Below are 124,006 nucleotides of genomic sequence, written 5' to 3'. Positions count from 1 at the left end.
ATTTATATTTGTATTGGACACATTTTTGTGTGCCTTCTCAGATTTCCTCCACTTCCTCCTTTCTCTCTCTCTTGGATGGCACCCCACCCACACCAAGTCATCCCTTCACTTCCAGACATAGATGAAGTGCCACGCTATGTGGAATGGGGTCTGGCTTTTTAAGTGGCTGCCAGTGACCAGATGATGCGGTTTGGAAGTCAAGGCAGTTAGCTCCTGTGGAGTGAACCCTGATCAACGGGATGAGGGAGAGAAAAGGGAGGCTGGCATCTCCAGTCCCCACTCCTTCGCCCTTTCTCTGCACTGTTCTATGGTATGCTTTCTCCCTTCAACACTTCTGGAGAAATTCCTGTGACAGGCAAACACACTGCTGAGAGACTTGCTTTGTTTCCTCATGCCCCAGCGTGAAGTTGTGGCCAGTGTGGTAATGTACCACAACACATTGTTGCACATCTTTCTTGCCTCACTTTCCTTGTATCCTCATCCTCACCAATCCAGGCTTAAACTCCCAAATGAAGTGTCAACACTTTAATCTTTGCCTCAGGCTCTGCTTTCTGAGGAGACCTGGGCTATGACAGTTATTATCAGATATAACAAGCCCTTGGAATGAAATTTTGAAGTTGGATTGCTCATCTCTTAATATAATAGGAACCTATTGCTGAGAACATGTGGGTTGGCAATAGTTTCTAGCATGCAGTGGCTTTTCAATTTCTTAAGCTTTTAACTCTGGTTAATTTGGCTGAAGAATAGATGGAGAGCAAGGCAATGGAAGATAAAGTGGCTGGGATATATGGGAACCATGTCAATTACACAGATTCCAGAGTACAATGACTCTTCTGACAGCATGGGAAACCTTACCAAAAGAGAATGATAGGCTCAGGGCAATCGAATTTCAATTTAAGGTATGCTCCGAATGTTGGAAGACTTCTATGGCAATTTTAAAGGAGACCCTTATCTCCTGCAGCCACAGGGCGGACTGAGCTGAAAATTAGGCTCAGGATCTGATTATTTGCATGTATTTGTAGAGCTTCAGAGGAGGATAGTTGTGCACCTTTGGCATTCTTCTATGTCAAAGTTGGGGCCCTCGTAGGGAAAGGGTGGGACTATGAGACGTGGGATAGGAACATGTGGGTGGGAAAACCTGAGACTCTTTTTTTTAGATTTTATTTTTCCTTTTGCTCCCCAAAAGCCCCCTGGTACATAGCTGTGCATTTTTTTAGTTGTGGGTCCTTCTAGTTGTGGCATGTGGAATGCCGCCTCAGCATGACCTGATGAGTGGTGCCATGTCTGTGCCCAGGATTCAAACTGGTGAAACACTGGGCCACCGAAGCAGAGCGTGTGAACTTAACCACTCGGCCACGGGGCCGGCCCCCAAACCTGAGACTCTTGAAACCCAAAATTCTTCTGAGCCCTCCTTAACCAGCAGAAGCAGGCCTTTCTGCCTTGTCAGAGTAGAGCAGCTTCTCCTTGCTTGGAAACAGAATAATTATTTTTCTTGAAACATGTGCTTCACAAGATGACATTATTCTCCTCATTACCCTCCCTCAACACCCCTCATTGCCTCCAGACCGATAATCAGAGTCAGATCTCAGAACAGCCTGTATCAATTAGGGCCCAATCAGGAGCTAGAAACTGTACCAGTTATCGTAATAGAGAGAATTGAATATAAATAATTGTTAAGCAGATATTGGAAAACTGGAAAGGCAACAATAAGACATTATGAAAGTGGGAACTGTGGGGAGCAGCTCCCAGCCCTATAACTGGGGATCAAAGGGAAGAGGTTGAAATTATTAAAACTCAGAAACTTGGAGGAAGGAACTTGTGGACCTGGAACTCAAACCTTTGTGGAAGGGGCACTGGTCTTCCACTGGCTGCTGGTGGTGTTTCTGAGCTCAGAAAAGGGATCCTATGGGAATGGGATCCAGATATCTAAGGGGGTGCTGGTTGGCCGGTGCTGGGGTCTCAAAGGGAAATGAAGTGTGCTAAGGTTTAACAGTCAGGCAAAGAAAACATGAAGAGACACAGAAATCCAATACTCTGAGACCGTACACCAGAGTTCAGGACTCCAACCCAATTCTTTGAGTGCCCCAGTGGCTGTAACTTTTTTATATTGTCTCCCTTGGAGTAAGACTTGGACCCACAATTATAGCCTTGGGACTTTAACCTGGAAAAAAATCTCCCCAGTGGGGACTCTAACCCATGATCATGATGAGATTATTAGACAATTTAGGCATGGGTATGTTTTAACAAGGTCACTCCCCCAAAAGATATCTCATCCTGGAGCTGTTTCTTCTCTAAAAAGGAAAAAAAGCATTGAGGGAGCCGGGGACACCATGGTGGGAAACAGAAATCCAATCAGCTGATCCTCCAGACAAAGAGGTCTAGGTGGCTGCTTGGGGTCAGCAAAAAGACCCCACACCCCATCAGGGGCTCCAGAGCATCGGGCAGGCAGTCACAGGACCTAGTCCCTTCATGGTCGCCAAAATTGTTACTGCACAAAATTGGGGTTTTCCTACCTGATGCACGTGAAAAAAAAAGCCAATTATTACAGCATCAGCTTTTGGGAAAAGAAAACAGCTTTGTTGCTAGACTGATCTGCAAGGAGACAGGGAGGCATATGCTCACAGATCTGTCTCCCCAATACAGGGCTTGGGGCAAAATTTATGGGATGAAGGACAGGGCAGTCTGAAGTGTGGAGGCAGACGCTTGGAGGTAGGGAGAAGTGAGGTAATTGATGATCTTCACAAGCATAGTCAAGCTTCATGGCTCTTCATAGGATGTATGTTCACAAAATCATGGTGTTAGCATAATCTAAGGGTGAAGTTTTCAGCCCTCTGATGTCAGATCATGAAAAACAACTCTTAATTTTTGCTAAGATGGGGTCAGTTGAACTGGCCCTAGTAGACTTGTGTTTACAAAAAGATGCTCAACATCATGTGTCATTATGGAATCACAAATTAAAACAATGATACCACTACACACCTATTAGAATGGCCAAAATCCAAAACACTGACAACACCAAATGCTGACAAGGACATAGAGCAACAGGAACTCTCACTGGCTGCTGGTGGGAATGCAAAATGGTACAGCCAATTTGGAAGACGGTTTGGAAGTTTCTAATAAAAGTTAAACATATTCTTACCATTCAATCCACTCAATTCAATCAATCTTGCTCCTTGTCATTTACACAAATGAGTTGAAAACTTATGTCCACACAAAAACCTGCACACAGATGTTTATAGCAGATTTATTCGTAATTGCCCCAAATTGGAAACAACCATGATGTCCGTCAGTAAGTGAATGAATAAATAAATTGTGGTACATCTGTATCATGGACAAGAGTTGTTCCTTGGTATCTGTGCGGGATTGGTTCCAGGACCCCCTGTGGATACCAAAGTCCATGGATGCTCAAGTCCCTTACATAAAATAGGGTAGTATTTGCATAGAATCTGTGCACATCTTCCTATATACTTTAAATCATCTCTAGCTTACTTATAATACCTAATACAATGCAAATGCTGTGTAAATAGTTGCTATACTGTATTGTTTAGGGAATAATGACAAGAAAAAGAGTCTTTACATGTTCAGGCTTTTCAATCCATGGTTGGTTGCATTCACGGATACAGAGGGAAATGAGTTATCAAGCCATGAAAAGACATGGAAGAACCTTAAATGGATATTACTAAGTGAAAGAAGCCAATCGGAAAAGGCTGTATGCGGGGGCCGGCTCGGTAGCTTTGCGGTTAAGTGCGCATGTTCTGCTTGGGTAGCCCGGGGTTCGCCAGTTTGGATCCCGGGTGAGGACATGGCACTGCTTGGCCAGCCATGCTGTGGTAGGCAGCCCATGTATAAAGTAGAGGAAGATGGGCACAGATGTTAGCTCAGGGCCAGTCTTCCTCAGAAAAAAGAGGAGGATGATTGGCAGCAGTTATCTCAGGGCTCAGTTATCTCAAAAAAATAAATAAAATAAAATAAATAAATAAATAAATAAAAAGGCTGTATGCTACATGATCCCAACAATACGACATTTGGAAAGGCAAAACTATGCAAACAACAAAAATACTAGTGGTTGCCAGGGGTCAGATGAGAGAGAGTGATGAAAAAGTGAAAAACAGAACATTTTTAGGGCAGTGAAACTGTTGTATATGATGCCATAATGGTGGATACATGTCATTATACATTTGCCAAAACCCATAGAATGTACAACACCAAGAGTGAACCCAAATGTAAACTACGGACTTGGGTGATAATGACATGTCAATGTAGGTTCACAGATTATAACAAATGTACCACTCTAATGGGAGATGTGGATAGTGGGGGAGGTTGTGCACATGTGGGGTGAGAGGGCATATGAGAACTCTCTGTACTTTCTGCTCAATTTTGCTGTGAACCTAAAACTTTTCTAAAAAATAAAGCCTTTTTTTTTTCTGGTGAGGGAGATTGGTCCTGAGCTAACACCTGTTGCCAACCTTCCTCTTTTTGCTTTGAGGAAGAGTGGCCCTGAGCTAACATTTATGCCCATCTTCCTAGATTTTTTTGTATTTGGGACACTGCCACAGCATGGCTCGATGAATGGTGTAGGTCCTTCTCCAGGATCCGAACCTGTGAACCCTGAGCCACCAAAGCAGAGCGTGCTGAACTTAACCACTATGCCACCAGGCTGGCCCCTAAAGTCTATTTTTAAAAAGATGTTTTTAGTTCATCTTTATTTTTGAAGGAAATTTTCACTGATCATGGAATTCTAGGTTAACAGTTTTTTTTTTCTTTGAGGAAGATTAGCCCTGAGCTAACATCTGTGCCCATCTTCCCCCATTTTACATGTGGGATGCCTGCCACAGCATGACTTGATAAGCTGTGCACAGTTCCACTCCCGGGATCTGAATCGATGAGCCCCAGACCGCTAAAGCGGACTGTGCAAACCTAACTGGTAGGCCACCAGGCAGGCCCTAGGTTAACAGTTTTTTTCTAGCATATTGAAAATAACTTTCTGCTGTCACCAGGCTTCCATTTTTTACTGTTGAGAAATCAGCTCTCGGTCTAATGGTATTTCCTTTGTAGGTAATCTAATCTTTCTCTCTGGCTACTCTTAAGATATTTTCCTTTGGTGTCCTAGGTTTTTACTATGATGTATCTACGTATGAGTTTCTTTTAATTTATCCTACCTGGAGTTCACTAGATGTCCTGAATCCATGGATTGGTATTTTCATCCATACTGGAGAATTCCCAGTCATTATCTCCTCAAATATTGCCTCTTCCCCATTCTCTTTGCTCTCTCTTTCTAGAACTCTGATTAGATACGCGTTAGATGTTCTCATTTTATCCTCCACATCTCCTATTGCTTCCTCCTATGGGTACAGGGCAGTCCAGGAAAGATTTTTGAGTGGAGGAATGGCATGCTCAGCTCTGTTTTAGTAAGATCGCTCTGACAATAGCACTGAGAATGGATTGGAGAGCGGAAGAATGGGAAGACCCGTCAGGAAGCTGTCTGGCATTTCCTTTGGTCTTTCTGTGGCCACAATAGGGAGCTTTCTCAGTGAGAAATCTTCACCCAGAACTTGGGATCTCCCCACAGGGCCCACAGAGGAGAGAAGCTACTGGCTCTAGGGTCGGGCACATACCAGAGTGCCATGAGGTTCACCTGGTCTGCCTGAGAGGTCCTAGCAGAGGCTACATTGTGCAAATGTCCATGCTTCACTGTGTCAGAAAGGCCCCAGGGCCTCCTGAGTTGGTTTTTCCACACGTGTGTCAGCACTTTATCAGATGTGCAGACTGCTGTTTCCATCTTCTGTGAGTTCCTAAAATAGAGGGGACATACAATCTCTCTGCTCCTCATGGAGGTGTGCCTCTGCATTATCCCAGACACCAAAGGAAAATGTTCCCTTTTAGTGTGCTTTATGGACTGAATTGTATTCTCCCAAAATTCATATTTTGAAGCCTTAATCCCCAGTCCCTCAGAACGTGACTGTATTTGGATAGGGCATTAGAAATGTAAGTTAAAAGGAAGCCGTTAGGGTGGGCCTTAATCCAATGTGACTGGTGTCCTTGTAAGAAGAGGAGATTGGTCCATATAGAGAGATACAAGGGATGCACGTGTACGGAGGGACGGCCATGTGAGGATACAAGGAGAAGGCAGACATCTGCAAGCCAAGGAGAGGGGCTTCAGAGGAAATCAACCCTGTCGGCACCTTGATCTCGGACTTCCTGCCTCCAGAACTGTGAGAGAACAAGTTTCTGTTGTTTAAGCCACCCAGTCGGTGGCGTTTTGTCATGGCAGCCCTAGCAAATTAAAGGTGTACCTTGTTTTATTGTGCTTCACAGATGCTGCGTTTTTCACACCACCCTCCACCAGTAAAAAGATTATGACTCACTGAAGGCTCAGATGATGGTTAGAATTTTTTAGCCATGAAATATTTTTTAACATTTTTTTAAATAGTTTTAAATTTTTAAATTTTTTTTTAAATCATGAAATATTTTTTAATATTTTTAAGGTATGTACATTGTTTTTGAGACATAATGCTATTGCACACTTAATAGACTACAGTATAGTGTAAACATAACTTTTATATGCACCGGGAAACTAAAAGATTCATGTGACCTGCTTTCTTGCAATATTTGCTTTATTGCAGTGGTATGGAACTGAACCCATAATATCTCTGAGGTATGCCTATAACACAGTGTGCACCTTGCTTCAGCTCTGTATCTTCAAGCTGCTAGTTCATCGGCAGAGCAGGACTGGACTGGGCTTGGGGAAATTAGTTCTTTGAAGGCCCTGAAGGCAGTTTTGCTGTTATATAATAGTGATGAGGGAGGGGGTCTTCTCCACCGGAATGTGGCCAAGTCAGATGGTTCCATCTCAGTGCTTTGTTCAGATTTCAGGGGCACCTGGGCCACTTCCTCCTGGTGTTCTGAGTATTGACTTCTCTGCTTAGAGGTAGCTAATCACATGGAAATTTTAGGTTTCTGTACTTGACTCTGTGCAAAAGTGTTTGGAGGAAGATTGCTTAACAAGCACCTGCCTAGGTTGCCTGAGTATCTGTGGTGCATCACTTGGTCCCTGGTTTGGGATGACTGAGATTTAAGGGATGATATGAAAGTGGTCTAGTTTATTAGGAACAAGTTGTCAGTTTGCTGGCCACAGCCCTGAGCATTTCACATTGAAGATGTTGATTATATCGGCTCTCACAGGTTTATTTCGGAAAAGGGCAGGGTCTGTTCTCAAGGAAAGCAAGTTTTCTTTGTTTCTGTTAACAACCATAGCACCAGCTACAGATCTAAGTAAATACAGGTTTAGTGACTATGAGTGAATTGAGTGAGTTTCCTGTCTCTGCATATCTAGTCTTATGGACCTGGATTAGCTTCTACTTACTCACTGGGTCAGGTGGATAGATTGGGAGAAAACAGACCTCATGATCTAGTGAACTGATAGACAAGGTCCAAACCAAAGAAACATGCCTGTACCTCCTCTAATGCAGACTGGAATGCAAAAACAGCAGCAAAGATAGAATTCTATCAAGAAGCACATTCTACCTTCACCACCCTTGCTCTCCACCTTTGCTCTCCCTCCTTTCCTCCTCTTGCAGGCACTTAAGGGTGCCACTAACTGTGCTGAGGATGACAAACAGCCTGGTCTGCCATCTTATCTACTTCACTGATTTCTTAAGGCTTCCTCAGAAATTATGGGAAGTTTTTGAATGACATATACCAGCATTTGAATTCCAGCTGTATCATGTTTTAGCTATGTGACTTTGGTCAATAATTTAAACTCTGAACCTTTGGTTCCATATCAAAAAAAAAGGAATAATACTATCTCACATTGGCTTGTGATGAGAATTAACTGAGATAGTGATCTAAAGTGTCTAGGAAAGTCCTAACCCATAGTAGGTGATCAGTAAACAGTAGTTTGGTCCCCTGTCTTGGCAACACACTGCAACATCGTGAACATTTGTTGAGGGCCTATTGTGTTAGATATTAGTGATATTCTCCGATATTTCTGATCCTCCTCTCTTTCTGGCCATATGGGAGAATTGTATGCCCCCTGCCCCTTGAAGTTACTCATGGCAGTATGACTTGCTCTAACCAATGTGATGTGAGAGGAAGTAGTTAAGAATTATTGTGTGATTCTACATGACTCTTGTTCTTGCCAAGGGAATTGTAAAAGCAATTGTTGATATGGAGGCACCATAAGATGGAAGCATCCTGGAATGCTGAGCCAACACATGGAGGACAGTTTTTCTGAAGGTTGCCCAGAATCACATCCACAGTGGACTCTGTGTGATTAAGAAACAGACTTTCGTTGTCTCCTGCCACTGGGATTCAAGGATTATTTGTTACGGCAGCATCACCTAGACTATCTGACTAATACATATACAGAGATGAATAAGATGGATCTGAAAGCACAGCAATTTAAAAACAAGATCTCTACATGAAAAGATGTTCAACATCACTAATTATTAGGGAAATACAAGTCAAAACCACAATAAGTTATCATTGCACACCTGTCAGAATGGCTATAATTAATAAGACAAGAAATAACAAGTGTTGGAGAGGATGTGGAAAAAAGAGAACCCTCATACACTGGTGGTGGAAATGCAAACTGTGCAACTACTGTGGTAAACAGTATGAAGATTCCTCAAAAAATTAAAAATAGAAATACCATGAGATCCAGCTATTCCACAACTGGGTATTTATCCAAAGAACATGAAATCAACAATTTAAAAAAGATATATGAACCCCTATGTTCGTCTCAGCATTATTCAAAATAGCCAAGACTTGGAAGCAACCCAAGTGCCCATCAAGGAAGAATGGATAAAGAAGATGTGGTATATACAATGGAATACTACTCAGCCATAAAAAAGACAAAATTGTGCCATTTGTGACAACATGAATGGACCTTGAGTATACTACACTATGCAAAACAAGTCAGACAGAGAAACACAAATACCATATGATTTCACTTATATCTGGAAGATAAACAAGCAAACAAACACATAGGTAAGGAGAACAGATTGGTGGTTACCAGAGGGGAAGGGGGACGAGAGAAGGTGAAAGGGATAAAGGGGCACATATGTATGGTAACAGATAAAAACTAGACTCTTGGTGGTGAACACGATGCAGTCTACACAGATACTGAAATATAATCATGTACACCTGAAATTTACACAATGTTATAAGCCAATATGACCTCAACAAAATAAAATAAAATAAAAAATAAATAAAAATGGAAACAAGAGCTCTGATAGAGGAATATTCAATGTAATGCAGGACACTGAGAAGGGAGCGACTAATACTCCTGGGCTAGGCAGGGAAAGACTCAAAGAGGAGGTAGCATTTGAGCTGAACTGTGAAAATAAAGAGAGAGGGGTAAATGAAAACCTTAAAGGATAATGACATGTTCCCTACGTGAGAAAAGACAGATGTACTGAGACGGTGTGGGCAAAGGCACAGAGGTATGAAAATCACGGTGTATTCTGGAAAGAATAAGAGCTAGCATTCCCTACGGAACATCTCTCTGGTCAGTGTTTTCCAAGTAGAACATTTCTTCACAGAATGTATGTGCCTTTCAACACAATGCTTTTCCAGTAATATTTATATAGGAAAAATATTATATTTATCTCTTCCAAAATTGATACATTTTTTTAACAAAGTGATGGGGGAGCTGAACAGAGAAAGCCTAGATTCACTTCAAATATAATTAGTAGCATATCAAAGTTCACGGAAGACAATCGGAAAGGCTCTGAATGTCAATCAAGGGGACATGTAAGCATGTTAGACAGACAAAGCAGCCATATTAAAGGTTTAGTGATCAGAAAGTACTGTTTTAAATATTTTACATCCTTATTTTACCACAATTTATTAAATAAATACAAAAAAATAAATTATAAAATATTTTACAACCTGTTAGCTTCTTGCTTATATACAGGCATTTTACTGTGTTTTACGTTTTGGAAAATTGGTTGAGGATTTTGGATTGAGAGGTAATGCACTAAAAATGTTCCCATTTAAAATAATGGGAATGAGGCTCCTGGTTAGTGTTTTCTTGAAAACAATGTTACGTGAGAGATGCTTGTGTTTCTGTATGTCAGGTCTCGGAGGGGACAGAGGTATGACTTGTGAAAGAGTCTGGACCTGAGATGATAGTGAGCTAGAGGTTTTTATGCTCATTGGTGACATGTGGACATGAGTGTGTTTTATCAGCAGTCTTGACTTAACAGGCATGGAAAGAGCCTGAATTAGAGAGCTGGTGATGGCTGAGTGTTCTTGAGAGGTGAGGGCCTCAACTGAGGCAGTGAGGATGGAGAGGGAGAATTGGAGAGACACTTCAGAGGCTGAATGGTGGATGGAAGAGCACAGAGGGTAAAAGTCACAGAGTTGTCCCAAAAGGTGATGGGGAGATAGTCATGGTTATATTAGCCAAGATAGGGAACCTCAAAGGAAGAGGAAAAGAAGGACAAGGAGGAGCAGCAGCAGCAAATTTCAGGGGAAGAGGATGGCTGACAAAGAGTGACTCTGGGTTTGGATGCATTATGTGGAGGTGTTGTCTGGGACCGTTCCTCTGTGTCCCTCCCAAAACCAGCCTAATAGCTCACACTGGCTCCTCCCACTAGATAATAACAATGACATCACTAAGACGTAGTGAAAATAGATGCTCTGTTACTAGAATAATCTTTTGAGACGAAAAGCAAGACTCAGACAGCATTGCTATAACCTGGAGACTGCCGAGTCTCTCTCCTTTCATGCCTTGGGTTCTGGAGCCCACAGTAGTCAGCTGTGGGTGAGGGAGCAGCTGACTTGCAGGAACCCCACTCCATCTGGCCAGGGGCCACCAGGATGGCTTTGCTTCTACAGGGAAAGTAGAATCAGCTGCAGAATCATAGTTTCTACATTAAAAACCCTTGGTACATCTAAGAAGCCCCATTTCAGTTAATTGTGTACACCCTTGATTGCTTTTAGCTTCTCTGAGACCTGGCGGATTGGGAAGAGTTCATTAGAGGGACTTTGAATAGAATGTTCCAGTCTTAAATCCACATTAACTACATGGGACCTTGATAAAGAAGTGGGAATATGGCCTTTATTTAGAGACAATATAACTCTACAAGAGCAGGGAATTTTGTCTGTTTTATTCACTGATGGATCCTAGTCCCTAAAATAGTCCTGGAACATATGGGAGCTCAGTAAATATTTGCTGAGTTGAATTAAATTGACATTCAGCCTCTTTGAAAATTGAGTTTCCTGTTTCCTGTCAGTTTCTAGAGCAGTCAGCATGGTGGCGTGCTGACCCATCTTCCTCTTCGTTGGCTCAACTCTTGGGGCTTGGTGAGTGCGCTCGTTGTGGGCCTGGGCCATGGCAGAGTGCTGACCACCATGCCTGGGTTTGTGCTGGAAGGAAAACATATCTTCTTACACAGAGGGAATTGCATTCTCTCACCTGAGAATCTGTGTCTGACTGCTCTGGCCCCACTCCCATCCCCAGAAACAGTAGGAGTGGTTGCTTCACACAAGCAATCAAGCACACACATGCAATCCATGCAGATAGTGCCCAGGGAAATGCACCCATCTGTAAAGACCTTCAGCACATGTCCACAACGGTATCCCAGCACGAAGTGTAGGGCCTGTGATCAGTAAATGACTGAAGGAATCAATGTCATTGCTGAATAATGTTACTGGATCTCTCCTCCAGGTCTCAGTTTTAAAATATAAAGAACATATTTTCTGGATCCTTGAGAAATTTTTTTCAAGCAGAGGACCTCCAATTATGGTACCAATAGTCACAAGGAGGCATATTGGTGTTGTTCTGCCTGATGCTGCTCTGCCGTTGGGAATACAGCATGGTGGGTGCCTCTAGAACCCAGCCTTCCCGATACAACTGCCCACCAGCGCTTCTCTGCTCCTTTTGTTATGCCACAATGTCGGGTGAGGTGAGAACTCCCCCCAAACCACAGCGCTCTGGGCTCCACAAAGAGGATTTTTGGCTCCTTCCCTGAACTGGCAGTGGGATTGGTCTGCCAACTTCTTCTCAGAGGCTGGAAAGAGACCTAGCTACAGATTCCTACACTGCCCTCCTCCAAGGGAAGGCTTGAAACTCATTTTAATTCTATGGCCAGTCCTAGAAGGTCATTTCATTCATTCATACATTCATTCATTAATTTATTCATGCATTCATCACCTACCATTTAACTTGCACCACCCTAAGTTCTGGATACATCGTGGAAAGGAAACCAGGCTCAGCCCCTACCCATGTCCCTGCTGCCCACATCGCTACGAAGTCCTGCTGGATCACTTCCACTGTGGTATGCCAAGCGGCCCTGCGACTTCTGCCACCAGGGAGATGGGCCTGTTCAGCTGGCACACATGCAGACCCTCCCTCCAAACTTGGCATGTTCTCACAGAGACTGTGCTCACTTCAAGAGTAAGAGACAAAGGCCAGCAACAAATCGAACCAGAGTTGTCTATTTTTGTTTTATTGTAACATGCAATAAATATTAAATTTCCAAATTCTTAATAATTTCATAAATAATATTTAAGTTAACAGACATTTTACAGAATGTTACGTTAAATAAGATAAAAGCCTATATCTGTTTTGCCTTGAGCAAACTGGAAGAAAATACTTCAATGATTCCGATATCTGAAATATATCTCAAATATTTATGCTTTCTGCCTGTGTGACGTGGGAAAGTAGCAGTGTGCCTGAAATATTTACTTTGCCTCTGAAGTTTAATTACACCCAACATTAAGGTCCCACCCTTGATTGGCCCTCATTCTCATTGCAATAAAACATCTTCTCCCCTTCAACATCTTTCACTACAATAAGCCAATTTAGTCTCAACTTTCCGTTGTCCACTCAGTGTTTATTACACCAAGAAACTCCTGCAGGTAGTCTAGGAATTGTTTCACTCTCCATCTTTCTCCTCCACACTTTTTCTGTGAAAAGAATAGGCAATAGGTATTATAGGAAATTGTCAATTCCTGTAAAAATAGGCACAGCCAGACAAATATACTTAAGTTTCCACTAAATGTTTTGAACTTACTTTTTGGAGGTCTATGTATCCTTTTATTAAAGACAAGTTTTGGAATAGTTTGGCCACAGCATCCCCTTGGACAGTTTGATTCTTCAATGTGTCTATTCCCTGAAAGACTTCTTCAATGCAGAGTTGGTGCTAAATGAGGAAGATTTTAAAAACATAAATAGTCAAAACAGAGTGTAAAAATTGGTCCAAAAAGTTAGAATTTGTTTTGTGGTATTTACATGAGTCCCATTCTCCAAAGTTTTTTACTTGTTACTTTCCCAGGTGGCAAATCACCTCGGGCTGAGATATAATTTCCAAAAGTAAATGAAGTTTATATAATTACTGAGGAGTTTTACAAAGGATATAAATTAAGTACTTAACCAAAAATCAAATGTTTACGAAGTGTAATGCAACTACCTTACTGATTGACCTCACATCAGAGTTTCCTTTTCTAGTTTTAGCTGGTAATTTTATTCTATTTAGACTAATTAAATCATATGTTTGACATTTTAATAGACCATGACATACTCCAAATGTATATAATTCCATTATATGGCCATAATCATTTAAATATGTGGAAATGACTATTACTATAGGGCATTCATTGTATATTTTAATGTCTACTGACCACGATTCTAGAAACATACCCTAAGTTGCTAATACTTTCAGAGAGACACTGAAGTGAGGAAAGCCATAGATAGTCAGAGTTGAATGGAGACTAGGAGGCACCTTTCATCCAGTATGGAATTCTTCTGGAAAGAATGCCTGACATGAGGCTCTTTGAGATGCAGAACTGACAACATCTCCAAAGGGCCTGATCTACTTGTTTAACAGAGTCTATTTATTGTAGAGTCATCCCTAATATTCATAAGTATATACATTCACACCCATACACATAACAACAAAATACAGAAAAATCATATAGTTCCAATGATAACTAATGATTTATAGCTTAAAATATGAAATTTAATTATTCATGCAATCATTTTATTGAATCATAATTTAACTTACATTTTTATGTTCAGGAGTAGGAATCATCAGGTTCTGAAAAGGAAAGGAAATACATTCATTTTTAAAGTACTCTAGCATTCATAACTTTTAATAAAAAGTTTGCTAGTGATATGGTTATCAATTATACATTACTAACAATCTCATCATTTCATTATTAATAACAGATCTTTAAAAATTAATCACCACAAATGATTACCTATGCATTTTAAAGAACGTAGGAATCAAAAACAAAATTACCCCATCGCCTATCAGCAGAGTTCGATGAGTGGAGAGCAGTGTCAAGGTCTCTGCCACTAGTCTGTTCATGGGACTTTCTACAGCAAGGGCACAGACGTAGGCAGCTCCAAGAGCTAGCACACTCAAATGCAGAAGCATTCTCATGACTCTGAAATGTTCAGTGTTTGCCTTGGGCAAAGAAAGTGCATAGTACAAGATTGTATCCCCAACCAATTTATTCTCTCTCTTTGAGGAAATGAATAATTTCTAACAATCAGATAGAGAATGCCTATAGTGGCTATCATGAAACTAAATGTTTCCAATGCCTTGCATGTTAAAAAATAATTTTACTTTTATCTTTTAATAATAATAAAAAATACCTATTTTTCCCCCTTTAAAAACATTTTCCATTACAAAAGAAAATCTTGGGTTGATACATCACTGCCTCACATTTATAGTTCTTAAAATGAGAAGATTGAATTTCCTCTTAAATGATGTGTATAAAAAGTATAATGTAAACTACTAAATAGAATTTTATTTTAAAATACTCAAATATTGGAAATGTGTTTTTTTCAGGTTGACTAAATTTTATCATGGTTGTAGCTAGATTAATCTGTCTTTAAAGGAATTGAAAGTCCTGGTGGGGAGATGGTGATTAGAGCAGACATCATCAAAACTTAGCAGGGTCAAGTTGTGTTCACTGGGATCTCAATTTGGATCCTTTCTGTTGCCAGTGACCAAAATCCCAACCCACTCTGGTTGAAGCTGAACAGGGAATTTATTAGCTCATATAACCAGATAGTCCAAGGTGGAGCCTCCTTTATATCTTGCTTGCCTCAGTGACTTCCTTGACTCCATTCTCAGGCAGTTCTCCCACTGTGGTCTCAAGATGATGTCAAAAACTCCTGGATCTATATGTATCCTGTTCATGAGCAGCAGGAGAAAGAAAACTGTGCTTTTCTGATCGCTCAATCAAAAGTCCTAGAATTCAGCCTCTTTGTGACAAGGGATCACATGTTCATCCTTGAACTGTGGGCAAGGTATAGGATATATTGATTGGCTCTCCCTGGAGCTGGAGGTGGGCTGTATCTCACCCAAACTGCATACCTGAAAAATTGGAGGTCCTAGGTAGTAGTAAGATGGACACAGAAGGCAACCAATAAATATCCAACACAGCTACATAACATACAGGCATGGCCTCTTCTTCACATCCCGCAAGGGTAGGGGTATGCTTTCACACCCTGGGTGGGCCATGTATGAATATGTGTAATCAGGGGAATCAGCCTTGTGTTCCTTAGGTCAGACCTGTAATCCCAGAAGGGAGCAAATGAGACTGCCTTCTAGACCATACACTTCCTTCTTCCCTGGCCCAAGCACACATAATGGAGGTGTAAGCCATTATTTTTTATGGAGAATTTCAATGAGCATCTGAAAGCGGTTCTGTGTTGGTGACCTGGAAGCCCAACTTTAGGATTATCTTGAGCATCTAGGACTGATGGTACCAAATACAAATTGCTATCTAGAACCCTTTTCCAAAGTTGGATAAAGTTCTGTACACGGAGCAGAGGCAGCTGGGAAGTAGACACGCCTTTCACATGCATGTAATCCCAGCTCTGCACAGGTAGGACAAAAATAGTGTAGGACTTCAATGGCAGCCTTCCTGTGTCATGTCTGGTTCTGATTGTGCTAAAATTTTGGACTCTTGGTTAGACATGTCTGATGTGAACACTTGAAAGATCTTTTCCTTGAGACTGCAGGAGAGATACTGGCTCACTTTAGGAGTGAGGTAGGCATCACAATAGACTTGGGTCAAGGTGCTCTTAAAATGGCACTCGCAGAACCAAAGCTGAGTTCTTGCAGGAGCCTTCTCTCCCCGGAGAATTTCATATGAGAGAGTTCACTCTGGTTCTCCTTGGATTCCTTTGGGCTACACTGAGAAAGTGGGGGCTTAGATAAAGGTTTTAGAGGAATGGCCAAGTGACATTATTTTAGTACTTTAAATACACAACGTTTTGCATTTTTAAGTTCTATTATAGGGCTGCACAGGCCATCTAGGTGGCGGAGTACTGAGATACCACTGGACTAGCCTGCACTAAGCAGGAGAAAACTCACCAACTACTCACTATTTTTAGGGGAGTCATCCTGGCTGGCCATGAAAATAAGTGAGATGGGCAGGGTGTAACACAACAAAGATGGTGGGGCTTCAGTAACCTGCAGCTTGCATGACCTGTCTAAAGCAGGTGCTACTCAGCTCCAGCTGATCGTTGCCATGTGACACCCTTAGGCTTATGTTGCCAGATCATCCAGTTTTTCAAAGAAGCCAGAAATCCTGATTATTATGTAAAATACCCTTATTTTTAAATGTCAGTAACTCATATTTTTAAAAACTGTATAGGCTACCACTTTGCAGCCTCTGATTTACAGCATAACTGTGGGTCCCTATTGGAGGGCTAGTTATTAAAAAACCCTCCTATTCAAAGTTACATTTCTCTCTAAAAATTTTAATGTGGTAAAATACACATTACATAAAATTTAACGTCTTAACCATTTTTAAGATGGTTAATGCACAGTTCAGTAGTGTTAAGTATATTCACAATATTGTGCATTCCATTTTCAGAACTCTTTTCATCTTGTAAAACTGAAACTCTATACCCATTAAACAACAACTTCCCATTGCCCCCTTCCCCCAGCCCCTGGCTGTCTGTCTGCTTTCTGTCTTTATGAATTTGACTATTCTAGGTAACTCATATAAGTGGAGTCATACAGTATTTGTCTTTTTTGACTAGCTTATTTCACTTAGCATAATGTCCTCAAGTTTCATTTGTATTGTGGCATGTCACAGAATTTCCTGTAACATTCCATTGTATGATTATACCACATTTTATTTATCCATTCATCCATCAATGGACATTTGGGTTGCTTCCATCTTTTGGCTATTGTGAATAATGCTGCTATGAACATGAGTGTACAAAATTACATTTCTTATAATGTCATGTCATTAACTTTTTTTCTTTGAGTCTGATCTCCCTAACCTGATTGCAAACTCTCTCAGAGCAGGGGCCATAAAATAATGTATTTTAAAGAACTTTATTAATGTTAAACTCCAAACAAAGTTAATGATGTTAATCTCCTGTGCAGAAGAATTCCAAGTAATTTATGCAAGGAAGTGGAGCATAATCCCACTTATGTGTGGGATGCACAGTGATTTCATTTTAAAGAGTACAGTATGGGAAGGGGATTATAAGAGGAGTGACTTTGCAATCGAGAAACCTGGCAAACCTTAGCAAGGTGATCAAGGTCAACATCAACGGTGGTAAGTCAAATTAAGAGCATGTACCCTTAATACGATGTGATGAGAATGGCATTTTACCTCTGTGGTCTTCCTCCCCAAAACCCATAACCTCTGTCTAACCGTGAGAAAAACATCACATATTTTCTCCAAAAACATCACCCAAATTGAGAACAAAATACCTGCCATTACTCCTTAAAACTGTCAAGGTCATCCAAAGTAGGCAAAGTCTGAGAAATTGTCACAGCCCAAAGAAGTCTAAGGAGACACGATGACTAAATGTAATGTGACATCCTGGATAAGATCCAGAAACAGAAAAAGGACAGTAGATAAAACTAAGGAAATCCCGCCAAAATGTGGAGACTAGTAATATGCCACTGTTGTTTCCTCAGTTGTGACAAATGTACCACAGTAACATGAACAATGGAGGAAACTGGGTGCAGGGTACACAGGACCTCTGCAAATCTAAAATTATTTAAAATAAAAAGTTTATTAAAAATAACATTGCATGTTGAAAACAAGTTTATTGTTTTTACTATTATTATTAAAAAGACTTTGCATCCCATAAATATTATGCACTTGGGACCTTTTTCACTTCACACTAGACTGTGGGCTCCTTGAGAATAAGGATTTTAACTGACCTCTTTATCCTCGAGAACCAGACTATTGTAGGCACTTGATTAACGTTTGTTGAATAAATAGCTGAATGAATAAGCAGGCACTTGATTGTATTAGTTGAACAAAATAACGTGAATACTGTGGAAACTCCAAGAGTCTCTTCCTTGGGGCTGGGAGCCTGCAATACGTAATAGGAACAACTTCGGCAGAAATCCTAGAAAAAAGATAGAGAAAACCTTTAAAGCTCAGCTATGGAGACCAAGCCAACGTGAACTACTATGGCATTTTTAAAAACCCATGTTATTGTAGAAGAACAGAATGAAATTTAGCAATCAGTATTCAGAATTCTTAAGAATTATTAGTAATTATATAATTTAGAAAAAGGACTTTGAATAGTGTTGAAAAGTTATATTAGTGGGTAACGTCCATCATTTTGCCCTAAAACCTTTATCACTATAGTGGCTTCCAAATTGGCAACAAGTTTTCAAAAACTGATAACTGTGGTTTTTACTAACTGTGTAGTCATTTGAGGTCAAAGGACTTTTCTATGAACTGATTCTAATCAATCAACTGGGCATGATGCCACAAACTTGTCACTGTGACTAAATGTAAAATGATAGCATCTCTTTCTTTTCTTGATCCTGTTCTAACCTCCATCCTTTCAATCCCCAAGCATATCTTTAAAACATTGGTTTTTACTGAATAAATAACATTATAGGAAAATAAACACAAAACTTCTTCCCCTCGGCATAGCTCCCATCAGTTTTTTGATGACCTCTTCCAATTTTTGCTAACCCAGAGACAGCTTTACAGTGTTGTAATCAATGAATATATGCAATTTGTGTTTCTCTTTTTTGCTTATCAATACTTCTCTTTTATATATCTACTTATTATTTTAAAGGTTACCTGCTACTAGATGAAACTGATGTGCCACAGTTTACTTCCCCATTTGGGTAGTTTCTAGGAGTCCACAATTACAAACAATGCTACTAGAAAGTTCTTTGTATAATTCTAAAAAATGTTTCCTTATGCTAAGGAACTCATGTGATCATTTTTGTAGCCTTTGTTACATTTTATCAAATCACCCTTCTGAAAAGATTCAATGCACAAAAAAATAAATCTCATACTTTTACAGTGTTTTACAACTTATGAAGCACTTTCACAAGAATAACTGTTTAATCCTGGCATGTGGGATAGAGTTCTTTCCCGGAAGGTTCTTTAGCACTAGGGTTCAATAGTTTTTCTAATGTAATGAGTGAAATGAACCCCCAAGGTGTGATGTAAGAAGCAGTGGTAATCAAAGAGATTAATAAATATGACAGTAAACCTAAGTAAATAATGCTGGCTAAAAAAATACTTATTTAGGGGATTTCAAGACAATGAGGAACAAAAATACTAAACAATAATCATGTGAGAGATGGAAGGAGGGATCAGAGTTGGTTGGTGATTTTATAGTTCTTGTACTGTTTGGAAGGATGCTAAAGATATTAACTTTAGACTTCATGATAAGCATGTGAAAAAATTAAGAGTAACCACTAAAATAACAGAAATAGAATGTATAACTTCCAAACCAGTAGACTAAAACAAGGGAATAAAGGAAGCTCGATCAATCCAGAAAACCAGGAAAGGAGAAAAATAAGCAAAGAAAAAGCACAGAAAAATATATGAGAAATACATCCAAGTTTATCACGAATCACAGTAAAATTGAAAAAAAGATTAAACTCATCTATAAAAAGGAAGATACTATAAAATTTATCAAAAATCATCTACCAGCTATTTTCAAGAAATATGCTTCATGCAAAATGACATGAAAAGGTTGAAAATCAAGGGATAGAAAGATGTACTGGACAAATAATAATCAAAACAAAGCTCACAGACCAATATCAGTATCAGAAAAAGACAGAATTTATGTCAGAAAGTAGTATAAGAATAAAGAGATTCACTAACAGATGCAAGATAGTATCTCATGGTAGTTTTATTTTCCATTTTATTAATTATGATATAAGATAACGTAAACATGTTTCAGTAGTACTTTACTGAAAACTGGGAACTTGACTGATTTGCCTTTTTCATTCTTTTTATTTTAGGAATTAATCATTTTTATTGCAAATCTTTTCCACCCCTTTCCGAGAGTTGTTATCTTAGTGTTACAGTTTCCTACTGTTACAAAGTTGAAAATTTTTGTAATGGAATCTGGCCACCTTGTCATGTCCATTTTTTTCCTTCAACTCGCTATTTTTTTCTGAACTATTTTAAAGTAAATAATACAAAACATAACATTCTATCATTAACACTTCCATACTCATCTCAAAAAAAGGATCATTTTCATACATAGCAAAACATTACATCTCTGTGTCACATCTCTATGTCCAAACCAGGATCTAATCTAGGACTATGTGTTGCATTTGGGTGACACAAAACTCAAATCTCTTAATTTACAACAGTCCTTTTCTAAAAAAGAAGTCCTTTAGAATCTAAAACAGTTCTTTTTTTCATTACCCTGATCTGAGAGCTTGGGCCAGTGTCTTGTAAGACATCCCACATTCCAGACTTGCTTTTTCCATCCTTGTGGTATTATGAGCTCAATCCTTAATCTCTGTGAACTGGAAGTTAAATCTAAAGATGTGATTAGATTCAAGTTGAACTTTTCTTTAAAACCAAACTGCATAAGAGATAATGTTGGGTACTTCATATTAAGATCACAGCAGGAGATACACAATGTCTGGTTGTCCCAGTCATTGCTAATTTCTTGTGTTACTTTGAGTCATAAAATTCTCCTTTAATAGTGGGAGTAATTACATTTCTGGGCTTTTCTTTTATTGCTTTCAGAAATATCTAGATCTTCCTCTACCAAAATTTAGAGCGTTAAGTAAAATAATGCATAGATTTGCATTTTTTTCCTACTGATACCCAACTATCCAAGCATTTATTTAAATGGTGAAGGTGAAAAAAAAAATGGTGTTGGTGGTTACACAACTGTTTACATTTGTCAAAACTCATGGAACTGTACCCTGGAAAAGGGTGAATTTTACAGTATGTAAATTATGTTTCTATAAACCTTTACAAAATAGGCTTTAATCTTTTCCCATTGTTTTATTACATTTCATTTGTTACATAAGGCATTACTGTATAATTTCAATGTTTTATTCCATTGGTAATTTAAAATATGTATTGTAATAACTGACACTTTCATGTTTTCATACTTGGTACAGCAAGAGACTACTCATTGGCCTCCCCATTCGCATCCTTTGACATATAACATTTTTTAGTTTATATATTAAGTTCTATAAATGATTGTCTGATTGGAGAGCATTTTCTGCATTTTTCTATCTCAGTAATCAAAGGGTTTTTTTGCTTTGATTTTAATATCTTCCACCATTGTTTTATAAATTTTCCTATAGGTCTTTGTATGTGATATCCTTCCATTAAGTTGGTTTTCGAAAAGCAACATTCTCAGTCTTCTGAGAAAGGTAATTTCTCTTTCCTTTATTTTACTTCAAGTTCTTTTGACATACAAAAAGATGTACATACTTATTGCACACAAATTGATGACTCTGGAGATGAACAGACACCAGTGAAACCATCACCACAGTCAGTGCCAACAGTCAGTGCCATTTGCACATCCATCATCTCCAAAAGTTTCCTCTGGCCCTATTTTTATATGATAAGAAAACTTAACAGTTAACATAAGATCTACCCTCTCAGCAAATTTTCAGGTACTGTATACAATATAGTATTGTTAACTATAGGCACTATGGTGTACAGTGGATCTCCTGTTATTCATCTCGCATAACTGAATCCTTCTTTTATTTTAAAGATGTCTATTCCTACCTCACGGCGGTACTTAAAGGAGTGGATTTTCTTCACATCATATTTGCAAAACATTTTACAGTTTTATGACAGTATTTGGCTTTTGGTCTACAACAGTAGTTCCCAAACTTTTGGTCTTAGACACCTCTCTACTCTTAAAATTACTGAAGACTCCAAAGAGCTTTTCTGTGACGTATAACTATCAATATTTACTCAATTAGAAATCAAAATTGAGATTTCTTTTTAAAGCACTGGAACATAGAAGCACACATTCCATTAGTGGTCATTGCAATGGCGTCACCCCACGTCGTGCGATCACTAGAAAACACTGTACATTAGGGAACGAATGAGAGTGAAAAGGGCAAATAATTTCTTAGTATGATTAGAAAAATAGCTTTGACGCTAGCGGACACCGCACCCCCTTCCACTCCAGGAGTCCCGAGATCACACTTTGAGAGTCTTTGTCGTCCCTTAAAGTTAGCGCCTCTCGGTGCTGCCCAGGCCCTCAGCAAGTAACCCGAAGTCAGCAGCCACCCCTAAAGCAATCTGACAACCAACTCACTCGAGCCGCCCTGCTCCCGGAAGCCAAAGCTGCGCGCGCACCGCGGGCCTCCGACTTCCCGGCGTGCCCCGGGCTTGCGGCGTAAGCGCACGCAGGCCGTAGCGACCCATGTGACCTGAGGGGCTGCCGAGGCGGGAATCCGTGAGTCGCACGGTTGCGGTGGTCCCTGGTCTTGGGGTCTGTGTCTCCCCGGGGCAGCCCCGGGCCGGCCCCCACCTCCGCTCTCGCCCGCTAGCCGGGAAGGAAGCTGGTGTGGGAGGAGGGGTTCCAGCCAGAGCCTTCGCTCCCACTTGGAGCCTCCCGACCCCGAGACTCGCGAGCGCTCCCGGCCCGCGCCGTCTTTCCCAGCTCCGGCCTCACTGCTAAAACTTGGTGGGCCCCGGGCTGTAGGCCCCTGGTGTTGAGAAAAGAAACATTTGCAAATATGTCCCGGATCGAAAAGATGAGCATTCTGGGCGTGCGGAGTTTTGGAATAGAGGACAAAGATAAGCAAATTATCACTTTCTTCAGCCCCCTCACGATTTTGGTTGGACCCAATGGGGCGGGGAAGACGGTAAGTCCTGAGTAGCCGCCTTCAGTTTATGGGTCGCCGCATCTGAAGAATTTGGAAAATAAAATATCTGGAGAGTTCAGAACTGCGATTAGGACAGGAGGTGTCCCTCTGGTTCCGCTCCTGGGGTCACGGGAAGTGCCTAGGCCTCCAGGAGACGTCCCGGCCCTGGGGCGTGGCCTGGTTTGGCTTTCAGGCCCCAGCGACCTTAGGAGTCGACCAGACCCAGCCTCGCAAGGGTGTCCAGACCTGCCCGGTGGACAAGGGTACCTGAGGCCGGGAGCTACCGCCGCGCGCGCTCAGCGAGCTCGGTCCTACAAGAAACCTTTTTGTCTGCGTTGATGTTTTTTTTAACACTCCTTGCTCCCAAAACATAGCACTTCCTGGTGGTTGTCCCAACACAGGACTTTCTTAAGTAGTTATAAAATATGATAAGTATGTGACTGTCAAAGAAGAGTTTCTAAGTAAGCCAACTGTCTTAAGCATAATAAATGGGAAGTAAATTACAATCTTAAAATGAAACTGATGGCGGTGGGACTTAGTTAAATTGGAAAACTGGATTTTGTTGTTAGGATGCTCTTACCTAGTCAAAGTGAAAGATCGGAGCACAGCTTTTTACTGTCACTTTTTAAAGTCTTGGGAATATTTATAAGTTTGCGTTGGGCCCTGAAATGGCATGCAGTTGCAGGAAAGATATAGCCAAGAGGATGTCTGGTCTGAAAGGGTGGCTTGAGAAAAAGCGAGGCTCTGTCAGTGTAACAGGGAGGAGAGTAAATGAAGGGAAAGCATAGAGAAAGAATGTTTAATATTGAGAATTGCATGCCAGACTCTTGTCTACTTTTGTTTACGTAAAAGTGTTATTTTTTGAGTGCCTGTTATGTACCTAGCATTGTATTAAGTGCTCTACTGGAAGGGAGATTAGTATAGGGTTTATGAGTATTAGCTGACTGAATACAAATTTTTTTTGCTTCACCGCTTATTAGCTGTATGACTGGGCAAGAGCAACCTAAATGTTCTGTGCCTTAGTTTTCTAATTTATAAAATGAAGATAAAAATAGTTTCTATAGCCTAGGATTAATTGAGAATTAAATGGTTAATGTATGTAAAAGTAGTTAGTACAATACCTGGCATATAGTAAGGTCTGTGTTTAGCCATTGGGTTTTGGTTTTTTTCTTTACTTTTTAAAAAATTTCAGCTTTGTTGAGGTATAATTGACATATAAAATTGTAAGATATTTAAAGTATACATTGTGGTGATTTGATATACATATACTTTGTGAAAGGATTCCCCCTATCTAGTTAATTAACACATCCATCACCTCACATATTTATCTTTTTTGGTGAGAACATTTAAGTTCTACTCAGCAGATTTCAGTTTTACAGTACAGTGTTATCAACTGTGCTAACCATGTTTTACATTAGGCGTTGTTATTAACTTTAGTTTAAAGGGTTTTAATTGGAAATAGAGAATTTTTTTAACACTTAATCATACTACATTACAGGTTTTGTAATGTCATTTTATCTGATCATATCTTTTATAGTCTCTGTGGTAAATAATATCTTTTTCTTTTTTTAAGATTGGCACTTGAGCTAACAACTGTTGCCAAACTTCTTTTTTTTTTCCCTGCTTTTTCTCCCCAAATCCCCCAAGTATATAGTTGTATATATGTTTTTTTAGTTGTGGGTCCTTCTAGTTGTGGCATGTGGGACGTTGCCTCAACGTGGCCTGATGTCGACGCCTGGGACCTGAACCGGTGAAACCCTGGGCCACTGAATCGGAGTGTGCGAATTTAATCACTCAGCCTTGGAGCCGGCCCCCATAAATAATATTTCTATAATGAATTAACATTTTGTGATAAACTTCTGTGGTTCTCTCATAACTATAATGAGTTATATGAGTTATATGTATTGTATATGAGTTCTCTCATAATAATATGATTTTTTATTTCTTTAGACCATCATTGAATGTTTAAAATATATTTGTACTGGAGATTTCCCTCCCGGAACCAAAGGAAATACATTTGTTCATGATCCCAAGGTAATGGTGCTCGTAAAATTTTGTATTTTTATAATTATAAAAGTGATACTAGCTTATTTTAGAAAACCTGGCAATGGAAAAGTATAAAGAAATTTGAAAGTCTTAGCACCCAATGACAACCATTGTTGACTTTTTCCTGTATTTTCTTCTCCTATGCATACTGTCTTACATAGCTGAAGTCATACTCTAATTCTGTATTCTGAGGTTTTCTCTCGCTTAACATTATCATAAAGTCCCATGTCATTAAGAAACTATATGAAATTCTTAATCTGGTGTTTGGTACATGGATATGTCTTTTAATCTTTATTTTTTTTTGTATGTCTGAAATATTTCCCACTTAAAATATATAACCGTATATGTACATTTTTAAGAATTGCATAATTTCCTTACATTTATATTGCTTTTAGTTTTTCATTAAAATGTACCATGGTACATAAAATGTACCATGATGAAAGTGTTTGTGTGTAAATCTTTGTTTGAATTATGGTGTTTATACTATTAATGTGTGTGAAGTATGTAGAATTTTCTATACATACTTTGGCGTATACGTTTTTCTTGTTTCATATATATATATTGTGGGGTCATATACCTTTCATAATTCAATACCCTCCCACCCCCCACTGAAGAGTTCATTTTATATTTCTTTCAGGTTTTTTCCTGTGTTTGTAAAAACATATCTGTGTGTGGATAAATACTCTCACATAAATATTTTAGCACAGCAATAGAATTTTATACCATTGTACAAATCAAATATTTATTTAGTGACATACTACAGATATATTAATATATATATATTTACACCTTTTAAATTTTTTAGATTTTTTTTTTTTGGTGAGGAATATGGGCCCTGAGCTAACATCTGTTGCCAGTCTTCCTCATTATGCTTGAAGAAGGTTGTCGCTGAGCTAACATCTGCACCAGTCTTCCTCTATTTTTTGTATGTAGGATGCTGCCACAACATGGCTTGATGAGCCATGTGTAGGTCTGCACCTGGGATCCAAACCTGTGAACCTGAGGCCACTGAAGCAGATCGCATGAACTTAACCACTAACTACACCACTGGGCTGGCCCCTATATTTACACTTTTATTTCGTTATTTTTAATTACTAAACAATATTCCTTTGCGTTTATATTCTATAGTTTATTTAACTGACTCCCGTTGATGGTCATTTCAGTTATTTCTACTTTTGTGTGACTAAATCTAACACTGATTATGAAAGTATTTAATAATTTTCCTCTTAGAAAGAGTGAAATCATTTAGTACGTTTACTGAGTCCTGTCTATAATGACTTTCACACCTTCTCTCTCAAACCTACAATCTACTCTCCTCAATTTATGATCTTGCCTTGTACTTTATTGAGAAAATAGGAGGAATCGGATGGAAAGTCCCTCATTTTCCAATCATAAAATCTACCAAACTACCCTGCATATGTAGACATACTATCTGTTTTCTCTCTCGTATTAAGGGCACATTGTTTATTGTTTCATCCAAAGGTCAACTAACTCCTCTTGGAGGCTGGATCCAGTCAATCCTTTTTGGCACCTCAAGCATTTTGCTTTTCAGTTGTTTCTTCTTGCTCCTGCCTTAGCAGTTTCTCCCTCTATAGGATCATTCACATAAGCATATAAACATGCTCTGCTAGCTGCGATCTACAAACAAACAAAAAACTCTCCTTTTACTCCATATCACCCTCTGACTACAACCTCTTTGTTCCAGTTTATAGCAAAATTCACAAGAATTATATGTACTCATTGTCTTCACTTCATTCCCATTTTTTCCTCAGCCGCCTCTGTTCAGATTGTCTTTTTTTTCCTCATTAAAACTGCCCTTGTAAGGTCACCAGTAATCTCCATGTTGCTAGATAAAGTGGTCATTTTCTTTCTTTTTTAAAATTTTTTTGAGGAAGATTAGCCCTGAGCTAACATCTGCTGCCAATCCTCCACTTTTTGCTGAGGAAGTCTGACCCTGGCTAACGTCCGTGCTCATCTTCATCTACTTTTTTTTATATGTGGGACGCCTGCCACAGCATGCCAAGCATGGCTTGCCAAGCGGTGCCATGTCCACATCCGGGATCTGAACCAGCGAACCCCGGGTCGCCAAAGTGGAACGTGCGCACTTAACCACTGCGCCACCGGGCCGGCCCCTAAAGTGGTTGTTTTCTAATTCCCAGTTACTGCTCAGTAGATTTGATATAGTTGGTTATTCCCTTTTTAAAACACATTGCTCACTTGACTTCCGGGACACCATAATCTCATACCTCCTTTTTCACTAGCCACACCTTAGTCCCCTTTGCTGAGTGTACTTTTGTCTGACTCTTCTTGGGTGATCTCATTTAAGTACTGGTATGTCGATGACTCCCAAATTTATATATTTAACCCTAACTTCTTTCCTAAACTCTAGACATATATGTCCAGCTGTTTGGATACTTAATGGGCATCTCAAATTTAACATGTTCAAAACAGAACTCTTGATCCCCGGTCCCCCATCCCTCACATCCTCAAGCCTGTTAACTACCTCACTACTTTCCAATTTGATAAATGATATCATCATCCACACATTTGCTCCTGCCAAAACCTATGTGATGTCCTTTGATTGATTCCTTCATCTCACCGTGTTTCCAATTCATGAGCAGTTCTTAGCTACTCTTCTAAAATATATCCAGAATTTGTCCCTTCATTCCATCTCCACTGCTCCTTTCCTGGTCCAAGCCAGCATCCTCTTCCCTTTAAACTCTTCTAATAAGTCACTAGAAGTTCTCTCTTTTTCACACAGTGACCAGAGTTATCTTTTAAATATCCATTCATTCAAGAAGGAGTGAGTCATTCAAAATCTAGGGGAAGAACATTCCAGCGTTAATACTAAATGCAAAGTCCCTGAGGTAGGATGTGCTTGGTGTGTCCAAGGAACCACAAGGAGGAGCAAAATGGTGAGGGGAAGACTGGTAGAAAATTAAGTCAGGGAGGTAGAATGGACTAGATCCTGTAGGGCCTTGGGTGGTATTCTTATTTAAATAAGAATCTATTGGAAGATTTTAAGCAGGAAAAGGGCACAATCTATATTTTAAAGCTATCAGTCTGGCTGCTGAGAGAAGACTATCTGTAGGTGGTAAGGGTAGAAGGGCAGAGACTAATAAAGGGGATTTTGTGATAATCCAGGTGAGAAATATTGGTGGTTTGATTATGGTGGTAGTGGTAGAAATGGTGAGAAATGCTTATTAGATTTGGGATGTATTTTAAAGGTGGAACCAAGAGCTTAGCTAATGATTTGAATAATGGCATATGAGAGAAGTAGAAGCATCAAGCATAACTCCAAGTTTTTTGACTTGAGCAACTAGATAAAATAGTTTTGCCATTTATTCTAATGGAGAAACTCTAGAAAAAGAGATTTGGTTGGCTCTGGTTTAAACATGTAAATTTGGGATGTCTGTTAGATACCCAAAGGATATTATCCAGTAGGCAAATAGAAGTATGTCCAGGGGAGAGGTTCGAGCTAGAGAAAGAAAATTAGGAGTCATTGATGTTAGTTATATATAGTTAGTTTTAAAGCCTGATGGGATCACAAAGGGAATGACTATAGAGAAGAGATCCAAGACTTGAACCTATTAGCACACTAGCATTTAGAAATAGGAATGCGGAGAAGGAGCCAACAAAAGATGGTAAAAGAACAACTAGTAAAATAAGGAAAACTGGGAAGGTAATATCTTGGAAGACAAGAGACTAAAGTGTTACAAAAAGAAGTAGTCATCAACTGTGTCAAATATGTTGATAGCTCAAGTAAGAGGAGGGCTTGGCTATGTGGAGGCCGTTGGCAATCTTGCCAAAACCAGTGTTAGTAATATGAGAAGAGCTAAGGAAGTGAAACACAGAATTGTTTTATGAGTTTTGCTATGCAAGAGAGTACAGTAGCTGAAAAGGTTTGCAGGATCAAGGAGACTTTTGTTGCATATTCTTCTTTTGTTGTGGTTTTATTATTTTTTTTTATTTTTGGGATGTTTCCACATTGATTGATGCTCTAGTATCTCTGCCAATCTCAATCTATCACCCACTCCCTTTTCCAAATGCTTTTTATCTTTTTAGAGCTGTTTTTCTCACCTCTCTGCTCATGTCCTCCCTGTGGTTCTTCTGGCCTCCCTTCGCGATTTAACTCTTACTACCCACTTTTCGGCTGCTCTCATTTCCCAGTTCTGAGCTCCCACTCTCGCTGTTTTGTTTATCAGCTCTTCTCTCCTGAGTCACTCACGCTTGCTCCTGTGGGTGGAGCTATTCCCTTCACCTGAATTGCCCACATTCCCTCAGGTTTCCCTGTCTGCTTTGTTCTTCTCATCATTTCAATTCCTCTCACCCTCATATATCTTCAGCTTCTCTTGTCTTTCCTTTTCTTTGTTTGTCCCTGCACCTGGTACTCTTTACCTTCTCTTAAATAGCTGAGTTTTTCTGGTGCTCCTCACCAATCTTTCTTACCTATCTTTAGTTGGGTTTCTGTCTTCTTAGGAACTTTGATTTCCATGTTGCTCCATTTGCCTAACTTCCCCCCTTTCTTCTCTATGTCCTTCAAACTTTTGGCTACCTCAGTCTTTCTCTTTCTTTCTCTGACCTCGTTTCCATCTCCTCAGTTGATCTGAACCCGCAGAAGCTCATTTCTCTGTTGTCTGCATCTCATCAGGTTTTTTGCTTCTGGCTGATACTGTAAATTACCTGGATGCTTATTTCCTCAGCTATTTCTTTATCCCATATTGCTCCCATATGTTGTGTTTTTAAAAGTGGGAGATACTGGAACATTTATAGACTGGTAGGAATGACCCTGGATAGAAGGAAAAATTGATACAGGAGAGGGGATAATTGCAGAGCAAACTCCTTGAGTAGACGAGAAGAGATAGGATCCATTGTTCAACTGAAGAAGTTAACAGAAGCACACACTGTTTATCCAATTTAAGAAGATGGCAGACAGAATATCTAATTGGTAAGTTTAGTGGTGAGAGAATGACTAAGTTCTCTTTTGATTGTTTCTATAATCTCAGTGGAAAAAAAGTGAAATCATTGGTTGAGGGTGGGAGAAGGGGTTGATTGAGGCTAGAAAAAGTGTAAAGTACTTTTTATCTCAGAGAGTAAATTGATTAGGAAAGTGTTATAGGGTTACAAAACAGTGTCAGGGTATCACTTGAGGTTTTGGGGTGAAAATTTATAGGGAGACCAGTCATCATGGTTGTGTTTCTTCAGTCTTGTTCAGCTGCTTAATGGCAAGCACTGAGTAGTTGGAAAGTTGGATTTAATCACGGTTGGAGGTTTGCCTGGTAAATACAATGAAAGGATTGGGAGGCAAGAAATTGAGTATATTCTTAATATATTTACCTATTTGATCAATTCCCCTGTATTTAATGAATCTCCCATCTCTGCACTAGGGCTCCACCACCCCATGCTAGACTGAATCCACCCTCATGTGCAAGCCCTCCTCACCTTACTTGGCTCTAACTCCTCATACTGACCCCGTCACATGGATGTTTTCCCATTCTGCTTGGGCTCTGAATTCCCATGCTAGACCTTTTCCCCATTCCCCACCCATAGACACCTTACTCACCCTTCTCAGTCTCTGATACTCTTTACCAGGTGGCCTCTTATAGGGATGCCCTCTCTAATCCAGGATCTGAATTCCCCCTACAGACGACTTCATCATGTGGATTCACTCCTCAGTATTGTCAGGCTCTGAATCCCCATATTATGTCTTCCCCCAGTGTGAACACCCTCCTCCTCCTGAGCTGGGCCATCCCTACTCACAGATGCCCTTTTCATCCTCCTTGAACTCTTACACCCTTGGGCTTTTGAAACCCTGAGCCAAACTGTCTCTCCATGTGGATCCCCTTCTCCGCCTACTTAAGCTAAGTTATCTGGCTCTAGGCTAAACTACCATGTCCCCCTACCTCCAGCCAGCATAAACATGTACCTTCTTCTGCCTCATCTAATGGTTTTACAACTAGATTGTTTGGAAAGGGAAAGGATTTTATTTTTTATTGTTTTATTCTTTTGGATAGAAATTGTTCTAAAGTGTAATATATATTTCTCTGCCTTAATAAATTGACTCAATCTAAATTACCCTTTTTGAAGTGATTCTTCCTCCCTAAGAGCATCAACAACAATACTGTGATTGAAATGCTACAGGATACCCTTTGCTGAAGTTCTGTTTACTAATTTTATGCTTGCCAGATACCTAAGTCCCAGAAAGGTAGATGCCATGGAGAATAAGTATGTATATTTGTCCTGCTAGTCAGGCGTGTTGTAAACAAATTAACTCATTTTCTGGTAGATAGATGCATAACTCCTTTGTTTAACTACTGTTGATTAAGACCTTAACAGCTACTTTCCTTGGGATGAAATGATAGAATCAAGTCACTGTGCTTTCAAAGCTGAATATCAACCTCTGGCCACCTCCTCACTGAGCTGTCTGTATCCTAAGAGACTATTCTGTGAGCAGCGAGTCTGGTAACTTCTCCCTTTTTACCTCCATCCACAATGCTAAAGCTCTTGTCCAGGCTGTCTTCCTGTTTTTCCTGGATTACTCCCTGCTTCCTGTCTTGCCTCAGCCCAGTCTGTTTACCCTAAAGACAAATGATTTTTCTAAAATGCATGTCTACTGCATGCCTTTCCTCTGGATTAAACCCTTCAGTGGCTTTCCATAGCATTAAGTCCAAAACCGTTAACATGTTTCAGAAGACTCTTAATTACTGGAACTGTTTTCTGTCATCACTCCCCTTTTCCCTACTTTGTGCACCAAACGTTCTGAAATTACTTTAGCCATTCAGTGACTCAGGTCTTTTCATCTGGCTAACTCCTGTTCATCTGTCAGGTCTCAGTTTAAACATTCATTTCCTTTAGAAAACCTTCCCAGAACTCTCCTGCATAGGTTAGATGCCCCAGCTTTGTGCTCTCAAAGCACCCTGTACTTCTCTTATGATGATGCTTAATGTCCCTTTCTCTACTTTTTTGTTTAAACTTTGTCTTCAGTACTCCAAAGGAAAAAAGTGTCTGTCATTTTCAAACCAAAATGATACATGAAAGCTACAAAGTGCTTGATAAATATTTGTTGAACAATTTGATGAATTAATATCAAAGTTAAACATATGCCAAAAAGTCATTCAAAGACCTACGAAAGATATTTTATGACTTAAAAAAATGCAGAATCCAGGACTTGTGATTTTGATCATGACAGAATAATGAGTATCATACTTGTGCTCCCAAGATGAATAACTATAAACTGGAAAAAATGTTTGAAGGAACTGTCAGGCATTAGACAACAGATGGTGCAAGGCTGTGATCTTTGAGAAAAGAGAAATATATGAGGTGACTACACATTCTACACTAGCTTACTACCTAGGGACATTTTGTAAATGTCAGCACATGGAATATGAACCCAGCAGAGAACAATATCACCAGGCAGATGAAAGAAAAATAGAAGTTTGGGTTTGCTGAAGTGGCTGTAAATTTTGGGACAGGGTACCGGAGTGGGGTTGGTGTGCAGAGATGAGGCACTGGAAATCTGCATAAGGAACCCTTGAGTCTTTTGCCATATACTAAGCTACATGTCTCCAGGATGAGATTCAGTAAGGGCAAGCAGAGAGCAACTACTGGGGTAGAGGAGTGAGTCTGTGAGCTGAATGGTGATTCTAGAGGTTACACAATGCTGGGAGACATTTGAGTCCTGATATGCCAGAGTAGGGAGATCTTGTGGAAGGAACTCCCCAGCCTTCTGTTGAGACCTCAGAAGGGCCATCCTAACAAATCATAAGACAAGCTTTGAAAAAGTCAAGTTTCCAGTAAATTAACTGCCTGCTAAAACAAAACTCAACAGTTTTTAAAGGAAGTCAGCACAATCCAAACTCTCCGTGTAGCATGTACAATGTCCAGGATATGCTAAAAAATTAGCAGAGGTGTGAAGAAGCAAATGTGATCCATACCTGGGTGTGGAAAAAGTGAATAGAAATGGATCAAGAGATGACAGATTTTAGAATTAGTAGACAAGAATTTTAAAAGCTAAAATACGTAAGTTCAAGAATTTAAAGGAAAAGATGGCTGTAATGTGTGGAAAAAGATCTCAGCAGAGAAATAAAACTTTAAGATCCAAGAAGCTCAACACATCACAAGCAGCATAAACACACTTATGTTGTACATTATATTCAAATTGCTGAAAACCAAAGATAAAAAGAAATTCTTAAGGGCAGACTGAGGAAAAAGTAACACATTATGCAGAGGGGAAAAAGGATGATTGCTGATCTCATAAAAACTATCCAAGGCAAGAGATAGGGAGATGACATCTTTAAAGTTCTGGGGAATAAAAGGCAACCTAAAATTCTGTATCCAACAAAAATATCCTTCAAAAATTTAAGGTGAAATGGAGAATATTTTCAAATTTAAAAAAAAGGCAAGAGGTATTTGTCACCGGCAGACTTGCAGTAAAAGAAATGTTGAAAGAGGTTCTTGAGGCTGATGGGAAATGATACTAAATTAGTCCTAGAGTAAAGGTTACTCTAGATGCTTCCTTACAAACCTTAAAAACAAAGGTTCAAAAGGATCAAACCTCAAGAAACTTAACTGCATGCCTAAACCAAGTTCAACACTCATTAAAGGAGTAAAACAGAAGTCTTCACTCAACCATGTAAAATTCACAATCGAAAGTTACCAGGCATGCAAACAAGCAGGGAACCCACAACAGGGAGAAACGCAGAAATAGGAACAGATCCAAAATGAAAGAGATGATAAAATTAACAGACGACCTTAAATTATTATAAATTTTACAAATATGTGGAAAAATGTAAAGGAAAACATAAGCATAATGAGAGAAATAGAAGATATAACAAAAAGACTCAAATCAAAAGGATAACAATGTTTTTAAATATAATAGTACAGATGGGTTAAAAGTAAATGGTTGGAAAAAAGATACTAAGATATGCTAACTAATACAAAGAAAACTGAAGTGGCTATATTAATATCAGTACACTTCAGAACCAGGAATGTCATTGGGGTAAAAAGACATTTTGTGATGATCAAGGGGTCCATTCACCAAGAGGATACAATTCTAAATGTAGAACTTCAATATAGAAGAAACAAAAATCTATGAAACTGAAGGAGAAATAGATAAATCAGCAGTTATAGTTGGAGAGCTCAATTCCCCTCACAGTAGAGAAATGGAAAAAGCAGACAAAATATCAGTAAGGATATGCAAAACTTTAACACTATTATCCAGATTAACCTAATTGACATTTATAGGATATTCCACCAATGAACAGCAGAATACGTATTATTTTCAAGCACACGTGGAGCACTCACAAATATTCTGGACCATATAACAAGTGCAAATAAATTTAAAAGGAGAAGTGATACAGAGTGGGTTCTCTGACCACACCAGAATCAAGCTAGAAATCAGTAACAACAGAATAACTGGAAAATTCCCAAATATTTGAAAATCAAGCAGCACACTTCTAAATAACCCAAAGATCAAAAAAGGAATGACAAGGGAAATTAGAAAATACTTTAAATAAATTAAAATAAAATCATAGCATATGAAAATTTGTGGGGTGCAGCTAAATAATGCTTAGACATTTATAGAATCAAGTGGTTATATTAGAAAAGGAAAAAAGGTCTAAAATTAATGACCTGAGCTTCCATCTTAAGAAACTGTCAAAAGAAGACCTAATTAAACTCAAAATAAGCAAAAGGAGGGAAATTAGAGTCAAAATCTAGGAAATAGAAAAAAATCAATAAAATTAATAAACCTCTAAGCAAAGTAATCAAGAAAAAGAAGACACAAATTACTGATATTGGGAATGAAAGAGGCAACATCCCTGCAGATTCTACAGACATTATGTAGGTAATAAAGGAGTATTGTTAGCGACTTGATACCAATAAATTCAACAACTTAGGTGAAATGGACAAATTCTTTTAAGGACACAAGCTACCAAAGCTCACTCAAGAAGAAGTATACCTATTAAAGAAGTTGATTTGTAGTTAAAAATCTCATGATGAGACCTTCAGGCCCTGATAATTTCTTTCTTTCTTTTTTATTGAAGTATAGTTGACATACAAAATTGTATCAGTTTCAGGTGTACAACATAGTCATTCGACATTTATTTACATTACGAAACGATAACCCTGGTAAGACTAGTTACCATCTGTCCTCCTACAAAGTTATTACAATATTGTTGACTATATTTCCTTTGCTGTACATTATATCACCATGACTTATTTATTTTATGACTGGAAGTTTGTACCTCTTTATCCCTTTCACCTGTTTTGCCCTTTCCCCACCCCCCTCCCCTCTAGCAGCCACCAAATTGTTCTCTGTATCTGTGAATCTGTTTTGTTTTGTTTTGCTTTTTTTTTTTAGATTCCATATGTAAGTGAAATCACATGGTATTTTTCTTTCTTTCTTTGGCTTAATTCACTTAGCGTAATACCCTTAGATCTATCCATGTTATTTGCAAATGGGAGGATTTTGTTTCTTTTTTATGGCTGAGTAATATTCTATTGTGTGTGTGTGTGTGTGTGTGTGTGTGTGTGTATACACACCACATCTTTATTCATTCACCTGCCGATGGACACTTAGGTTGCTTCCATATGTTCACTTTTGTAAGTAGTGCTACAGTGAACATAGAGGTGCATATATCATTTTGAATTAGTGTTTTTTATTTCTTTGGGTAAAACCTAGAAGTGGAATAGTAGTTCTATTTTTAATTTTTTGAGGAACCTCCATTCTGTTTTCCATAGTTGCTGCACTAATTTGCATTCCCACCAATGGTGCACAAGGGTTCACTTTTCTCCACATCCTTGTCAACCCTTGTTATTTGTTGTCTTTTTGATAATAGCCATTCTAACAGGTGTGAGGTGATAGCTCATTGTGGTTTTGATTTGCATTTCCCTGATGATTAGGGATGTTGAGCACCTTTTCATGCACCTATTGGCCATCTGTATGTCTTGTTTGGAAAAATGTCTGTTCAGGTTCTCTGCTTGTTTTTTAATCAGATTATTTGCTTTTTTGATTTGAGTTGTATGAGTTCTTTATATATTTTGGATATTAACCCCTTATTGGCTATATCATTTGCAGATATATTCTCCCATTCAGTAGGTTGCCTTTTTGTTTTGTTGATTGTTTCCTTTGCTGTGCCAAAGCTTTTTAGTTCGATGTAGTCCATTTGTTTATTTTTGCTTTTGTTGCCCTTGCCTGAGGAGACATATCCAAAAAAATATTGCCAAGACCGATGTCAAAGAGTTTACTACCTATGTTTCCTTCTAGAATTTTTATGGTTTCAGGTCTTACACTTAATTAAGTCTTTAATTAATTTGAAATTTAATTTTGTATATGGTGTAAAAAGGTGGTCCAAGTTTCATTCTTTTGTACTTATCTGTTTAGTTTTCCCATCACCATTTATTGAGAGACTGTCTTTTCCCCATTGAATATTCTTGTCTTCTTTGTTATAGATTAATTGACCATATAGGCATGGGTCTATTACTGGGCTCTCTGGTGAATTCTACCAAACATTTTAGGAAGAAATAATGTCAGTTCCACACAAACTCTTTCAGAAAAGAGAGCCAGAGGAAATAGGTCACAACTCATTTCATGAGGGTACCATTACCCTGATACCAAACCCAGACAAAGACATTACAAGAAAACTGTAGACAGATATCTCTCATGAACATAAATACAAAACTCCTTAGCAAAATATTCGCAAACAAAATTCAACAATATGCAAATAAAGATAATACACCTTGACTAAGTTGGGTTTATCTCAGGGATGCAAGGTTTAACATTCAAACTAATCAGTGTAATTTGCCACATTAACAGAGTGAAGAAGAAAAATCATATGAGTATCAATAGGTACAAAAAAATCATTAAAATTCAGTATTTATTCGTGATAAAAACTCAGCACTTTCCTTCATTCTTAAGTAATTTAGTCCAAAAGCCAGTAGATGAGGCTGAGGGAGGAAGGCATCCACAAAAGCTAGCTACGGCAGCCTGGTTGGGAATTAGAGCCCAAGAGAGGAATGCAGAAGTCCATAGTCTTATTTTAAAAATGAAAAAAATAAATGGGGAAAGGACAAAGCCCTTCTTTATAATAGAATCTTAACAATAAATGTAGGAAGAATAATGGAACAAAAAAATTACTGTTTGATAGCTATCATAGTAATAACTCATCCAGGTAAGAAACATTAATAGATGTTAAAACTAGTGGTGGAAAGCTTGATGAGGTACGAGGTATTTACATGGACTCAGTGTATCTTTCCACAAATATTTAAGAACAAAGTAGAAAAAATAACTTTATGATGGAGAAGCCTGGCAGATACCACCTTTAGCAAGAGATTGAGGTTAACATCCCCAGTAATGAGATAAGTTGAAATTGTGTCCCGTCTGATGAGATGCAGTGAAAGGAGCCACATCATCACTTCTGTAATATTCCTGCCAAAGATGCGTAATCTTATTCTAGTCATGAGGAAATATTAGACAAACCCAAGTTTTGGGAGACACTCTATAAAATAATGTTCTGTAATTTTCAAAATGATCAGCCATGAAAGTCAAGGAAAATCTGAGGAACTGATGCAGACGGAAAGAAATTAAAGAGACATGATAACAATGTGTAATTCTGTGCAATGTGTAACGTGTAATTCTGAACTGGATCCTTTTGTTGTAAAGGACATATTAGAACAACTGGCAAAACTTGAATGGTACGTGAGGACTGTATGGTAGTAATATATCACTCTCAATTTCCTGATTTTTGTGGTTGAAAACTGCCTTGTTTTGTAGGAAATACTGATGGGACATTAGATCAGTAAGTACTCTCAAGTGGTCCAGGGGGAAAAAGTTACATATACTGTATTTCTACTTTTCTATAAGCTTGTGATTGTTTTAAAAAATATTTTAAAAAACACTTTTGGTACTTAAGATAAAATTCATTTATTTGTAGAATCCACATACCTGATCTAATGATGCTGAATAATAGGTAGATAATATAATACAGTTTTAGCAAATCAAAAAGTATTCTTTTCCTCCTATATTTTGAATAACATGTAAAAATGTCACTTATTTTGAATAAGTTTTTCTTTTTTTGTTCTCTCATTTTCCGTAAGATTGCTTATATCTTTTCTTTCAGAACTAATGTTCTGATGCTATTAAAGTAGCGTAATTTTTCTCTGTTTACTTTCAAAGGTTGCTCAAGAAACAGATGTTAGAGCCCAGATTCGTCTGCAGTTTCGTGATGTCAATGGAGAACTTATAGCTGTGCAGAGATCTATGGTGTGTACTCAGAAAAGCAAAAAGACAGAATTTAAAACCCTGGAAGGAGTCATTACTAGAACAAAGTAGGTGTTTATTTTATTTTGGATATCTGTTCATTTTCTGTCTTTTAGGTCTATAAGACTATTGTTTTTTCCTACTACTTTATTTTGGTGGAGTGTTAATTTTCTTTTTAACAGACTTTAGTTTTTAGAGCAGTTTAGGTTTTCAGCAAGATTGAGCAAAAAGTGGAGTTCCTGTATACGCCTTGCCCCTACATATGCAAAGCCTCACCCACTATCAACATTTAATTTTTTATTTGATACTGTTTATCAAACAGAATGACCCCATTAAAGATTTAGTGATAATGCACCATTCCTTTGAGTAATGAACAGTTGATGAATTGAAGGTGCATGATTAGTCAAATATAGATTGAATGAATGAAGAATGCTGGTATCATGTGTAGGGAGGGATGAGATGAGAAGCGGACAAGTAGGAAAAAGTAGTAATTTATCCCTTTCAGCTGTTACTGTTCTGTTAGAGGCAGGTATCATCTTGTAATGGGTATGGATTTTGGAATTAGGCTGCCCTGGATTCAAGGCTTTATCCTTGTTGAGCAAATAACTGTTGCCTTACCCCTCTCTTTCATTTATTTATTTATTTGTTAAACTAATTAAATAATTCCTTTATTTAACCAATAATGTTTAGCACCTATTATGTACTTGAGGCACTATACTAGCTACTGGCTTCTTAAATGGATTCTTTTCCTTGTCTTTTAAACACACTTGCATCTTTCCCGCATCCTCTTATTCCATTCCATTCTAATTATTATCTGTCTTCATCTTCCCCTTTACAGCCAGTCTTATCAAACGAGTTGTTCAGTGTCTCAGTTTCTTCAGTTCCTCCTCACTCCTCTAGCCCCATTCCTCTACTGAACCAGCTCCAACTCAGGTCACAAAAAACCTTTGTTTTAATTAGGATAATGCTAGTGCTATACAAAACAAACATCATGGTGAGTCTGTTTCTTTCATTTGTAAAATAAGGATTCGTTATGGCTGTACATATCTTAGAAAGATGTAAGGATTGAACTAATGCATCTAAAATGCTTAATATGTCGTAAGAGTTCATGTAGTAGTTTTCAGTGACTGCTATAGCAAACCACAAACTTTGCAGCTTAAAACAACACAAATTTCTTGTTTACAGTTTTGTAGTTTAGAAATCCGAATTGAGTCTCACTGGCTTAAATCAAGGTGTTGGCAGGGCTATGGTCCTGTCTGGAGGTTTTAGTGGAAAATCTGTTTCCTTGTCCTTTCCGTCTTTTAGATGCCACCCACACTCCTTGACTCCTGGCCCTCTTCCTCTGTCTTCAAAGCCAGCAACAGTGGGCAGAGTTCTCACATTTTATCACTCTCTCACCTCATCTTCTGCCTCTCTTTCCCACATTTAAGGACTCTTGTGATTACCTTGGCCCCACCCAGATAATCCAGGATAATCTCTCTATTTAAATTCAAATGATGAGCAACCTTAATTCCGTCTGCCACTTTAATTCTCCTTTGCCATGTACCCTGATACATTCACAAATTTCAGGGATTGCAATGTAGATATCTTTGAAAGGCTATTATTCCATGTACTACAAGTCAGTAAATGGTAGGTGTTAATCACTTCTTACTTGAAAGTTTTTCTCAAGACTCCCATGACCTGACACAACACTGTTCCCTCTTTCTGTCCTTCACAGCCACATCCTACACAGCTAATGAAGTTTGGAGTGCCACAGGTTCAGCCGTAGATACTCTCCTATTTTTGCTATACAGTCTCTTCCTAGATAATCTCATTCATATTCATTGCTGTGTATTTGTAGGTGACTCACAGATTTGTCTCCAGGCCACATCTCTGTTTCCAGACTCATGTACCCAAGTGTCTCATATTCTACCAGTTGTTTCAAAGACACCGCAGATTCAACATGTTTGAAACCAACCTCATGTATCTTTCCTCTTGACTCCTCTTAAAAAACCTCTCACAACTTGATCCTTTTGCAGTGCTCCCCGTCTCAATAAATGACACCCCCATCCATCCAGTGACACAATCCAAGAACCTAAGTCTATCTTGACACCTTACTTGCCCTCCATAATCAGTCCATTATCAAAGCCTATGGATTTAACCTAAATGTCTCTGAGTCTGTTTCTTTTCATCTCTACAGCCATTCTAGTTCAGGCTACCATCATCTTTCCCTAGTCTGATATAATAACCTGGTCTATCTGTGTCCATTCTGTCCTCCTACAAAACGTTCTCAGTACGTTTGGTGTAATATTTTAAAAATACTTATTGGAATATATCAATGACAGTAAAGACAGACCACTGCCTCTGTCTACCTAATCTAGTTATTAACAGATACTGGACAGATTTGTGACAGAAAATGGTGAATTTGTCCTTCTGCTGAAAGAAACTGAGATCTCTTGGAATCCAAGGGCAAGGATGCTCCTGGGCCTGGGTATAATCATGTATGGAACTCATTTTAAAAATCCTGAGGCAGTTCTCTCTATTGGATTGTTTTGTCATTGTGACCCTAGAACTTGAGGCCTACTGATTAAGAATCCTCCCTGGATTTGCTTAGATGAGCACCATTAAGGTTTGCCTTTACTCTCATTTTACCATGTGTCTGTTACTGAACAACCCCTTATCTAAACTACAGTCTTTGGATGTTAGTTTAAAGCACCTTTGCCTGTCTGCTGTGGATCATGTTTTGTTTTATTATTTTAAGTCTCTTATTTTCCTTATTTTTAAGTTCTGGGGATGGAAGATACTTTATTTTCCTCTATGCGTTGTCTATAAATATTTTAAATTATTATATTTAAAAGTTCAAATATGTAAAAGAAAACTTCTGGCATCTTTTCCTGTACTACCTTGTTTTATATACTTTTTCATCAGTGAACTGCTGAATTGTTTAATAAGAGTTATACTTTTTAGTATGAGGAAGCTATTGTAATGGGATGGTTGAGGGGACTTTTTTTTCAAGTACAGGGTGAAGGATTGATTACGCAATAGACTAGGTACAGCTGGAGGTTATGTTACATAAATTGTTGATTTTCATTTTCTATAGGCATGGCGAAAAGGTCAGTCTCAGCTCTAAATGTGCCGAAATTGACCGAGAGATGATAAGTTCTCTTGGGGTTTCCAAGTCTGTGCTAAATAATGTCATTTTCTGTCACCAAGAAGAGTCTAATTGGCCTTTAAGTGAAGGAAAGGCTTTGAAGCAAAAATTTGATGAAATTTTTTCAGCAACAAGGTTTGTAACCTTTAATTAGACTTCGTAGCCCATTAACTTATTGAGCCATAGTTGCAATTTGGTTGCTTCTTTTTTTAAACAGAAAAAAATTTTAAAGCAAAAGAGTTATCAAATATTACCTCTCATCCAGTGGCAACCGGTGGGTATACTTCCTTTCAGTTTACTTTCTATTCATCTTTATTTACCTGGTTGACAGTATATATGTAACTTTTTCACTTAGCATTATGTCATAAGCATTTTCTAAGTTATTAAAAATTCTTTGTAAACATAATCTTAATGACTACATCCTATTCCATTGTTTGAATATACCATAATTTACTTAGCCAGAAATTTGATTTTTATTTAATATCTTCAAAGGTACATTAAAGCCTTGGAAACACTTCGGCAGGTACGTCAGACACAAGGTCAGAAAGTAAAAGAATGTCAAACAGAACTCAAATATCTGAAGCAAAATAAGGAAAAAGCTTGTGAGATTCGAGATCAGATTACTAGTAAGGAAGCCCAGTTAACATCTTCAAAGGAAATTGTCAAATCCTATGAGAATGAACTTGATCCGTTGAAGGTAATTTGATTTCTTGTTTGCTGAGGAGAAGGTCACCTTTTACCATGGTAGCACTCACCGCTAAAGCACTTTATTTTTATATAAATTTGAATGGTGTGTATATTTCTTAAAAAAATTATCAGAGACTATATAATATTATGGTTAATGTCTTAGATCTATACTAGACGATTAAAGTTGCCCAAAAAACTTGGATTTGAGAATAAATAAATTTGTAGCATCATACTCAGTTAGTAAGATAGATCACTAGTTGTTAAATATGTGTAATGACCCAACCTTACAGTTCTGTATTCTTAAGGAGATTCTTTTTTTTAATTGACAGCTCTTTCTAGGGAATTTTTTATAATTTGCAGGATGTGCTTGACATTGCACAAAATTTGGAATTGATGCATGTAACATGTTGATATATTTGCAAATGAGTATAGCTTTCTGAACTTTGTGGTTTATAAGGAAGACCTTAAAGAAATCCCATTCATTCATTTCACAAGCATTTATTGAGTGTTTCCTGTGTGCTAGAGTATACTGTGCTTGGGGCTACAGGTACAAGGAGGACTACAACAACATCCTTGCCCTTAAGATATTCCTAGTCTAATAAGTAAGAATATTCTTGAAAATGGTTGTTTTCTAGGTTTCAGATAGTAGATTTTTTTAAAGCCATTTAAAAATTATCATGTTGTTTTTTAAAAACTCATCTGTAAATACTGATATAGATCTTTGAAGTGTAAACTGGAAAAGCTTTGGTGTGGTTCCTGTCCCAATGTCCATTGACATTAATACCTCCCTTAGTGGATAATTATTGTTTTGTGCATAGCACTGTGCAGGTGCTCTCAGGGATAAGGAAGCCAAAGACTTGCACTTTACTTTTAAAGAACTGAAAATCTAGTTGGAGAAACAAGGAAACTCTTTTAGAAGATAGGTAGGACAACAGAGAAGTAAACTGAAGAGCTACACAAATGATACAGTTTAGAACATAGGTTCTTTAGGAGCTGAAAGATGATGACTGTAACACAAGTGAGAAAAGAAAAAAATAGATAAATTGTACTTCATCAAAATGAAAAACTTCTGTTCTGCAAACTATACCGTCAAGAAAACAAAAAGACAACCCACAGAATTGGAGAAAAGATTTGCAAGTCGTAGATCTGATAAGGGACTTTTATTGGGAATATATAAAGAACTCTTATAACTCAATAATAAAAAATAAACAGCACAATTTGAAAATGGGCAAAGGATCTGAACAGCTATTTCTCCAGAGAAGATATGTGTCCAATAAGCACATGAAAAGATGCTTGACATCATTATTCATCAGGAAAGTGCAAATCAAAACCACAGTGAAGTATCACTCACACCCACAAAAATGGCTGTAAGTCAAGAAGATAGATAATGTGTTGATGAGGATGCGGAGAAATTGGAACCCTCATAGATCCTGGTGGGAATATAAAATGGTATAGCCACTTTGGAAGACAGTTCAGCAGTTCCTCAAAATGTTACTTATAGAGTTGCCATATGACCCACCAATTTTAAGTATCCTTATACTCAAGAGAAATTAAAACATACATCTACACGAAAACTTGTATAGGAATGTTCGTAGCAGCATTATTCATAAGAGCTCCAAAATGAAAACAACTCAACTGTCCATTAACTAACTGATCAATAAAATGTGGCATATCCATGCATTGAAATATCACTCAGTTGTAAAAAGAAATGAAGTTCTGATACATGCTACAACAGGCAAGAACCTCAACAACGTGTTAGGTGAAAGAAGCCAATCACAAAAGACAATATATTGTATGATTCCCCTTATTTGAAATGTCCAGAATAGGCAAATCTGCAGAGACAGAAAATGGATTAGTGATCGCCTAGGGTAGGGGCTAGAGAGGAATGATTAGTGACTGCTAATGGGGATAGGGTTTCTTTTAGGAAGTTCTTTTTGTAAGTCCTAAGATTAGATTATGGTGATGGTTGCACTACTCTGAATATACTAAAAAAATATTGAATTGTACACTTTAAATGGGTGAATTGTATATGAATTATGTCTCAATAAAGCTGTTTAAAAAAGTGATGGCCTTGAATAGAAATCTATCACAAGGCCTTCAAGGGAGGAGGCAGAGTTGAGCTGGGCCTTAAAGGATGGGGAAAAATCAGATTGACAGACTAGAAGCCATTTTATGCATATTTGTTTGTATTTTTTCTTTTACACATAATATATGCTCACAATGAAAAAGTTATAGTAGAATGTCAGTTGAAAAGTAAGAGATGCTCTTCCCATTTTTCATCTTTAACCTCCCAGGTGTATCCTACAGCAGGTTTTTTTTTTGCATATATACAATACACATGTATACAAACATTCACGTGTGTACATTCACACATACAAGCTTATCAAAACAGGATTGTGAGGAAGAGCCTGGGTTAAATCAGGGTAAAAAGAGTGAGAGACAAGAATTGCCATCAGATTATGGGCAGCTAATGGGCTTAGAATTTAGTTCAGTAGACAGAAGAGTGACAAAGTATGTTGTATTTTAGGACAGTTCTCCTGATAACTATGTGTAGAGAGTGTGATAATTACCAATATTGGAGCACATTTTAATTTCTTCAGGAGTAGCCTGGTTGAAAAGATGACAAGCACACATAAGGCAAAATAAAAGACAAGAGCTATAAGAGGTCTGAGGAAGGAAGAGAATTTCCATCTGAAATGGCCAGAGAGGATTTCATAGGCCTGAACTTGGGGTATGCTTTTGTTGACCATAAATGGGTAGGTAATTAGAGACATAGGGACAGTAAAATGCAAGCTGTCTTTGAACACTATCAAGCAAATCCATATAGTTGAAATAGAGCATTTGTATAGGAAATAATGTCAAGTTAGGGCTAAGAGATAACACCTGGTATTTATTGAGTGCTGCCAGGATTCTAACCAAGTCTGTAGCAAACATTTAGGTGTTTGTATATTTCCTTATTTGTCTTTAATTTTGACTAGTTATCCAAGGGTCTAATCGTATTCTCTGTATGCTTGGAGCCTAGCCCAGTGCCTGGCACATAGCAGGTGGTTTAGTTATCAAGTGAATGATTTCCAAAGTCCTTTTTTAGCTCTGATACAGGAGGATTCTTCCTGTCATAGAACTCAGCATAAAGTTTGAAAGTTTGGGTCAAATCACCTTCCCAGCAGCTGTTCGGAAGACAGCTTCGTTTCAATACTGCATATAATTCATGCTTTCTCTTTCACAAATTCCCTCCATCTTTAGGAACTCTCACAAACTACTTTTTTCCCATACCACCACCTCCTATCCTGACCTTGGCCAACTTAGGCCTGTTTTCCTTTCTTTTTTTTTTTTTTAAAGATTGGCACCTGGGCTAACAACTGTTGCCAATCTTTTTTTTTTTTTCTGCTTTATCTCCCCAAACCCCTCCCTGTACACAGTTGTATATCTTAGTTGCAGGTTCTTCTAGTTGTGGGATGTGGGACGCTGCCTCAATATGGCCTGACGAGTGGTGCCATGTCCGCGCCCAGGATCCGAACCCTGGGCCGCCACAGCGGAGTGCGCGAACTTAACCACTCGGTCACAGAGCCGGCCCCATGTTTTCCTTTCTTAACTTCAGTGGGAATTCACTGAGAAATTTATTTTCAAGTTCAAAAATACCCTCTGGCCCTCTAACTTACTCTTCCACACACAAGTTCATGATCCTTCTATACCTGATAGCCCAGTTGCCTCATTCTTTCGTCTCATTTTACAATAACACCTAAGCTTTAAACACTGCTATATTTTTTTGTTGTCTTTCTGTTCGTCTTAGCTCCTTTTACTAGGTTGTGTGCTCTGAGAATCGAGCTAAAACACAGATGTCAAAGAATGAATCCCCAGTATCTGATGACTGACTGGACTTAAGGAATGAAGCAACTAGAGATGTCACAAAAGATCCAAGCCCAGATAATATTAAAGCACCAAGAGTCCTTGGAAACACCGATAGAGAGACTCCAAAAAGTTTCTGAGAAGTAGAGTATCATAGCTGAGGTGTTAATATTAAGTGCTCTTAAGAATCAGTCCAGTTCTCTTTGTTAGACTGTTCAAAAGATATTTTCTCAACACAGAATTTTTTTCACAAGTAATGTGAATGGTCCCATTCATTGAGGGCCTACTGTATGCCAGTCACTGAGGAAAGTGCTTTAAAATGGATTGTGTAAGCCCCATAGTAACCCTATGAGGTTTTATAGCCAAGAAACTGAGGCACAGGTGTTCACATTGGAAGTAAGGGGTAAATCCAGGATTTAAGTGCAGGCCTCTGATTCCTAAGCCCATACTTTTTTTTTAAGTCAGATTTATTGAAGTATAACGTACGTATAGTAAAAGCCACTCTTTTTAAAGTATATAGGTTGGTGAGTTTGGACAAATGCAGACAGTGGCATAACCACCACTACAATAAAGATGTAGAATATTTCCATCACCCCCGAAAATTCTCTCAAGTCTTGCAGTCAGTCCTCTCCCTCACTCCCAGCCTATGGTAATCACTGATTCATTTTCTGTCATTATACTTTTGCCTTTTCCAGAATGTCCCATAAATGGAATCATACATTATGTAGCCTTTGTTTCTGGCTTCTTAGAATAATTATGCTTTTTATTTTATCTGTGTTGTTGCATATATGAGTAGTTAATTCCTTTTTATTGCTGAGAGTGTTCCATTCTATGGATATATTATAACTTATTCATCCATTCCCTGGTTGATGGACATTAAGTTGTTTCCAGCTTTCAGCTATTACAAATAAAATGGCTATAAACTTTTGTGTACAGGTCTTTGTTTGAAGGTATGTTTTCATCTCTCTTGGGTACCTCCCCAGAAGTGGGGTTGCTAGGTTGTATAGTAAGTGTATATTTAACCTTATGAGCTGTCAGACTTCTTTTCAAAATGGCCATACCATTTCATAGTCCTGCCAACAATGTAAAAGAGTGCAGTTGCTCTACATCCTTGTCACCACTTACTGTCAGTCTTTTTTATTTTAGCCATTATAGTAGATGTGTGGTAGTATCTCTAAGTGTTTCTTTTTTTCATTGTGGTTTTAATTTGCATTTTCCTCATGTTTATGGATGTTGAGTATCTTTTTATGTGTGTGTTTGCCATCTGAATATCTTCTTTGGTCAAGTGTCTACTCAAATCTTTTGCCTATTTTCAATGTGGTTTTTTTTTTGTCTTTTTATTATTGAGGTGTAAGAGTTCTTTATATATCTGGATGCAAACCCTTATCAGATAGGCGTTTTGCAAATATTTTATTTTCTTTCTTTGCTTTTCAAAGGGCAGGAGTGTTTTTGTTTTTGTTTTTTGCTGAGGAAGATTTGCCCTGAGCTAACATCTGTTGCCAGTCTTCTTCTATTTGGTATGTGAGCCACCACCACAGCATGGCCACTGACAGATGAGTGGTAAAGATCTGTGCCTGGGAACCAAACCTGGGCCACCAAAGTGGAGCGCACCAAACTTAACCACTAGGACACGAGGGCTGGCCCAAGGGCAGGAGTTTTTAATTTTGGTCAAGTCTAGTCTGTCAATTTTTTTCTCTTACAGTTTGTCGTTTTTTTTTCCTATTTAAGAAATATTTGCCTGACCCAAGGTCACAAAGATTTTCTTCTGTGTTTTCTCCTTGCAATTATAGTTTGAGTTCTTACGTTTAAGTATATGCTCCATTTTAGGTTAATTTTTGAACATGGTGTGATGTAAGGTTGAGGTTTACTTTTTTGCGTACAGGTGTCCAATTGTTCCAGCACCCAGAGCCTGCCGTCTTAACCATTATACCACCCTGCCTCCCAGTCTTATCTCTCATTGTTAAGTATGTGACTTTTTACAAGTCCTCTAAGTCTCCTACTTAGCATGTAGTCTCATAAGGATTAGGGAGAATGTATAGCCGCGCCTAGTACAGTATCTGCAATATAGTAGGTAATCAGTCAATGATAGCTATAACTGTTATTATTGGTAAAATAACTTTTTTCAAATCTCTCATCCTTTCAGCTAACATATGGAACACCTGTTATGTGTACTGGGGATACATAAGTGAACAGAGTAAAAAAAGTTCCTGTTTTTATGGTGATTACATGCTATTCATTAATATATAAATCACAAGATATAGTATAATTTTACTAGATGACATGAGAGTTGAGGATGCATTTCGATGCAGCTATGAAAATTTATAATTGATATCTAAGCACTCTAATAATATGTTAGTTTAAAATTTAGGTTCTAAAAATGTCTTAGAAGAGGAATTGATCAGCTGTGGAATCGTAGAGGCAAACATTGGAAGAGTATCCCCAACATCATCCAAGGGGAGAATACTATGAGCCAGGTCACACATATTCCTAGGAGATGAGGCAACCAGCTATCCCTGGAAGCAGGCCACTGAGATCTTTTGTCACACTTCACTTGTTCAAAGTCCTCTGTGCTTGAGCAAACTTTGAATCAAAATAAATTTTGTCACAGGCTCAGAATGTGCTGATGACTCACCATGAGTTTCTAGCCTACTCAGGAGTTCTGATTTTTTTTTATATATAGGTTAAATAGTTAGCCTTTTAAAGATTAAGTTCTTAAAATGTGGTACTTTACATAATGTGGCTCTAAGTACCCGATGAATGAAGGACTTTTGTGGGAGGTATTGAGGGCAGGGCATGGGCTTTGGAGGTAGAAGTGGAGTTTAATCCCTGCTTTTCTTTACCAGCTGTGAGGAGTTGGGCAAGTTACTTAATGTCTCTGATCCTCAGTTTCTCTGTGCCCTCTCTATAGCGTTCTTAGCATTAAATGAGATCACTTTTATGAAGTATTTGGCCCTGAGACATCTTATTTTTCTTCATTCATCTGCAGTGTAAACTATAGTAAGTTTTATTTATGTTGAGTATTTATTTTCAGAATCGTCTAAAAGAAATTGAACAAAATCTCTCTAAAATAATGAGACTTGACAATGAAATTAAAGCCTTGGATAGCCGAAAGAAGCAAATGGAGAAAGATAATAGTGAACTGGAACAGAAAATGGAAAAGGTTTGTGGTGATAGAATTTTGTTCTACTTCAAAATTTTGAGGTTATTGTAATGAATCATTTGATTCCGTTTTGCTACTTATATTTTGAAAAAAATATACAAATATTTATGTTTGTGTTACTTCTGTGTGTATGTTAAAGAGAAGGATATTAAGTAACCTTTGGTTCATATTTTGTACATCAGAGTGATACCGTCTGATACTTGCTTATTAAAGCTCTTTATCTTGGTTCTACACAGGTTTTTCAAGGGACTGATGAACAACTAAATGATTTATATCACAATCACCAGAGAACAGTAAGGGAGAAAGAAAGGAGATTGGTAGACTGTCAGCGTGAAGTGGAAAAATTAAATAAAGAATCTGGGCTTCTCAATCAAGAAAAGTCAGATCTACTTGTTGAACAGGGTAGGACAAAGTCCTTATTGTCTTTTTTCATATCAGAATATTATGCATTGTCTGCATGAATGATGAATCTCCAGGGAATAATGCTGAATGAAAAAAGCTAATCTTAAAAGATTATATACGGTATGTTTCCATTTACTTAACAGTTTTGAAATGCCAAAATTTTAGGAAGGGAAACCAACAGATAAGTGGTTGCCAGGACTACTAAGAGGAGAGGCAGAAGGAAGGTTAAAGTGGTTATGTTTATAAAGACAATAAGAGGGATTCTTGTGGTATTGGAACTGTTCAGTATCTTGACTGTCATGGTGGATATATGAACCTACACAGTTGATAAAATCGTGTAGAACTTAATACACACACACAAGCACGCACACACACACACAGGTACAAGTGAAATTGGGGAAATCTGAGTAAGATTGATGGATTGTATATCAACATCAATATCCTGGTTATGATATTATGCTATGATTTTGCAAAATGTTACCAAAAGAAAACTCTTTTTCTACTCAACAATTCTGACACCAGATGTGTGGGTTTTTTCATACCAAGAAGTAATTCTCCAATTCTCGGTGGGCACTGATTGGGTATCCTATAATTTAATTCAATTCTGATACTAACTGTCCAGAGTTAGTCAGACCCCAGAGATTAAGGGCTCAGTCCCATGAGACTGCCCTCCACTTGAGATGACAAATGCAAGTTCTAGGTTATCTGTCACCTGTACTTCTGACCAGCTGGCTATAAATCAGAGGTTCCCACAACCCCTCAGGTTCAGTAGAACTCTGAGAAACACTTACCATAACCAGTTTATTATAAAAGATAAAGCTCAGGAACAGCCAAATGGAAGAGATGCATAGGGGCATGGTATGGGGAAGGGGCATTGAGCTTCCATGCCCTCTCCATGTGTGGTACTAACCCAGCATCTTGATGTGTTCAGCAACCAAAAGTTCTCAGAACGCTGTTTTTTTGGGTTTTATGGAAGTTCCATTATATAGGCATGATTGATTAAATCATTGGCCATTGGTAGATTGAACTCAATCTTCAGCCCCTCCCCAGAGCTGGAGAGAGTGAGTATTGAAAGTTCCTACTCTCAAATCACATAGTTCCTTCCTCTGACAACCAGCTCCCATCTTCCGAGTCACTTCATTTCAAAGGTACATATAATGACTAACAAAAGACACTCCTCTCACCCCTGTCACTCAGAAATTCTAAGAGTTTTAGGAGCTCTGTGCCAGCAACTGAGGACAAAGACCAAATATGTATTTCTTATTGTATCACAATACCACAGTTACCGGGAAACTGGGAGAAGAATATAAGAGATCTTGCAGGATTTTTTTTTTAACTTTTTATTGAGATTATGATAGTTTACAACCTTGTGAAATTTCAGTTGTACATTATTGTTTGTCAGTCGTGTTGTAAGTGCACCACTTCACCCTTTGTGCCCACCCCCCAACCCCCTTTCCTCTGGTAACCATTAATCTGGTCTCTTTGTCTACATGTTTAACTTCTACATATGAGTGGAGTCGTACAGAGATTGTCCTTCTCTATCTGGCTTATTTCACTTAACATAACACCCTCAAGGTCTATCCATGTTGTTGTGAATGGAAGGGTTTTATCCTTTTTTATGGCTGAGTAGTATTCCATTCTGTGAATATATATATATATATATATATATATATATATATATACATACACCATATCTTCTTTATCCAATCATCAGTTGATGGGCACTTAGGTTGCTTCCACGTCTTGGCTATTATAAATAATGCTGCAATGAACATAGGGGTGCATGGGACTTTTGGAATTGCTGATTTCAAGTTCTTTGGATAGATACCCAGTAGTGGGATGGCTGGGTCATATGGTATTTCTATTTTTAATTTTTTGAGAAATTTCCATAGTGGCTGCACCAGTTTGCATTCCCACCAGCAGTATATGAGGGTTCCTTTTTCTCCACAACCTCTCCAATGTTTGTTACTTTTTGTTTTGGTTATTTTTGCCATTCTAATGGGTGTAAGGTGATATCTTAGTGTAGTTTTGATTTGCGTTTCCCTGATGATCAGTGATGATGAGCATCTTTTCATGTGCCTATCGACCATCCATATATCTTCTTTGGAGAAATGTCTGTTCATGTCCCCTGCCCATTTTTTGATCGGGTTGTTTGATTTTTTTGTTGTTGAGTTGTGTGAGTTCTTTATATATATGGAGATTAGCCCTTTGTCGGATATATGATTTGCAAATATTTTTTCCCAGTTAGTGGGTTGTTTTTTTGTTTCAATCCTGTTTTCCCTTGCATTGAAGAAGCTCTTTAGTCTGATGAAGTCCCATTTGTTTATTCTTTCTGTTTTTTCCCTTGTCTGAGAAGACATGGTGTCCACAAAGATCCTTTTAAGACTGATGTCAACGAGTGTACTGCCTATATTTTCTTCTAGAAGCCTTATCGTTTCAGGTCTTACCTTTAGGTCTTTGATCCATTTTGAGTTTATTTTTGTGAATGGTGAAAAAGAGTGGTCAATTTTCATCCTTTTACATGTGGCTGTCCAGTTTTCCCAGCACCATTTGTTGAAGAGACTTTCTTTCCTCCATTGTAGGCCCTCAGCTCCTTTGTCAAAGATTAGCTGTCCATAGATGTGTGGTTTTATTTCTGGGCTTTCAATTCTGTTCCATTGATCTGTGCACCTGTTTTTGTACCAGTACCATGCTGTTTTGATCACTGTAGCTTTGTAGTATGTTTTGAAGTCAGGGATTGTGATGCATCCAGCTTTGTTCTTTTTTCTCTGGATTGCTTTAGCAATTTGGGGTCTTTTGTTGCCCCATATGAATTTTAGGATTCTTTGTTCTGTTTCTCTAAAGAATGTCATTGGGATTTTGATTGGGATTGCATTGAATCTGTAGATTGCTGTAGGTAGTATGGACATTTTAACTATGTTTATTGTTCCAATCCAAGTGCATGGAATGTCTTTCCATCTCTTTATGTTGTCATCAGTTTCTTTCAGGAAAGTCTTGTAGTTTTCGTTGTATAGGTCTTTCACTTCGTTGGTTAAATTTACCCCAAGGTATTTTATTCTTTTTGTCGCGATTGTGAATAGGATTGTGTTCTTGAGTTCTTTTTCTGTTAGTTCGTTATTAGAGTATAGAAATGCTACTGATTTATGTAAGTTGATTTTATACCCTGCAACTTTGCTGTAGTTGTTGATTATTTCTAATATTTTCCCAATGGATTCTTTGGGGTTTTCTATATATAAGATCAAGTCTTCTGTAAACAGCGAGAGTTTCACTTCTTCCCTCCCTATATGGATTCCTTTTTCTTGCCTGATTGCTCTGGCCAAAACCTCCAGTACTATGTTGAATAAGAGTGGTGAGGGGCCAGCCTGGTGATGCAGCAGTTAAGTGCGCACGTTCTGCTTCAGCGGCCCGGGGTTTGCTGGTTCGGATCCCAGGTATGGTCATGGCACCACTTGGCATGCCATGCTGTGGTAGGCGTCCCACGTATAAAGTAGAGGAAGATGGGCATGGATGTTAGCTCAGGGCCAGTCTTCCTCAGCAAAAAGAGGAGGATTGGCAGTAGTTAACTCAGGGCTAAGCTCCCTAAAAAAAAAAAAAAAGGAGTGGTGAGAGTGGACACCAGTATTATTTTTTATAACTGCATGTGAATGTATAATTATCTCAATTTTTAAAAAATCAGCTGAAAGAAAGTATTATGGCTGTGTGTTTTAAAGGTCGTCTACAGCTACAGGAAGATCGTCATCGAGAACATGTCCGAGCTAGAGATTCATTAATTCAGTCTTTGGCATCACAGCTAGAATTAGATGGATTTGAACGTGGACCATTCAGTGAAAGACAGATTAAAAATTTTCACAAACTTGTGAGAGAGAGGCAAGAAAGGGAAGCAGAAACTGCCAGCCACCTAATGGTAAATATTCTCTTTTGTCGGTGTCAGATTCTCTAGTTGAATTGTTTTAATTTTTGGGTGGACCTTATTTTGTCATATTTTTGGATAAGTGTTAGGATAGAATCTGCTATAATGTAGAAAAAAACCTTTATGGAGGCAAATTTTTTAAAATTTACAAGGATAAAAATATGAAGAAAATACAGACCTACATCTTTTATTTAAGTAAAATTTCTTTTTAAAGCTAATCATAAAGGAAAATTTGCTCAAGGTTACTAATGATTATGTCTGGGTGGTAGTCATTACATTTTTTATACTTTTCTGTTTTTTCCTCAGTGTGTGTGTACTACTTTTGCAATGAAGAAACTTTTTCTTAATGAGTTGTTTAATGAAAAATTGTTAATACTCTTGCTTCTCATATGCATTTAGAATGACTATGCAGAAAAAGAGAGTCTGAAACAAAAACAGATAGATGAGATAAGGGATAAGAAAACTGGACTGGGAAGAATAATTGAACTAAAATCAGAAATCCTAACTAAGAAGCAGAATGAGCTGAAAAATGTGAAGTACGAATTACAGCAGTTGGAAGGATCTTCAGACAGGATTCTTGAACTGGACCAGGAGCTCACAAAAGCTGTAAGATATTATTTGAGTAGTGTAATAATTTTAAGGTGTAAGACATTTAGAATCTTGCCTTCTGAAGTATTTTATCTGTTGCTAATCCTAAGGTTGTGGCATTTTAGTAAAAATGTTAACCTTGTCTATCAATCTCATATAAAATGAATTCATCCAAATATCTTAATCACCCAGCTCTTTGGTCTGGAACCTGGTGGATTGAAAATTAGAATTACCAAGGAAGCTTTTTAAAAGTACTTACACTTAGATCTTGCCTCAAACCTTCCAAATCAAAATCTCTAAGAATAAGGCATGGAAATTTGTGTTCAAAACAAAACTGGGTGATTCTTATGAGCACCCTTGGTTAAGAACCACTTACCAAAATTTAAAAAACAAGTATTTTCCCTCTAGGTTCCGCACACTGCAGATTTTATATGATTATTGCCATGTTATCACTTTTTCTGTGGTAGAAATTTTCTTAGCCCATCTCTTCTTTTCATGAATTTCCAAATTTTCTTCCTTGTTTCTAATCTGTCCCCTTCTTTCACATCACCACCACCAAAGTAAGCATCCCAAAACTTGGCAAATCCCCCTCTCAAATTCCATCTTGATAATTTAGGTAAACATTTCTTTTTGCTCTCTAACTCACCATCTAGGGTACATTTTTGTCAGTTTAGCACTTTATCACAATATTGCCTTGTGATGAGGAGGCACTGGTTAGGGACCACCTCGCACAATTTTTATAGTTTCTACATGCCAGCCAATATAGTGAGTTACATAGGTACTTCATAAATACTTAATTATTGACTGAAGAGTTACTAAACTATATACCTAGACAGATTTCTCTTAATTTTGCACTGATTCTCAGTTTTCTCTCCTGTTTGACCCCTCTACATTTTTTTTACTAGTTCTCTTACATTATAACATAGTAAGGTAACTTCATAAGATTTTCTTTAAAAATCTTATTCTTTATGTTTTTTGTCTGGTTGGTTAGGAGGAAAGAGTAATATCTTGACCATTCTGAGGAGCAATTGATTTCTAATACATTTTATCATGACACGCATATATAAACCTGTGCCTTTGTTTGAATTTTTGATAAGGAACGTGAGCTAAGCAAGGCTGAGAAAAGCAGCAATGTAGAAATGTTAAAAACAGAAGTGATAAGCCTTCAAAATGAGAAAGCAGACCTAGACAGGACCCTGCGTAAACTGGACCAGGAGATGGAGCAATTAAACCATCATACAACAACACGCACCCAGATGGAGATGCTGACCAAAGACAAAGTATGACCTTTCTTTTTGTTCTAATTATACTTTCTGATCTTTAAACTAGCTTATCTTATATTCATAAGTGATACACTATTTAGTTGGTATTGGGTTTATATTTGAGGGATTAAATGAGCTTAATGTTCTATGAATTAGATTTTCAAGCTTAAAAAGTATTTTCTAATTACAAAAAGGTAATAATATGGAAGTGTATACACACAAATACACATGCACAGTGCTTTGATTTTTATCGTATATCATACACAAGTTTTAATTTTTACATCGTCAGACTTGTTACTCTTTTGTGGGTTAGGCCATCCTCACTCTTACGACTTTAAGAAATTTTGTATTTTCTTCTTGATTTTTGTAGTTTTATTTTTTAAGCCCAGAACTTTAATCAGTCTAGAATTTATTTTTTTCTTGATATACTATGGAGATGTTAAGCTTTATTTTTAAAAGATTTTTTTTTTCCTGTAGGCTGACAAAGATGAACAAATCAGAAAAATAAAATCTAGGCACAGTGATGAATTAACTTCATTGTTAGGGTATTTTCCCAACAAAAAACAGCTTGAAGACTGGCTTCATAGTAAATCAAAAGAAATTAATCAGACCAGAGACAGACTTGCCAGATTGAAGTAAGTAGTTGCAACATTTGGAGATGTAATCGAAGTCTCTTGTTTTATGCTTTCATTTTTAATTGTTTTAAAATCGTTCATTGTCATGAAATGGTATGTCTTGTTAGTTGACTTTAGTTCTCCTATATTTTATGAATTAAGGAAAATGGTAACACATAGTAACTTGGGGCTCTTGTTCCTTAAAAGTTTGCAGAACTAAGTGAGAGTATTAAAATTCTCCTTTATAAAAGGTGAAAGCTGAAACTATAAAGCTCCTAGAAGAAAACATAGGGTAATAGCTTCATTATATTGAAATTGGCAGTGATTTCTTGGATATAATACGGAAAGCACAGACAACAAAAGCAAAAGTAGACAAATGGGACTACATCAAACTTAAAAACTTCTACAAAGCAAAGGAAACAATCAATAGAGAGAAAAGGCAACCCATAGAATGGGAAAAAATATTTGCAAACCATAATCTGATAAGACATTAATATCCAAAATATATAAAGAACTCATGTAGCTCAACAACAGAAAAACCAAATAACCAGATTAAAAAATGGACAAAGGACTTGAATAGACATTTCTCCAAAGAAGATATACAAATGGCCAACGAGCATGTGCAAAGACGCTGAACATCACTAGTCATTAGAGAAATGCAAATCAAAACCACAATGATATATCACTTCACACCAGTTAGGATGGCCACTATCAAAATAACAGAAAAGAATAAGTGTTGATGAGGATTTTGAGAAATTGGAACCCTTGTACACTGTTAGTGGGAATGAAAAATGCTCTAGCTGCTACAACTTGTATGAACCTTGAGGGTATTATGCTAAGTGAAATAAACTAGTCACAAAAAGACAAATACTTCATGATTCCACTTATATGAGGTATCCAAAGTAGTCAGTCTCTTAGAAACAGAAAGTAGAACGGTGGATGCCAGGAGCTGGGGGAGGGGGAAAGGGGGATTGTTGTTCAATGGGTATAGAGTTTCAGTTTTGTAAAATGAAACAGTTTTAGAGATCTGTTGCACAACTATGTGCATATAGATAACACCACTATATTGTACACTTAAAAATGGTTAAGATGGTAAATTTTATGTTACATGTTTTTTTACTGCAACAGAAAAAAGTGGTCACTTTTTTCATATGTCACCCTGAGTCATGGTTGGATAAGAGGGTCAAAAAATTCCACACGGACTTTTGAGGAAAAAACAGTGGATTTGGCTTTGACCATGTTAAATCTATGTTTCTTGTGGAAATGTCTGTTAGGGAATAAAATATTAGAGTTTTAAGTTCAGAAAATTGGAAGTTGTTGCTTTGTATCTGATAGTTGGAGTCATTAATATAGGATATGTCACCTTGAAGTAGTTATGCAAAGAGAATAGAAAAGGTTATAGTTAGACTCCTGGAAAACACTAGCATTTAAACTGTTAGCAGGCAAAAGAAGAGGAGCAAGTGAAGGAAATTGGGACATGCCCAGGGAGTCAGAGAGAGCCAGGTAAGAGTGGTGTCTAGGATGCCTTAAGAAGATATTCCTTCAAAGAGGGTGTGTTTGGTGCTGCTAAGATGGTGACCTTGATGAGCAGTGTTCAGTGGCTAGGATGGTGAAAGCATCATCTACATCAGTTATGTTCTTCCAGATTTTTACTGTGATTCACAATGGGAAGTATCAAGATGAAGCATACATGTGCTCACACGTTTATCTGAAACAAATTTCTCAAAATAGTACCTTTTGTAACCTGGCACAGTCTACTTCAGTCTATTCTGTTGTTTCATTTTTTAAAATAATATGCTGAATGCAATGCATTAAATTGATTACATGACTTGACTAGTGCCTCATATTCTACAAATTGTAAAACCCTGTCTCTGCAGGCACGGAGGTTGGCTAGGATGATGTTTAAGAGTTAGAGTAGAGATAAATTGTATTAGTGAGCAACGTCTTTGGTGAATAAGAGGGAATGAGTGATTAGGACATAAGTACAGGACAGCAGCAAGGAGGAGACAAAGGAAAAGTTTTTACAGAAGGGAAGGGAAGTAATTTTGTGAAAGAGTCCAAAGGGAATTAGGAGAATGTTTTCCTTTTCTCTCCCTCCAATAGATCCAGCAAACATATTCTCCTTGCTGAGGCTCTTAACCCAGGATCTAAGATCATGAATCCCCAGAAACCAGGCAGAATTTTGCCCATACACATTTTTCTGGGAGCAGGCCCACGACCAGGGGTGGCAGGTGTCAGTGTCCCAGGGGGAGACTTCAGGCAGAAGTGGACTATTGCCAAGACGTCTAAAAAAAAGTTCTTGCTCAGTAAATCTTTGTAATATTTGTTTGTAGAATTTGTCTTGTATCTATTTACTCAAACTTTTCAAACTCGTTTCTCATGCTTTAAAATTGTGATCCATATTTGTTCTTATTTTAGCAAGGAACTGGCTTCAGCTGAGCAAAATAAAAATCATATAAATATTGAAATAAAAAGGAAGGAAGAGCAGTTGTCCAGTTATGAAGACAAGCTGTTTGATGTTTGTGGTAGCCAGGATTTTGATAGTGATTTGGATAGACTTAAAGAAGAAATTGAAAAATCCTCAAAACAGCGAGGTAAGGTACCCACTTTATATGAGGTGCTTTGACATTTTTGAATTTTCATTCACAGGTAACTAATAAGGATGGGAGATTTTAAAACTTGGTTCTAGAGCCATGTGCCTTAAGTTTTAGTCCTGGTTCTACAATTTACTTACTGTGTGACTTTGGACAAATTATTGAAACCTTCCTAAACTTCAGATATATCATCTGAGGACATAATTATCTACCATCTAGGGTGTTAGGGAGCAGTAAATGAGATTATAGGTGTAAAGTTCTTAGAACAGTTTCTAGCACATGATAAATTCTAGAACATTGTTATACTTTTTTGTGTGTTACTAAAAAATAATTTATACAAATCCGAATATATTGTGCCCTTTGAAAGAAGACTTAGATATTCTTCTCACTGGGAATATATTTATTTCTTAAAATAGCCATGCTGGCTGGAGCCACAGCAGTTTACTCCCAATTCATTACTCAGCTAACGGATGAAAACCAGTCATGTTGCCCCGTCTGTCAGAGAGTTTTTCAGACAGAAGCTGAATTACAAGAAGTCATCAGTGATTTGCAGTCTAAGCTGCGGCTTGCTCCAGATAAACTCAAGTCAACAGAATCAGAGCTAAAGAAAAAAGAAAAGCGGCGAGATGAAATGCTGGGACTTGTGCCTGTGAGGTGAGAAGAGGGATTTACCGTTGCTGTACATGTAGCAGCAGCACTAAACAACAATAATTGTAATAGTTGTTGCGAGCAAGATCCACCAATGGATACTAAAATCAGTAGGCAGAGTTTGAGAAACAGAATATATATGTAGTCTCAATGTAACTCTCCTAAGATATTTATTAATTACAGAGAGAAAAATAGTAACTTTACGATGGATAAATCTGGCTGACTCTGTCTTAACCCAGTGAATAAGGTTAACATATCCGGTAATAAGACATACTGACATCATGTGCCCACTGATATGATGCCCTGAGAAGGATACAGCATCACTTCTATGATATTCTTGCCAAAAATACATAACCTTAGCCTCATTATGAGAGAACATTAGATAGCTTATTTTTAATTGTGTTTTTTGTTAAGGCAAAGCATAATTGATTTGAAGGAGAAGGAAATACCAGAATTAAGAAACAAACTGCAAAATGTTAACAGAGACATACAGCGCCTAAAGAATGATGTGGAAGAACAGGAAACACTCTTGGGTGTAATAATGCCTGAAGAAGAAAGTGCTAAAGTTTGTCTGACAGATGTTTCAATTATGGAGAGATTCCAGGTAAGGTTATTGTAGTTTAAGCAGAATAAAATTTGTTTCATGGTAGTTTGAATGTGAAATGTGAGTGTTAAAAACAGTAGTTAGTGTTCAGGTGGAGATTGTGTTTAGAGTTCCCCATCCTCAATTTCAAATAGTCTCAGGGAGTACCTGCTTATTTATATTCTTGGGTTTATATTTTTTTATTCATAAATTATAAGAATTCAGAAGTAGTCTTATTTGTTTTTTTAGTCTGCTTCCTTTTGTTTACATCATTAAATTAATTAAAAATTAATTTCATTTTTATTCTGTTAAACTTTGTTAAAATTTTATCAAAAGCAGTTACAAATTTAGATTTAAAAAGTAATTAATAGCAATTTTTAAACATTTTGAATGATGATAATACAGTAAGTTTCTTAAAGAAAATAACTTTGTTCTATTCTTAAGATGGAGCTTAAAGACGTTGAAAGAAAAATTGCACAACAAGCAGCTAAGCTACAAGGACTAGACTTGGATAGAACTGTTCAACAAGTAAATCAGGAAAAGCAAGAAAAACAACACAAATTAGATACAGGTAATATAGTCTGTTTCCTCATGTACCCATAAAGCCTTCAACATTCCCAGCATATGCTTTTTATTGTAAATTTTATACCTGTTATGTGGACAAGGAACTGTCTTTCTTCCTTCCAGTCTATAGTATATTCACTCTGTTTTCTCAAAAGCATCACTTCTCTGTTTCTTTGCTTTGCACAACAGATTTTCAACAATGGGAATTTTGAATGTGGAGTATCAGATGAGCTGTACTCTTTCTCAGTCATCCCTGCCCTGGGAGCCTTACCTGTGGGTGGCCAGGAGGGAACAACATGCAGGTTTGGGGGCTATAGGGCTTCTTGTGGCACATTTGTTATAGTAGTTGGGACCTGCAGACACTCAGCCTTTGTGAATTCCATAGACCTATACAACTGGAAGGATGCTGCTCGTAGTATTTTCTGTACCCCTACATTAATCAGTGTGTCAATATGTTTTTGTGCAGTTTCCAGTAAAATTGAATTGAATCGTAAGTTTATACAGGATCAGCAGGAACAGATTCAATACCTAAAAAGTATAACAAATGAACTTAAGTCAGAGAAACTTCAGATATCCACTAATTTACAACGTCGTCAGCAACTGGAGGAGCAGACTGTGGAATTATCCACTGAAGTTCAGTCCTTATACAGAGAGATAAAGGTAAGAACATTCATACATATTTTTTTTTTAATTTTTTCAAATGTGTGAAATGCTCTTTATTGATGTAGTAGACTAGAACTATGGTTATTGTGAGGACCAAATGAAAATGATATAATAATTCTTTGTGTTGCTCCTGGGTGACAGAACTTGTGCTAATAGGTAAAGATTTCTGGGAGAAGAATTTTGGCCATAATAAGGAAGAACTGGCTGCCTGGTTAAATAGTGAACTTCCTGTTATGGGAGGTGGTCAGGTGGTGGCTGGCTAACTCCATAGAAGGATTCTTGGTTGTATAGGAGGTTTGTCTTAGCTACAAATCCTGTATCCACGGCAGACACTGCCTCTCAGTCATAACACTTTTTCTGTTTGGTTCCCGATATAGTCTCAGAATGCTTCCCAATACAGTAAGTAGCCACTGAGTTGCCACGTGGAATAGAATCCATTTGGCATCCCTCATCTAGATTAATCAAATCTAGGACCCAACCAGTTAAATTTTTTAACAGTTTTGGAAACAGTCTTATCTCAGTTTTCATAATTATACTCATTCACTAAGCACTAAATATATTACTGAGTCTATCATTAATTAGTATAAATGTTTCTTTCTTAAGTATTTTTGGATTACAAATTATTAGAGACTTAGAGTATGATCCAATAAAATAGTACCTACCTTACATTTGTATAATTTTGTACTATTTATAAAGCTCTTTGACATTAAACTGTTCAGTGTCTCAGTAACTGTTGAGATATGTGATTAAATCCCCTTTTTATAGAAAAAGAACTTGAGACTTACAGATATCTCTTGGCTTGCCCAAGTTCATGCAGCTAGTAGAAGGCAAGGTTAATTTTCAGGTAGGTCTTCTGATGTATAAGACATTTGAATTCTCATCACACCATACCACTTCCCAGTGTGATAAAATACACCTACATTAAAGTAATACGAAATAATTGCTTCTACCTTTATAGATTCATTAGATAGTTCAAGATCTTAAAGTGCTTTTTTACACGTTTTTAAAGAGCTATTTTGAACAGTGGTTATCATTTAATCATGCTGTAGAGATGTTACAAGCCCAAATGATGTGGACTTCTGATTAGTAAAATAGTTTGTTACTTGAAAGCCCCTTTCCTGTCAAAATAGGTGTAAACACACCAACATCAATGTACCAGTGTGCTTTTATTACCATAAAATAAGTACTTAGCCTTAGCAAACTAGGCTTGAGGACAAGTGTCCTTTATAGGGGCCGGCCTGGTGACACAGCAATTAAGGTCGCACGTTCCACTTCGGCAGCCCGGGATTCACTGGTTTGGATCCCGGGTGTGGACATGGCACTGCTTGGCAAGCCATGCTGTGGTAGGTATTCCACATATAAAGTAGAGGAAGATGGGCATGGATGTTAGCTCAGGGCTAGTCTTCCTCAGCAAAAAGAGGAGGATTGGCAGCAGTTAGCTGAGGGCTAATCTTCGTGTAAAAAAAAAAAAATATCCTTTATAATCATATTTCCATCTGGAAAAGAGAGGCCTGGACTGAATGAGCTTTCCTATTCTTTGGTGATATGGTGCTGACCTGGGCCCCTGCAAACTCATGAAAACTTACACCTGAGGCCACATGCGCATATAGTTGGGAACACATGGAGTAGATTAAGAATCAAGTCAGTGACTGAGGTGGTAGGTTAGTGGTTAAGACAGACTCTGGAGCTGGATGGGATTTAAATCCTGGCTCCTTCATTTACTGGCTGTTGTACCCTGGACAAATCATTTCTGTGCCTGTTTACTCATCTGAAATATGAGATGAAAATAATGGTATCATCCTCATTGGGTTGTTGGAAGGAGAAAATGAGTTGATTTTTAAAGCCTGGCACATAGAAAGTACTTTTATTATGACTGTAAATTCTGACACGTGAAATAAGATAATGGAATGTTATATAAGATGTTATGTTCTTTATATTTTTAGGATGCTAAAGAGCAGGTAAGCCCTTTGGAAACAACATTGGAAAAGTTCCAGCAGGAAAAAGAAGAATTAATCAACAAAAAAAATTCAAGCAACAAAATAGCACAGGATAAAGTAAGATTTCATTTATATGTTTACTTATCAAATATATATACTAAACTTATTATTATGTTCAGAGCACCATGTTGGACACTAGTATTTCACATGAAATTAAAAACATGATAAGATAAATAGTATTTTCAGATTTGTGACATAATCTTGACATTAAAAATTCTTGTTGGATTAAACTTAAATTGTTTTGCTTCTTCATTTAAAATAGAAATTGGGAACTGAGACTATTTAATTCAGCCCCACAGATGATGGTGAGAATTGTCTGAGATCATATGGTTTACTGGGATGGAAACTGGAACACACTGCTCCGAACCTCCAAGCCAGTGTTTCACTGTGCTCTCCTATTAAGTTTTTGTTACCTTAGTATGAGATACTTCCTTGGAAGTAAATCTTAAATGCCCTGGTCCCAGTCAGTGTTATTTAATAAATATCTTTCCACAGATGAATGATATCAAAGAAAAGGTTAAAAATATTCATAATTATGTGAAAGACATTGAAAATTATATTCAAGACGGGAAAGACGACTATAAGAAGGTAATTTAAAACTTAAAATTATTTATTTGTTTGAATTTTTATTTCTTGTGCTTAAAGAATTTTCTTTTTTGTAGCAAAAAGAAGATGAACTTAATAAAGTAATAGCTCAACTAAGTGAATGTGAGAAACACAAAGAAAAGATAAATACGGATATGCGAATCATGAGACAAGATATTGATACACAGAAGGTAGGTCTAATGACTAATGGCTTATGGTGACTTATGGTATTGCTTATACAAATAACATTCTTTTCTTTATTTTTTACTTCTTACTTTTATTTTCAGTATTTCCATTGAATAGAAATGCAAACAATAGAGAAAAGCAGTTCTAATAACATGGTCTTTTCTTCTTTCCTTTTTTTCATTTTTATTTTTAGTAAAAGACCCACTTGCCAGAAGTTTAAACATAAAAGCATAAAATTATAGCATAATTAAAATTAAAGCATAAAAGTCTCCCTCTCCTTCTGCCAGTTTTCAGTCTCACTTGTAGATGTCATTACTGTTAACAGTTTTTTGTTTGTTCTTAAAGAAGGTTCTTATTCATATGCCAGCAGATAAATAGGTAATATATCTGTATGTATGTGTTTGTGTGTACAGATGAGATCATACCATTGATGCTCTTCACCTTGCTTTTTTCATTTAATGCAATTTGATCTTACATATCAACTCAACTCAGATCTACCGCCGCCTTTTTAATGATTATAAAATATTTCTTTTTGTGTATGCACCGTAACTTACTTAAGTTGATTACTTTTTCTCCTTATTGCAAACTATGTCAGTGAACATCCTACATATATCTGTATTTTTTTCTTACTTATTTTAACACAGCTCTATGAAGGATAAATTCACACAAAATAGGGATTGAAGTGTAATAATATATTCTTAAAAGTTGTCTCTAAGTAAAATATAAAGTTGTTTTTCATTTGGTTCCTATATTATTTATTTTCTCTTTTAGGGAAGTTAATTTCCATGATATAATTAAAATCACATTGAGAAACATCTTCAGCGTGACTTATACAACCATGATAGTTAATGCCTTTAAAAACTACACCATTTCTGTGCCAGAAATCAATCTCACCTAAAAATGTGATAGCCCTTTGAAGAGTCCTCTCATGTGGTCATGAAAGCAAATTCCAGTGTTAAATAATATTAGCTGAAAGCAAACAAGGGCACATTCTCTTGTTCCAAATAAGAAAAAAGTACAAGCATAGTCCCCCATAGAAGAATCTTGGAGAGTCACAGCAGCTGCAGGTGGTACATTGGATTGCCTTGGCAACAAAAAGACACTTATAGCCATATCATTTTAGACACCTTTAACTGCTTATAGTAATACCTTTAATAGATATGTATATATATTTTTATTTCCAAGAAAACTGGAAAAAAAACTCAACATAGTGATTCATAGATGGGCAGGGTTGGAAATAAACATTAAGCATGTGAGAGAAGTCCTTGGCTTCCCTTCTTCTCTCTCACCTCCCAAATTCTTTTTCCCTGGTGACTCCTGTGCCATTATTGTGAGCAACAAGATAGTGCCAAAGATTTACCCCTCCCTCCCGCTTCCCACATCACTGAGTTTACACAGCTGTAAGGGTTACTGCAGGAGGGTCCTAATTAAGATGTTCTATTGCTGAACTTGGGATGAGTTTTCTATGTTCAGGCTTTTATGGGCCAAGCCACCATTGTTTTTACAGGAAAAATTTTTTTCCAAATTCCGAAGAGTCAATTTGTAAATTGTTTCCTGCTTGTCTCTTGACAACATAGTCCATTATAATCACCAGGAAAACTACTGAAATAATTGTGTTGGTGTTGCTGCTGCTGCTAAGTCATTGAGTCTCTTTTTAAGGACAAAACTGCTCGATAAGAACAGCCAACTTTTGGGCTGGCCCTGTGGCCCAGTGGTTAAGTTCGCACACTCTGCTTCAGCGGCCCAGGGTTTCAACGGTTCTGATCCTGGGCTCAGACATGGCACCGCTCATCAGGCCACAGTGAGGCAGTGCCCCACATGCCTCAACTAGAAGGACCCACAACTAAAATACACAACTATGTATCGGGGGGATCTGCAGAGTTAAAAAAAGCAGAAAAGAAAAAAAAGATTGGCAACAGTTGTTAGCTCAGGTGCCAATCTTTAAGAAAAAAAAAAGAACAGCCAACTTTTTAAATTTTCAATTCGGTGGCCAGGAAAGTGTCATCAAGGACATAGATATATACTATTTTTGTGAAATTTCTTCCTGCCTTGTATAATTTGTAAGCTTGAAGGTAAAGATCTTATCTGACCCTTAACAGTATCTAACAGTCTTGGCACATGTTAGGAGACAAATACAACTAGGAAAAAAAGCGGGGGGAGACTGATAGTATTGCTCTCTTATGATCTTTTAGATCAGTAGGCTCTGTTGTGGGGTTACTATGCAATATCCCATGGGGTGTAGGTATATTAAAACATCTAGTTATATTTTTAATTTCATCATCTAAATTTCTGTTTTGTGTGTCTGCGGGCCATCCAGATTAGTCCAGGCCTGGAGATTCCTTACCCTGGCTTATTCTCCCTCTGTTGAGTTTAACATGATTCTAAGTAAGGCAGAGTTAGCACTACCTGTCAGCAGTTGCCTGTTATGAATCACATGTTGATAACTTGATTATTTTTGTTAACTGATTTAATACTTACATTTAGATACAAGAAAGATGGCTACAGGATAACCTCACTTTAAGAAAAAGAAATGAGGAACTAAAAGAAGTTGAAGAAGAAAGAAAACACCATTTGAAGGAAATGGGTCAAATGCAAGTTTTACAAATGAAAAAGTATGTTTTTAAAATAGTGTTTAGTTTAAATAAAGGTCTTTATTACTGAAATTGTGAAGAATATTCAATACATGTTTTTTAAAAGGAATGTAAGCCCTTAGCCAAAGTGTCCCTTGAGACTTATAGGAAGGTGGACAGAGTTTTTATACAAATACATTTCATGGCCTTACAAATTGAATTACTGAAGTAGTGATATAGAATTATAGTCATACTGCAGCGATGGGCAGGATTAAAATTGCCAAGTCCCCAGATTTCTGTTAGCCTGCTCCACAAGGTAATGGTACTGAACGTAAAGAATATATGGCCTACGGGGCCTGCCTGGGTCAGAGCTATATATAATGAATGAAGATTTTTACAGCATACATTAAAATCTGTATTATCTGCCAAGTTATCAGAAAAGTTTGAGTATTTCACCTTTTTTGCTCAGTATTATACTTTTTATACTTGTATAAGAGAAATTTTGCTTTCATTAGAGGAGTACAAACTTCTAGTAAGGATTACTGCAGAAATTAATAGTTTAATTGAGATAAAATTATATTTTGTCTTTGACATATTATGAACAAAATGATGACACCTGTTGTTCAATAACTTCTCAGTGTTGGTAATTGTGTATTCTCAGTTCACAATCAGAAGTTTGTGAATTTGTAATATTAATCACCAAGAGTACTTAGGTTAGTCAGGGTCTGAAAGTCAGGAACTTTCTCAGTGCTCACATGTTATGAGAGTTCTTTATTCAGCACCCAAAAAAATCAGCTGTTTAGAAATCTGGATGCTTCAGAGGTTTGGAAGGAAGAAAATTTTCTTTAGTACTGGAGCCTTAAATAAAAAGCAAAGAGAAAGTCTGTTATCATATGCTGATTGCTAAGGAGAATGGTAAATGATATTTATCTATCTAAAGAGATCTGATTTTTCCACGTCAGGCTGCTAAAAGCTAAAAATGGTCCTCATTTGTTATTTTTCCCTTTTATAGTGAACATCAGGAGTTGGAAGAAAAAATAGACAATGTAAAAAGAAATCACAGTTTGGCAATAGGGCGACAGAAGGGTTATGAGGAAGAAATTATTCATTTTAAGAAAGAACTTCGAGAACCTCAATTTCGGGATGCTGAGGAAAAGTATAGGGAAATGATGATTGTTATGAGAACAACAGAGCTTGTGAACAAGGATCTGGACATTTATTATAAGACCCTTGACCAGTAAGTATTGGACTGGGGGTTTGGTTCCCATTGCAGTTACTACCTACTAGCATGTTTTAGTCATATTTTCCCCCTTTTTTGCTTTTTAAATTTATTTCATACATACCAAATAATGGAAAAATATATGTATGTATGTGTATGCACACACACACACATGCTTACTTAAGTTATAAAGTTAAGTTACAAAGCATATTAATATTAAGGAGTACTCATGATACCACCTGCCACACCCAATCCAGGAACTCTACCGTTGTCACTAACTGGCATCCACCTAGATGCACCTCCTGATCTCAGCGTTCTGTCCACTCCATGTAACTGCTAACACAGATTTTTGCTTTCTCTGCTTTGTTAAAAAATAATTTTGTCTTATGTAGTTTTTAAAAAATGATATATTCTGCGTACTCTTCTAGGATTTTGTTTTTATTTACTCATGTTGCTTATAGCTATGGTTAATTCACTTTCACTAATATACAGAATTCTATTGTGGCACTATAGCTCAAGGTATCCATTCTCCCATAGATGGACATTTGGGTTATTTTCAGGTCTTTACTAATATAACCCTTGCTGCTGGGAATATTCTTATCATGTCTTCTGGAGCAAAGGTGTAAGGTGTAGTAGGGTATATGTGGGAGTAAAATTTCTGGCTTGCAGGGTATGCCCCAATTTTACAAAGTAGTGTAAAATTGTTTTCCAAAATAGTTTTATTAATTTAATTTACATCATTAATAGAATATAAGGGTTTTCTTTGATGCATCCTCTGACATTGATTTTGTCAATTTTTTAATTTTTACCAATCTAATGGGGTCAAAATTGTAAATCATTGTGGTTTTCATTTGCAGTCCCCTGATTTCTAATGACGCTGAACATCTTTTCATGTTTGATCATATTATTTCCTCTTTGAAATGTTTGTGTTTTTTACCCATTTTTAATATATTATTGGTAGTCTTGTTGATTTGCAGGTGTTCTTTATCTCTTCTGCATTTTAATTCTTTTTCAGTTATATGTATTATAAATAGCTTCTCAAGCTTTCCATGTGTATCTTTTCACTTTTTTAGAGTGTCTTTTTTTTTTCTTGAGGAAGATTGTCCCTGAGCTAACATCTGTGCCAGTCTTTCTCCACCTTATGTATGGGATGCCACCACAGCATGACTTGATGAGCAGTGTGTAGGTCTGTGCCTGGGATCTGAACCTGTGAACCCCGGGCTGCCAAAGCAGAGCACGTGAACTCAACCGTCACTCCACCAGGCTGGGCTCTCTTATAGTGTCTTTTAATGAACACATTTGATTTTAAGGTAGTTGAATTTGCCAGTCTTTTCTGGTTAGCTCTTTTTGTGTCTTCTTTAAGAACTTCTTGCTACCCCTGGTGGTCTAGTGGTTAAGTTTAGCACACTCAGCTTCAGCAGCATGGGTTCAGTTCCCTAGCCAGGACCTACACCACTCAAGTCTGTCAGTGGCCCTGCTATGGCAGTGGTTTACATACAAAAAGCGGAAGATTGTCAGCAGATGTTAGCTCAGGACACATCTTCCTCAGCAAAAAAAAGAAAGAAATCCTTCCCTACTCCTATATTTTCTTCTAAAAGGTTTAGAGTTTTGCTTTTCACATTTAAGTACATTTAAGTATTTAATCCTAAATTGAATTTTATGTACAGTTTGAGACAGGAATCCAATTTCATTTTTTCCTTTATGGGTAACCAGTTGTCCTGGCTTTATTTATTGAGTAGTTTATCCTTTTCTTAATGATCTGCAGTGTCACTTCTGTCATATATCAGAATTCCATAGATGCATAGGTTGGTTCTTGGTTTTCTGTTCTATTTCATTGGTCACTTTGTCTATGTCTGTGCTATGACCAAGACTGTCTTAATTACTGTAACTTTATAATATATTCAGCATTTAGCAGAGTTTTGTTTTTTGTTCAGTCTGACCATCTTTGCCTTTTACCTAGTGAATTTAGTAGTATCAATTCATTGTGATTGATTACTTAGTGGAGTTGTTTTTATTTCTATCTTTTTTTCCTACTTTGCTGCCTTCTATGGAATTGATTTATTTTTCTTTCTTTTTTTTTTTTTTGGTGAGGAAAGTTGGGCCTGAGCTAACATCTGTGCCACTCTTCTCTGCTTTGTATGTGGGACACCGCCAGTGTGGCTTGATGAGTGGGGCTAGGTCCACGCTCAGGATCTGAACCTGCAAACCCTTGGCCACCGAAGCAGAGCGTGTGAACTTAACCACTATGCTACCAGGCCGGCCCCTGATGTATTTTTCTTTATTCCTCCTTTTTTCCTTCTTTGGACTATAAATGATATATTCTGCTTTAGTTATCTGGGTTTTTACCTTTAAATTTTTAACATGCGTATTTGACTTAAAACCAAATGCATTGCTTCTCGAAGGGGTCCTGGAGCAGCATTATCACCTTGGAACCTGTTAGAAATGCAGATTCTCAGTTTTCACTTCACACCTGGTGGATCGGAAATGCTGGGGATGAGACCCAGTCTGAGTTTTAACAAGCCTTCCAGGTGATTCTGATGCACATCACAGTTTAAGAACCATAGCTCTAATGTGAATTGCTTTATCTTCTTCCTGAGTGAATACTAATTATCTTCTCCTATCTACAGTGTTTCTATTATCTAGTATTTTAGCTTTATCTTGTTTTTATATCATCCCAAATAAGTAGTAATTATTATTGTCATAGTTTCATAGTCAGTGCTTATTTGGATAAACCCATGTGTTTACCAATTTCTTATAAATCTCATTCCTTCCTTCTTTAGGTTCAGTTTCCCTTTGTTTGAAGTACATCCTTTAATAGTTTTTTCAGCGAGAGATTTTTAGTAGTAAATTCTCTGTCAGTCTTTGAAAAGTCTTTACTCTCAATCTTGATAGTTTAGCTGAGCATTGAGTTCTAGTTTGACAATTTTTTTCTTTCAGCATTTTGAAAATATTCCATTTTTTTCTGGACCTCTATGGTTGCTGTTGAGAAGTCATTCCAATTATTCATTTGGAGATAACCTGCCTTTTTTCTCTGGTTCTTTTCAGAATTTTCCTTTGTCTCTACTGTTCTCCATTTTGGGGGGAGGTACATCTAGATATAGGTTTAGTTTTAGTTCTTCTCTTCAAGAACTGTGCTTACTGACCTGAGAACTGAAAGCTTTCATCAATTTTGGAAAATTCTCGCGTATTATCTCATCACATATTACCCTTTCCCCATGTCTCACTGTTTTCCCCCTTCTTCGTTTCTCATTAGACGTAAGTAAACCTTCTCATTCTTTTCTGCACATTGTTAAACCCCTCTTACATGTATTGGTAATATACTAGATAACTTCCTCATGAATATCTTCCAGTTTACAAATTCTTTAGCTGCTGCTTATATTGCCGGTTGTTTTTTTTTTTAACTTTTCATTTCTGTATTTCAGTGTATTGTTTATTTCTATCAGTTCTATTTTTTCTTCAGAAATTCTTATTGTTTTTCATAGTGTATTTTTTCCTGAGTGTTTTGATTCCTTCTTGCATGTCTTTACTCATTTTAAGTATACATATTTTATATCCTCTTTCACATTGTCGTTTTCTTATTTCACATTTTTAGGAATCTATTTCTGCTATTTTGTGTGCTGATTCTAGCCACCAGTGAAGTATTTTTTGTGTTTTATATAATGTTTAATTGTAAGCTTTTCTTTAGTGGTGCTTTTTTTTTTTTCCTCTGAGACTCCCTTGTGAACTTTTTGTGTGGATGTCCCTCCACACAACAATTTTGGTTTTATATCTGCTAGGAGCTCCAGGGGTAACACTGGCCTGGGTCTAGTTTTTATATTAATTTTTCAGTTGGGAGTGTCTGAACTACACTGGTTGGTATAACATTGAATCTTAAACCCATGTGAGGCATTTGCCCAGGACTTTGAACTCTCAGCTTATAATTTTACTCTTTCTTTGAAGGTTGGTGTAGCCTTTAAGAGTCTCAGTCTTTATGTTGGGAGTCACTTCTAACTCTCTGCCTCACTTGAGCCCTGTATCTCATCTTCTGCTCTGGGTGATGATACCCAGTTCAGCTGCCGTGTCAGATCACACACTGACCATTCTGCTTTTCAGTTTCATCTTTGTTTCCGTCACATAGGGATTTCCCTTTCTTTCTTGTGAACTCAATTATGAATGTAAACTAATTTTTGTTATGAATCTATCTAATGTTTCTAGGCATTTGTAGCAGAAGAATTATTTGGTTTTTTTTAAACAGTGTGACTTTTAAACACTTTTTTTTTTTAAAGATTGGCACCTGAGCTAACATCTCTTGCCAATCTTCTCTTTCTTCTTCTTCTCCCCAAAGCCCCCCAGCACACAGTTGTATGTTCTAGTTGTACATCCTTCTGGTTGTGCCATGTGGGGCACCACCCCAGCATGGCCCAATGAGTGGTGCCATGCCTGCGCCCAGGATCCACACTGGGAAACCTCGGGCCACTGAAGCAGAGTGCACAAACCTAACCACTTGGCCACAGGGCCAGCCCCTGTAGCAGGAGAATTATTAGTTACCTTAGATTTTGTTTGTTTTTGTTTTCGTGAAAAGGAAAATATCCTCTCAGTGGTAAGAGAACTACACAGACAGGGTTTCTTCTCTTAAGGCTGCGTCCGGTCAGAAAGAGCATAGTCAACAAACCTGCCTCAGCAGTGGCATTCAGACCAAAGGGTTCTTGAGGACAGGAGGACCCTGGTTTCAGCATGAGGGTTCTGTTAGTTAATGATAACATAGGGAAAGAAGACTTTTCCCCTAGCTTCTTTGGCTGGTCTAATAATTAAATTGACATAAGACAGATTAACAGGAGACAAACAAATTTAATTTTGTATGTATGAGAGCTCATAAAACTATGAGACTCAAAAAAGTGACCAAAGTAGGCAGCTTGATACCTTTAGACAAACAATATGTTTGTGAAGAATTGACAAGACAAATGAAATTTGGGCTTGGGATAGTAAATTTGTGAAGAAGTAACAGGGTTTGTTTATATAGCTTTCTCAGCCTTGAATTCCCTGTCTCTGGTAATAAGGATGCCTTCTACCCTTCTGGTGCAGGGAGGGTTCCTTTCACATGGGAGATGTTTTTCCTGCTTTCAGGGGGACATAGGAGGGTCAGAGTGTCCTTCCTACACCAGCTGTTTCTTAAGTGACTTTAATTCAAAATAATCAACATACCAAAATGGTTTGTTTAAGGGTGGCGTATTTTGCTCCCCTTCAATAACAGGTGGCCCCAGAACCACCTAGCTATAACTTTGGCATGTATGATTTTGGGGGAGGACATAATCTTTTAAGACAAGTCAGTCATTTATTGTGAAAATTGGGAATGAGCCAATTATGTTATTTTTTAAAATAAATACTACTAAAATTTTTGTTGGAATGTTTGACTTCTAAAATGGCTATTTTTTTTTTTTTTTGAGGAAGATTAGCCCTGAGTTAACATCTGCCGCCAATCCTCCTCTTTTTGCTGAGGAAGACTGGTCCTGAGCTAACATCCATGCCCGTCTTCCTCTATTTTATATGTAAGACGCCTACCACAGCATGGTGTGCCAAGTGGTGCCATGTCTGCACCCAGGATCCGAACCATCGAACCCTGGGCTGCCAAAGTGGAACGTGAGCACTTAACCGCTGCGCCACGGGCTGGCCCCTAAGATGGCTCTTGGAAAGTTATTCCATGGACACATCTTTTGTCCTCTTTCATTGTGAGTGAATAGGTTAACATTACAATGCTCTCTGGTTCCAGAAAGGCTCGTGGAAATGTTTGCCTGCACCAAAGTGGGAACTTTTGTTTTTTTAACCTCTTTAAATGTTGAAATCTCCCCTCAATTGTAAATACTACAGTTTAAAGTGTTGAAATTTGAGGTTTTGAAACAAGACCATAAGCAAGACATTATTAAAGAATCCTTGCCCAGTAGCCTATACATACACACATTTGTCTTTTTTTTTTTCCTTCCATAATTTTTAGTCTTCCCAGCTACCTCATATATGCCTTTAGGAGGCTTTCTATTTTTTCAGTTCTTTAGCAATAAATGCTGTGTACCAATAAACTTACCAAACATTTGTTGAGCACCAAGAAATAGGAGAGCCAGGCTTTACTGGCAAGTTTATTGGAAGAGACAAGAATCAAAACACGTTTTTATCAATAAAAACCCACTGTATAGAATAGGATAACAGATTGATTGTGATGAAAAAAATTAAACTGAGTCTTACAAAGCAGGAAATGTTTGTGTAAAAGTTGATAAATTTTACCTTTTTGAGGTCTCAGAAATCTATAATACAGGGCCAGCCTGGTGGCGCAGTGGTTAAGTTCACACGTTCTGCTTCTCGGCGGCCCAGGGTTCGCCGGTTCAAATCCCAGGTGCGGACATGGCACTGCTTGGCAAAAGCCATGCTGTGGTAGACGTCCCACATATAAAGTAGAGGAAGATGGGCATGGATGTTAGCTCAGGGTCAGTCTTCGTCAGTGAGAAGAGGAGGATTGGCAGTAGTTAGTTCAGGGCTAATCTTCCTCAAAAGTAAAAAAAATCCATAATACATGGTTAAAAGTATTGTCTCTGGAGACTACCTGAATTCAAATCCTGACTGTTGACGTTGGGCAAATTATTTAAATGCCCTCGCTTCAGTTTCCTTATCCAAAAATGGAAATCTTTTTTTTAAAGTCCATTATAGCATTCAACGTAGACTCAGTTATAAGGGAAACTCAGAGGCCGTTTAGTCCAGCTTTCTTTGTCACATTCCATTCTTTAAATTCTTAAACTCTCTATTCCTTAATACCACAAAAGAAGTTAACTTTACTAAGAAAATGTAGGTGTCTGTTGTTTCTATTTAGATGTTCTTTGAGAGTAAATTTCTCAAGGGTGGGGGCTGTGCAGAGGACATGCTAATATTAATTGAATACTTACTATGTATTAGCCATGATCATTGAATTCTTGCATCTACCCTGTAAAGGGCAAGAATTTATCAGAGATTAAGAAAACTATCCGGGGGCCAGCCCCGTGGCCGAGTGGTTAAGTTTGCATTTTTCGTTTCAGCGGCCCAGGTTTTCACTGGTTTGGATCCTGGGTGGGGACATGGCACCACGCATCAGGCCATGCTGAGGCGGCGTCCCACATAGCAGAACCAGAAGGACCTACGACTAAAATATACACCTGTGGGCTGGGCAGCTTTAGGGAGAAGAAGAAGAAAAAAGAAGAAGAAAGTTGGCAACAGATGTTAGCTCAGGTGCCAGTGTTTAAAAAAGAAAAAAAAGAAGGCTATCCAAGATTACCCAACTAAATGGTAGAGATAAATTAGATCTCAGAACCAAGGCCTTTCTATTCCCACTGTGCTGTGCTGCTACCAGCCCCCCCTTTAACCTTTAAAAAACTGATATTTATATAAAAGTTTTCTTAACTGTACTTAACATATACTTTCTGATTTAAAGCCACTATAATCAACTTATTTATATACATTTTATACCTCCTCAGTGAGGTATGTATGTGGTGCATCATATATATTGTCATATATATTAGGATTTTGTTCAGTTAAGATTTGCGTGCTTATATGCTTGATACTAGGCATCATAGGTATCATAACTAAATATACAGGGATGAAGAAACACAAAATTAAAAAATTAATAAACAAGGAAAATTAATTGTGGTGATGGGACTAATTGAAGGGCTACTTTAGGCCTTTTCTAAGGCAGGATCTTTTCTGAGAATGTGACGTTTAAGCTGGGATCTGATTGATGAGAGGGAGCAAGATATACAAAAAGCAGAGATGCAAGCATTCCAGGTAGAGAGAATAGCTGATACAGAGGCCCCGAGGCCAGTATGAACAGGAGGGGTTCAAGGAGTCGGAAGAAGGAAAGCACAGCTGGAATACAGTGAGCAAAGGAATGAGGTCAGAGATAGATTGTTCCCAGAATATGTTGTGCCTTGTAGCCTTGGTAAACAGTTGTATTTTATTCTAAGTGCGATAGGAAGTCACTGGAGGGTTTGAAGCAGGGAAATAATATAATCTGATTTATAGTTTGAAGAAATTGCACTGGCTGCTCTATGGAGAATGGCTTGTAGGGAGGCAAGAATAGAATCAAGGAGACAAGAGAGGATACTATTGTAACCCAGCAGATGCTGGTGGACTGGACTAGGGTGGTAGCAGTGGAAATGGAGAGAAAGTGGATGGACTCAAGATTATTTGTTTTGGAGATACAGTTGACAGGCCTTGCTTCTGAATCGAATGTAGGGGAGGAAAAGGAAAGAAAAGAATCAAAAATTGCTCCTACATATTTTTACTTGAGCAAAAGGATGTTGGGGGAGCAAATTGCCATTCCCTGAAATGGGCAGGATTGGGGAGGGGAAAATCTAGAGTTCTATTTTGGACACTTTAAATTTGAGGTATCTGTAGACTTCTAAGTAGGGATGTCACGCAGACAGTTGCATGTATAATCTCAAGTCTAGAATTCAGGGGAAAGGTATAAATTTGGGCATCGTCAGTATATATATGGTATTGCATGCGATTACATATGGAATAACTGTAGATAGAGAAGGGAAGGGTCCCAAGACTCATGATGTTTACAAATCCAGTGAAGAAATAGCTGAAGTAGGAGGAAAATTTTAAAGGTGTGAAATCTTGATAAGCAAGTGAAGTACTTCAAGAATCTAATGTTATTGAGAGATCAAATGAGATGTGGACTAAGAAATGACCCTTGAATTTGATAACATGGAGGTTGTTAATAACTTTTAGGAGCAATCTCAAATGGCATGGTTGGACCTGAAGCCTGGGAGTTGGATGAGGAGAGAATGGGTGGGAAGAAACAGAGACTGAGTATAGATAATTCTTATGAAAAGTTCTGCTGTGAAGGAGAACAGAAAAATGGGTGATAGCTAGAGGGGACTGGGGCCAAATTAGGTAGGTAGGTAGCTTGGTTTTGTTTTAAATTTTAATTGCACATATTCTGCTACAAGTGGCTTTTCCTCTTACTTTGTATGTTGACCTGTGGATCTGGGGTTTCATAGATGTTAACTGAATATAAAACTACACCTAGAAGCCCTCCAGCTATCCCTACAGACCCTGAGAGCCAGGAACAGCAGGAGCAAGAGGAATTCCCTCAATAAGGCACATGTTCATTCAGAAAACTCTGTTCTGTCCTCTTTTGTCAGGCTCTGGAAAGACAGGAATGTCATGCCCTGTCTCTCCTGCAAACTGCTAACAGTCCAGTAGGGGAGACCATGTAGGTGCTCCATAGTCTGTATTTGACCTGGGCCTTGAATAATGTAGGAAGGGCATTTCAGTAGAGAAAAGTGCCTTGATCACAGAGGCATTACACGAAGCAGAGTGAGCACGTGTGAGGGGGCTTGATGGGACCAGTTAGGAGCTTTTAGGATGGGGAGATGCAGGGGTGCTTTCCAGCAATTTAGGCTTGCTGAAGGAACAAAGTCAGGCTGTTTACTGAGTTCTTTTATCTGGAATCAGATGGATTCTTCTAAATGAGAAGAAAAGAAGTGGTACAGATTTCCCCAAAATTGAGTCTTTGTGGGCTTGTGCTTACAAACAATGGCCTTCTTCTTAAGATTTATGCTGTGAGCCTTAAATTTGCCTTCTCACCTAGAAGAAAGTAAGGTCCAAAATTTCCCTCATTGTTTCACCTCTTAGAATGAAGCATGCAGTCAGTGTAATTGTTGCATTTAGCTGTCTATTTAAGGTAACACAGGAAATTAGCAGTGCATTTTCAAGAAAAGCCGATTACTATCTGTTATTAGTAATCATCTAAAAACATCACTGATTACAAGGATTGCCAGTGGTCAGAGACACATAAGCTAGATGTGAAGGGAGAAAACATCCATCATTTAAAATGTTTACCCCTTACCCCCTTAATAGAATACATCAATTAAAATTAAATGATTTTGGAATATATCACTCAAAGTACAGGGTTCTACCTTATACTTAATGTTCTGTTGTCATTCTTCCCCAAATATGGAATGTTGCATATTAAGTCACACTTCTCCTGAGACTCAGTGGAAACATGTAACTTTTATAAAAAGTTTTGCATCCAAGGCGGCCAGCTAGCACTCTGTGAGTCTGTTCAGAGCCTGACTCCTTGCACTCAATGAGAGCTTGGGGATGAGGGCTTTATCCAGGGCTCACCTCACGGCCACCATTCTCATCCTCACCGTGGGTACAGTGCGGTTTCGCATCAGCAACCCCTGTAGTATCAAGCAGGTAAATGACAAAACCAAAAGATAGCCAGTGGGATTTCACACTCTAGGGTTTTTTAACCAAATACTTATCTTGTGATAATGGTTCATTGCCTGAAATTTAAAAGCTGATTTTTGGGAGTCTGGCTAAAGGAATTTAGTTCAGTAGTTTTAAAGGTTTTAGGAAATTAGTTTAATAGTCTTAAGGGTTTTATCTAGAAAAAGGTCATTTTTCTTTTAAATGTGTAACTTACATTTGGCAAATTAGGGATTTTGAGTTCTGCTAAGTAATGAAAATCGCTATTAGTTTGGAACATTATACTCATGATACCATTTCCATTATATAAGAGGGCTTCCACTCCCCTAAATATAGGGAGGCAGAAAGTTCTCCCACTGGTGAGTAACAGGGCAGTAGGGAAGAGTGTCCCTTCTGGAATGAATAACAGTGTTCATAGCCAAATTTTTGGCAACCTATATATCTCAAAGTTTGGTACAATTTTAAATATAAGTATGAGGATAATATTGTTGGAAAATGTCAACTGCTTTTTTCCTACTTGGTTAATTTTCATTAACTTTTTAGTTTTTATCATACTTATGAATTAATATTTTTTATTAGTAAGGAACATATGTATTTGGCTTTTTTAATTAATATCTTATTCAGTGAAGTAGCTTGAGACTATGGGGAAATCCAGTTCAAGATTATGTGCACTTCTGATTTTGAGCTTCAGTTCAATTTTTGCAAAATGGTAGCTAACTTTCCTCAGTAGCTGGAGTCCTGGAGATGGTTTAAATAATGGAGAAAGTAAGAGCTGGAAAGGTATTTTCCTGGCAGGTAAGGTTTTGGTCTATTGAGGCGATATTTTTCCAACCCCTTAGATACGTACTCGCTAATGACTCCATTTCAGGTGTTCCATTCTCTGCTAATGGCCAAGTCCTGAAATGATTACGGAAGTGGCCTCATAGTAGCAGCAAAACCCCTGAATTACTGTCCTAGGGAGGCCTAATATGCTTCATTTGTGATATCAAGCTAGAACACATATATACTTAGGAAAAAGATTAACTCAGAGGCTTATGGAAGCTGTTCGTTCAAGGTCCAAGTGTGGGAGGCAGTTGGACAGCTTAGAACAAAAAGGAAAACCATCTCATTGCTGGGGCCGAAGCCATGGTGCAAAGAGGTGCTAAAGGACAGTACAGTCAGCCTGACATTTAAAGGGGGTGTCTCTGTGAAGAAGGAAGGGGGACATGGATGGAAACAGCTCCACACGCAACGCTGGCACATATCTCTTTCTCTCACTCTTTCTTTTTTTTAAAAGACTGTTTTTAGAGCAGTTTTAGGTTCCCAGCAAAATAGAGCTGAAAGTACAGAGATTTCCATATATACCTCTGCCTCCTGCCCCAACAATAGCTTCCCTTACTATCAACATCCCTCACCAGAGTGGTACATTTGATGACCCTACATTGACAAAACATAATCACGCAAAGTCTGTAGTTTATATTGGGGTCCACTGTTGGTGGTGTACATTCTGTGGGTTTGGACAAATGTATACTGACATGTATCTCCCATCATAATAATATATAGAATAGTTTCACAGGCATGTGTCTTTATTTCTGTCTGGCCTCATGGTGCCCCCTTTCAAACAGGAAATTGTTAAGCCCTTGTCATTTGTGAGTATGACATCCTCAGACTTTCATGGATCACCAAAATTAAAAATACCGCTAAAGCCATCATCTGTCCTTATAAATACAATAGCTTGTTACTGAAATTTTTAAGGAAATCTTTCAGATTCTTAAGAATATTTAAATACAAGACTAAATAATTTATAAAGCACTGTTTTCTTGGATCTTAGACCTTTTCACTTTCTTTTGGGAACCAGTTTTCACAAAACGTACTGCTTCATATGAGTTAGTATATGCATTTAACTGAGCAACATGCACACTTCAGTCACCTGAGTATGCCTGAAGGCAACTAGCCAGATGACCACGTACCCAACAGCAGTTTCCAGCCCATGAAATTCATATCTTTGCCTCAGCAGAATGCTAGTTTACTAGAGGTGGTGGACCTTCGAGGTCATTCTTAAATACTAATTACCTGTAAACTCTGGGTGCTAAAAGGTGTATTAAGTTAATCTCTGGGCCTATATCTGTCGGTCAGCAGGCAGCTCCCACAGGGCTCCTGCACAGTGCTGTTTCAGAGCTGCTTTTCTTCCATGGCCGCTAAGTCAGACCCTCCTTACTCTGACCTGTATTACTGTGGTAGCGTCCCACCTCTTTATCCCTCCCACCTCTGTTGTACTTCTATCACGTTAATCTTCCTAAAGGTGGTGGTCCCTGTTCTCTTCTAATTTTAGGAAAGACTTCCATCCCTGGCCTTTCCCATTTCATCTCTCAGTACTCATTATGTTGTAACCAAACTGAACAATTTTGTTCCCTTAAGACGCTTCACATTTTCCTATGCTATTTTTCTTCTTTTGGATGAAAGCCTTCCCAAACAGTTATAATTTTTCCTCCCTTTGTACTCCATAATATTTTATACCACTTAACACATTCAGCTTTGTATTACAGATATTTATGCTTCCCTGTACCTCATTACTATGCAAATCACAGAACATGGTTCAAGTTGAACCATGACGATGTCTAACATTTATTCAGCACTTAAGTATTATTACATTGATGATGTATTTTCATTTCCCCCAGTGCTTTTGCATGTATGTACACACAAATAATATCCTTTTTGTTTTTATGTGAATAGTGTCACACTGTGGGTATTTTTCTGGTGTCTTTTTTTTTCCACTTATGTGATGAAAATCTTTTATGTTCATGTATATAAGTACCTCGTTATTTTTAATGACTGCATAATATTCTGTAAAATGGATATTACTTTATTTAACCACTGATGGACATATTAGGAAGTTTTTAAATATTTGCTACCAGACGTCTTTGCACACTTGTGCAGATACATCAGAAAGATAGCTTCCTAGAAATAGAGTTACTGAGTCAGAGGGTGTGTACCTTTTTAACTTATTAGTGCCAGATTGCCTTCCAAGCACACTTAAAAATTTGTTCTTACCAGTAATGTACGGAAGTACCTGTTTCTCCATTTCTGCATTTCATATTATCAGCCTTTTTAATTTTTGCCATTCTGTTGCCCAAAAAATGCTCTCCCTGTTTACTAGAGAGGTTAAAGTTCTTTTCATGTGTTGGCTATTTGTATTTCTTTTCCGAGAATTGCCTATTCATATCTCTTTGCCAATTTTTCTATTAGGTTATCTTTTTATTAGGGATTTATATCACTTGTTTATAGATTCTGGATATTAATCCTTTTCACATACATTGCAAGCAGTTATTCCCAGTTTGTTATTTGTCCTTTAACTTTCTTTATGGTAATAAAGTGACTTAATTTTTAGGTAATTTTTTATTTATGGCTTCCCAGTTAGAAGGGGCTTCCCAATCCTAAGATTATAAAAATATTTTCTTCTGATAGTTTTAACTTTTAATGCTTTAATTCATTGGGATTTTGTTTGAAGTTTGATAAAGGATAGTGATATAATTTTAATTTTTTCCTCTTTCCAGCACCATTAAAACCTTCCCCACTGATTTGAAATGTCAGTTATAAAGTTCTGTATGTATTTGTGTTTATTTCATTTGTATTCCTGTCTCAGTACTGTGATTTTATTCTTTTGCATTATCTCTGAAATATGAACTTTAAAGTCATCTCTGGATTTCATGTAACATCTTTTTTTTTAAAATCTTACTGGGAGTCTTGTTTGAATTGCATTTACTTTATGGATTATTGTGGAGAGAATGGACATCTTTGCAATATTGAATGTCTCATTTTGGATCCTATAGTATGTTTCTTCTGTTTAATTAGTTCTTTTTGTCCTATTGTAAAGTTTTATAGGTTTTTCCTCTAGATCCTATACCTTTTTGTTGGATTTCCTCCTAGATATTTCATAGGTTTTATTGCCACTGTGAATAGGATCCTTTTCTCTGTTTCCTATTAGGTTTTACTACTAGATAATAAAACTACAGTCATGTGTCGCATAATGACTTTTGGTCAACAGTGGGCCACATACACAACGGTGGTCCCATAAGATTAGTACCATATAGCCTAGGTGTGTGTTAGGCTATACCATCTAGGTTTGTGTAAGTACACTCTACGATGTTCGCACAATGACAAAATCACCTAATGATGCATTTCTCAGAATGTATCCCTGTTGTTAAGTGACGCATGACTGTTAATTTTTGTATGTTTATTTTATTTCTGACCGCTTTATTAGTCTTAATAGTTTAGATTTTCTAAGTGCACAGTTATATCACCTGCAGAAACAATGGCAAGTCCCCCCTCCCATTTATTATTCATTTCTTTTTATTGTCTTACTGAATTGTTAGGATAACCCTAATAAGAGGCATCTTTCTCTTGTTCTTAGCCTTAGGAGGAACACTTCTGTATATTTTAACATTAAATTTGATGCTTGCTGTGGATATCTGATAGTCATTTTGTCAAATTAAGAAAATTTTCTTCTATTTTTTGCTTACTGAGGATTTTTGTCAAAACTCGGTGTTACGTTGTATTGAATACTTTTTTGACATCTATTGAGATAATTATTTTTTTCTTTTAATCTCTTAACGCAATGAATTATCTTAATTTTTTTTTCCTGTTGTACTATTCTTCCTTTCTTGGGATAAACACTACTTGGTCATGATATATTATTTTTAATACCCTCACTAGTAAATTGGACTTTACTTAGAATGTTTCTATCTATATTCATAAGCAAAATAGGTCTATACTTTTTTTTCTCTTTTTACTTATGTTTCTCCTTGCTGTGTAATACTTTATATACTTGGGAGCTGGGTTTACCTTGAAGATTTGATAACATTCACTCGTAAAACTGTCTGAGCCTGGTGGCTTTAAAATAGCATTTTGACACCTTTTTAATTTTTAATTATTATATTCAAGGGCTGTTAATATTCTAGCCACTTTCCTCTCACCTTGAGCAAGATACTGACTTCATGGAGTCTCAGTTTTCTTAGTGGTGAATGAAGATAACCAAACCTAATCCCCAGTGTTGTCTCAAGGATTAAATGAGATAATATATGATTGTTCAGCATAATGGTGCTTCACATGAGCTAAATGCTCATCAGTAGTAATCACTATTATCATTGTTGTTCTCTCAAGTGGATTAATATAGTTTCCCTTATCATCCCCTACTCTTGCACAGTGGGGTTGTAAACTAAATAGCAGAGAGAGGATATAAAGATAAGCTTATGGTCCAGTCAACAGCAGTAGGCATCAACTCTATCTGACACACCTTTTGGTGAGTCTAGATCTTTCTCAGGGCTAGAGCTTTTTCCTGCAGTGCTGTGTCTCAGCAGACCTACCCACAGGCCAGTAGGCACCAACTCTGTTGTACAGGGGAACCATGTTGGAGGCTGTGTGTGTGCACCTTGGACACCCTTACCCCACCTGGAGCTTGTTCTCCACATTGGGAATGCTTATTTATGTTAGTTATGAAAGATTTTCAACTTGAATGGAAAGATGACCTTTTTTTTTTTTTGGTGAGGAAGATTGGCCTTGAGCTAACATCTGTTGTCAATCTTTTTTTTGCTTGAGGAAGATTGTTGCTGAGCTAACATCTGTGCCAGTCTTCCTCTGTTCTGTATGTGGGACACCGCCACAGCATGCCCTGATGAGCAGTGTGTAGGTCAGTGCCTGGGATCCAAGCCCACAAACCCCAGGCAACTGAAGCAGAGGGTGCAAACTTAACCAACATGCCACCGGGCCAGCCCGGAAGATGACCTTCTTAAAAAGGGTCATAATTTATAAAGCTATGGATTACATGATTTGGTCCCAAGAACGTTCTCTGAGGTATTTTGTTTTGTCTTATGTGGGTTTTTTAAGCTAATACTTAGAAGTTTTGTTTCTGTTGTTTTGAAAGGAGTATAAAATGTTAGGCTGAGATAGATGTATAAAGTAGAAAATGGAGACTTGTTGCATTCTCATCGACAAGCAAAATATGGTTTTTTCCCGTCTTTATTACTTCAGAATCCTTCATCTGATATTGAAAATGTATTTATGTTGAGTCATTTCTTTCTCTTTTGCTGGTGAACCAGAAGATCATGAAATGATTCTGCAGAGGCAGTAGCATTACGTTCAGTTTCTTTTTTTGTATATATCAGATAAGAGGCTTGCAAATGGAAGTAAGTCCACCTCACATCCTTTGTATGGTGATGGCAGTGATGTGTGCTTTTTGTCACTGGTGCAACATTTACTAGTTCATAAACCCACTTCCAAAGAATCTAAGGGCTTTTTGGTGAAAGGTGACCATAGTAAGAACGTTAGATTTTGACAGGCTACTTTTGTTTTTACAAATATTTCTTTCCTTCCTTTTAAGTAGTTTAAGTTGGGGGCGGGGAGCCCATGACCAAATGGAAGTTAATGCATATTTTTGGCATTAGGATTTCTGAATTTTTAACTAGAAAGGGAAAATAGAAGTTTTGACGTTCAGCTCAGCTTAAGGCTCTCAATCACCCTCTCTAAAGCAAGGCTTCTGGTTGATAAGAAGCTTACAGATCTGAGGAATAAAAGCAGCTTAAGAGTCTGACTTTTGGTAAACCTTAAGTAATAGCAGAGGAAAAAAGCAGCAGCTGCAGAGATTGGCCTGTTTCCCCGTAGACTAAAGGACCCTCTGTACCTCTCCCCACTTTGTTATCAGCAGCTCTGCCTATACCCAGTGGGCCTCAATGGAAATAGTCCTTCCAATAAGGCTAAGAAAAAGTCTACTAAAAAATCACTTTCTGAAATTGCCCCAGTATTTAAGTATTTATTTAAGGAAGTATTTGTCATATGATTGAGAGTGAAAATGGAGAAGGGTAAGGGTGCAGAGCACTGGAAATATGCCTGGCAGTTTTCAGTAGTAGCCAAGCAGCAAGGTTTTGGTCCTGTTTATTTTTTCTAGCTCTTACTATATCCTACTTGTATCAACATTTAATCGGGGGAGTTATTCCATGATGTTATTATATACATTATTATATATTTCATAGATTTTTAAAAGATGCTATTACATATAATAATATATTATCATTATATAATTTTTCTTTTAAAATGCCAATGGCTTCTTTTTCCAGAGCAATAATGAAATTTCATAGTATGAAAATGGAAGAAATCAATAAAATTATTCGTGACCTTTGGCGAAGTACCTATCGTGGACAAGGTAATTAACAGTGTATCACGAATGCTCTGTCCAAAGCCTTGTCCCCAGCTCTTGCCCTATATGACCTCTCATGCCAGTATTACCTCCTAGATGCCTTTCTGACCATCTCTTTGAGATTTTCTAAGAATTCTTGCCTTGACAACATCTTGTAGCAAGAAAAAATGCAAACATTTCTATTTCAAAGCCTGACAGGACTTATATATTTGGCTCTCATACACATTATAATTATATTTAGCTGATGACATAACAGGTTCTGTTGAAGTGTAGATAGGGATGAGCTGAAATGTGGTAAGAAGAAAACCATCAGGAGGGAACTCTTAATAGGGGAACTAAGAAAGGCCGAGTGAGACTGAGGGTTGGGGTATCTGTGTTTCTTCTGGCCAGGACTCCTCGTGAGTCCTCTAAGCCAGAGAAAAAGGTTCCAAAGCAGCCACTTTTCCTCTGGTAATGTCAACCTCACACATTGCTCCTAGACTTACTTGGTAATGTTTGCAGATAACAAAAGGCTACGGAATGTAGGTTCCTCTGAAATCTTCTTCTTTCTGGGTCAGATATTGAATACATAGAAATTCGGTCGGATGCTGACGAAAATGTATCAGCTGCTGATAAAAGGCGGAATTACAATTACCGAGTGGTGATGCTAAAGGGAGACACAGCCTTGGATATGCGAGGACGATGCAGTGCTGGACAAAAGGCAGGTATCTTGAGAGCCCAGGGAGCCACCTTTACGCAGAGAATTGAATGAGAAAAACACATGGCAGTGCAGCGGAAGCACCCAAGGCTGCCTTTGAATGGTGGGAAGCTCCTTACAGTGCTCTCTGCTGCCATGTAACGGGGACCAAGGTCAGCTACCCTCATTACACTCTCCCAAATCTCACCAGCATTTCCTGCAACATTATGTAAAAGGCTTTTAGGAGAAGGGTCTGAAACATTCTCATGAGATAGGCTAAAGGTAGAACAAGGAGCTGAAGACCATTCATTGTTTCATTGTACTCCTTATGGTTACTGTGTCATCATGATAAGACATGCCACTGTCTTATGTGCCACCAAGAAAGAAAAAATGCAGTTGTAATTGCAAGATGCATCCTGATTTCAGAGAAGTCAGGGCAGGGGGTATGTTTTAGAATCAATGACATACAATATTAGCAAACCAGATCCTAGGTTGAGGCAGATGAGACATTATAATATACAGGAAAGTCTCACTGAGAAAGCAGTCCCATCATAGGACTGAGTCACCCCCACCACTCCCAGCCAAGCCTTTGGGCCTGCAGACCATCTGAAGAAGGGTCTGCCAGAGCCAAAGGCCGTGATACCCACGGGTGCCTCTGCCCCCACCACCACACACAGAGACTCAGCACTTGGGCCAGGCTACCCACCTCTGTCTGACACTCTGGGAAGACAGTTCAGGTTGGATATGGAGCAAATCAGAAAGAGGAATGACTTCTAAAGAGTCGGCAAAGTGGGACCTGCATCCTTGGGGAACAAGGCTGGGTCCTCTCACTGTGCACAGGTTTGGACTTAAGATCTCACAGATTCTTGAGGTTCCTCCTTTCAGATTAGAAGCAGAAGATTATGCGTGATAACACCTCTGGACCCTTGATTTTCTTAACAAAATTTTAAGATTCTAGAAATGGATGCTGTTATTTTCATAAATAGTTTTCAATTTTTGCTTAAAGACACTCCATGCATGTATGTATTTTGTTGTCAGCCCAGATAGCTGATACCAATTTAAGGCATCTGCAGATTATTATCTTAATCATAGTCTGCAAAAATGACAAATTTGTGATCTATAATCAGTATCCTCTACTTTGTTTGCTGGTAATTATGAATGAGAAAATACAGAACTTGAAACATGTCTCTTTAGATTAAAAATACTTTCAAGGGCTGGCCCCATGGCCGAGTGGTTAAAGTTCCACACACTCCGCTTTGGCGGCCCGGGTTCACAGGTTTGGATCCTGGGTGAGAACTTACTCCACTCGTCAGCCATACTGTGGAGGCATCCCATGTACAAAGTAGAGGAAGACTGGCACAGGTGTTAGTTCAAGGCTAATCATCCTCACAAAAACAAAGAAAAATACTTTCAAAAATATTTTCTGAACAAAAGTGGATTTTCTGTAGCTAGTCTAAATTATTAAAATTAATTGGCAATAATTGCTTCCTTGGCATTAGGGGAGAAGACAGACAAATGGTTTCATAGAGGTGGGCCAGGAGCTCTATTCAGACTCGACTCTGAGTGGGTGGTGGGGGAAGCAGTGGGATTCAAATACAGGAAGTACCTGTCTCGAGGGCCAAGCTCTGGCCCCACTTCTGCAGTCTGCCAGCCTGCCCTGGGCATCAAGAGAAGCTGTAAACTGCTCTCGAGTCACTAACTCCCTCACTGATGCTCCTTCACTCACAAATTCAGGGGGAGGGGGAATTTACAGCTCACACAAAGGGAGCTTATACTTCCTAGAATAGTCCTACACTCTTAATTCTGTGTCCCTTCTACCCTCAGATCATTTCAGCTGGGTCTGAGGGTTTTAGTATTAGGTAAACATGAAAGTGTCTCATGGCTTCACTTGCTTGTATTTCTTACAGCTAAGCTTAAATAAAACCATACTTCTATACTGATACTTTGACCCAGGAATTCATTCTCTCTCTGTCTTTTTTCTCGCTCTCTCTCAAAATTATCTACGCAAACATGTAAGTGGGTTAGAGCATGATACCTGGTGCTCATGGAACATAGAGATTGAAAGAAGACTCTGAAAATGTCTCTGTGGGTCTCTGGAAAATGTAGTGTGTCCAAGTTTTCTAATCTCATTATCAGGAAAATAAAATAGCTGGATCATGAATTTTTAAGGTTGATAATCTTATACCATTATTAAAATTATTAGTTACAGATAAATGGTAATGCATTTATGATTCAAGCCTGTGATTTCAAGTTTTGTTATAGCTGATTGTGTGTGTGAGAGATCAGCATTGCTTTTAGCATTTTATTCCATTGCAAATGATGGGCTGAGATAATACACCTGGTGGTTCATGATCCTAGAACAGCGTAAGAGTCTGTCACAGTGCCAGGCTCCCCCAAACAAAAGAGCAGAAATCTCTTTGCCTTCTAAAGAGATTAAGCCAGGTGTACATGCTTTCCTAAGGTGAATGAGAAAAAGTGTGCTGCACAGCTCAGCTTTGGTGCTTTTTTCCAGGTATTAGCCTCACTCATTATTCGCCTGGCTCTGGCTGAAACATTCTGCTTGAACTGTGGCATCCTTGCCTTGGATGAGCCAACGACAAATCTTGACCGAGAAAACATTGAATCTCTTGCACATGCTCTGGTTGAGTAAGTTTCTCAAATTTGGGAGGTTATGATAGTTTTTAAAGTAAGATTAAGAGAGTTCTATGGTAAAAACCCTCTTTAGATGTGTCTTCCTTAGGGAAGCTGGTTGGTGCCAGACCTTAGGCTTTGCCTTTGGATAGTAATTTTTCAGTCTTAAAAAAGAACTAGATGGTGAACAGCAGCCCCAGACATATCCTGCATCTCCCCAGGTGTGTTCATAGGGAAAGAAACGGTGAAGGTTTCCTGGCTTGGTTGAGTTTTCCTGTAAACCCACCAGAGGGGCCCACATGTCATGTGCAGGAGTTAGCATGCCCTGCTAAAACATTTCTGAGTGGCGATAGTGGGTTTTGGACTGTCTCCCAGCTTTTCACATGTGTCAAACAACATCTACGAGGAATGAGAGTTCTTATTCAAAAAGTGTGTTAGTGGTTAAGTAGAATCCAGAGAGGGTAAAACTGCACACATCTTTTCCACATTCACCTGTGGTGGGTACAGGCTCCAGGGATGGGCAGCCCTTGCTTAAGGACTATGCTGGCAGAGGAAAGGCACTTTCCTGAAGTAGAGAAGCTATTTCAGGTACTGCCGGCTCCAGGTAGACTTTTTCAGGCAGAGATGATGTTTCCTGTCTGATAGCAGGGATTGGGCCAGAAGGAGAATTGAGCAGCCACAGAGCACCGTTCTCCAGCCGTCTCAGTCCTGCATGACCAGCAAGTAAGAGCTAGAGCTTTTGAAACCTAAGTGCATCTAGCTCGAAGCAAAGGGCAAATAAGTGGTTAAAAGAAGTCGTCTTTCAGATCTTAGTCTCATACCTGGGCACCTCAGCATATAGATAATGAGCAAAAATGCTCTTGGTCCACCCACTCAGGCCCCCTGTGTGTCATACTAATGATGCATCTAGTGACTGGTGGTGGCAGAATTCTAAGTAGACCCAGCTCCTAAGAAGACAGTGGGGTTTGCGTATGTTATTTCCCTTGCCTGTAGTCTGTCTTTTTTTTAAACTTATTTTCTTCCAGAGAAAACTGGTAACAGGTCAAGAAAACCCCAGGCAAAGGAATAAGTCAGACTTCCAAAGTTGAGCAGCACAGATATTAAGGAAAACTCAGTAAAACATTTTCACCTGCTTTGGTAAAAAGAACTTTGTGTTCTGGAGGAAACTAGATCATATATTCTTAGCAGTCCCTAAGCCAGACCTAGGTGAAGAGTCAAGCCACGCATCCCCATTGTCTGGAGAGAAGACAGGACTCCTTCCTGGCTGGGCCGAAGGCTGGCGTCCACCGCCCCCCTCCCCCACTTCCTGCAGGGCTAGCAGAGGCCCTGATACTCACACGGCACAGGAAAAGCCTGGTCGTCACACGTAACACATGGCCATGTCTCTGACAAGGTGCTCAGTGGCTTTTTCAAATAAAGGAAAGAGTTGTTTATGCTTGTTAGTAATAAAATGTTCTAAATATGTTGTTTCAGGATAATAAAAAGTCGCTCACAACAGCGCAACTTCCAGCTTCTGGTAATCACTCATGATGAAGATTTCGTGGAGCTCTTAGGGCGTTCTGAATATGTGGAGAAATTCTACAGGATTAAGAAGAACATTGATCAGTGCTCAGAGATTGTAAAATGCAGTGTTAGCTCCCTGGGATCTTATGTTCATTAAAAATATTCAAGATTTAAATGCCTTACAAACATAGGTCTTCAGGCAACTGCTTATTTCTGGTGTCAACTGAGTCAATAAGAAAATAGATTTTTTTTGAGGAGGAGGAGGATTAGCCCTGAGCTAACATCTGCTGCCACTCCTCCTCTTTTTTCTTTTTTCTTTTTGCTGAGGAAGACTGGCCCTGAGCTGACATCATGCCCATATTCCTCTACTTTATATGTGGGATACCTACCACAACACGGCTGGACAAGTGGTGCATAGGTCCGCACCTGGGATCCGAACCGGCAAACCCCAGGCCGCTGAGGTGGAATATGTGAACTTAACCACTGTGCCACTGGGCCAGCCCCAAAAATAGATTCTTTAAATGTGCTTTGTGCCTAGAACTTTGAATGTTGGAGAGGTTCTGAAATGATTAAAGTTGTTTCACATGAAATTTGGGCTGATTCCTTTACTTCATCCCCCTCCAGGCAGCCTCTCACAGGCCTGGGGGCTCAACAGCAGTGCAGGTGGACTCAGCTTCTCTTCCTTCCTCCCCATCACAAAAGAATGATTCCCTGAGACTGGAAACTACTCACTCACCTTTCACTTCTCAAAGCATTGTTGAGACATAGTGTCTCACTGCCTTGACGATTTATGGTTTTGGCATTAAAAGAAACTCAGTGTTGAGTGTTACCTCTGAATTTATTTCCTTGGATGTGGTTTTAAAAAACTGAAATATCAGCATTAATATCTGAAGATGACCATATATAATGAGATTTTAATATTTGGCTCTGCTGTTAACTTTATAAATCTGAGCAAACGACCTTCCTCTCTGGCCTTGTTTCCCCAACTAAAATTTGAAGTAGTTTTAATGAGGCTTCATGGTTTGATGGGAACCGTAAGTAATCATCTAATGCAGTACCCACCATCTTCCCTCCCCACATACCCGTGTAGGTAATCATCCAGACTCGGGGCCTCTTCTAGAGAGAAGGAGTTCCCCGCTGTGGACGTCCACCTTTGGAAAGCTCTGACCAAGAGCAGGGGCTCCCTTCATTGAGGCTTGCTCCGCCATCATGAAGAAGTCTGTATCTCTCCTGTGTGTCTACCTTGTGTATCATCCCAGCCTCACCGTCAATCCTGATTGCTGCCCAAGTGTGCATTCCAGTGTGGAAGGCAAGCAAGGCTCACTCACAGTCATGACCCCCTCCCAGTGGCATCCAGGCCAGGAAGAGCAGGCCTCTCATTTTGACTCCAGATGTCATTTCTAATAAAAGCACAATCACACCTTCTGGAATTGTCACCTGACATCTTGAAGCCTTTCATAAGCATTCCACACAGAATGCTGCCAAGTCACACACTTTGAGTTACACATTGTGGAGTTTTAGCATTCAGCTTCTCAGTCATGTGGCACAATCAGTTTTGTGCCATCTACCGCTCTAATAAGCATATGGCCCAGACAGCCTTTCTCAACCAGAGTCTAGAAGAGGAGCCCTAAGGTCCTAAGGGATCTATGGTAGGCTGAATAATGGCCTCCAAAAATAGCAAGGTCCTAGTCGCTGGAACCTATGAATGTTACTGTATGTGGCAAAGGGGACTTTGCAGATGTGATGAAAGCTAAGGATCTTGAGATGGGGGGATTATCCTGATGGGCCCTAAATGTAAACATGAGAAGCCTAACGAGGAGGAGGCAGGGAGAGACTGGACTGCAGAAGAGGGGAAAGCAATGTGTTGGATGCAGAGATTGGAATGATGCTCTTTGAAGATGGAGGAAGGGCTATAAGCCGAGGCATATAGGTGACCACTAGAAGCTGAGAAAAGGAAAGAAATACACTCCCTTCAGCGCCTCCAAAAGGAACCAGCCCTGCTGATGCCTTGACTTTTAGCCCAGTAAAACTGATTTTCAACTTTTGACCTCCATTAACTATAAGAATAAGTTTGTGTTGTTTTAAGCTGCTGAGTTTGTGATAGTTACAGCAGCAATAGGAAACTAATACAGTATCATTGTAATCAATTTCTGTGCATCTAAAATGATACTAGTTATGTACAGTCCTTGAGAAAATTGAAAAAAGTTACTCAGATCATTTTCTGTGTTCTGTCGTTCACATTCAAGAACCTGGTTGAGAATTGCTGGTCCAGACCCTTACCCAGGCCCTGGATGAAATGGCCAGGCAGCATAGCCACCTGCTTCCTGTCCAAGGCCCCTTCTCATGACAATGTTCAGTCATCCTAACTAGTTTTGAAAAACTAAAATCACCCGTATTTACCAAACTAGCAGGATCTTGACAAAGGTACCATGAGAAAAAAAGAGCAGACCAATTCTCACTCAGCACAGATCCAGGAATTCATAAATTAAGAGGATTCCAGTCATAGTAAACATACACAACCAAGGTATTTTTATCCCAAGAACACAAGAATATTTCAGAAAGTAAATCTGTTCATATATCATCAGCATAATAAAGCCAAAGGAGGAAAAATTCAGACAGACACCTATCACTGGCATTATTTAATAAATTCAACATCTAGCTTTAGCAAACTCATAATTTTGCAAAGAATGAAAGAATATTTTCTTAATATTTGCCTCATATAACATCATCATCTTAATAGAAAAAGGTGAAAAATTTCCCATTAAATAATAAAACCAGGTACCTTCTATCAAAACGTTTCTGAAGGCTCCAGCCATTGCAATAAGGAATAACAAAAAAAAAAAAGAAAAGGTAATACAAGGTAAATAAAGGCTATGAAACAAAATTGTTTGTAAATTAAAACAGACTTCCCAATTTCAAGTCCTGTTTTCCCCTGAAGATGTGGCTTCCTCTTGCAGCTTTTTGAGAGTGCTGTGTTCTCTCCCATTCCCCTTGTATCAGTGGGCTTGGAGGTGAAGTAGATGCCCTTCTTCCTTTTCATTGCTGCTTCTGGATCATTCTCCCCCCCCGCCTTACCCTCCATTTACTACCTCCTTCCTTCACACTTGGAATGAATAGGCATAATAGTATGGAGATTAAGAATATGAGCCAGACTCCTTGGGCTCAAATCCTAGCACCACCACTCACAAGCTTTGGGACCTTGGGCAAGTTATTTGTCCTCTTTTGCTTTGTTTCCTTATTTGGAAAAGTAGGTCAAATGGTACCTAAATTGTACGGTTGTTATGAGGATTAAACAACTTTATAAATGCTTAGAACTGCCTGGCACATACTAAGTACTATGTGTTTGTTCAAGAAAACTTAGATCTTCAGTTTTCTTTTTTGTTGCAGTTATCTTTAGCCCAAGACTGGTCACTTCCCCTCATTCATTGACAATTTTAGCTCCCTGTTCACTGTCACACTCCAATACTAATTTCATAATCATCGGGGATTTCAGTATCCAAATGATGATCTAATACAGCCCTCTGGCCTCTCAGCTGCTTATTCTTTCCTCCAATGAGAAGACGCTCCATAGCCTTACTCCACAGTTGAGTCCTTTTAATAATAACTGCACCCCTCCACAACCTCACTTTTAAGCATCTCCAGCAATTCTCTGGTATCTTACAATCCACTCCTGGGTCTCCAACCCCTGCAATTCTTTGAGCCCACCAGGATTTCAATCCATTGATTCTACCACTTTTTCAGTTCTTCATCTCCCTCATGCCTTTACTTCTCACCTTTTACAGCTTCAATTCCATAGTCCATCATTACATCAGTGTCTTGCATAGACCCTCAACCGTCTTGCCCCTGTATCCTCAAACTGTCCTGACACCCCACCAACACTGGTTAAATGTAACGCTGCCTTCTCCCTGCACAGGCGCTTTCCTTTGCTGGTTCCTCATTTCCCAGACCTTCCGAGGTAGTGCTTTAGAGCTCAGTCTGAGTCTGCACCTCTTTTATTCTCTACACTCACTTGGTTGGTGATCTTATCCAGTCTCATGGCTTCAAAATTATCTTAGTTTGAGTTCTCCCAGAAGCAGAACCTGAAACAATGATTAGAGCAAAAGGAAACAGTAAAAGACAGGGGGAGTTACATAGAGAAGAGAAGACAGCCAATGAAGAGCGTGTTCTTAAGCCAGCTACCAGAGTAGGCAATTGGAGCTTAATCCCAGAGGGAGACCCTGGGAAATTCGGCAAAATATATACCTCAGAGTTATCCCACCTGAGGGGCAAGAGAGCTGGGATATTTATATACCAGCTCCTGAGAGGCACTAACCAAGGGCTGTTCCAGGGTGTGTTAGCTACTGGCTTGCCGTCTACACCAGCAGAGCTGCCTTCCATAGTTCGAAAAAGAAAGAGAGAGAAGGAGTGGGAGAGGGAGAGAGAGAGAGAGAAAGAGAGGGAGGGAGGAAGGAAAAGCCTTTTGACAGAGATACAGATAGTGGCAGACAGAAGTGGGCTGCAGCACTCTAGAAGTTCACAGGATAGAGGCAGGACCCTGACAGCAACTTTAACAATCATCGAGATGCTGACTGCTCAAATAAGTCTGTAGTCCAGATCTCTTCTAAACTCACATTCAGCTGCCTAGGTGACCTTGAATATCTAACAGACATCTGAAATTTAACATGACCAAAATCAGTCTTTGGCCCAGAACCTGAATCTCCCATAGGCTTTCGATTAACGGCAACTCTGTTCTTCCAGTTGCTCAGGTAAAAATCTTGGCATCATCTTTCATTCTTCTATTTATCTCACATCCCACATCCAATCCATTGGTTTAATACTATGGGTTCAACTTTCAAAATACATTCCGAATCTGACCATGCCTCAATATCTAAACCACCACGGCCCTGGTCCAAGCCACCCTCACCTCTAACCTGAATTATGTGAGTAACCACTTAGCTGCTCTCACTGATTTGGTCCTGCCCCCCACAGTTTGTTCTCAACAGAGCAGCCAGTCATCTTTTTAAATCAAGTAAATGCGTTCCTCATAGGGTTATAGGTTAGCAATTCTGAAACTGCTTTATATACAAAATCAAACAAATACACACATATATTGTAGATACTGAGAACCAAGTTTCTCATTATTGGAGAAAGATGTTTGCATATCAGGAAAAGGTAAAGGCTATAAAAAGAACCCTGTAGTCTTGGATTGAATCCAAAGTATCACTAAATTTATGGTTTTAGTATATAAAGAATTTCTACTTCCGTAAAGGAAGAGTAAGGACTTCCAAAAATCTGTTCCTCCATAAAAGCAGTGAGAACACCTGCAAAAACTATCAAAATAAACTTTTTTGGAACTTTGGAAGTTAACTAAAGGTTTGCAACAAGTCAAGGGGTGTTTATTCAAGGAAAACAGCTGAATCTCAGTGGGAAAAGCCAGTGGCATTTTAATTTGCCCTATTCCCATTCCCCTCTCCCCGTTTCTGCGGTAGCTTTGAAAACCAACAGGCCCATAACTACAGTACCTGTGAAAACCAGCAGCCACTGAAGGGAGCAGAATGGATTTGGAGCTCCCCAAAATTTTGAGCCCCAGAGAACTGCCACTCTTGGAACTGTCTGGCAGCTCACTGAAACTCTCCATCCTCAGGGCCTGTCTTTATTTGCCCTGATGCGAGCTCACTCTGCAATCAGTCCTCCTGCTGTAGGAAATCAGTGGTAATTGGTTAACATTGCAGCTGCCTGAGGCAGCATTACTAGTTGGGGCCAATAAGAGGGTAACCAAAAGCTTCAAAGGAAAAATTGGGGAAGGATATGTCAAAGCCATGCGGGCTTTGACAAGCTTGAACACATTCCTGGGAATCTAGAAATTCACGTGTGTCAGAGTTTGGTGCATACTCAGGAAAGACCTGAGAAGGCCCTAAGCCCTCACCTCTGGCTGACCTTGAAATTCTCCTGCAAGTAGCGAAGGCTAAGGCACGGTTGTAAATTGCCTGCTGGAGCATTGAAAACATGACCTAATAAGCGCTCACTCTCTCACTCACTCTCTCTCTCTCTCCCTCTTCCACTCCTTCTCTTTCTCGCTCACTCTCTCTCTCACACACACACACAGCCCTTCAACAAAGGCTTGGAAACTTACTAATTCAAGGCATTAAAAGAATCTCCATCCAATCATTAACTTACCCACTGAGCCAAGTAGAGACTTCAGTGACCACACATGACAAAGAATACCACTTTACAGAATTAGTCCAGGAAAATCACTAAACAAACAGAAAAAATAACAAACAGCAACAGTTACAAACCTTGGTGAGGGGGTAATCTGATTTTCAGTAGACACATTATATTATTTTAAGTGTCAAGTTTTCAACAAGAAATTACAAGACAAGCAAAGAAACAGGAATAGATGGCCCATATACAGCCAAAAAAAGCAGTCAATAGACACTGTCCCTGAGGAATCCCAAAGCTTTAAAATCAGGTATGATAAATATGTTCAAGGAACTAAAGGAAACCATGTCTAAAGAATTAAAGTAAAGTATGAGAATGATGTCTCACCAAATAGAGACTATCATTAAGGAGAGAGAAATTATTTTTAAAAAGAGCCAAATAGAAATTAGGGAGTTGAAAAATACAATAACTGCAATAAAAATTCACTAGAGGAGCTCAACAGCAGATTGAACTGGCAGAAGAAAGCAATAGCAAACTTGAAAACAGCTCAATTAAGATTATCCAGTCTGAGGGACAGAAAGAAAAAAGAATGAAGAAAAATGAACAGAGACACAGAAGCTTGTGAGACACTGTCAAGCATACCAACGTACCAAGCATGCCAAGCATAATGGTAATCCCAGAAGGAGCAAAGGGAAAGGGGCAGAAAGAACATTTGAAGAACCATGGCCAAAAACTTCCCAAATTTCATGAAAAACATTAATCTTCATATCCAAGAAACTGAACAAACTCTGAGTAGAATAAACTCAAAGAGATTAGCACTTAGATGCATCATAGTCAAACTGTCAAAAAACAAAGACAGAGAGAATCTTGGAAGCAGCAAGACAAGCCTCAATAAAATTATCAGCTGACTTCTCCTTAGAAAAAATGGCGCCCAGAAGGCAATGGGATGGCGTACTACGAGTGCTCAATGAAAAAGACTGTAACCAAGAATTCTATCTCCAGTACAAACTATTTTCAAAAAGAAGAGAAACGAAGACATTTCCAGATAAACAAAAACTGAGATAATTTGTCTCCAGCAGACTTGCCCTCTAATACTAAAAGGAGAATCCTTTAGGCTGAAATGAAAGAAAATTAGACTTAAATCCACATGAAGAAATGAAGAGTTCAGTGAAGGTAAATATATAGGTAATATAAAAGTATAAATATATTTTGGTTTGTAATTCTGTTCTCCTATCTGTTGTAAAAGATAACTGCATAAAGAAATAATTTAAACACTGTATTGATGGGCTTATAAGGTATAAAGGTATAATTTGTATGACAATAATAGTACAAAGGAGGAGAAAAGAACAGAGCTATATAGGAGCTTTTGTAATAGAAATTAAGTTGATATTCATCTAAGTTAAGATAATTTGTAATCCCCAGGGCAACTACTAAGAAAATAACTCAACAAACCCTACAGTAAAAGAAACAAAAGAATTAAAATGGTGTACTAGAAAAATATCTACCTAACACAAAAGAAAGCAGAAATGGAGGACTAAGGAAAATAATAATTAAAAAAAAGACATGAGACAGACAGAAAACAAATAGCAAAATGGTAGACATAAATCCTATATTATTGGTAATTGCAGTAAATGGAAATGAACTAAAGCCTCCATCAGAAAGCAGAGGTTAGCAGAATGCACTTAAAAAAGTATGATCCAACTATATACTGTCTACAAGAGACATACTTTAAATTCAAAGACACAAATAAAATAAAAGGATGAAAAAGAGAGCCAGAGCTGATGGCCTAGTGGTTAAAGTTCGATGCATTCTGCTTCAGCAGCCCGGGTTAGGTTCCCGGATGCATAACCACACCACTTGTCTGTCAGTAACCACACTGTGGCAGCAGCTCACATAGAACTAGAAGGACTCACAACTCAAATATACCACTGCGCGCTGGGGCTTTGAGGAGAGGAAAAAAGAGAGGGGAAGATTGGCAACAGATGTTGGCTCAGAGCGAATCTTTCTCAGCAAAAAAAGCAAAACAAAAAAACCTGCTTACTCGTTTAAAAAAAAAAAAGGATGAAAAAAGAAATCCTATGCAAACAGTACCCAAAAGAGCTGAAGCAGCTGTAGTATATAAGACAAAATAGATTTTAAGACAAAAATTGTTACTAAAGATAGAGAAGGGCATTCTATAATGTTGAAGAGGTCAATCCATCAGGAAGACATAATGATTATAAACATGTATGCACCTAACAATAGATATATGAATGCAAAATATATGAAGCAAAAACTGACAGGATTGAAGGAAGAAATAGATCATTTCAACAACAGTTGGAGACTTCAATACCCCACCTTCAATAATGGATAGAATAGACAGAAGATCAACAAGGAAACAGAAGATTTGAACAACACCATAAACCAAGTAGACCTAACAGACACCTATAGAACACTCCACACAACCAAATCAGGAGACGCGTCCCCTCAAGGGCACATAGAGCATTCCCCAGGATAGGCCACACATCACGCCATGGAACAGTTTCAATAAATTTTAAAAGATTGAAATAATTCAGAGTATGTTCTCCAACCACAATGGAGTGACATTAGAAATCAATAACGGAAAGTGATTTGGGAAAGTCACAAATATGTGGAAATTAAACAACACACTACTAAATAACTAATGGGTCAAAGAAGAAATCAAAAGGGAAATAAGAAAAGATTTCAAGATGAATGAAAATGAAAACATAACCCCCAAAACTTATGGGATGCAGTGAAAATAGTGCTTAGAGGGAAATTAATAGGTGTAAACGCCTACATTTAAAAAAGGAAAAAGATCTCAAGTGAATAACCTAACCTTCCTACTGTAGACAGAATGTTTTTGTCCCCCCAAATTCATATGTTGAAACCTAATCGCCAAATGTGATGGTATTTGGAGATGGGGACTTTGGGAGGTGATTAGGTCATGAGGCTAGAGCCCTCATGAACAGGGTTAGTGCTTTTATAAAAGAAAGCCCATAGAACTTCCCTTGCCCCTTCCGTCATGTGAGAACACAGCAGGAAGATGGCCACCTATGAACCAGCAAGCTGGCCCTCACCACACACCAAATCTTCCATTGCCTTGATCTTGGATTTCCCAGCCTCCAGAACTGTGAGAAATAAATGCCTGCTGTTTAAGCCACTCACTGGTATTAAAAATACCAGTCTATGGTAACTTTTTTTATAGCAGCCCAAACTGAATAAGACAGAAATTGGTATCAAGAATAGGATAGTGCCATAACAAGAATGTACAAACGGCCAGCAAGCACATTCAAAGATGTTCAACATTACTAATCTTTAGGGAAAAGCAAAGCAAAACCACAGTGAGGTACCACCTCACATCACATAGGATGACTATCAAAAAACAAAATGCGAGGCCAGCCTGGTGGCTGAGTGGTTAAGTTCACGCGCTCCGCTTTGTCGGCCCAGGGTTTCACCGGTTCCAATCCTGGACGCGGACATGGCACCACTTGTCAGACCACGTTGAGGCAGTGTCCTGCATGCCACAACCAGAAGGCCCCACAACTAAAATATACAACTATGTACTGGGGGGATTTGGGGAGAAAAAGCAGAAAGAAAAAAAGAAGATTGGCAACAGTCGTTAGCTCAAGTGCCAATCTTAAAACAAACAAACAAAATGTTGACAAAGATGTGGAGAAACTGAAACCCTTGTGCACAGTTAGTGGGGCTGTAAAACGGTATAATGCTATAACAGTTCCTCAAAAAGTTTAAAACAGGATGACGACATGATCCAGCAGTTCCACTCCAGGGTATATGTCCGAAAGAAATGAGGTCACATTGATGTGAACGAGTACTTAATTAGACAATGAAAGAGGGACAAAGGACAGCTCTTCTTTATAGCACAATTACAAATGATAGATGTGGAAGAAAAGAGGGAAACAGAAAAATCACCATTAGGCAAATGCCACAGTGAAAATTATTTCAGACAAAATCCACTGATGGGTGCTAATATTAATGAGCGCAAATTTGAGGAGAAATAGAATTTATATAGGCTCAAACTATCTCTCACAATGTATTTATTAACTAAAAAGAAAAAGTAACTTTACAGTGCAGAAAGCTGGTAGAAAACACTTTAAGTGGTCAACGTCAACATCACCATACCGAAACATGGGCATCGTGAACCCTGTGACATGCACTGAGCATATCATTTTATTTCTGTGATTAACTTGCCAAAAATGTATAACTTCAGCCCAATTATGAGAAAACATCAGGAAGATTGGAACTGAGAAACATCAGCATAACTGATGAATACTCCTGAAAAGTGTCAGGGTTATGAAAGACGAGACGAGACTGAAGAATTGTTACAGACTGCAGAGGACTAAGGAGCATTAACGACGAAAAGCAATGTGGGATCCTGGAGTAGATCTTGGAAGAGGAAAATGCCGTTGGTAGAAACACTGTTGAAATTAGAATAAGGTCTGTGGTTTACTTTATAATACTAAACCAATGTTAATTTTTCTGTTTTTGATAACTGCATTATGATTATGTGAGATGCTACCATTAGAGGTAGCTGGGTATGGGGGAATATGGAAACTATATTATTTTTGTAACTTTTCTATAAATCTAAAACAACTTCAAAATAAAAAGGTTTTTTTGAAAAAGGAAAAAGGTAAATCAAGTCAGGTAAGTCTTCTGCTCAAAACCTCCATTGCCACCTAGTTCACTCATCGTGAAAACCCCCACCCTCACAATGGCTCACAAGGCCCCACGTGCCCTGGCCCTGTTGGCCTTCTGACGGTGTTTCACCATGCTGCCCCTCACTCCGGCCAGCTGTGCCAGCTTCCTTGCTAATCCTCAACACTGGGCGTTCTCCTGCTGTAAGGCCTCTGCACTTGCTGTTCCTTCAGCACGAAATCTCTTCCCCCAAATGGCTGCATGGTCACTCGCTCACATCCTTCAGGTCTCTGCTCAAATAACACCTACCTCTCCGTCCCGTATGTAATCATGTATAATAATATCCATTCTGCCTGTCCCCCTGCCTTTTTTTCCACTCCGTTGCACTCGTTGCCATCTGACATATATATATGTGGTTATCTGTCTCCATCTACTAGAATGTATCTCCAAGAGGTAAGGACTGTGCTGTTTTGTTTAGTTCCTGGCATACAGTAAGCATTTAATAAACACTTACATAACGAATTAACTTGTAATTGTTCTGTGAATGACTTGTTTAAAATATGTCTTCCACACTAGGCTGAATATTTACAAAGACAAAGATTTCACTTAAAAATACCAACTATCAGTAAAATTCTCAGATTGATAAGAAAAGATATCTCATCAATGAAAGAAGACCATGGTGCTATTGGACACACATATTCTGAGAAGAATATGATACCCTGAGATGGAGGAGAGTCTTATGGAAATATCTCAGAGAAGAGAGAATTTTTTAAATGGAAAATAAGAGAAAAAAGATAAAATTAGGGGGCTGGCCCTGTGGCCGTGTGGTTAAGTTCGTGCGCTCTGCTTCTGTGGCCCAGGGTTTCACTGGTTCGAATCTTGGGCATGGACATGGCACTGCTCATCAAGCCATGCTGAGGCGCCGTCCCACATGCCACAACTAGAAGGACCCACAACTAAAAATACACAACTACGTACTGGGGGGCTTTGGGGAGAAAAAAGGAAAAATAAAATCTTTAAAAAAAGAGAGATAAAATTAGAAGGTCAGTCCAGGAAGTGTATAGCCAAAACTGATAGTTCTGATAAGAGAGGTGACAGAGAATGGAGAGAAGAAAGTCATAAAATAATTAAAGAAAATGTCCCAAGCTCTCTAAGTGTGGATACAGAAATATCTTCTTGTAAAGATAAGTGGGAAATAGCAAGGTGCAAAATGTGTATAGGATGATATTTCACATGTAGGAACAGGAGAAAAAATAAGACCATATAGGCATATGCCTATATTTACATAAATTTGGATAGGATACACCAAAAAACTAATAAAAATAGTCATTTGTGATGGAGGTTGAGGCATTCCACTGATTTTTTTCATTTATATAGATTTGACTTTTGAACCATGTGAATGGAATACTTGTTCAAAATTAGAAGTAAAAATTATTGTGCAGGAACCAGTGTCAAGGTAGAGAAACTTGATCTGTAACTGAAGAATTGCTGGAGACTTAGCATGGACAAGTCTGAGAGGTTAAAAACTCCAGCAGTTGGGGCTGCAGTGGCGCAGCGGTTAAGTGTGCACATTCTGCTTCTCTGCGGCCGGAGGTTCACCGGTTCGGATCCCGGGTGCGGACATGGCACTGCTTGGCACGCCATGGTGTGGTGAGCATCCTGCATACAAAGTAGAGGAAGATGGGCGCGGATGTTAGCTCAGGGCCAGTCTTCCTCAGCGAACAGAGGAGGATTGGCATCAGTTAGCTCAGGCCTAATCTTCCTCAAAAAAAAAAAAAAAACAAAAAACTCCAGGGGTACCCAGTCATTGGAGGGCCCCCACGCTTTGTTAGTTTTGCCTCTGGGAGCTCACCAGTTCCTCACAGTGAATATCAGAGAAAAATCCCCTCATGCTTCCATCGTGGGGGGTAGGGGAAGGGGAGTGAAACGTTTTGAAATATGCCAGAGCATTCTGTTCTTCTTGACAATGTCTGCCCTCAGGAGAAACTATTTAACCAGAGCCTAACTTGATGGGGGATTATCAGAGCCTAATTGGCCTGGGAGAAGAGAAATACGCAGCTGCATCTGGCTCTAGCCTTCCAAGCCTCCATGTGGAAGAAGGAAAATACCCAACTTCAGCCCACTCTAGCTATCCTGCCCCACCAAAGGGCAAGGGGGACTGAGAAGCAAGTGTGAAGTTCACAGTCCAGAGGTACAGGCTAACTAAAGGACTAAGACCTACTCCTAGGACTACAGAATGCTTCCCCTCCCCCCACACCTTACCACCACATCACTAAAGGCCTATTTACAGCAGTTCCTTTTACCTAGTGCATCATGTCTGGCTATCAAGAAAAAATTACAAGATACAGTAAAAGCAAAAAAACACAGTTGGAAGAGACAGAACAAGCATGGGAACCAGACTCAGATATGGCAAGGATGTTGTGATTATCAGATTAGGAATTTAAAACAACTATGATTAAGATGCTGAGGGCCCTGAAGGATAAAGTAAACAGTGTGCAAGAATGGATGGCAAGGGACCGGCCTGGTGGCGCAGCAGTTAAGTGCACACATTCTGCTTCGTTGGCCCAGGGTTTTGCCGGTTCGGATCCCGGGTGCAGACATGGCATCGCTTGGCAAGCCATGCTGTGGCAGGCATCCCACATATAAAGTAGAGGAAGATGGGCATGGATGTTAGCTTGGGGCCAGTCTTCCTCAGCAAAAAGAGAAGGATTGGCAGTAGTTAGCTCAGGGCTAATCTTCCTCAAAAAAAAAAAAAAAAAAAAAGATGGATGGGAATGTAAGCAGAGAGATGGAAATCCTAAGAAAGAACTAAAAAGAAATGCTGGAGATCAAAAACACCATCACAGAAATGAAGAATGACTTTAATGGGTTTATTGGTAGACTGGATACAGCTGAGGAAAGAATCTGTAAGCTTAAGGATATCTCAATAGAAACCACCAAAACTGAAAAGCAACAAGAAAAAAAGGCTGGGGAAAAAAAAGAATAAAGTATCCAAGAACTGTGGGACAACTACCAAAGGTGTAACATAAGCATAATCAGAATTCCAGAAGGAGAATAAAGAGAAAAAGGAACAGAAGACATATTTGAAACAATAATGATTGAAAATATCCCGAAACTGTCAGACAACAAACCACAGATCCAGGAAGCTCAGAGAACACCAAGTAGGATAAATGCCGCCCCCCCCCCCCCCCCCCCCCGCCCAGTATGTCTAGGCCTATCGGATTCAAACTACAGAAAATCAAAGATAAAGAAAAACTCCTAAAAGAAGCCAGAGGAAAAAGAAATACCTTACCTACAGAAGAGCAAAGATAAGAATTACACCTACTTCTCCTCAGAAACCAGGCAAGCAAGAACAGAGTGGAGTAAGATATTTTAAATGTTGAGAGAGAGAGAGGAAAAAAACCCTAAAATTCTATACCCTGTGAAATTATCCTTCAAAACTGAAGGAGAAATATTTTCTCAAACAAAAATTGAAGGAATCCATTGCTAGTAGACCTGCCTTGCAAGAAATGTTAAAAGAAATTCTTTAGAGAGAAGGAAAATGATAAAACTCAGATCTACATAAAGAAAGGAGGAGCATCAGAGAAGGAATAAGTGAAGGGAAAATAGAAACATTTTTTCTATTCTCAATTTATTCAATGATAATTTGTTCAAAATAATAATAGGAACAGTGTATTTGATTATACACTGTTATATATATACATATACACTGTTTATATATATACATATACACTCACAACACACACACACATAGCATACATGCTTCTGTATGAGTGAAACGAATGACAAGGAAACAAAGGACAGAAAGGAGGAATCAGGATTATTTTGTTATTCCAAGGCATGCACACTACCCATGAAGTGGTATAGTGTTATTCGAAACTGAACTTGGATTAGTTGTAAATGTATATTGCCAACTCTAGGGCAACCACTAAAAAAAGTAAAAAAGAAGTATAATATACTAATAAAGGAGAGAAAATGGAATCATATAAAATGCTTAGTTAAAACCACAAAAGGCAGAAAAAGAGTGGAAGACAAAAATAGGAACAACAAACAAGGGCAACAAATAGAAAACAGTAACAATTATGATAGATATTAATTCAACTATATCAATAATTACTTTGAACATCAATAGCCTAAAAGCACCCATTATTTACAGATTGTCAGAGTGGATCAAGAAATGAGACCCAACTATAAACCATTTTAAATATAAAGACATATATGGAATAAAAGTAAATGGATAGAGAAAGATGTACCATGATAACACTAATCAAAAGAAAGCACGGGTAGCTATATTAATAGTAATATGTTAATTTCAGACAGAGCATACTTCGGACCAAGGAAAGTTATTAGAGATAAAAAGGGGCACTACATAATGATAAAGGAGTCAATTTTCCAAAGATGTATGTCCAACGACATAACAATCCTTCACGTGCACGCTTCTAACAACAGAGTGTGAAAATGTGTGAGGTAAAAACTGATAGAACTGCAAAGAGAAATAGATGACTCCAGTATTATAGTTGGAGACTTCAACATCCCTCTATCAGAAATGGATAGATCCAGTAGGCAGAAAATCAGTAAGAACATAGTTGAATTCAACAGCACCATCAATCAACTGGATATAATCAACATCTATAGACTATTTAATCCAACAACATAATGCACATTCTTCTCAAGCTCACACAGAAAGTTCACGAAGCACCATATTGGGCCATAAAACACACCTTAACAAATTTAGAAGAATAGAAATCATACAGTGTCTGCTCTCAGACCCCAATAGACTTAAACTAGAAACCAATAACAGAAAGATAGCTGGGAAATCAATCCCAAAATACGTGAAGATGAAACCAAACACTTCTAAATAACATATGGGGCAAAGAAGAAATCGCAAGGGAAATTAAACAATATTTTGAACTAAATAAAAATGAAAATACAACTTATCAAAATTTGTGGGATATGATGAAAGCAGTTGGAAATTTGTAGCATCGAATGCATATATTAGAACAGAAAAAAGATCTAAAATCAATCATCTAAGCTCTACCTTAGGAAACTAGAAAAAGAAGAGCAAATTAAAACCAAAGTAAGCAAAAGAAAAGAAATAAGAATTAGAGCAGAAATCAATAAAATTGAAAACAGGAAATCAATAGAGAAAATCAGTGAAACCAATAGCTGGTTCTTTGAAAAGATCAATAAAATCCATAAGCCTCTAACCAGGCTAACTAAGGAAAAAAGTGGGAGGAAACAACTTACTAATAACAGAAATGAAAGAGGGACATCACCACAGATCCCATGGACATTAAAAGGATAATGAAGGAATACTATGAACAACTCTATGCACACAAATTTGATAACCTGGATGAAATGGACCAATTCCTTGAAAGACACAATCTGCCAAAACTCACACAAGTAGAAAAGACCATCTGAATAGGCCTATATCTATTAAAGAAACTGAATAATCATTAATAACCTTCCAAAACAGAAAGCACCAGCCCCAGCTGAGTTCCCTGGTGAGTTCTACCAAACATTTATGGAAAAAAATTATACCAATTCTCTACAAACTCTCTCAGAAGATAGAAGTAGAGAGAATACTTTCTAACTTACTATGTGAAACCAGCATTTCCCTAACACCAAAAGACAGACATTATAAGAAAAGAAAACTACAGATCAATATCTCACATGAACATAGATGTAAAAATCCTCAACAAAATATTAGCAAATGGAATCTCACAATGTAGGAAAAGAATTATACACCATGATCAAGTGGGATTTATGCTGGATCTGCAAGGCTGGTTCAACATTCAAAAAATCAATTAACGTAATCCATTACATCAACAGGCTAAAGAAGAAAAATCACATGATTATATTGATACAGAAAAAGCATTTGACAAACTCCATCACCCATTCATGATAAAAACTCTCAATAAACTAAGAATAGAAGGAATCTCCCTCAACTTCATAAAGAATATCTACAAAAAGCCTACAGCTAGCATGATACTTCTTGGTGAGAAACTTGAAGCTTTCCTTCAAAGATCAGGAATGAGGCAAGGATGTCCCCTCTCACCACTGCTTTTCAACATTGTACTGGAAGTCCTAGCTAATACAATAAAACAAGAAAAGAAAAGAAAAGGCATACAGATTAGTAAGGAAGAAATAAAACCATCTTTGTTCACAGATGACATAATAATTTAAGTAGAAAATCCAAAACAATCAATAAAAAACTCCTGGATGGCAGGGTTGTGGGATACAATGTTAATACACAAAAGTTGATCTCTTTCCTATATACCAGCAATGAACAAGTGGAATTTGAAATTAAAAACACAACTATTTACATTAGTACTCCCAAAATGAAATACTTAGGTATATACCTAACAAAATATGTACAAGATCCATATGAGGAAAACTACAAAACTCTGATGATAGAAATCAAAGAACTAAATAAATGGAGAGATAGTCCATGTTCATGGATAGGAAGACTCAATATAGTCAAGATGTCAGTTCTTCCCAACTTAATCTATAGATTCAATGCAATCCCAATAAAATTCCCAGCAAATTACTTTGTGGATATCAACAAACTGATTCTAAAGTTTATATGGAGAGGCAAAAGATTCAGAATAGCCAACACAGTATTGAAGGTGAAGAATGAAGTTGAAGGACTGACACCACTTGACATCAAGACTTATTATAAAAGCTACAGTAATCAAGATAGGGTGGTATTGGCAAAAGAATAGACAAATAGATAACGAAACAGAATAGAGAGCTCAGAAATAAACACACATAAATACAGTCAACTGATCTTTGACAGAGGAGCAAAGGCAATACAATGGAGCAAAGATCATCATTTTCAACAAATGGTGTGGAACAACTGGACATCCACGTGCAAAAAAATAAATCTAGACACAGACCTCATACCCTTCATAAAAGGTAACTCAAAATGGATCACAGCCCTAAATGTAGAAGACAAAACTATAAAACTCCTAGAAGATAATGTTGGAGAAAATGTAGATGCCTTTGGGTTGGTGATGACTTTTTTTTTTTGAGGAAGATTAGCCCTGAGCTAACTACTGCCAATCCTCCTTTTGCTGAGGAAGACTGACCCTGAGCTAACATCCATGCCCATCTTCCTCTACTTTACCCGTGGGACGCCTACCACAGCATGGCTTTTGCCAAGGGGTGCCATGTCCGCACTAGGGATCTGAATGGGCGAACCCTGGGCCGCCAAGAAGCAGAATGTGTGAGCTTAACCACTGCACCACCAGACCGGCCCCGGATTGGTGATCACTTTTTACATGCAACACCAGGAATACAAGCCATGAAGGAAATAATTGATAAGTTGGACTTCATTAAAATTAAAAATTTCTGCTCTGCAAAAGACACTGTCAAGAGAATGGACAAGTCACAGACTGGCAGAAAATATTTGAAAAAGACATATCAGATAAAGGACTGTTATTTAACACATACAAAGAACTCTTAAAATTCAACAATAAGAAAACAAACAACCCAATTTAAAAAAAGGGCAAAAGACCTTAACAGATACCTTACCAAAGAAGATACACAGTTGCCAAGTAAGCATATGAAAAGGTGCTCCACATCATACGTCAGCAGGGAAATAAAAATTAAAACAAGAGTGAGATACTGTTACATACCTGTTAGAATGGTCAAAATCTGAAACACTGACAAGACGCCAAATGCCATGAGGATGTGGAGCAACAGGAACTCTCCCTCATTGCGGGTGGGAATGCAAAATAGTACAGCCACTTTGGAAGACCGTTTGACAGCTTCTTATAAAACTAAACATACTCATCATACGATCCAGCAATCCCACTCCTTGGTGTTTATGCAAATGAACTGAAAATTTATGTCCTTACAGAAACCTCCACAGGGATGTTTCCAGCAGCTTTATTCATAATTACCGAAACTTGGAAGCAACCAAGATGTCCTTCAGTAGGTGAATGGAAACCACGGCATATCTAGACGACGAAATATTATTCAGTGCTAAAAGGAAATGAGCTATCAAGCCATGAGAAGACATGGAGGAACTTCAAATGCATATTACTAAGAAGAAGACAACAATCTGAAAAGGCTAAATGTGGTATGATTCCAACTATATGACATTCTGGAAAAGTCAGAATTATGGACAGTGAGAAGGTCAGTGGTTGCCAGGGGCTGGGGGCAGGGAGGGATGAGCAGGTGGAAGCACAGAGATTTTTAGGGCAGTGAAACTACTCTGTATGCTTCTATAACAGTGGACACATGTCATTACACATTTTTTAAAACCCATAGAATGTACAACTTCAAGAGTGAACCCTAATGTAAACTGCAGACTCTGGGTGATACTGATGTGTCAACGTAGATTCATCAACTGTAACAAATGTACCACTCTGGGAGGGATGTTGATAATGGAAGGGGCCGAGCGTGTGTGGGGGCAGGGAATATACAGAAACTCTCTGTACCTTCTGCTCAATTTTGCTGTGAATCTGAAACTAAAAAAATAAAATCTATTTATTAAAAAAGGAACAGCTTCACAGCATTTTTAAAAATGATAACAGATCTTTTACTTTTTTAAAGGAAGAAAATTTCCCAAAATGTAATGACATGTTTTCGGTTTGAAATGGCCAGTGTGTCTGGCATCATAGATGGAAACAGAACTACACTAAGGTCTATCATTGTAAAATTTGGAGCATGGGGACCAAGAAAATTTCCTACAAATTTCCAGAGAGAGAGTTAGAAAAGGTCTGGATTCAAAAATGCTTTTGGACTTCTGAACAGCAATATTGAAATATAGGAGGCAATAGCACACGCATTCAAAATTCTGAAAGAAAATGATTTCCTGCCTGAAATTCTGTGTTTATTAGGTATGTGTTCCTCCAAGAAAGAGGAAGACCTGGGATGCAAGGAATAGGAGAATCACAAAGGACAGAGGTGAAGGGAATTCCCAGGGCAGTGGTGACAGGAGACCTCAGGATGACAGCTGTATAGAAGGGTCAGAGGGCAGCTGTCCATGTCAGAGCAGGTCAGCAGGATCCAGGGAAGACTTTCTTAAGAAGACGAAATTGTGAGAACTGATTTACCCAAATCTCCTGAGAAGAGATTTATATAAGTGGCTGAGAATTTAGGGTTAAAACACTAAGAGGAACATAGAAAGCCAAGCAAATGGAAAACCAAGACAATTATTAACCCAAGAGGAAAAGCGTTTTGAGGGAAAATAAAAATAATAATAGTTAACCATGTTTCAGCTGTGAATATTTTAGTATAATTACGTAAACGGCAAGCAAAGCTTGTCTATGTACATTGGTAGGATGAGAAAAAAGGAAAGAGGCGAGTGGAAGGAGGATGACAAGGAGAAAAGAGAAGCAAATATTCATTGTGGACCACCGATAATGCCTACACCCAAGAATCAAGAAATTTAGAGACAGGAAGGAGGTAAATATCAAAAGAAACCGTTAAAATCCTGGTTCCTCTGGAGAAGAGGCTATGGGCTTGGGGTAAGGGCTACTTGTCAACAGCTGAAGGCTCTGAGATTTTTATCACACTTGCACGCTAAGTTAGCATGCCAGTTTCATGGAGGATAGCAGAAGACACAAGACTCTTGGATCAGAGACAAAGAACAATTTATTATGCACTGCAGTAGTATTAGAGCATTAACATTTTAAAATTTTGTTCCCTGAATCCCAGTTCTCGCAGAATGACAAGTCAGGTGGCACCTGTACACACAATGGGTTGCATGACAAGAGACAAGCCTGAGCTTAGGGAAGCTGAATTTTTAATAATAGACAGTAAGACTGCCTGCCTTTTGCTTCCGAGGATGATGCTGTCTCTGCCAAGGCTGTTTGCTTACAAACATCCTTTAAAACACAGTAGGGAACAAAGTAGGGCAGTCAATGCCTCTCACAAGACGTGCAGAAACGCAAGAGACCCACGAAGAACTGATTCCCAAAACTGCCGTTTTTAATAATCGAGCTCCTTGCATTATTTTATTTTAAACATTACATGCACGTATGACTTTCATAAGAATAAAAACCTTACAAGTTAGATATTTTAAATTATTAAAACAACTCGCCTAACCCTTACTCCTACTGACTGGGCATCTTTTCTTTCCAATGGGGACCCAAAGTTGGACAAAATGGGAAAAGGAAGTTTTCCGAACTGTCGCACGGGGAGGGCTCGTCCGGAGGAGGAAGGGCGGTCCCAACCTCAGCGGTCCCAACCTCAGCGGTCCCATCCGTGGCGAGAGCAAGGCGGTGAGGCCACGCACGCCGCCCCTCGCTGCCCCTGCCTGCGCCGCCGGGGCGGCCTCCTCCACAGCCCTGTAACCCGACGGGCGGCCCACGCAGGGGGTTGTAGGAGAGTTGCAAGCCACGTGCGTCAAGTGCCCGGAGCAGCCCTTTTGTAGTTTGTGTTGATTACAATTATGCGGGGTGTGAATGGAACCCCGCTGAAAATCAAGAAATAGCAACACAGACCACTTGACTCGTCCAGGGGCCGAGGCCAAGGCGGGTCTCCCGAGCCACGGCCGGACGGCGCAGCCCCAAGCCCTCCACGGCAGCGCAAGGGAGTGGCGGGCAGCTCGGCCGCGTCCCCGCAGGCTTCCCGGCCCAGGGGATGCCGGCTAGGCGCTGGCCGCGGGACGTGCGCGCCCCCGCTCACCGGTGCGCACAGGCGCTCGGGGCGCTGGACGCCCGCGTGTCCAGCCGGCCGCTGCCCTGCGCGGCGCTCGGAACCCCCACTTCCGCCTTCGCCGATCCCTTGCCCGGCCTCCGGCCTCCGACCTCTGCCGGCGGGGGCGGGGGCGTGGGCCTCGCAGCTTCGCTGAGGGGCAGGTCTGCGCCCTGGCCCCTCCCTGGGGCACAAGCCACCGCCCGAGGCCGCGGAGGAAGGCCGGGCCGCGCAGATCCCGTTTATCGCCCCATCTCCCATTACATAAGGCCGCGCCGCTATCTCCGCGGGGCATCGCCGCGATCACCGGGCCCGCGCGCCTTCTCCCACGCGCGGGGGCGCGCCTGCCCACGGCTCCCCGCGTCAGTTTTGCTGGTCCTGAGGGGGAGGGGGCGTTGACTCTTCCTGGCGCAGGGATCTGGGACTAGCCTCACGGTGGTTCCCCGCTCCATCCCTCATCAGAGGGACCCCAAGGGAGATGTCATTGGCCCTATTCTACAGACGAGGAAACTGAGGCCCACAGAGGGGGTCACTCAGCCAGAGGGCAGCACTCCAGGCACTGGGGGGGCCACGCGGGGCAGGGGCTGGCTTCCTGGGGTCAGGGCCTGCGATTGGACTGGGAAGCTTGGGGTTTGGACAGAACAGAGTGTGGGAATCGTGTTACCAGTGGGAGGAGAGGGTCAGCAAGGCCGGGGGGGGGGGGGGGGGGGGATTTCTGAGCAGGACGAAAGCTCCAGCATCCTTTAGAAGACCCTTGTGAGGAAGTTGAGCCCCTCTGGGAGGAGGGCAGAGGTTGCCTGAGTAGGCAGAGGGGCCCTGGAGAGGAAAGCACTGGCTAGGGGAGGAAGTGGGTGAGGGAGAGAGCTTGACATCAGCACCCAGTACGCAAATGCTGTGGCCTCTGTTGCAGGGGTTTCTGGAGGACTTCTAGAGAAAGGAGGAAGAGCAGGAAAATGTCTACATGCCAGTGTCCCTGCAGGAGGTGGGCTGCCCACTGGGGACCCAGGATGGGGGCAGGTCCAGGAGCTGCCCTCGACAGCCTTCATTCTGCACAAAGGAAACTTGAGGCCCCCAGAGGGCAGGGGTTGGTCCCATAGAGACTGGTGGACAAAAGTGGTAGCCTGAGGTCTCAGTGGCCCTGGAAACAGTTACACTCTCTGACCTGGGCTGAGGCTGGGTCCGCCTCCTGCTGGCCTGGCATATTAAGGGCTTCCCACCAGGATGGGGACACACTGAAGGCTTGGGTAGGGCACCCAGTGTCCAGGGTGCCTGTGCTCAGAGTTATCATCAAAGCAACTTTTTAAAAAGGAAAGGTCCCAAAAGGCTCCCTGAATCTGACTGGATCTTTCAGTGGAGACCTGGGAATCAGAACTTTTATAATCCTTCCCACGGTGGGGCCAATAGGGAAGCAAGAAATAAGTGACCCTCACTCTTCTCCTTTTACTCTGTTTGAATTGTGTATCCAAATCAAGTGTTACTCTAGTAATGCAAGAGACCCGTTCATTGAAAAAACAGAACCTCCAAATTCCCACATCTGATAGACCCCGGTCACAGGGCTGTCTGCCCAGTGCTTCCGGTGAACCAAACTGTCTGAGGACAGGAGCTGGGCAAGCCACTCATGGTGGTCACCAAGCAAAACTGCTGGAGCTCCAGCTGGTATGGCTGACACCAGGCCCCCCCCAGGGCGTTCTCGCCTACCCCTGGAGTAAGCCCATCCAGGTCTTGGAACTGCCCAGGACCCCTCCCAAAAATAAGTCCACAAGAAATCAAACTCTTTCCTTTATGCGACACTGGATTTTCCACAAAGTAAAATCAAGATGAGTAAAGATGTGGTTTCTAGATAGTGCCCGACAAAGCGGAGACCAGAATGTGAAGCGTCACCACTCGGGCCTATAAAAGCTGCCTCAGGAGGCCAAGGCCACAAGCCTCAGCTTAGGCCAGCTTACGTGTCCGCTCCTGGCTCCTCCTGTGTTGGCTCTGAGCTCCATGGCGCTCTGGTTGACAGCAGTCATTGCTCTCGCTTGCCTTGGTGGCCTTGCCTCCCCAGCCCCTCTGCCATCCTCGATGGCCCTCAAGGAGCTCATTAAGGAGCTGGTCAACATCACCCAGAACCAGGTGAGTGCTCACTGGCCAGGGTCCCAGCTCTGAGGGTGTTGGGTGGGTGATTCTCCCAAAGGGTATTGGTCTTGCCCTGACCCATGAAGGCTGGGCCTGGTCCTAAGATGCCTTTGGGTCAGGAAGTAGGCCCATGGACCAGGGGACAGGCCCAGCCATGCAGGAGAAAAGAGCAAGGCTAGGGGGTGCAGCAATATGGAGGGACCCATGAAGGGATTTGGCAGAGCCCCCAGGGACCACCTGCTTCCCTGGCCTGGCCCTGCCTGCCACTGTCAGCTCCTACTCAGCCATTCCTGAACAGAGGAAAGCAGAGAAGGGCCAGCACCCTCCTAGAACCATTTGCATTTGCCAACTGTATTTGAACACAATAATGGGGCCATTATTCACAGCATCCTTGTTAAGCCCATTCTTATGGAAGGGTTCATTAGCAGAGTCAGCTCTGCTCCTCAGTGGTGACAGCTCACGCTTTCTGAGCACTGATTAGGTGCCAGGCCTGGCGCTAGCTGCGTTACATCTCATTGCATCACTCCAACCACCTCAAGAGGCAGGTACGATGACCCCATTTTACCGACTAAGCCTCAGTGAGGTTAACTGACAAAAGCCAGATGCAAACCAGGCCTGCCCAACACCAGACTGCCCATGCTCTGAACTGTGGTTTCCCCCAATTCAGAAGGCAGGGTGTTTATACACTAGACCCCACTGCTCCCCATCTGATTGGCCTTGCCCTCCCGGGCAAGCCCCCCTTCTTGACCTGCCTGACCTGGCTTTGGCAAGCTTTGCACAAGGCTTGTCCTTTACTGGTTGTGTCACACACTTTTTCTCTCAGCTCCACAACCCTATGCAATGGGACTCCCTCATTATGCAGAGCAGGAAATGAAGCTCAGGAATATGGAGGGGGCCCAGGCCTGCCTCTGTGCTTCACCAGGGATGCCTGTGGGCCTGACCCCTCTAGAGACCTGGCCTGGGCTGCCTGGGGCAGGCTTGGCCCCCACCAGTACTCAGCTCACTGTCTTTTTGCTCCCTCAGGCCCCCCTCTGCAATGGCAGCATGGTGTGGAGCGTCAACCTGACAGCTGACACGGTAAGGATCCTTGGGTGCTGGGAGGGAGGTGGCTGAGGCTGTAAGCCTTGGGCTTGTCATCTCTGAGCCTTGTGCACACACCTGGGGGGTTTCAAGCAAGCTTCAAGAGCCACCCTTTGTCCTCTCATAATCTGGGCCCCTCCCACCACCCAGACCCACCTCCACCAGTCCCCCTCCTCCTGTAAACTCACTGAAAGAGTCACCTGAGCCATACAGCTGGGGGCGCCCAGCGGGACCTGATGCCCAGGTGTTCTCCTCCCCTCAGTACTGTAGAGCCCTGGAGTCCCTGAGCAACGTCTCCACCTGCAGTGCCATCCAAAACACGCGGAAGATGCTGACTAAACTCTGCCCTCACCAGCTCTCAGCCGGGGTAAGGCCCCCTGCCCTGCGCCCCCTCCTCTGCACCCACTCCTGCCAGCCCTGGGCTCACCCTGGGAGCTCCAAGGGAACCTGGCTGAGCATCTGAGGCATGCGTCCACCCAGGGCTGGGTCCACTGTGGCAGCAGGGACACGGCCTTTGGGATTTCTAGGACCTGGGCTTGAGGGCTCCTGACTCCTACCTGCGCTTCAGTTTCCACATCTGTAAAATGGGGTAATAATAGTACCCACCTCGTTGGGGCTTTTGTGAGGATTAAACAAGCCGGGCCCTGGAAAGCCCTTGGTGGATATTGGTCATCTTCGCTCTGGCGTCCCACTAACTCGCTGGCTTCTTTGTCCTGCAGCAGGTTTCTAGCGAGCGCGCCCGAGACACCAAAATTGAAGTGATCGTGTTGGTAAAAGACCTGCTCAAAAATTTAAGGAAAATTTTTCACGGTGGAAAGCATGTGGACGCCTGAAAAGCTGGCATCATCATTTGCGGAGGCAGACCTTAACCATTTAAGTTGAAGATCCGTTTTTCTTTCGGATGTCAGAAATTTCCTGGGGAGATGGGGAGGAGGGCTGGGGAGGTGGGGTGGGGGGGAGATTTCCTTAGCTTGGACCTCAGCCTGTGCTGCCTGCCTTCTGCCTAGCCGACCCCAGCTGCCCCTTGCCTTGGTGCCTGGGGCTCACCCCACTGGGCCTCCTCCATCCAGGGCTCGGAGCTTGGTGGACGAGGGTGGAGCATTGCCCCACACGACCTCCCCCTCCTCAGAGCAAACTTTAGCATTACAGTGGGCGCCACCCTTACCTGACACATGGCAGGGGAGGGACCTGCTTTACACAGGGGCGACTGAGGCAGAAAGCAGTTCAGACACATTTCTTCTTGGCCTTATTTATTATTATGTGTTATTTAAACAAGTGTGTTTGTCTATACTGGGGATAAGGGGAAACTGTTGCAGCCAGAACCTGGAGCCCAGGGTGTGGAAACTTGGGGCTCCAGCACTAAAGCAGCGAGGGTGAAGAGTCCCTGGGATCAAGTACTGTGTGCAAAATTCTGCTACCTCACTGGGGTCCTGGGCCAGGGCAGTGGACAGGAGAGACGGCTGGAGGAGCAGCTCTTGTCTGCCAGCCAGCAGTCGGCCCTCAGCCAAGGAGTAATTTATTGTTTTTCCTTGTATTTAAAGTTAAGTATTAAAATATGTTATCACAGAGTTAATATATAAAAGAGCAGCCTAGAACACTGCATATGGTGTGTGTGGACTGGGGGACGGGGTCATTGAATAAGCTGTTTCACTGACTGTCAAACTGAAAACCAGAAATAAAGATGCTGACAAGAGACCTGATGGTGTTTGCCTTTTATTTCGGCCTTCGGGGATGCTGGCCTGTGTTCTTAAGACTCCGAGGAGCTCTTCCAGAAGCAGGCCAGTTGGAGGAGGGGCCCTAAGATAGAGTGGAGTGGGAGTAAAGGACAAGATCTGGGCTGAAAGAAAGTAAGCAAGCCTCTGGGGGAGGGGATACCTGGCCTGGAAGAAGTCCCCCCACCTACCGCCCACAGGGAGGGGGAGGAAGCCTGGGCCAGGTGTTAGGGTTCAAGGAGGGTGTCTGGAGCAGGCAGAGACCTCAGAAGTCATCTCAGGATCACAGCTCTTGATGAGTGGCCGGCCTGTGTCTGAAACCACCCACACACCCTCTGATGCCTCCCTCATAACCTCTTGAGGCTGAGAGAAGAGAAGGTGTCTTGCCCAAGGTCACACAGCTGATAAGCAGCAAAGCCAGGATTTGAACCCAAAACTCATTCCAACTCCAAAGCTCACTTAACCACCCTTCCTGCCTCTGTCCAAATGTCATCTGGCCTGAACACACGACCTTTATAATATTGTCATCAATTTGTTTGGGTACCTCCCCTGATGGGGAGCTCACTACTTTCTTTCTAGGGACAGCCCATTCAATTTCTAGACACCTCTCATCATTAGAGGGTACACACTATCACCTCTGTGAACAAAGACACATCAATTGACTGGTGGCCCCTGGACTGTGGAGCGACTGGAGTGGAGAGCCAAGGCTGCAGGGCCCTGGTCAGACCATTCTTCTAAGCAGGTCTTTTTACTTCTCCCTCAGCCCATGTCAGCATTTGGAGTGCAAGAAGCAGCAGGCCTCAGCAAGCCACAGCTCACGGTCATGGTGGTCATGCCCGTCAGCAGTGGTTTCCACTGTTAATCTTTGGGAGGTGTCCAGAGCAGAGGGCTGCCCCAGAAGGACAGGATGCCTTTGCAGTGGGTGGTGGGTCCTCAGAGAACAGTCTCAAACACTGAGTCACATGCAGGCGCCCTCTCTGGAGAGCCCAGAGCCCTGTGGGAACATCTACAGCGATGCTCAGAAGTCAGGGGAGGCCGCCACCCAGGAGCAGCAAGAGCTCATGCCGTGGATGATTCAGGGAACACAGGCCACGGCAGGGCTTGTCCAGGGAGCAAATGACCATGGCAGACTGCTCCAGGAGCCACTCTCAAATAGAGCGGACACCTCGCTTGCACCCAGGCAGAGACGAGGGAAGAAGCCATAATCGACAGTTCGAGAGCCTAGGGATGCTCAGCCCAGAGTGGGATGACCTAGGGAGGAGGTACAGGGGCTGAGTGTCCCATGGGCTGTCCAGAGCAGGGAGTGTACTGTCTCTGTGGTCCCAAGAGGCCTCAGAACCTGTGAAGTCCCACGATATTTGCTGAGGACTGCCTATGGCCTGCCCTGCACCAGCCTTCTGGGCTAGCAATGACCAAGACACCACAAGCACTCAAGGTCTAGCACCAGAAAGAAGTCTTTAAATGATGGAGGGTGCTCTACCCTGGGAGGGCAGGGAGGTTCAAAAGTCGGGGGTAGGGGTAGGAGGCAAGATCTCTGCTATCCCTCTCTATCCAGAGATTCGAGGATCTTAAGGCCAGAAGGATTTTTTTTTAAATACAGAACTTAGCGATCCATCCAGTGGTAGCATCATCTTTGACCCATGTCCTCTCTGCCAACCAGGACATTGGCCTGTCTGTCCACAAGAAAGAGGGAAAGTCTTCCAATGAAATTCCATGTGAATCTCCCCAGAACAAACACTGGAATTAAGGCTGGTGTGGGGAGGGTCCCTCAGGATTTCCCGAGGATGTATTCCAAGCCATACAGTCAGGAGGGCCCTGTAGCTGGGTACACAGTGCTGACAGGGCCGCTCAGGCCCCACCACTAGGGGTCCGCAGCGTGCCACATCCTGGGCCACCCACAGCTCCCTGCCTGTGCCTCCAAGACTGTCCCTTAGACAGGCGACCTCTGGTCATCAGTGGTGAGCGGTGAGCTGGAGGGGGCTCGGGGCCTTTCAGGGATAAGGACACCTCACAGAGCTACAGAACCAAGCCACCGCTGGGAGCAACAAGGAGGTGGGCCCAGCCAGGAATGAGAGAGAAAGAAAAAGAAAGAGGAAAAAAAGGTAGGTGTCAGCTCTTGTGGCTGGAGCATCACCATCTGGGGACTGACCCCCGGGGCACTTGTGGGAGTTTTCCCTAACCGTGTGGTCTCGCTTTTCATGCATAAGGCAACGCTGAGCAGGGCCCAGAGTGAAGGGGGGTTGGGAAGAGATAAGAGTGCGTGGTGAGTGGGAGAGAAGATGCTGGTGGTGGGGCCCAGGGTGGGGAGCCCCTTGGCACCCCAGGAACCCCAGGCCCAGGAGGTTTCACTGGAAGAGGGGTTGGGGCTCAAGTGAGAAGTGAGAGACACACGCGAGTTTCCGGTGAACTTGGCTCTAAACACCTCTGTGTGCTGCTCAGATGAGGTGTCAGAAAACACTCCAAGTCACTTGGGGCTTTCTCTGAGGCTGGCCCTCTGAACTGCTCAGGACCCGGGAGGATGAGGGCCTGCATCTTGTTTCCTTATGACCGAGCAGCTTGAAGGCTGGGGTTTATCAAGTCCATCAGCTTATCAGTTTTTCATTATGATCAACCGGGAAGTAAGTGTCTTCTGCTTATTATCTTAATTTAGCTGGTCAGTTTGAACAAACTCAAAAACCTTTCCTCCCTTCAGCTGACTCCCTTCCAAGAAGGCCCGGCCCGAGTCCTGGCTGACCACGTTCCAGACGCGGCGGCCTGGCCTGGGACATGCTGGCCAGTTACCCAGCCTTCCTTGAGGTCCAGGCAGCATCAGTACAGATGGCTGTATCCACGGTCACCCCTTCCCCCCATCACTGCCCACTCCTACTCTGAAAAATAAAAGTCAGAAAGCCTCATTATCTTCATTCATTTCTCGGCTCCACCCAAATGCAACAGAGCAAAGGGTTTGCAACGAACTTTCCCAGATCAACTGATTTCTCGGCAGCAAGGGAGGGCCCCATGACGAAGCCATTTGAAATCCCAGAAGCGATTTTCTACTTACGACCTCACTTTCTGTTGCGCTCTCTCCCTTCCCCTCCACATTGCCTTCTCTTGTGGAAAGTGATTCTCTCACAGAGCCATTCAGAAACACCCCCAGCCCCACAGCCCGGGCAGACACTGCTGTGTGGTCACCTGTGACGCAGATACCAAAATTAAATATAGCAACTCTTGTTAGCTCTGCTCTCTGCATCACTTGGACAAGCTTGCGGCCCAGTGGCTCTTCCTGAAACCCGTGGGGGCAGGAAGGCCCGAGCTGACTGTGGTGTCCCATGTAGATCGGCGCTCAACGGTCTGCTGACCACACCAGCCAGAGTCTGCGCCCCCTGCTAGGCCCGGGGCCCTAGGCCAGAAGCAGCTTCAGCGATACCACATTAGAAAAGCAATTTCTCATTTATTGTCTCTTCTTTCTTCTAATCTCTGTTTTCCCATGTTTTCTATAACGAGCATACATTCATTTCCCATGAAGGGACAAAGGCAAATTTAATTTTAAAAAAGAACGTGAACTGGATGTCTGGTCCATGAGGGAACTGATCAAAGCTAGGGTGGGGGAGGGGCCAGCGGCACCGCCCCCCCCCCCCCCCCCCCCCGCCCCCATGGACTAGCGCCAGGACCCCTCAGTCAGTTCTAACTCCTCCCTGGGAGCTGGCTGTCTCAGGAGAGGCGGTGGACACTTGCAGGGGTCTGGGAGGCAGGAGGTCCAGCATCCCTCCTCTCATGTCAGATCCTGTGTTGCCAGAGACAAAGGAAGGGGCTCATTTCTTGGGGGTCTTCATGCAGCCCTGGCCTGCAAGGCTGGGGCAGCGGGACCAGGGAGCATGAGATGGGAAATGGTAGGCCGCCAGTCCAGCTCGAGACTGAAGCGACATTAATTCCCCCAGGGACAGATGGAGAGGTCCCTCAGATCCTCAGCTGGCTTCCCTCTCTCTCAGGAGAAGGACTTTTCACCTGCTTCTCAAAAAAGAGAGAAGCCAGTAGCCTATGGAGCTACTTCACCATCCGCTCAAGGAAGCCCGAGTCCACTGCCCTTCCTACCTTGGCTCCCTCCTCCCCTTGGTCCCCTTGTCCCCTCCCTGTGTCTATGCTCAGGAACCCATTCCCCTGTCTTCTCCTGGGGCTCAGGGCAAGGACTTCAGGGTCCAAAGAGCCCTAGCTTGGAAGTCTCAGCTGTGCCCCTGACTTCCCTCGTTCCTACTTAGGCCAAGTCTTAGCTGTCCCCTCCGTGAAATGGAGCTTCATTCATTCATTCAACAATTATCTATTGAGGCCTCTACTAGGTGCCAGACACTGTTCTAGGCACTGGGAATCCATGGTGAACAAAACAAGGTTACTTCTAGTCGGGGCACAGAATCCACGAACAAGAGAACACAGAGCGTGCAGGTGGTGGTGAGTGCTACGGAGGTCCGCGAAGCACTCAGGGGGCTGCGAGGGCAGGTGGGGGCCGCCATATTGTGAGGGGAGCTCAGAGATATCCTCCCTGGTGAGATAACATAGAAGGGAGATCTGGATGAAGTGAGGGAGGGGGAAAGCCATCTACGTAAGGGAGACAGAGGTCCAGAGAAAGGGCACACCGAGCACCACAGTCTTGAGCGTGAGAGATCCGGAACGCTCCTCCCATCGTTCGCGTGGAGCTACACGGTCTGGCTCAGGTTTAACAGAAGTGCTCCAGCCGCGGTGTGAAGAACGGAGCGTGGGACAAGGGCCGGAGCAGGAGGCTAGTTAGGAGGCTCCTGTGGAAACCCATATGGGAAATGACAGTGGATGTGGCAGTGGAGGGCTGGTCAGCTTCTGGGGATATGTGAGTGTCATCTGTACAACATACGCTTATATTTATATATCATTTACATAAACATATTATATATGATATATAAAAGTATAAATATATGTACATTATATAATATAGAAATATTAATTATATATTTAACTTTTCTATTCGTATAGGTTTTTAAAATCTTTTATTATGGGAAATTTCAAAGACATACAAAGGTAACTCCTGGTTGTCTGCCCCCACCTTCAACAATTAGCAACTCGTGGCCAACTTAGTTTTGAGTCTCTGCCCCACCTGCTCCCGGCCCACCCCCGCCACGTCCCGGCCCCGAGTTCAAACCAGCATATCACTCAATTCTGGATACAGTTTGCAGGCAGAGGCTTTGGTGCTGGATTGGATGTGGGACACGGGAGGTTTTTACGGTGGTGCGAGCACCCTGAAGGATGGAGTTGCCATTCACTGAGCTGGGGAAGCCTGGGCTCAAGTGTGTCCCGTCTAAAATCTCGCCCATCTTTCGCAGTCAGCACCCCAACATAGCCTGCCTTCTCAAATGCGTCTACACCACTGTTTCCATTTCATGAGTCCCGCTCCTGTCGGGCATCTGCCCTGACTGAACTCCAGAAGCTGTCTCAGTGATGTCATCGATTGTCTCCTATCACTAAATCCTTATCTCGCCTGACCCAGAGGAAAGTCTGACACTGCTGACCATTCACTTCTCTTCCGAGACTCTCTCAGGCCTGGGTTCCCTCTCCTTCCTTTCTCCTTCCAGTGTCAAGAGAGGGTCATAGGCACTTCCTGTTCACTCTCTTCCCTCACCCTCGAGGTGGTATCTTCTTCCCCTTGGCTTTGTCACCCTCTGTGTCTACAACCCAGACCTTCCTCTGTGCTCAGAGCTGCAGACCCAGCAGCAGGCCCCTCCATTCAGAGTCCCCCTCACCCCATCTCCTTTCCTCCTAAACTGCCATCTCCATGAACAGCATTTCCCCGAGCCAGAAACCTGGGGTCCTCTGTGACTTCTCACTCTTCCTCACCCCCATATTCAGCCAATTCCATGTGCTATTAATAATGATAATGACGATAGTTGGCATTTATTGAGGGCTTCCTACATGCCAGGCACGACACCAAACATTCTATATTTAGCCCCTCATATAATCTCCCCACACCCCTATTATTAGGTCAGTTTGACAGAGAAGCCTGGACAGGGTAGCTTTTCCAAGGTCACCCAGAGAGTAAGTGGCAGAGCTGGGATTCCGAACTACCAGGTCCCACTGACTCCTGGACATGTGACCTTCACTTCCACACTCCGCTGCTGCCGGACAACTCAGACCCACAGCCCTCCTTCCCACCGCCCCACCCTATCCACGCCAGTTCCCTCTCTCACAGGACGACACCGTGTTCTGTTCCCCCTCCCAGGCCCAGTGGCTTTCCGCAGTTCCTCCAGGGCCCCAGGGAGCGCCCGCCTTCAGGCCTTCCACATGCTGTCCCCCTGCTCTTCACACCTCCCCACACTCCCAGTCCTCTGCTCCTAGCTAAGACCTACTTATTCCGATCTCCGCTAAACATCACTCCCTTGGAGGAGTCTGATTTTTTTTCGAGAATAAGCCCATGAGGAGTTGGAAGGGGCTCTTCTGTGTGTCGTCCTGCACAGTTGGTAGAAGAGGAGGGAAGACGAGATTCGCAGGGCTCGGTGGGGGCAAGAATCATCAGCCAGGGAAACTGGGATGCTCTGTTCAACCTCCATGCCTTTCCCCTTGAGCAGACCCCCTTGAGGTTAGTGTCTGGGTGCGAACTGTTCCCCCGTGCGACGTGGAAGGCGGAAGGGGACAGAGGCCATCCTCCTGCTCCCTTGGGCTGGGGCGTGGGGAGATGAGGTTTCTCCTGGTGAGTTTTGTGGCTGTGGGGAGGCAGTTGAGGCAGCAGCTCTGGGACCCCTGGATTGCAGCCTCAGGGGGCATTCTTGAACTCCAGATGCAGTGGCAGCCTCAAGGCTAGTGGTCCGTGCTGTGCATCATTTCTTTCGAGTTTTGGACCCAGCCTGGAATCTGCTCCTCCACCCTCCCAACATTTTTGTAAGCACCTACTTTCCTTCTGCCTGAGGTGCCTGCCCACAGCAGTGTCTGTTTCCTGCAACAAATGCAGATACACAGGTATAAGGGTTGCACTGTAGCAACTAACGGTGGCTCCTTGAAAAAAGGAGAGGGCCTCAAAGACTAAAAAGGAGACCCATCCAGGAGGGACGTATGTGGGAAATGTCCACTGGCAAAACCTCCAGTGGTCCTGTCCACACTCAGATTTGCCTAACAGAGTAAGTACCACAGTCATTTGTCCAACTAAAGATATGATTACGAACATTAACTTATTTATTCCTCAGAAGAACCTCATGAGGCGGGTACAACTATCTCCCCCACTTCACAAAGGAGGCTGTGTGGCATACCTAAGGTTGCACAGCGAGAAAGCAGAGCAGCCAGGACTGACAAGCCACGTGGGCCCACAGAGTGCCGTGGTGGTGTCCAGTAACAGCCACCCTTTATGGAGTGACATCTGCTGAGCACTTTCCATGGAATCTTTCACTCGCTCTTCACAGGAATTCCATGAGGAAGAGCTATATTATTCCCATTTCACAGGTGAGGAAACTGAGCCCCATAGAGTTCATGATCTGCCCACGGTCACGGAGTTGACAAGTGACTTGTTTGCTGGACCCCAAAACCCAGCTCATAATTGCTACATTCCAGAGTCTGAAAGGGAAGCTCTGCGGCCACACAGGGGCCAGGGCTGGTTCTCAGCTCTCAGGCAGGGTGAAGGGAAGAGGATCTATGACTGACAGCCAGAACACGGCAGTCTCCAACTTTCCTCTGAGCTTCGGTGCCTGCTCCCCATCCTTGTGCAGTCACTGTCCATGACCCCTGCAGGCTGGGAGAGGCTCCTTCTCAGGTGGTGACTGTCTGTGTCCCTGATGTGCAGGCCCCTACCTACCTGGCCTCTGCCCAGCCAGCCACATGCACAGCTGCCATGGTGCCACATTGCAGGGAGGATGGCCCATGTTCCCCTTCTTCCCTTTGAGGGGACCTTCTGGTCACTCCCTGCCA

General features: G+C 40.1%; 3 protein-coding genes and 1 long non-coding RNA gene across 7 annotated transcripts; 3 read left to right on the top strand and 1 right to left on the bottom strand.

Moving 5' to 3' along the window:
* Nucleotides 1-12,434: 12,434 nt before the first annotated feature.
* IL5 (interleukin 5) lies at nt 12,435-14,449 on the bottom strand. Its single transcript, XM_008538485.2, has 4 exons — nt 14,250-14,449; nt 14,013-14,045; nt 13,023-13,151; nt 12,435-12,915 (listed from the first exon to the last, which is right to left on the bottom strand). Exons 1-4 carry the CDS (start codon nt 14,391-14,393, stop codon nt 12,817-12,819), a joined length of 405 nt encoding a protein of 134 aa, XP_008536707.1. The 5' UTR covers nt 14,394-14,449; the 3' UTR covers nt 12,435-12,816.
* An 8,110-nt stretch (nt 14,450-22,559) lies between these two features.
* On the top strand, nt 22,560-90,355 carry RAD50 (RAD50 double strand break repair protein). Its single transcript, XM_008538475.2, has 25 exons — nt 22,560-23,060; nt 25,011-25,094; nt 38,281-38,432; nt 41,444-41,629; nt 41,987-42,191; nt 49,059-49,187; nt 49,424-49,589; nt 53,300-53,493; nt 53,899-54,105; nt 55,185-55,367; nt 55,827-55,984; nt 58,382-58,557; nt 58,974-59,211; nt 59,620-59,809; nt 60,233-60,359; nt 60,819-61,012; nt 62,959-63,069; nt 63,508-63,600; nt 63,675-63,788; nt 66,268-66,395; nt 67,366-67,590; nt 84,876-84,961; nt 85,513-85,655; nt 88,144-88,277; nt 89,736-90,355. The coding sequence occupies exons 1-25, from the start codon at nt 22,932-22,934 to the stop codon at nt 89,920-89,922; spliced, it is 3,939 nt and encodes a 1,312-aa protein (XP_008536697.1). The 5' UTR covers nt 22,560-22,931; the 3' UTR covers nt 89,923-90,355.
* A 20,926-nt stretch (nt 90,356-111,281) lies between these two features.
* Nucleotides 111,282-116,099, top strand: IL13 (interleukin 13). 4 transcript variants are annotated; one of them, XM_070571099.1, is made up of 6 exons: nt 111,581-111,750; nt 112,117-112,188; nt 113,047-113,321; nt 114,348-114,401; nt 114,667-114,771; nt 115,124-116,099. In XM_070571099.1, exons 3-6 carry the CDS (start codon nt 113,193-113,195, stop codon nt 115,235-115,237), a joined length of 402 nt encoding a protein of 133 aa, XP_070427200.1. In that variant the 5' UTR covers nt 111,581-111,750; nt 112,117-112,188; nt 113,047-113,192; the 3' UTR covers nt 115,238-116,099. The 4 variants fall into 4 exon arrangements, with proteins under 4 accessions (XP_008536684.1, XP_070427200.1, XP_070427201.1 ...); XM_070571101.1 differs by having other exon boundaries at nt 111,604-111,750; nt 115,127-116,099; XM_008538462.2 differs by having other exon boundaries at nt 111,282-113,321.
* Nucleotides 116,100-118,048: 1,949 nt separating this feature from the next.
* On the top strand, nt 118,049-119,010 carry LOC139075326 (uncharacterized). The gene is made up of 2 exons (XR_011525607.1): nt 118,049-118,218; nt 118,809-119,010. It is a non-coding gene; the product is annotated as an uncharacterized lncRNA (long non-coding RNA).
* The last annotated feature ends 4,996 nt before the right edge of the window (nt 119,011-124,006 follow it).

The sequence above is a fragment of the Equus przewalskii genome, chromosome 13 (assembly GCF_037783145.1).
Source record: "Equus przewalskii isolate Varuska chromosome 13, EquPr2, whole genome shotgun sequence".
In the NCBI taxonomy this organism is placed as follows: Eukaryota; Metazoa; Chordata; class Mammalia; order Perissodactyla; family Equidae; genus Equus; species Equus przewalskii.
This window is presented reverse-complemented; position numbering and strand designations above follow the sequence as displayed.

Excerpts from the sequence above, each read along its gene's own strand:
- RAD50 (XM_008538475.2), top strand. The coding sequence starts at position 22,932 with ATGTCCCGGATCGAAAAGATGAGCATTCTGGGCGTGCGGAGTTTTGGA. Across the intron at positions 63,601-63,674 it reads GGAAAGACGACTATAAGAAG|CAAAAAGAAGATGAACTTAA; the intron begins GTAATTTAAAAC and ends TCTTTTTTGTAG. Across the intron at positions 85,656-88,143 it reads GATGCAGTGCTGGACAAAAG|GTATTAGCCTCACTCATTAT; the intron begins GCAGGTATCTTG and ends GCTTTTTTCCAG.
- IL13 (XM_008538462.2), top strand. The coding sequence starts at position 113,193 with ATGGCGCTCTGGTTGACAGCAGTCATTGCTCTCGCTTGCCTTGGTGGC. Across the intron at positions 113,322-114,347 it reads TCAACATCACCCAGAACCAG|GCCCCCCTCTGCAATGGCAG; the intron begins GTGAGTGCTCAC and ends TTGCTCCCTCAG. Across the intron at positions 114,772-115,123 it reads CTCACCAGCTCTCAGCCGGG|CAGGTTTCTAGCGAGCGCGC; the intron begins GTAAGGCCCCCT and ends TTTGTCCTGCAG.
- IL5 (XM_008538485.2), bottom strand. The coding sequence starts at position 14,393 with ATGAGAATGCTTCTGCATTTGAGTGTGCTAGCTCTTGGAGCTGCCTAC. Across the intron at positions 14,046-14,249 it reads CTCTGCTGATAGGCGATGGG|AACCTGATGATTCCTACTCC; the intron begins GTAATTTTGTTT and ends TTTCCTTTTCAG. Across the intron at positions 12,916-13,022 it reads GATACATAGACCTCCAAAAA|AAAAAGTGTGGAGGAGAAAG; the intron begins GTAAGTTCAAAA and ends TTCTTTTCACAG.